This window comes from Onychomys torridus, chromosome 16 (assembly GCF_903995425.1).
Source record: "Onychomys torridus chromosome 16, mOncTor1.1, whole genome shotgun sequence".
Lineage (NCBI taxonomy): Eukaryota > Metazoa > Chordata > Mammalia > Rodentia > Cricetidae > Onychomys > Onychomys torridus.
In genome coordinates this window covers 18,173,244-18,317,422 of record NC_050458.1, presented here as the reverse complement: position 1 = coordinate 18,317,422, position 144,179 = coordinate 18,173,244, and the positions used below count along the sequence as shown (strand labels likewise).

At 40.9% G+C, this 144,179-nt stretch overlaps 2 protein-coding genes across 2 annotated transcripts; one reads left to right on the top strand and one right to left on the bottom strand.

Moving 5' to 3' along the window:
• Window positions 1-10,878: 10,878 nt before the first annotated feature.
• Window positions 10,879-15,586, bottom strand: Utp23 (UTP23 small subunit processome component). Its single transcript, XM_036208429.1, has 3 exons — window positions 15,319-15,586; window positions 12,502-12,676; window positions 10,879-11,427 (listed from the first exon to the last, which is right to left on the bottom strand). The coding sequence occupies exons 1-3, from the start codon at window positions 15,504-15,506 to the stop codon at window positions 11,047-11,049; spliced, it is 744 nt and encodes a 247-aa protein (XP_036064322.1). The 5' UTR covers window positions 15,507-15,586; the 3' UTR covers window positions 10,879-11,046.
• An 18,450-nt stretch (window positions 15,587-34,036) lies between these two features.
• Eif3h (eukaryotic translation initiation factor 3 subunit H) lies at window positions 34,037-128,069 on the top strand. Its single transcript, XM_036209111.1, has 8 exons — window positions 34,037-34,216; window positions 60,912-61,068; window positions 111,896-112,063; window positions 113,542-113,641; window positions 114,758-114,907; window positions 122,351-122,471; window positions 127,152-127,284; window positions 127,813-128,069. The coding sequence occupies exons 1-8, from the start codon at window positions 34,085-34,087 to the stop codon at window positions 127,908-127,910; spliced, it is 1,059 nt and encodes a 352-aa protein (XP_036065004.1). The 5' UTR covers window positions 34,037-34,084; the 3' UTR covers window positions 127,911-128,069.
• Window positions 128,070-144,179: the final 16,110 nt, after the last annotated feature.

The following is a 144,179-nucleotide window of genomic DNA, read 5'->3' as shown; positions in this document are numbered from 1 at the left end:
AGTTATTTTATTTCACCCTCAGAAAAGCTCAATAACATAGGTGTGTGTGTGTGTGTGTGTGTGTGTGTGTGTGTGTGTGTGTGTGTGTTTGCTTAGCTGATTGTGGTGGGAATGGTCTCTAAGCTCTCCTCCAGTTTGCCTCTCCTTGTGCCTGGTGGTACTGGTCTGGCTGAGACAGGCCTCGTACTCTGGATCTTGACCTGATATTTGACTCAAGCCTGAACTGTTAGAATCATGGTGACTTCCCAGATTTCACTGCTTCTTTTGGGTTTTGCTTTACTTTAGGCTAGTGTGGCCATGTGGCTCTTAAACTTTAGACAGCCAAGAGTCACATGGCAATTACATTAAAATAGAGTTTCCTCAGTGCTGGGGATAGGGCTCAGTGGCTAAGAACATTTGCTGCTCTTGCAGAGGACCAAAGTTCAATTCCCAGAACCCACATCAGGTAGATCACAATCACCTGTAACTCCAGTTCCGGGAGGACCCTATGCCCTTATTTGGCTTCTGTATTAATTTTACTGTACACATGAGAAAACAAACTTGAAAGAAGCCTGACAGATAGATACCCAGGTTGATCTAATTCTCCTACTCCAGTTCTTTGGTGCTACACCAAAGATTCCAGCCAGGCTGCCCACTAAAAATACCTGGAGAATATTTAAACTAATCAAATGCATAACCCTGATCCCAGTGAAAAGAACATAACTCTTTTGGTCGGAAATTTATTTGGTTTCCCATGATTCCTTTGCACAGTCAGGGCTGGATGCATTATCTCTCACCTTCTGTAGCTGATTGTAAAGGAATTGTTATGGGTAAAGGTATTGTTATGGATCTCCCGTGATTCAGAGACTCACCAGTCCGACCATCAATACATTTTAACAAAGAAGCAGCTTTTATTCACTTACATATGTCTGGTCTTCACCAGGGACTCCAGGATTCAGGAATGTAGCCCGGAGCCACCTCAGTCTGGAGTTTATAAAGGCAAAGAACACAAAGTTACATTCTGGTCTAGAGCAAACAGAAGGTCCTCTCATGAAAACAAGGTTTTTTCTACAGAAGCAGAAACAGCGGTTGACCATATGACCTTGCAGAAACAATAGTTTGGGGGCTAAAGAGATGACTCAGAGGTTAAGAGCACTGAATGCTCTTCCAGAGGTTCTGAGTTCAATTCCCAGCACCCACATGGTGGCTCACAACCATCTGCAGTGAGATCTAGCACCCTCTTCTGTATACATAAAAATTAAATAAATCTTTAAAACAAAACAATAGTTTGGTTAAAAGTGTGCAAGACCAGGCAATTTTAAAAAAATCAACCCTTAACAGCCCTTAACATTTGGAAGTCCAATTTTGCTTTATAGTTCTCTTAAGCACAGAAACTTAAAACTTTTAAACATAAAGTGAGCCATTAACATAATGTTAGCCATTGCAATATGATTTCTGACTTTCTTTTCCTTGTCCAGGTTGAATTATTTCCTCATTCTCCCCTTTTCTACTTCACATCTTCCCTACAAAAATCCTCAGAAGGTCTTGTTTGGAGGGGGGTTGCTCTCTTTTGGGGGGCTGCCACTCAGCTCCCAGATAAATCACACGTGGAGGCTTATTCTTAATTATTAATGCCCAGCCTTAGCTTGGCTTGTTTTTTGCTGGCTTTCCTTAACTTTAAATTATCCCATCTACCTTTTGCCTCTGGGCTTTTCCCATTCTCTTACTTCTGTAAATGTTACTTACCCTCACCATGGCTTGCTGTGTAACTGGGTGGCTGGCCCCTGGAGTCCTCTTCCTTCTCTGGCTACTTCTTCTTTTCTTTCTCTATGTTCTCTCTGCCTGCCAGCCCCACCTATCCTTCCTCCTGCCTCGCTATTGGCCAGTTCAGCTCTTTATTAGACCATCAGGTGTTTTAGACAGGCAAAGTAACACAGCTTCACAGAATTAAACAAATGCAACATAAACAAAAGTAACACACCTTAAAATGATATTCTACATCAAGGTCCTGAACATAACAGAGACAAAAGTGACAGTACTTTCTGGTTGAAGAACACTAGCCCACTGGAGTATGTGGCTATAGCAGGCTTTGTCCTTCTCCCCCATTCCCTCTGCCTTGCTAAAAAACCATTCAATTACACTCCTAAAGCTAGCCACCAAGGTCTATTCCCATATTTGGCCACGTCTTTCTCCTGAGGCTATCAAAGTCCAGCAATCAGAAGCCCCTTGGGTTCACCTTATTAACATGCCCAATTAAAATCAAGCAGCTCATCCTAACACAGGATTTCCCCCTTTACCTTTATAATCATTTGCCTATGTGCCACATCTGTCTCCTCTCTATCCAGAGTAATATACCCCTGCCCCCTTTCCCATCTTCTATTCCCCCTCCTCCTCTCCTTCACCACTGCATCCTAGCCCACTCTAACACAGACCTTCCCTTTTTCTCTTAAGAATGACACCTGCTCAGGCACCCTCTCCACTACTGCTAGGAGCCTAATCTGAAGTCATCCTTGTGGATTCCTGGGCATTTCCCTAGTACCAGGTTTCTCCCTAAGCCCATGATGTCTCCCTCTATCAAGAGATCTCTTTCTTTGCTCTCCCACTCCATCCCTCCCTCAGCTTGACCATCCCATTACCTCATGTTCTCATCCCCCATCCCTTTAATCCTTACCCCCCCTCACTGCCCCCAGTTTACTCAGAAGATCTCATCTATTTCCCCTTCCCAGGGTGATCCATGTATCCCTCTTAGGGTCCTCCTTGTTACCTAGCTTCTCTGGAGCTGTTGGTTGTAGTCTGGTTATCCTTTGCTTTATTTACATCTAGTATCCACTTATGAGTGAGTACATACCATGTCTGTTTTTCTGAATCTAGGTTACCTCACTCAGGATGGTATTTTCTAGTTCCATCTATTTGCCTGAAAATTTTGTGATGTCATTGTTTTTTTACAGCTGAGTAATACTTCATTGTGTATATGTACCACATTTTCTTAATTCATCCTTTGGTTGAGGGGCATCTAGGTTGTTTCCAGGTTCTGGCTATTATGGTATGATTGAGCATCTCTTGGGTATATGCCCAAAGTGGTATCTTTGGGTCTTGAGGTAGATTGATTTCCAATTTTCTAAGAAGTCACTATACTGATTTCCAAAGTGGCTGTACAAGTTTGCATTCCCACTAACAGGGGAGGAGTATTCCCCTTACTCCACATCCTCTCTAACATAAGCTGTCCTCAGTGTTTTTTATCTTAGCCATTCTGAGAGGTGTAAAATGGTATTTGAGTTGTTTTGATTTGCTTTTCCCTGATGACTAAGGATGTTGAGTAATTCCTTAAATGTGTTTTGGCATTTGGTCTGTTTCAGGGGCCCCTGGCAGTGGGATCAGGATCTATCCCTGGTGCACGAGCTGGCTTTTTGGAGCCCATTACCTATGGAGGGATGCCTTGCTCAGCCTTGATGCAGCAGGGAGGGACTTGGACTTGCCTCAACTGAATGTACCATGCTTTGTTGACTCCCCATGGGAGGCCTTACCCTTTGGAAGGAGTGGATGGGGATGTGTCATGGGGGGTTGGGGAGGAGTAGGAGGAGGGATGGGAGGGGGAACTGTGGTTGACTTGTAAAATGAAAAAAATTAAATTAAAAAAAGGTAAAGCAAAGATTTAAAAATTCAAAATTAAACAAACAAACAAACAAACAGATTGATACCTACAAGATCATTTGCTGCTATTTTTCTGCCTGAGTCAGAAAGCAGAAAGCAGCCACTTTTTTTTTTTTTTTTTTTTTTTTTTTTTTTTTTTTTTTGAGCTAAGGATCGAACCCAGGGCCTTGTGCTTGCTAGGCAAGCGCTCTACCACTGAGCTAAATCCCCAACCCAGAAAGCAGCCATTTTAACTTTCCTTCCCCACTTAATAAAGGATTTCTCTGTGAAAACAAATGTTTGGGTGTGTTTGTACCTAATCTGGGATCTGGAAGGGAGCCCCTGATGTACAGGAGTCCCCTTCACTGGTTGGACTGAGAAATGTGGGTTGCTGTCATCTCAAGAGGATGGAGCAGGTACATGACAGGGAAAAGGATAACAATGCATCAAGAACGACAATGGCTCACTTACCATCAATCATTTTTGGTTGATAGACATAAAAAGGAAAGACACAGCCTTCTGTCCTCTTAAAAGTAGATAAAATTAGAGATGATTTCTCTAGACAGCTTTAGAATTGCTGGGGCAGAGCAGGGTGCAAGGCCTCCCACAAAATCATTCATGTTTTATGTGCTATGGTGTTGTATAACAGTTTCTTCTGAAACTGAAACAGTCCAACCTTCAGTGAAGCTTCTTCTGAACAACTCAAAATACCTTCAGGAAGTTCCTGAAATTGACCAGATTAACTGGGTCCATCCCTGCCAGAGTAAGCAATAAAGAGGACAGAGAGTCACTCTCATACAAGCCAAACTGGAAAGAAGACAGATGCTCAGATAACTCAAGCTACAAACGTGATTCTCAAATTAGCAAAACTGCAAAGGAGACGCCCAAGACAAACCAAATAGCCTGGAAGAAACAGACACCAGCAGCACTGCCTGGAAGAGGTTTAGACCAGCTAAGGCACCTAGAAAGGACACTCTTCATCTTGTTGAGCTATTTGCAGGCTGTGCACTGTGCTCCAGGGTCCCAACTTTTGTGAGCTGTCACCCATGCTGGTGATGCAGCTGTCTTTGAGTTATTTCTGCTCTTATAAGTAACCCCTCAGCCATATTCCTCCTGTTAGTAACTGCAGTGAAACTCATTGGTTCACCAAGCCTGACTTTGGTCTGTTGTGAACTTCCTATCTGGAGCGAACATATGTGTGTGTCGCATCTCTCCAGGAAAAGTATTGTTACACAACATATGGAGTACACCACACACACACACACACACACACACACACACACACACACACACACACACACGTTACCATTACTCAGACATTCATAAGGTAGAGTGGTGAGAAAGGGTAACTTTTAGAGTTACACACGGTTATTTTTCAGTTAGGATATATGATATTTTGCTAGGTGATGTATTTCTAAGTATGATTTCTTTCATACCAAGATGTAAACTTTTATAGTTTCCTTTTATGCTGTTTGAGAATTTCATACGTCCATATATATTTTAATCAAATCCCTTCCCCCACTCCCTCCCTTCAGTTCCTTTCCCATCCACCCCCCCACCCCCCACATGTGCTCCAATTTTAGACCCAGTGAGTCCATTTAGTGTGATTTTTTTTTAAGCTGCTGGTTATTTTCAAATGTCAGTGAGTCTTGGTGACTGGGTGGAGGAGTTGATCTATGTGTGAGCAGAATGGGCGAGCCAGGTGAAGATGGCTACACCTTTGCACCACCTGGAAGACCAACACTGTGATCTAGATAGTCATGTGTTATAAAGCCTGGAGACCCTGTAACACTGATGACAGTAGATTTCATCTAAGTCAGTTTCATTCATTTAACATTCATCACCTTCATTAAATATGTGCCACCAACGCTATCAGCCATTTCCACAAAACAATGGCGATATAATATGGTGTAAAGGACAATGCTGCAGGTGTTGTCCTAGCTTGTGGGGCTATTGGAAGGTGATGGAACATGTAGGAGTGTGCCCTTGGGTGCATGCACTGGAGGAAGATACTGAGACCCTACCTACTCACTTCCTCTCCTTTCACTTACTGGTTACCATGTGGTGTATGACCCCCTGTCACATACTCCCTCTATAACAGATCGGGCCTCCACAGACCTAGGCAACAAGGCTGAACAGACAATGAGCAGAAATGTCTGAAACCATGAGCAAAAATCAGTATGTCGTCTTTTATAAGTGGTCCATCTCCTATTTCTTGTCTCAGAAGAGAAAAGCTAACTAACATAAGCATCAGCGAGAAGGAGGAGGAGGAGGAGGAGGAGGAGGAGGAGGAGGAGGAGGAGGAGGAAGGAGGAGGAGGAAGGAGGAGGAAGAAGGAGGAGGAGAAAGGAGGAGGAGGAGGAGCAGGAGGAGGAAAAGGAGGAAGTAGGGGAAGATATATGTCTTTGAACTTCAAAAAGCATCCTAGATGGAAAGTGTCTAAAAGTATTAATGTAGGAAATATAAACACAATAAAACCCAGAGCTACCACAGTTGGAGTTGCTTGCTGCTTGCCCAACCATCTAGCTTATCACCATTCTAAGGGAGCTCAGATGGAACAGGACATGAACATGGGTACCTAAATCTCAATGATGTTCTCAAACATTCCCCTTCATGCCCAACTCTTTCTGAATATGGAAAACTGTGACAGGCTAGTGTGGACCTGATGGCTCCAGAGAGCTAAGCTGCACTCTGCTCTGTTGCTCACCATTCAAAGGTTTACATTTGCTAATTCGATTCTGGAGATCAGAATTCCTCCATCGCAGTAGTTATTATCATTTTCATGACAAGTTGGTCAAAACATCGTTGTGGAATGGTTGTGTAGAATGAGAAGTGTTTGGAAGACTTAGCTTTTTAGCAATTACTACCTGTGGGTTATCTGTAACATTCTGGCAATTGAATGAAACAGATGGCAGCTTTCTAACTGCATGGAGCAGAGGACAGTGAGCATTAGCCTGGTGGAGACTCGCTGGAGATTAGTTCACAGGAAGAAAAGAAATGACCTATTAGCACACAAAGAGCTCGTCAGAATATTTTTTTTTCCTCCTTGAAAGAAACCAGAAACAATGGCATATATTCTCTTTTCTTCTTTGGTATCCAAAGTACAGAGTATATTTTGTTCAGTCCTCTTGGTTACTCTACTAATTCATGAATACATTTGCATACTATACTTTGCATGGGTACATTTTTCCAACAGCTTTGCTGATATATGGTTCATTTAATAGATGACTGAATCACCAAGTGTACAAAACCACACGATGTTAATATATTCTCACGGCAATGCATCAGTCAACAGTCAAGCTTATCCTTTTCATTACCCCCCAAAGAGAATCTCTGCCTCTTTCTCTCCTACCTGCCCCGTTTCCTTTGTCCTAGCAATCCACTAATATTTTTTGACTATAGACTTGCTTATTCTTCATATTTCATAGACATGTAGTCATACAATATTTGATCCTTTGGTTTCTTCCAGTCAGAAAGTCTTCCGGGCTCAACCATCTCAAGGTATATGTATTTGTATTTCTTCCTTACTGCCATGCAGTACTCTCTGTCATCTCACTGTATTTGTCATTTGGTGGACATTTGTGGTGTTCGCATCTTATTAGTAATAATAATGCCACTGTGAATTTTTACATGTAAGTTTTATCTGGATATCTGTTTAATTTCTCTAAAACAAATACCTAGGAGTGAATCTGCCAGATAATATTGTAAACACATGTTTAACAATTTGAAAAACTGCCCAACTGTTTTCCAAGCGAGTTGTACCATTTTCAAATGACACTAGCAATATATGCTTTCTGATTTTTCCTTTTCCACTTGCTGTTTTCTGTCTGATTGTAGCAGTCCTAGAGAGGAGCAGACACCTTGTCTCTGTTTACGTTCCATTTCTCTGGAGGCTAATAATGTGGATCATCTTTATATGTGCTCTTTAGCCATTTGCAAATTTCTTTGTAGTGGTGTCTATAGTTTATATATTCTGTGCCCAATTCTAGGTACTGTGCGGTCCTTTTAGTATTAGTCATTGTTCTGTTTCCACATATGTCCTTTACAAGACACATGTTCTCTCTCATTCTACTGTTTGCCTTTTCACCTTGCAACTAAGCGGGATTCTGGTGCTGGGTCGTGGTGGCACATGACTTTAATCCCAGCTCTCGGGAGGCAGAGGCCAGCCTGGTCTACAGAGCGAGTTCCAGGACAGGCTCCAAAGCTACACAGAGACTCTGTCTTGAAAAAACAAACAAACAAAAATTAAAAAACAAACAAACAAAAAGAGTAATTCTGAAGTGAAGAAAAGGTTCATATCACAACTTTGAAGACAACAGTGTCAGATATGACTCTTACAACAGTGTCAGATGTGACTCTTGAAGGTCTGGTCTGCCTTTAACTGTCTTGGCATTGGTAACTCCTTTTTGGTTTGTTTGGTCAACTGTCCCCTATCCATGCTCACTTTATGTCATTTAGGGGGAACTGATTGTTTTATCCAAGCTCCAGAGAGTGAGAAGCAGGATTGGCCAATTAGAACGTCTGCATTAGGTCAAGGGGGCGGGGGGGATCACAACACTTATGAGACAGAGGGAATAAAGAAATGATGGTTAGATATAAAGTTGGTGACTGTTAATTAGAATTTTAATGTCCTCCCTGTGACAAATACATGAGAGAAATCACGTAAAGGAGGGAAGGATTATTCCTGCAGTTTTGTTGGTTGTTTTAGCCATCGGATTATTTGCTCTTTTTCATCTGTTTGTGTTAAGGACTCGCTGTTTTACTGTGCTGAATATGGTGGATTCTTAGCTCTCCTTTGCTTATCTATTCCTCTCATGAAATCAGCACATCTGTCTTACTCAAGCATGCAACAATGGCAGTGATTTCTGCTACTCTGCCAGTGAAGGCCTAATTTTTTATTTACTCTCCTAATGGAAGGAAAAATCCCAACAGCTTCCACTTGACTTTTCCTACCCTAGTGACCCTTAATCTACACGAGAAACAATATGACTGACGACACATGCACTTTCTAAGTGTGTCTAACAATTATAAATTCTGGATCTTCGTGGGTGGGTCCAGGGCAGGTAACAAATTTTGAGTTAATGATTGCGGTGATTGTATCCAGTCTAGAAAATTCTGCAGCCTCACCCCATCTTCTGGTTCTTAATACATGTCCTGACCCCTCTTCCATAATGTTCCCTGAGCCTTGGGGGCGGTAGTGGTGGTAATAATGTCTTGTTTAGAGCTGGGCTCCCAACTGTCATGGCAGGTTGGGGATTTAGCTCAGTGGTAGAGCGCTTGCTTAGCAAGCACAAGGCCCTGGGTTCGATCCTCAGCTCAAAAACAAACAAAAAAACCAACTGTCATGGCTGCATCTTAGGGAGGTGTGGGTCTGTGTTCACCATCATTCATTGCAAAGAGAGACTGCTGTGCTTATGGGAACCTTTTTGTTTATAGGTGTAAGCACAGATACATGAAAGGTTGTTTGCTGCCATGGCAATTTAGGGAACCATCAATAAGCTTTCCTCGTGGGTCTACTGCCCAGATCTAGGCAGTTAGGGGAGCTTACAGTACTCAACACCATCCCCCATCTCTGTGGAGGTGGGCTAGGGCTTTCTTATAGTTTTGGATGGGTGTAACCAATCCTTCTTCCCTCCATTTATGTCTAAACTAACATTCTTAGTATAAGTTAGTACAATAAAATGACTATTTTAAAACATTTTGAAGATTTTAAGCTTTTTGAAAAACTATTATTAATCCTGTCAAATCACAACACCTTGTTTACATAGATCCAGACATATAATATTCCTAGTTGAATTGAATAATCTGTATACTTCAACAGGATGCCCAATTTTAGAACATTACTTCAGAATTCTTGCCATTGAGGGGCAGTATTCAGATCAGCTATTAAAAAAAAACAAAAATTAACATCTTAATGAGCATATGGGCTGAAAAATGGCAGATTTTCCTCAGGACAATAAATAAAGAAGATTTAAGAAATTTGAAATGACTTCCAGCTAAGAATCATGTAGATAACAGGTTCTCAAAATATGGATTCCTTCCATGCTCTATACTTTATTACAGCATGAGAATATCAATGAGAATATTTAAAAAGCCTGGGAAATCAACATGACAGTTTTCTGGAGAAGACAGTACATAGTGACAGCTGAGCAGCATGTCACTAGAAAACCTGGACACACTAGAGGGCATCAGCAGAACCCAGCCAAATATTTCATGGGAAAATTGACTTGGCATGATTGGGTGAGTGTAACTATATGGAAAATCAGGTTGTGATGACCTTTGCTGTGTTACTGGGCAATGTAGAAGACAATTACAGTGCCCTTAGTTTCAGGAACAGCAAACAATGTAATGAATTCAGCCACCTTACATGCCACTTTATTCAGCCATGAAAAATGCTGAAAATGAGTTAGTGACATAAAAATAATACAAGACATATATTAGAAAAATGGAGGGTGTATAAGCATTATTTCCAATCTATTGAGAGCACTCTATTGTATAATCTAGAGATAGAAATTCAACCAACCAATGAATGTGGAAGGTTTCTCAACGTGTCCAAGCAACTACTTTTGTCTTAAGTCTTTTAGAACTTCTTGTACTAAGCTTTTATTTATTTACTGTACAAAATAATGGAGTTAAGTTTATCCCCCTTTTCCCTTGACTTTTACAAAGTATATTACTCTGTTCTTTTTGCAGGTATGGAGGTTAGAAGACAACTTTTGGTAGTCAGTTCTCTCTTTCCACCATGTGGTCACAGGGATCAGATTTAGTCATTAAACTAGGCAGCAAGCATCTTTACCCAGTGAGCCATTAGGACTGATTTTTAAAACTATACACACATGGTACTGGGGAGATGGCTCAGCAACGTACCTGCCACACTAGCTTGAGGAGCTGCGTTCAGATCCTAGGACTCATACAAAAAGTCCTGGTTCAGCAGTGCATGTGGCAATCCCGGCACCAGAGAGGAGACAGAATCCCTGGGGCTTAATGACCAACCAGCATCACTAACTGGCAAGTTCAGTGAGAGACCCTGCCTCAAAAAATAAAGGTAGAGTGTGATAGAGGATGACGCCTCATGATGACCTCTGGTCTCTTCACACACCTACATATAGTCAGTCTCACACACACACACACACACACACACACACAGCTCATGTACATCTACAAACACACACTAATGCACACACTACGCACATACATACCACTTGGGGAGGTGGGTGTAGAGAAACAGGAAATAATTTTATAATTTAAAAAAGCACCTCTCAAAGCATCTGAAGATGAATGCTGATAAAGAAACCCAACCAGTCTTTAATTTTAGGCAAAAGTATACGTGACAGTATTAATTTACAAAACTAAGTTTAGTCCTTTGCTGTAAACACTTGGACAGTTTTAGAAGTCCATCAGTTTTCCCATTGCCTTCCAGAATATCCACAGCACGCATCATCCTTCAACACCCTGCTGCTCCGATAGAACTTTCGGGGTCGATCTGTTCCGGATTCTTTTCCTTCTCCTCTTCTTTTCTGAAGCAGGTGATTTTGTGTCCTGTGCTTTCTTCTTTTTCTTCAAGCAGCTGAGAGGATTGGGGCCGCCCACCTTCTTTCTCCTCCTCCTCTTCTGCTCGGGGTTCCTCACCAGGCCTTGCTCCTCCTTTAGCTGCTTGATATTCTGTTTCTCGTGCACTGAGACCAGCTGGCCTGACTCCACCGCCTTCACAAAGGCCACTGTTCTGGGAGAAGGCTTGTCCAAGACTATAGTGTTCTGAATAATGAACATCAGGGGAATTCCGGGACTTTTCTTTACTTTCACAGATAAATTCTGATCCTATTAAAAAGAAAATGGATTTAGTTTCCCAATCCCCATAAGAGTTTAAATAAGGATATATGGGGGGGGGGGGGAGACTGGATTTTATTTCTCAAATCAGTATGTTTTATTAATCAAGGCACATCTTATAACAGAAGACAAGAAACATAAAAACTATGTTGAAGAAAGGTAGGTAACAGCAGTCTGGGCTAAACTGGTCAATACTCAGGGGCCATGAACTATCAACTAATGTAAAAGTAAATGCATTGGGGAGTTTCTTATTTCTATGCTAAAATATTCTCTCGAAACATCAACATAGGAAGAGGTTGAAGTGGAATAGTGAGCTGACTCAGAAATCGTTCTGAAAGTACAATTGAGCAAATTGGCATGTGAGCATTTTAATGTCAATCCCGACAGTCTCTCCTTTTGCCTCCCAGCCTTTAAATGCCTTCAACATTCCACGTGTTGCTGGTCTTTTTCTTTAAGGTTTATTTCTTTTTATATGTATAGATGTTTAGCTACATATACATCAGTGCACTTCATGCACAGCCTTGGAGGCCAAAAGAGGGTGTTGGGAATTGAACCCCAGTCCTCTAAAAGAGCAGCCAATGCTCTTAACTACTGAGCCACCTCTCCAGCCCCCTGAAGCTTGTTTTAAAGGATATGCACATGACTTTTTGAGAAATAGTATGAATTCTGAACATGAAAAAGTTATGAACACAGGATGCAGTCTTTGCCCACTCCTCCTCCGCTGGAAGAACCCTATGGCCATTAGCACACTACTGTAACAATTCCTTATACTCTACAAGGAAACTTCTGGAGGAAGAAACTGCATGTACTTAAGGTTTTCTCCTTACATATTCAAATAACTGCTTCTACTGGTTCTATTTAAAAGTCTGCATTTTTAAAGTCCAAAGATGAAACACGGATTATAGCTAAGTGATAGAATCCTTGCTTAGCACATCACAATAAGTAAGTAAATAAAACACCAACACTACATTATCTCTTCCACTTATTTTTTTTTCTAATTACAAACAGCCCCATGTGAAGTATACATATAAATGGTTAGAACTGCAGTTTTAAAAGTAACATCACCTGTGTTGCCACAAAATAATGATGAGGATTTCCCTCCTCCACCATGGACAGGAGACATTCTGATCCACTCACTGCACTCTTGAAATGACGACAATTTCGAACCTGGCATTTCTGTGCGATCAGTTTTGCTCCATATAATTCCTTTCCCAATGTTTCTAACTCCTTTAACACACATCTGGTGGGAAAAAAAAGTCATGAGAAGCTCACCATCATGATGCATTCCTTTCATTTATACAAAGCAAGCAGCAACACAATACTCGAGTTTTTAAAATGTAAAACTATACCATCAAAATTTGAATTTATAGTACGGTTGCCCTTTTCTTCTCAAATGAAGAACTGAAAAATACATACTCCAAGCGGAAAGAGTATCAATGCCAGAATATACTGAGCACGTGCGTGTACAGGAAGCATGGAGAGTGCTCTTCACATATATTATTGCTTAACCTCAAATGACTCCTGAAGCTAGGTGATAAATTGAATTAATTTCTAACATCCTCAAATCTTACAGAGGTGCCAGATAGTGAATCTTTCAGGTGCTTGCAGAGGACTCCAGGTTGCTGTTACAACTTCAAAATATGCTAACACAGAATCCAAAGCAACTTGTGTATCATGTTTGAATCCTGATTTTTAAAAAGGTTCTTCATAATCATAAGAGCCAGAGGGGCTGAGGACACCGGGAGAACACAGCCTACAGCATCAATGAAGCAGGGCTCACAGGGGCTCACAGAGACTAAAGCAGCAATCACAGAGCCTGCAGACTCTGTGCTAGGTCTGCACATACGTCATGGCTGTTAGCTTGGTGTTTTTGTGAGACTTCCTTTAAAGATTTATTTATTTATTTATTATGTATACAGGAGAGGGTGCCATATCTCATTACAGATGGTAGTAAGCCACCATGTGGGTGCTGGGAATTGAACTCAGGACCTCTGGAAGAGCAGTCGGTGCTCTTAACCTCTGAGCCATCTCTCCAGACCCTGTGAGACTTCTAACAGTGGGAGTGGAGGTATCTCTAACTCATGGTATGCCTTTCCTCCTACTGGCTTGCCTCACCCAGTCCTGATATGAGGGTTTGTGCCTAGTCTTACTGTATCCTGTTATGCCATATTTGGTTCATGTACCTTGGAGGCCTGCTCTTTTCTGAAGGGAAACAGAGGAGGAGTGGATCTGGGGGACAGGGGTAGTTTAGGGAGAACTGGGAGGCGTGGAGGGAGGGGAAACTTCAGTTAGGATTATTATATGAGAGAAGAATAAAATAAAAACAGCTGACAAACAGCAAAGAATGACAGGAGATGCTCTAACTCTAGAGTAAGAAGGTAGGGAAAAGATGGGGTCAACAAGAATGAGCATTCCGGTACGTGCACATGCTGGGTATCAATGTTTTGCTTCATCATTCTACTTTTGTGTTGTTTTAAAAGTGTGTAGTAGCTAGCTGGTGGTGGCACAATCTTTCATCCCAGCACTCAGGAGGCAGAGGCAGACGGATCTCTGAATTGGAGCCCAGCCAGGTCTACAGAGCAAGTTCTGGGATGGTCAGGGATACATGGTCTAGTTTCAGTTCATTCACCTTTTCCTTACTTTCATGTCCCACAATATTAGATACAATCTCTTCTTCAGGCATCAACCAACCGCATTTGTTCAAAAGTTCAAAATGGTAGCATCACCATTTCTATATATTCAAAACAGACTTTCCCTCCTCAGATCAGAACAAACTTCAGGACTCAAACATCGACTCTGAGACCCTTTAAACTGACACCCCCACCCTCCCGCTCGCTCCTGCTCCCACAGTGTTCTACCTTAAGTGTGCTCACTTCATTTGAATAAGGAGGCACAACCACCAAGAGTTGATTTTATACACTTTACAGCCCGTGAAGGCTGGGCCTTTGTCCTGCCCGTCCTGCCCACTACATGTCCTCAGAGTCTGGAACAGTGCTTGACATTTGGTTCGGACTTATAAATGGCCTTGGGCAAAGTTTTCAATCCCCAGTTGAAAAATGCCCTATGTACACTATACCTCATCTGACCTTACGTCAACTTTTAAGAAGTTATTCTGTCTGGCGGCAGGTGGCAGTGGCGAACGCCTTTAATCCCAGCACTCGGGAGGCAGAGCCGTATCTCTGTGAGTTCGAGGCCAGCCTGGTCTACAGAGCGAGATCCAGGACAGGTATCAAAAGTACACGGGGGTTACGGATTTAGTTCAGTGGTAGAGCGCTTGCCTAGCAAACGCAAAGCCCTGGGTTCCGTCCTCAGCTCTGGCAAAAAAAAAAAAAAAAAAAAAAAAGATTAAAGAGATGTGATGCCTACAACTTCCAAATGACCCCACCGCACCATACACACACACACAAATGGAGAAACAAAATCTGGGCAATGATGACAACTTAAAAAATTATAAGCCGGGCAGTGGTGGCACACCTTTAATCCCAGCACTCGGGAGGCTGAGGCAGGCGGATCTCTGTGAGTTCGAGGTTAGCCTGGTCTACAGAGTGAGTTCCAGGAAATGCACAAAGCTACACAGGGAAACCCTGTCTGGAAAAACCAAAAAAGTACACGGAGAAACCCTGTCTCAATTGAAAAAAAAAAAAAAAAAGTTATCCCCTCTACTTCACAGTTAATGTCATTTCTGGCCCGAAGTCACACAGCTCGTTAAGATGGGGACCAGGAGTCAAAGCCAGGCTGCGTACTACCAAACAGCCGTTCTGATTTCGCAGGGATAATGGGGAATATTCGCAGGGCTCAGTACCAAGCGCCTGACCTGTCGCTTGCCGTGGGCGGTAACAGACTTATCTCGGCCACACCCGCGACCCCGCCCCGCAAGCCCACCTCGTGGTGCACAGCTGGGTCTCCCCCATAAGGTAGCGGGGCAGCTGGTCCCGCAGCTGGATGCGACCCCGCAGCGCCGCCTGGCAGAAAGTGCCATCCAGAAGGATCTGGTAGGGCTCACGGACTCCGAAATTGTTTCGGAAGAAGCCAAGATGCTTCTTGGCGTGTTTCTGCCTGGTGATCTTCATGCTTGCTTAAGCCACCGGATCCGGGACTCAGCGGCGCCAGCCTCGCTTCCGCACTCCTAGAAGCCCGTTTCCCCCGGAAGCGAAGCGCCTTCGGCCCGGAAGCACACGCCCCGCCTCTCTAGTTTATGTCACTCAGAGGAGCGCCCTCCCACCGCAAGCCCTAGGGGGCGGAGCTTCCGCCTGTGCTCAGAAACCCTTAAGAGAGAGTTCACAAATTCACGCGTGTTGGCACGTTCGCGACCGTGAGCTGGAATAAGTGTTCTTGCAAATTAAATTAAATTATAAAATTTAATTTTTAAAAAAGTGTACTTGCTTTGTATAGATTGTTGCCTGGCACTTAGGAAGTCTCTAAAACACTAGTAATATGAAAATAACCAGTGATGACACCACTGACCCAGGCACTCTGTAATCTGCCATTTACCATGTATCACTCCCATAAATGGTTTTGGTTTTGTTTTTGTTTTTTTAATTTCCAAGTGAGGGAAAGGAGCCAGTGTTGGACAGCCTTAACTTGGGGAGTTTTGCTGGCTGCTAGTCTTTAAGGCAAAGCCCTTTTGCTAAGGGCACATGGTTCTTCAGCGTCTGGAACTCACACTAACTGCCTGATGTGCCCAGGTATTTTACCACACCCCTCTCGGAACCGACTCCTTCCCGGAGCCACGTATCATGGTAAAAATGTCACCCAACTCGAGGTAACTAACAGTCTTGACCCCATAAAACTGTTCTGGAGAACCCAATTAAAACAGCCAAATTAACAGTGAAAAGACTTGCTTAATGTGGCCAATTGGAGAACAGGGCCAAAGAGGGCCAATGAGCACCACAATGTAGTCAATCTCTGAGTTCCTGAAATGAAATTAAAGTTTACATAGGTAGCCATGGAGATGAATATCCAACCCAGTGATTCTCAACCTTCCTAATGCTGCGACCCTTCAATACAGTTCCTCATGTTGTAGTGACCCCCAACCATAAAATTACTTTCATTGCTACTTCATAACTATAATTTTTACAACTTTTATGAATCTGATATGCAGGATATCTGATATGTGACCCCTGTGAAGGGTCATTAGACCCTCAGGGGTATGCCAACAGGTTGAGAGCCACCACATTCTCACCAATCTCGGTTAATGGTGGGTTATTGCTCACTATTTACCCCTCATTTTCTGTTCTTTAGGCCAATCCTGCAAGGTGTTCTAACCAGGTGTTAGGACTACGAAATCTCTTTCCCAGAGGACAAAGGTTCTGAGCTTTTTTCTTCTCCCAGCATGAGATTCCCCAGGGAAATTCCCATTTCTTGGGATCAGTTGTTTCAATCCAGGGACACCAAAGAATACTTTATTTCTGTCAGGTCAGTTACAGAGCCACTATTTGTATCTCTGCATCCTAAAGTCCATCCTGAATGACTCAGTGTTTTAGAAAAATTCCCAGGTTTCGTTTTCCTGATGTCTGTTGAGTTGGAGGCCTAATCCTACCACTAACCCGGATCATTTGAGCTGGGGACTCTGCAGGACAGAGGTGCCTAGCTTCCTCTTCAAATCAGTTTACAGATGTTTCTCTGTCCACAGTTTCTCACATAAGAAAAATACACACTGTGTTAAAAATAAGACACACACCTAATTTAAATCATTTTGAAGTTACTTAGTACATTTGGTTAAATGAAGAGAATGAACCAGGAGTTTTCAAATTTGATTAACCACATAAGGGTATCCATTTTAAGGTAAAATAATCAAAGAATGGAAAGTATGGATTTTGCATTTTTGTCTCTGCCTGGAATCTGTCCCAGATCTAGTTTTGGACAAAGATTGAAAGAAACTTTTTTTTTTAAATGACTTATAATGTGATTGAAATGTATTGCTTGCATTTGGCGTTTTCTTTCAGCTTATAGGTTTATGAAATTGGAACTAAGGTATTCTGAAAAGTTAGCCCTGACCTGAATCCCAACACTCCCCTGGGAAGGCTGCTTTCATTTAACTGAAAATACAATTAAGAATTTGAAATCATGAGAAACCATAGTAGGGTTGGATTTGTGGTTCTTAAGCATAATTGCTCACTGTTTTCTACTTTCGTCTTTCCTTCTTCCCTGAGTCCTTGTCCTGAATGTACTCTCATCCAAAGAAATATCACCCCAGCCTCATAAAACAATAAGAGCTTAAAAAAGTGGGCTCACATCTTCAATCTAGATCTAACTTCTAGACAACTTTTAGTTCTAAAAAGATGTGCGACACCACAGAAGACTTGAATCATATTCTAGAGATGTTGTTTTTAATTTACTGAATTACAGTATAGTCTTTTTCAAGTTCTGTGTTTGACTGCCAATTTGTACTTATTCTTCTTAACAAAGTACAAAAGCACCATATAACAGTGATTATTAAGTTTGAGATAATTTTCTTTAAAACATGATTCCTAAGTGTGCAGAAAATGCCTTAGTGTTCTTGCTTAAGATAGCCATTTATGGGGGTTGGAGATTTAGTTCAGTGGTAGAGCACTTGCCTAGCAAGTGCAAGGCCCTGGATTCCTCAGCTCCACCGGAAAAAAAAAAAAAGATAGCTATTTCTGGGCGGGGAGGTGGTGGAGCACGCCTTTAATCCCAGCACTTGGGAGGCAGAGCCATGCAGATTTCTGTGAGTTCGAGGCCAGCCTGGGCTACCAAGTGAGTTCCAGGAAAGGCAGAAAGCTACACAGAGAAACCCTGTCTCAGAAAAAAAAAAAAAAAGATAGCCATTTCTGGTTCAGACCTAGTTTTGCTGGGGAGAGATTCTAGAGTAGCTTTAAGTTCTTAGACTCTTCCGGGAATGCCTGAATTGTGGATAGTAGTGAATTTTATATAGATAGATATAGGCCTATGATAAACTTTAACTCATGAATCAGTCACAGTAGGGAACTATCAACAATAATAAGGTAGAGCAGTTAATATTGTAATAAAACTTATGTGAAATTCTCTTGTCCGTATGTCTCTTGCAAAGATCTGACTTCTGGTTTCAACTTCTACCCACCTACTAAGTAACTAACAGGCTGGTAGTATAGATAGTATTCAGATAGAAAGGCACATTTATTATGAAAATTTCTCCAAGTCATTGCTGTGCTCATTAGTGTTCCTGACTGACCTTTTGCAGTAAAACAATACTGTTTATCCAATATGATATTTCCATTAGGCGATCTACCTAAAACATTTTTTGCCCAAATGCCAAATGACCTAGTTTTAATGGCAAATCAATATTTGGTTACAGCCAAGGCAGAAGCTAAATATTGCCATTATTCAATAAACTATTAGGATACAAGTCTAAAGTTTTTAAAAATGAATTAATTCTTTTGAAAAAAAATTGTGATACCATTTTAAAAGCTACGGTAGTCTTTGAAAATATGATCTTATGGTGGCAAGCACAATAATAATACCCTAACATTGCTACCTGTTAGCTTTGTATTGGGTTGCTGCTCTGTGTACTTCCTGTGCCAGACATTTACATTCAGCTGAGGTGGGTAGAAAATTACTTTTCTTTACTTTTAAAATACTCTCTATAGTCATTATTGTGTCTGGATCAAATATAATTTATAAAGTGACGTTATCGTACATGGTCTTGGGCGTTTTATTTTTTTCTTCATGAAAGTTTGATGAAGCCAAGGTGACAGGAAAATGATTTATTCTTGGAAGGTGTGACTAATACCCAAATAGGACTATTTCATGAAAGATTCATGGTCTAAATGGAGTGAAATAGGTAAACATTAAGTTCAGTTGAGAAAGGTTATTCTGTTTCACTCATGAATGCTAGTATAATTTATTTAACTTCATGGACATCAAGGGATGCATGGAACATCTCTACTGTGATGTTACCTTCCTTGTATTCATATTTAAATATTTATAAACATTTGTTAACATGGCATTAACTCAAAAAGAATATTACCACCCTCCAAAATCATGCAGCTAACATTCTCTCTAAGCAAATAGTTTAGCTAAATAAATTGCATTTTAGAACAAGTTAGACAAACTGCTACATAGTGAGGTCCTATTAGGCTCTTCACTGGATAGAGATAGAGTTTATACAGATATATTTTGTTCTGTAGGACAGAATTCATGCAGACTCCCTGACTGTGGAATTTCCTACCTGTCTGAAGGTGTTAATAAGATTAAATATAAAGGTAACACATTAAAAATATTTTGAAGTTTCAAATTACAAAATCCCTCACGTCAATTATATAACAAATGGAACAATGAATACAAGATGTTAACTCCTGTTGTGTGGCAGAACTTTTCCTGGGGAGACACAATGCTCATGTCTACTCATCCCAGATAGGGAACCCATGGCAGACCGAAGTACAGATACCACCAAACTTGGTGACCCAACGAGGTTGGTTTTTTTTTTGCGGGGGTGGGGGGGGGTTGGTTTTTTTGTTTTGTTTTGTTTTGCAGTTACTTACAGGAATATAGGTAAGAGGTCACTTACAGGGGCAGAAATGACTGAGAGACAGCTGCATCAGCGAAGGCCACCCCAGTATGGGTGACAAGACATGAAAGCTGGGGTTCTGGAGCCCACCGCACAGCCTGCAGGCATCTCAAACAGGTTGGAGAGTGTCCTTTCCAGGTGCCTCATTTGGTCTAAATGTCTTATCTGAGAGTCTTTTTTATAGCTGGACTCTGCTTGCTCTGGCAGGGAAGAATGGTGAATCTGGTCAGTTTCCGGGAGTTCTAGAAGCTACTATTACTACTGCTTGGTTGTTTAACCTCCCTGCTTTAGGAGCTCCCCTGCAGCGTAGACTGTTTTCGTCCTAACTTCCAAACCCAGACTTCCTAGTCATCAGGTGACTCTGGTCTGATGACTATAAAATTCGACTAGAAAGTTTATTTGAACAAGATCATCCACGGGTGCTGCCCACTTGACTAAACTGAACAAAGTTCAGTTTTCCACTGTGGTTTGGACAGTACTTGCCGCTGGAGTTTCACTACAGAACTTTAATTTTACTCTAAAAGGAGTGTCGGGGTAGCGGGGAGAAACCAGTAGAGGACTGAAAGGCTCAGCAGTAGCAACCGTTTTCAATTTTTTCCTGGTAAAAATGAAGCTGCTGCAATACGAAAAATGTTTTGCTTTGATGGAAACACGTTGCCATTTGAAGTTTAATTACATCATAACTGAACTGGGCTGCAAAGTTCACACTGCAAGGGAGCTATCATTTTAACCCACCAAAGTATTTTAGAGATTAATGAGCCCTTATGAAATTACTCTAGGTAAGCAAATATTAGTGCTGTTCCTTAAATGAGCTTAAAGATTCAAAGTTATCTCAGATTACAGCTTTAAAAGGGTTTTCTAACACCACTATTTATTTACATAGAGCAAGATGTTGAAGACAACCTTTCACTTACAGTTCCATGTATATTTTTAAGCAGCAGGAGGACTTTGGGGTAGAAACTGAACTCCTGGAGGCAAGAAAATAAATGTGCTTTATTAATCCAGTAGAATATTATTACAAAGTCTGGTAATTATAATTGAATTACACCACTATGAGGTATTAATTACATGATATTATACAAAATAAATTCACTCTTAGAACCTTTGAAATTTTCTCAATGCTAGCTCAATTTGTTTTAATACTAGTCAGTAAGTAATAAATCAACACACTGGGAGAGAAAGGTCAAATGTCATTTTCAAAATTATTATTTTAGCAAACTCATAGAAAATGGCCACACGCTGAGTCTCATGGAAGTGAATATTGTTTTCTTTTTAATGGTTCTTGCTTAACCCTCCTATTGCTCTTTCTATAGCATTGAAAAACATCACTTAACTTTTGCAAGCACATGCTCCTGTTACACATAGGACCAAAAAAAGGAGGTATGTGCGTTCGACTGACACCCAGCAGAGCGGAGGGGAAATGTTTCCTGTGACGGGTGTTGGGGTTTGAATATGAAGTGTTCCCATGGGCTACGGTGACTACTTATACTTAGTTTGCGGCAGGTGGTGTGGTTTTTGGAAGGTTCTGGAACCTCTAGATGATGCAGTTGAAGGAAATGGGTCATCAGTGGTGGGCTCTGAGGCTTTTTAGTCTGGACTCACTGCTTGTCAACTTCTGTCCCACTGAGGTGTAAGGAGCTGAAGAATCCCAGACCATACTGTCACCATCATGGAATTGTCTGTTACCATGCCTTCTAAGACAGGGTGAGGTGGGTTCTCTCAGATGATGAGTCAAAATCAGTTCTTCCCCCCTTCAGTTGCCTCTTATTTTCAAAAAGCCAGAAGGCTTTTGGAGGGACATTTATGCTTTTACATTTCTAAAGATATTTTAAGGGTCTCTCTCTCTCTCTCTCTCTCTCTCTCTCTCTCTCTCTCTCTCTCTCTTTAGCTCACTGTGTACCTTCGGCTGACCTGTAACTCGCTATGTACATCAAGCTAGCCTTGAATTCACTGAGATCTTCCTGCCTCTGCCTCTTGAGTGATGAAGCCAAAGGCTCGTGTCACCGCACCCAGCTTCTTTCTTCCTCTGAGATTGACTATTTGAGGTATTTTGGGAAACTGACTGGTTTCTGGCCAACACAGTACCTGCTGACTTTGTTACTCTGTTTACCCTGTCCTAGACTTAGCTTGTGAATTATGATGGCCTTGTATTATTTTCTTGGGTAGGAGGGGTTGGCAGTTCTTAACCTTTCCAAGAAGGGAGGGTTTCTGATAGTTCCTATGAGTAGTGTCGCAAGGCCGAGTTGCTACGTCCTCCTCTACTCTGGTACTTGTGATTCCCTGAAGGAGTGGCTCAGCTAATGTTTTAGTAGATGAATAATCATTGCATAAGAAATGGGTCCTGGCCGGGCTGTGGTGGCGCACGCCTTTGATCCCAGCACTCGGGAGCCAGAGCCAGGTAGATCTCTGTGAGTTCGAGGCCAGCCTGGGCTGCAGAGTGAGTTCCAGGAAAGGCGCAAAGCTACACAGAGAAACCCTGTCTGGAAAAACAAAACAAAAACAAACAAACAAACAAAAACTGGGTCCTTTTTGAGGGAAAAAAATGAAGATTATAAACTGTTCCTTTTTTCCCTTTCACGTCAAAGAATAAATATTTAAAAAGCCAGAGATCCAGGTGTGGTGACGCTTGCCTTTAATTCCCCACTTGGAGAGGCAGAGCCAGGTGGATCTCTGTGAGTTCGAGGCCAGCCTGGTTTACAGAAGGAGTTCCAGGATAGGCTCCAAAGCTACACAGAGAAACCCTGTCAGAAAGAAAGAAAGAGAGAGAGAGAGAGAGAGAGAGAGAGAGAGAGAGAGAGAGAAAGGCCAGAGAAAAGATATTTGTGCCTTTCCCCTCCTATGGCACAATCTGCACAGACAAGAAAATAATATAAACCCCAACATAAATCCTGTTAAACATTTCATTGTTAGAAACATTGCTCCTAGCCGGGCGGTGGTGGTGCATGCCTTTAATGCCAGCACTTGGGAGGCAGAGACAGACAGATCTCTGTGAATTCGAGGCCAGCCTGGTCTACAGAGCGAGATCCAGGACAGGGACCAAAGCAACACAGAGAAACCCTGTCTCAGAAAAACAAAAACAAAACAAAACAAAACAAAACAAAACCATTGCTCCTTCACGTTAGGTTGTAATTGGTGGTACAGAACACACTCCGCCTCAGGACTGACATTCATATCTTCTGGAGGTGTAAGAGATGGAGCATGTGATCACAATGTGCCCAGTTCCATCACACCAAGGTGCCCAGTTCCATCACACAAAGGCAGGAGCACAGTTAAACAGGTGCTGTAGAGGTTGGCTTGGAGCCCCAAGCAGAAATGTTCCCTGTCTTTCTCTTTCTGCCCCATCACCAAAGGCTTTGCTTAGAAGCAAGCCTGAAGGATGTTCCAAGTGACCTCACCCCTCTGAACTAACTTAACATTAGTGTAGCCATGACAGGCTGCAGACTAACAACACTGGGACTAGGCCTCACCATTACAATAACCAGGAAAAGCCACAAACTCTACCCTGCAGGGGACCAATCAGAATTGAGACAAACAAGAATTAGACGCTCCAAAACATTAAGGATAGCTTATATCACTTGTGTATAAGTTGCCAATTTCCTTACAGCAACGCCAGTACCAATCCCTATTGGACAAAACTTCTGTTGCCCTGCTCCTGCCCAATCAGGAGTTCAACCTCCGTCTGAACCCAGAATTCCCCTAACCCCCATCCTTTACTCCTTAAAATCCCTGCCATCACAGAGCTCAGTGCTCTCCCTGATCCAACCACTGTGGCGGAACAGACGGGAAGCCCAAGCCTGAAATTGCGATAATGTTCTTTGCTTTTGTACACGAACTCGAATTCCTGATGATCTCTGGGGAACTCTTGACATGGGCATAACACTCCCTCCCCAGTCTGAAGTAGCGTGCTGTGATGTTGAAAGCAAAGTTTGATCTATCTTCAGTGTTTCTATTCTCTGGTGTTACTGGTTTGAAGAGGGTTCCAGTCAAGTCTTAGCTAAAGAGGAGACAGCAAGTAGCTCGCTCTATATGGCTGGTTTTCAGGTGCGGACTGAATTCTGCAGCCTGGCACTAACCAGGTTGTGCTTTCCCACTGGTTAGAGCACTTCTGCAGGGGTCCTGAACTGGGTTTGGAGGCTCTCAACCCTGCCCCCCACTTCCTGGCTTCCCTTCTTACTTCCCCTCCCCCCATGCGTGTAATTAACTTCGAAATATTTCCAGCAAATAGAGAACTTTAAAAAAAAAAATTGTTCTATGACAGAAAAATGAAGAATGTGGTAGAGATTCAGGTCGAGTTTATGCTAACCAGTAATTGAGTACTGGCAATGAAATCAGTGCCTGCTGCCTTCTAGGGGCATGGAAAACATAAGGGAACCACTGTGGTCCACCATCTTTGGAGCATACTCAGTACCCCTGTTTAATTTATTATTTCCCTTCATCAGTACGGTTTAGGTGTATTTCTCCCTCCCTCCCTCCTTCCTTCCCTCCCTCCCTCTCTCCCTCCCCACTTCATGGTTTTGAAAGGGGTTTTTAGATTACTGATTTGAGACATCTGATTATTTTTAAAGATTTATTTATTTTGTATACAGCATGTATGACTACAGGTCAGAAGAGGGTACCAGATCTCATTACAGATGGTTGTGAGCCACCATTTGGTTGCTGGGAATTAAACTCAGGACCTCTGGAAGAGCAATCAGTGCTCTTAACCTCTGAGCCATCTCTCCAGCCCGAGACATCTGATATTTTAACACAAACGTTTAACTCTAACTTCCCTCCCAGCAATAATATAGCTATATTCTACAAATGTCAATATTTTATATATCCTGTATTTACCAAGTACAGTGTGTGTGTGTGTGTGTGTGTGTGTGTGTGTGTGTGTGTGAGTGTGTGTGTGTTTCTCCCTGAAATCTACTCTTTACCTATAGCTAGTTAGAAAAGTGTTGCTTAGTTTTCAGATATTTGGAAAATTTCCAGTCATATGTATGCTTTTGTTTCTTGTTTGAATCTTCTGTGCCTGGAAAAAATACTCTGAACAATATTTGGAAATTATTTAATTTGTTGTTTAAACTTGCTTAGGTTTGTTATATCTCAGTATATTCTCTATATGTTGCATGGATACCGTTTTTTGGGACTTTGTCTCATATGACCCAGGCTAGCTTTGAACTTCTGATCTTCTGACTTCTGCCTGAGTGCTGACATCACATATATGTGATGTTACCATGCCCAGTGTATATGATACTGAGGACTGGACCCAAGGCTCCCTGGAAGTTAGACAAGAACTCTGCCAACCAGGCTACATTCCCAGCTGCACATGGACACTTTAAAAAAATTCAAACTCTGTATTTGAAATGTACTGTAACTTTATTAAACCCTGCTAATTGATATTTTTGAGATTCTTACATCAGTATCAGTTTTCTCTCCAGCTATTTATTAATTATTGAAAGAGAAGTTATAATATCTGCAGTTTTAATTGTGGATTTGCTTATTTGTCCTTACAGCCACATGGGTTTATTTTTGTCATTTTTTGAATTGTTGATGGGCATACACACACTCAGAATTGTTATTAGTTCTTGATGATTAATGTTTATCACTATCTATTGCACTTCTGACTCTGGCCACTTTTTCCTCTCTGAGCTCTGCTTTATCAGATACTAATGTGATCATACCTGCTTTCTTTTTTCTTTTCTTTTCTTTACTCTTCTCTTCTCTTCTTCCTTCCTTCCTTTTTTATTACTTTAAAATTAAATTTAAAAAGCATTGAATTTTTATTTCTTTAATTTGTATTTGTGCATGTGTGTACGTGTGGGTGTGCATGTGTACATGTGTGGAGGTCAGAGGACAACTTTCAGAACTAGGTTCTCTCCTTCCACAATGTAGTTCCTGGGGACTGAACTCGGGTTATCAGGCTTGAAAGCAGATGCCTTCACCTGCTGAGCCATCGTGATAGCCCTGAAAAGGCTTCAAGTTAGCATACAAAGGAAAGGATTCCATCATGGCATCTTCACATACATCTGTTGTGATAATTTGTTCTGATTTATCCTCCCAGCTGCCCTTCCCCATTTCCTTGACCCCCCCCCCAACTGGTCTCCTTCCTTCACACACATAGTCCTCACTCTGCTTCTATGTCACTTGTATTCCAATCATTGTCCTGCTTTCTTTTGGTTAATGCTTACTTGATACATTTTCTATCATTTTGCTGTGTGTGTATGTGTGTGTGTGTGTGTGTGTGTGTGTATGAGCATGCAAGTGTAATATGTGTGTGTGCAAGTGTGTGTGTGCACAACTGTGCATATGTGTGTTGCATGCATGAGTGTGCTGTGTGCAGGTGTGCATATACAAGGGTGCTTCTATGAGTGCATGTGTGTGTGTTTAGGTCAGAGAGAAACCTCAGGTATTATTCCTCAGACACTATCTGTCTTTTAAAAATAACTTTAAAATAATATTCATGTATTTATTGTGTGAGTGCGTATGTCTGTGAGGAGAATGTAAATGCCATGATGCACATATGGAGGTCAGAGGACAACATGTACTTAGTTCTCTGATTGCATCATGTGGATTTGGGGCATTGAACTCAGGTTGTCAGGCTAGGCAGGTGCCTTTGGAGCTATCTAACAAGCCTCACTTTTTTTTTTTTTTTTTCTGAGACAGCATATGTTACTGGCCTGGAACTGGGCATGTAGTCTAGTCTAGTCTGGCTTGTTCAGCAGGCCTCCATGAGCCTTCTGTCTGCCTCCCTAGTGCTAGGTTTGCAAATATGCTCCACCGCACCCCACTTTTTGATGTGAGTTTGGAGGATCAAACACACGCCTTCATGGTTGCATAGCAAGTGCTTTATATGCTGAGCTCTCTTTCCAGCCCCCCCCCCCCGACTCCCCATCCCCCCAACCCCCATTTACTTTTGGCCTCTTTAAGTCAGTATGTCTGAAGTGAGTTCCTTCTGGTCATTTATGCATAGGTTATGTTTACATCTATCTTTCTGTCTTGTAATTGATATATCAAGAAGATTTATTGTAGCTACTGATACATTTGGGCTTAGACCTGCCATTTAATTTGTCTATTTCCAATCTTTTCTCTATTTCATTTCTTTCTTATTCTTGTATTTATTTAAAATGATTTATTTGCTTTTATTTTGTGTGCACTGGTGTTTTGCTTGCATGTATGTTTATGTGAGGGCCTAGGGTCCCCAGAACTGAAATACCAGACAGCTGTGAGCTGCCATGTGGGTGTTGGAAATTGAACCCACTACCTCTGGAAGAACAGCCAGTCCTCTTAACCACTGAGCCATCTCCCCAGCTCCTATTTTTTGTATTCTTTTTCTTCTCTTTTGCCCTCTTGAGGTGTTGGGTCTTCTGTATTAACCTGGGTCGGTCAAAGAAAGAGATCACTCCAAGATGAAATTTTAGGCCTGTGCGGCAGCAGGAAAGTCCAGCCTCTAGTGGACTGGACCTTAGCAGTCATACAAAGGCATATTTATTATTATACAAAGGGGTTTTTTTTTTTTTTGGTAAACAAGTTCCTTATACCAGAGTCCCTGATCTAATCTGTAGGTTTTTCTGAGGGAAAGCATCACACCCCTGCGACTTCAGTCTCTATTGAGAACAGTTTGCAAAACCAAATAATCCATGAGCTCCAGGTGTGCCAGAAGTCATGCAAAGGCTGTAAAGCTCCCTCAGAAAAACAATTCTATAAATCATGGAAAACAATCAGTTTTCCACAACGATTTCTTCAAGGTCCAAGTACATCTAGAAAATAACTATTCATTCTGCTTACCCTAGATACAGTGAAAACAACTATTCCTTGTAATGTTTCCCTAGATACAGTGACTCTGCTAGATTCCTACAACATTTAGGATTATTTAAATATTTTGAAGCTTTTTTTTTAAGGTATTGTTGTTTCATTGTGTAGGTCATCCTGGCCTGCCTGGGGCTCCCCATCTTGCCTTAGAGTCCTATATTTCAGGTTGGCACAAGTATACCCGATTCTGTTAGCATTTCATATCAGTTATCAATGGCATTTTAACATATTTCGTTGTAAAGCTTATTTGTCCCTTTTCTATATTGTTTCTTTGTTGTTGTTGTTGTTGTTGTTTTTTGAGACAGGACTTATCTGTGTAGCTTTTGGAGCCTATAGACCAGGCTGGCCTTGAATTCACAGAGATATCTGCCTGCCTCTGCTTCCCCAGTGCTGGGATTAAAGGCATGAACCACCATTGCCCGGCTTGTTCCTTCTCTAGGTGTTATAACTTATTACAGCTTAATTAAGGTAACTGGCTTAAATATTTATAATACACATTTTAACTATAATAGGCAATTTTTAAAATTTTTCCTTTAACCCTTAAAATATTTTAGAAATCTCCAAAGACGAGAAAAGTCTAGTTTTACTTTTCATGTTTTTAGTTATCATGCTATTTTCCTTCATCAAGGTTCAAAACTATTTATTTTCTCTTTTCCTTTGTCTTAAGAGGGAACTTCTATGATCATTCTTCTAAAATTGGTGATGGGGATGGGAGATGGGGTTGAGGGAGGGACTTCAGGGAGAGAAAGCTAAAACTGAGAGATATTTGAGGGGTGATATGGTAACGGAGTGCAGTGGAAACTTCGTAAAACATATGAAGGCAATCCTAATGAAATCTCCAAACAATGAGGGAGACGGAATCCCAACTGGCCATCTCTTGTCACCAAATGAAGCTTCCAGTACCAGGACTGAGTTTTTGCTTTGTTGGTCATAGGGCTCCCATGCAAATCCCCAAATGACCCAGACTTGTTGCCAAGACAATAGGCTGCTTTTCACAAACTGACAGCAAGCCCCATTACCAAAGACAGCACCCACACAACTCATTGAACATGGCGGAAGAGAGCTGTTGCCTACATAGAACCTTCACCCCTACATTCTTTTGTCTTTAGTACATGAAGGTACTCTGCAGGCTACCAAAATAGAAGTGAAAACATCAGCCCAGCCACAACCCTTGGATCCTCAATACTGTTCTGCCTGCACATATGCTTGGGCAATTGTGGCACAAAGCTTATGGGAGTAGCCAACCTATCTCTGTTTTGACTTAAGGCCCACTCCATGAGATGGGACTCATACCCAACACAGCTTGGGTGACCAAGAACAGAGATTAGATAGCCCTGAGACCTACGATAAAACCAAATATTAATGGTCTTAAAACAAACAAACAACGAAAACAAAAACAAAAAAAGTAGATGCTGTGGTGACACGCCTTTAATCCCAGCACTTGGGAGGTAGAGGTAGGTGGATCTCTGTGAACTCGAGGCCAAGCCTTGTCTACACAGTTCCAAGACAGCTAGGGATGTTACACAGAGAAACCCTGTCTTAAAGAACCATAAAAACAGACAAAACTAAACCAAACCAAAACAAAACAAAACCAAGAAAACAAAAAACAAAACAAAACAAAAAACCAAAACCAAAACAAAACAACAAAAAACCAAACCAAAACAAAAATAACAAAGTAGAAATAAAACTACTCCTAATGATAGTCTATGATATCCCTATATCCATAGATCAGTGCCTTATTTAGTCATCACCAGAGAAGTTTCCTCCTGCAGCAGAGGGAACAAATACAGAGATACACACACACACACACACACACACACACACACACACACACACACACCAGAAATAAATAGAGAGACTGAGAGACAGAGAGAAAGAGAGACAGACCTTGGAACACACAGCTCTAAATGGGATGTCTCTAGCAAATCCCTTCCCCCAGAGCTCAGAGAACCCCACAGAAGAGGAGGCAGAAAGAAGGTAAGAGTCATCTAGAAGGCACCTTTAATCCCAGCACTTGGGAGGCAGAGGCAGGTGGATCTCTGTGAGTTTGAGGCCAGCCTGGGCTACAGAGTGAGTTCCAGGACAGGCTCCAAAGCTATACAGAGAAACCCTGTCTCAAAAAACAAAACAAAACAAAACAAAACAAAACAAAACAAAACAACAATAACAACAAAAAGAAGTTGGGTTGGGGATTTAGCTCAGTGGTAGAGTGCTTGCCTGGGTTCCATCCTCAGCTAAAAAAAAAAGAAGGTAAGAGTCATAGGGAATGGAGCCCACCAGGAGATTTAAGTCCCAGAGTCATAGGGAATGGAGCCCATCAGGAGAGTAAGTCTCTCTAAATCAATTGAGCAAAGCTCATTTGAACTCACAAAGCCTGAAGCAGCAGTCACCTGTATGGGTCTGCACCTGGTCTACCATATATTACAGCTTTCAGTTTAGTATTTTTATAGAACTCCTTGTTGTATTTTAAAAACGGTGGGAAGGAGTCACACCATACAACAGGGCCCATGTTGGAGGTTTATTGAGGGGAGGGAGAGAAGGGCGCAGAGACCAGTTCCTGGGGATGTGAATGAAGGAAGAGAAAGAGAGAGGAGAGAACAGGAGGTGTACAAAGTCTGCCTTTTATAAGGAAACATAGTGAAGGCACACAGGGAGTGCAGCTGAGGTATATCCTGTTAGGACCCTAAGGGCAGGCCAGTACAGGTGCCTAAATGTTAACACTCCTGAATGTGTGAAAGAGTTGGTCTCTGATTCCTGTGCCTTCTCTTGGGCTCTTTTCCTTCTGTTGGTTTACTTGGTCCCACTTCAATGTGATGGTTTTTGTTTTGTATTTTTATATTTTATTTGGTCATGTCTGGCTGTTATTTCATAGAAGCCTGCTCTTTACTAAGAAGAAACAGAAAAGGAGTGGATCAAGATGGGAGGGAAGTGAAAAGGAACCTGGAGGAGTTCGGGGATAGGAGACTGTAATCAGGACATATTGTATAAGAAAGCAGTCTATTTTCAGTGTTTTCAGTGTAGAAGAAAAATAAAATTGAGTATATGATAACAAACAGTGTCAATGTTCTTTCTTTAGGAATGTCTTGATGTCCTTTATGTTGCAAGGAATTTTTTTTTTTTTTTTTTTTTTGTTGCTAGTTTTAGGTTCCTGGATTACCAGTTCATTTGTTTGTTTATTTTGGCTTGTTGTTGTTGTTGTTGCTTTTCGAGACATGGTTTCTCTGTGTAGTTTTGGAGCTTGTCCTGGATCTCGCTCTGTAGCCCAGGCTGGCCTTGAACTCACAGAGATACGCCTGCCTCTGCCTCCCGAGTGCCACCTGGATTAAAGGTGTGCACCACCAATGCCTGGCAGAAGTTTATTTTTAACTGTGGAGAGCACACACTTCCCTTCTGGCCTCCCTACTTTCTGGTACTTTAGGAAGACATTGTTTCTTTCTGCTTTTAATTTTTATCTATCTCTCTATCCATCCATCCATCCATCCATCCATCCATCCATCCATCCATCCATCCATTCGTCTATTCATTTCTGACTTGGCTTGAATTCCTTTGAGTGATCCCATTTTGAGTTTCTCCAGCTTCTATTAGGTTATGGCTTTTCCTCAATTTGCAAAGTTTCCAGTCATTGTTCGAATACTTTCTGAGCTCCCCTCCTTCACCGACGCTCCTTGGACAGAGTTGTTCCTTTTTTTTTTTTTTGCTTCTCCCACAGTTCCTTGAAGCTCGTTCATTTTTATAGGGGACTAGTTTTTGTTTTTCAAATTGTGATCACATGACTATAGAACTTACTATTCATAGTTGACTATATATATATATATATATATATATATATATATATATACATATATATAATAACTATATATATATATTTGTTACTCTGTCATAGATTGTAGATACTGAATAACTTATTTATTCTCCAACTCACTGATTTTTTCCTTTGAAGTCACCCATTTAGGTTTGGGTTGTAGTTATTACATTTTTTTCAAGTTCTAAATCCCCATAATGGCTTAACTCTGTTGTATCTTAGCTAAGGCTTAGATTTTTTTTTTTTTTTTCAGAGCTGAGGATCGAACCCAGGGCGCTCTACCACTGAGCTAAATCCCCAACCTGGCTTAGAATTTTTTGACTAGACAATGTTACTGTTTATATTAAGTGTGTTTGCAGATATTCAGATATAATTGTGACTGTTTTATAAATCTTGGTTAGATACTTCTGATGTCATTGTCATCTCAATCTCAGAATTGGCTTTTGTTGGCTGTTTACTTTAAGACCCTTTTTTGGAGCCTTTCCTGGAACTCACTGGACTCAAACTCACAGAGATCTGCCTGCCTCTGCCTCCCCAGTGCTGGAATCAAAGCACTCACCGCCCAGCTTGAGATCCTTCTGTTTTTTTTTTTTTTTTTTTTATGACAAGATGACTGATTTTAAACATTGGTACTTGGGTACTTGGGTGCTGAACTCTGGGCCTCTACTTTGGCTGGCTTCTTCTAATACAGATCTGGTAATGGAAGGGGAGATAGGTAGGGCTTCTCTACGACTTTGCTGAGAAGATACTGTCACACCATGTGTAAATACTGGGACTCCCTTTGACCTTCTTGAGGATGTAGTTCCTTGTTACAGCTGGGGTGGTGGGAATTTCAGTGCTCCTTAAGCACTCAGCTATGTGGCCTGTATGAGTGAGAAAGGGTATCACGACTGTTGTATATGCAGTCACGTAATGTGTGTTACCTTATCTCCTCTTGCCTATTTTATTATTATTTTTCTTTTTTTTGGCTTTAAGATAATGTTTATTTATTTTTCATTAAGAAATTTTCTACTCACCCTACACACCACCCACAGATCTCCCTCCTCCCACCCTCCAGCACTCCCTCCCAAGGCACCCCCCATCCCCACATCCTCCAAATCAAGGTCTCCCATGGAGAATCAGCAGGGCTTGGTGTGCCGGACTGAGTGGGAAGTACATATTGGACATTGACATGGCAGCAAATAGGCAAATGGACACTTTGATGTGGATACTGGAGAGTTATATAAGGAATATAAATTTGGGATCCATCAGCATATATATGATGTTTATGATCACTGAGAATAGATGATATCAGTATGATAAGGAATAAATGTAAGGGGAAGTAAATTTTGAATGCTTGAACTGAGACATTTTTCAATAAATAGAGATTGAAGCAAGGTAGAGAAACCAACACTGACGAGCAAGAAGAAGATGAGCTATGGATTGAATGAAGGAAGGAAGGAAGGGCCTTTGCTTCTAGGCTTTTTCTCTGTAGTCAGGGTGAGCCTACTGAATTATTGAATTTTTTCTTTTCTTTTCTTTTCTTTCCTTCCTTCCTTCCTTCCTTCCTTCCTTTCTTTCTTTTCTTTTCTTTTTTTTGGTTTTTTGAGACAGGGTTTCTCTCTGTAGCTTTGATGCTTGTCCTGGATCTCGCGCTGTAGACCAGGCTGGCCTCGAACTCAGAGATCCACCTGTCTCTGCCTCCCGAGTGCTGGGATTAAAGGCGCACCTCTGAATTTTTTTCATTTATTTATTATTATTATTATTATTATTTTAATTTCATTACTTTTGAATACTGCGTGAAGGACTACTTACTGCAAAAATAAGGAATAGGAAAAAAATCACTTGAATGTAGAGAATGACTTAAAATGGCTTGTTCTGATTGCAGTAGTTTGCAGACTTAATATGCATTTCCGAATGCACGTCATAGGTCAGCGTGATTTGTAGGGAATATATTCTGAATACTTACCATATTAGATCAACTTCAACACTACAACACTACATAAAAGAACTTCATTGGTGTTTTACTGAAGTAAGTCTTTGAACCTGGAGACTCATCAAACTTAACCATGGTTTAAGTATTTCCCGTATGTTCTGAGTAACCACTCAGAGACTGCGGTCTAAAACTTCAAGGCAAGCAACTCGACGCAGTTTATCACTAATTAACATGTGATGTTGCTTCTAGGCTCCTTGACAGCTGGTGAGAGCAGCGGGAACTAAATTAGAAGTGAGAGCATTTTTACATGGGAAACGCTACAGAAATGCGAGCTCTATTATTATAGCCGTCTGCATAGTGGAGAGTAAGTCCAAATGTAAGAAGCATCCTTGGGTCTCAAGCAGTGAGTAGGTACCAGGGGGTGGAGAGAGACCGGCCAGCCGGCCAGAGTCACACGACGCGCGTGCGCAGAGTCATTGGAGCCCGCGGGAAGACGAGACGCCACCGGGGAGGCGTGGCTCTACCCTGGCGACCCTTCCAGACCCCGCCCCTTAGCCCTGCCGATGACGTCACGAAGCTCGTCATTCCGCTTCCGGGGCCTCACGCTTCTCTTTCTTCCTGTCTGGCTGGGAACATGGCGTCGCGCAAGGAAGGCACCGGCTCCAGCGCCACCTCCTCCAGCTCCGCGGGCGGCGCGGTGGGGAAGGGCAAAGGCAAAGGCGGCTCTGGAGACTCAGCCGTGAAGCAGGTGCAGATCGACGGCCTGGTGAGTGCGGCTCTTGACCACAGGCCTACGCGGGTTCCAAGTCCCCGCCGGGCGTGCTTCCTGCCGCTTGCTTTCCCCATGAGGAGGCTGACCGCGCTCTCCCCTCAGCATCCTACTCCTTCATCTTCAGTTTTGCTCGAAAGACACCACAGCCTTCCCCGTTTTCTAATGAGAGAGCTGGGTGCTGAGCCGAGGGACCGGAATAGGGCTGTGTGACAGATGTGCCTGGTCTGGGTTTTAGATGCTCAGGAGAGGGAGGAAGGGCTGGTTACAACCAGTTGACAGTTGTGACGAGAAGGATTTAGGACCCTGTTTAGGGCTCCAGGAAGGGGAGCGAGAGAGCAAAGGAAACGCCTGGGCTTCCCGGAGAGGCTTTTGACAAGTGCATTCTCGGGAGATTTGCTTTTGAGCTGTAGTTCAGCACTTTACCCGGAATTGCGGAGCTGGGGTAGAATCTTAGGCAGTGTTAAGTCTGAATAACAAAGAGCCATAGAAAATAGTATATTTCTGATTAAGGTTCATGAACTAGGGCATCTGTGGAAGCTTGGGTTAAGGAAACAGATGGAACAGAAAAGATGAGAATCTAAATGATGGGGTTTTCTAAGCTTTAGGAGCATTCCTCCTGTAGGGTGTGGTGGCACATGGCTTTACTCCCAGCACTGGTGAGGGGACAGACAGACAAATCTCCAGGAGTTTGAGGCCACCTGGGGCTAAGGTCCACACCCCCTCAAAAAAAGGAACACAGAAGAAAAAGGCATTCTCATTGCCTCTTTTTCAAAAGCACATTTAGCTCTCAAAGCACTTTTCTAGGTATTTTCCAATAGCTAAGACACCTGTCATAGGGATTTTAAATTTCATGGGTAATTTGGGGTTGCAGCAGGCAGTGTACTGTGTAAGTGGAAGTCATTAGTAATTTCACTTTGTTTAATATAGCACGATGTTTATAAAGGCCTGGTCTTCTCAGTTCTGCCATCTGCCAACTCGGTGGCCCTAGAATGTTAGCGTTTATCAGCCTTACTTACTTCATGTGTTGAGATGGGAGTGAGAAGTAGTTATGTATTGGTGTATCGTTTAGATTATGTGAAAACGCTCTATGTGGTGACTGTTGTGAGCATGTGAAACTGTTAGTTGTGGTTATTGTTGACTGTAATATCTGAGTTTGGAAGGTGCAGGGAAGAGCTTTGGAAAGCTTTATCTCCACATCGTTTAGATGATACTTAGAAAAAGCAATGCTGTCTCTTTTGCTTAGCTGACAGTTTCATTTCAGCTTTTTTTCCCCCTGAGACAGGGTTTCTCCATGTAGCTTTTGCGCCTTTCCTGGGACTCACTCTGTAGCCCAGGCTGGCCTCGAACTCACAGAGATCTGCCTGCCTCTGCCTCCCAAGTGCTGGGATCAAAAGCGTGCGCCACCACCGCCCGGTCAGTTTCAGCTTTTGATGTTGTTTTTGTTTTTGTTTTTGTTTTTTAAGCAGATGCCTTCAGGAATAAATAATATTTTCAAAGATTGCAGGTTAGTTGGGAGGTGGACTTGAATTGCAGAAGTACCAGTTAACCACTTGGAAAATGTTTTGAACACTTGGAAAATGCTTTAAGAACTTGTATTTTACTGACTTTGTGTATGTTTTGAAACCACTCTTTGAATCACTTGGCTTCTAGAGCTTTTAAAGGCAACAGGTGGGTGTTATAAGTCTGTTTGATGGATGTAACTACAAATAAATACTTTTGGATTTGGGCAGGGCGTGGTGGTACACACCTGTAATCCCAGCAATTGGGAGGGTGCAGCGGTATGCTGGGGAGTTGTTTGTCAATTTGGGCTACACAGTGAGACTGTCAAAAAGAGAACCTAAGACATACTTTTAGTGTAGTCTTGAAACTGCTGAGCTGTCTAACGTGGAACAGTGATACAGGCTCAGTAGCATCAGTACCAGGGTGCCTTAAGAAATTTGAAGTGCTGGGTGGTGGTGGTGGTGCGCACTCGGGAGGCAGAGGCAGGTGGATCTCTGAGTTCAAGGCCAGCCTGGGCTACAGAGTGAGTTCCAGGAAAGGCGCCAAAGAAACCTGTCTCGAAAAACAAAAAAAACAAAAAACAAAACCAAAAGAAAACAAAACAAAAAAGATATGCTTTTCATGGCAAATCATACTGAGAATTAGAAGCTTAAGACTGACCCCAAGTGAGCCATAAAAAGGGACATTCAGGTTGTTAAGGGTCTTTACTTGTTGAGCCATCATGCTGGCCCTTAGTTCAAATCCTGATATCCCTTTAATAATACCCTAATTTTTTCTCATTCATTTATTTAAAGGTTCAGATCATAGCTCCCTTCATTACATGTTTTCAGTGAATTCAGGGCCCATCAAGGTGTAGTTTTGTTGCTTGTGTTCTTGGTTTGTGTTCAGGTTTGTCTCCTGTTTTTTCCACACTTTGTCCAGAAGGGATGTTTCAGTTACCTGTGGCCCGTTAGCCATTTCCTGACTCGGTCCTGCAGTTTGTGCTGCCTAGAGCAATCTCCGGTGGTGGACAGGTCTGCAGAGGGTGTAAGGAGTCAACCAGGAAAGGAAGTCAGCCAGGCCATGGTGATCAGGACAGTCTTGTAGCCTGACTGACTAGCAGCCAGAGTGCTTCTTTATTTATACAGATTTTAGTTAGCAGGGATATATCCATGATGTTCCAAAACATAGATCATATCATTTTTAGTTTTGGACATGTGTTTCACTTTTCTTTTGCTCATCTTTCAGTCATTAATAAACTATGATAGCCGAGCATTGGTGGCGCACGCCTTTAATCCCAGCACTTGGGAGGCAGAGGCAGGCGGATCTCTGTGAGTTCGAGGCCAGCCTGGTCTCCAAAGCGAGTTCCAGGGAAGGTGCAAAGCTACACAGAGAAACCCTGCCTCGAACAACCAAAACAACAACAACAAAAACAAAAAAAAACCCCAAAACTATAACAGAACAGAGTTATTATTTCCAGTCATTTTCCCTCAAGTTTTGACATCATTAATAAACAGAGTTATCATTCTTACTCATTATCCCCATAACCTAATTTTTGAAAATACAGAGGCAAATGACAGCCTGTGCTCAGGCTGGTAGCTTTGGTTGCTTCAAGGACACTAGACTAAAACAAAATCTTCAAGCCACCCTGGGCATTTTGCTATGTCCCAAGCAGTGTATTATTAACTCTTAGTGGTCATAGTGCCCAGGAAAATTCTGAGGCCAAAGCTACTGCAGTTATTGTTCAAATTCTGGCATAAGACAATGTTCATATTTATATCTTTATAGAATTTGTCTATATCTAATCCTGGCATTCTGTTGTTCCTTGGTCATATGACATTATAGTGGCTCTGTATGAGCTAACTTTTCTAAGAGAGGGAGGTCCTGACATCTCATTCTTTTTGTTTTTTTAAGATAGGGTTTCTCTGTGTAGTTTTGGTGCCTGTCCTGGATCTCGCTCTGTAGACCACTAGGCTGGCCTGGAACTCAAAGCCTAGCTTTGCCTCTGGAGTCCTGGGATTAAATGCATGCACCACCACTGCCCGCTGACATCTCATTCTTTTATCATCTTTCCACTCCGTACTTTGCTCATCAATATGTCTCTGTGTAGGGGTAGAGTTGTGTGCCATGTAATTGTATGAGTGTATAGTGGGAAGAGGCTTGTAATCTGAACTGTGGCCAACTCTTCTAGCCCACTGAATCTTGTTGACCTTTTTGAGATTACTTTGTTTTGAATATCTTGTTCCTGTGTAAGTACAGGGACAGACGTTTCAGAATGTCTCATAACCTCATGAGGAGACCTCTGGCTTCTTTATGTGTCACAACCTCCAAGGCATAAAGACGACTTTCAAGTAGATAAGGATATCTCCCTAAAGTGGGGCAGGGAATAGTATGTTCAGAACATTCCTGGGGAAGCTTAGAAGCAGCATTCCTGGGAGAATGATTCATAAGAAAATTTCCATCAATCCAATATCCTCAAGTTGTACAAATATTAAAAGTCTCTCAAGTATGCAACAGGTGGAGATGAAAACCAAAGGTAGCACGGCAGCCATCAGGAGGCTCAGCTTTGCTGATCTTCGTCAAGCAGCTGGGCTGGCTTTATGACTTCTGCCATTCCATCCAGATGTGGTTGTGCCAGTCTCCCTTTGTTTATGGTGTTCCTCTTTACTTCCTTGTCAGGTACAGTGTTGCCAAATGTGACTTAATAGAGCTGTGCTTTTAATCTCTAGTTTAATTTGAATCTGTATACTTCACTTATGTTCTGTTCTAGATTCGTTTAGTAAAATCATGGACTACCTATCTTTTTGTTTGTTTCTTTGCTTTTTGAGAAAGGGTCTCTCTGTGTAGTTTTGACTATCCTGGAACTAACTGTATAGACCAGGATGACCTCGAACTCAGAAAGATTCACTTGCCTCTGCCTCCCCACCACACCCAGCTATGGATTACCAATCCTTAGTGACATCTAGTTCTGCCAGATGCTGGTTGTGTTGATGAGCAAGGTAGACACTCTAATCCCACTGCCATGACCATACCACACTATACCGTGACTACCATGCATAGGCATGGATGAACTCATATTAATTTCTTACTGATTATGTTTGCTTCTGGCATATTACTAGTGGCTACAGCCAGTTAATATTACCCTTAGGAATATAAGCTCTTGATCATATTGAAGGGTAATTCATAAGAATGACATGGTGTATTTCAAATATATTTATTTTTTTCTTTCTTTTTCTTTTTCTTTTTTTTTTTTTTTTTGGTTTTTTGAGACAGGATCTCTCTAGTTTTGGAGCCTGTCCTGGAACTTGCTCTGCCTCCGAGTGCTGGGATTAAAGCGTGCACCACCACCACCCAGCTCAAATATATTTCTATAGTAAATGAATTCTCATGGAATTTAGGTGTCTTGGGTAGTTTACCTCTCTGGTTGGCTTTTGCTGTTGAGTTTATCTGCCTCTTACCTCTTGGATTTCTAACTTCATTTTTGTGAATGAGAGACTATTTAAGGAGTGAATCACTAGAATCATTTCTATCCTTCTAGGGTAAGTATATCTGAGCGAAGATTAAGAATGCAGTCTGGGGCTGGAGAGATGGCTCAGCGGTTAAGAGTCCTGGCTGATCTTCACAGGACCTGGGTTCAGTTCCCAGCACCCACATGGCAGCTCACCACTGTCTGTAATTGCAACTCCAGAAATTCTAACACTGTCACACAGACACACATGCAAGCAGAAATACCAATGCACATTAAAAAAAAAAAAATGCAGTCTGATATCTTGACTGCTTAGATTTTTTTCTTCATCAAGAAAAGATGCTAATTCCAGGAGCTGATAGGATTAATATTATCTGGAATATATGTGTGTGTACATATATACACACACATACTTCTCCCATCATATGCATATGAAGCTGGTAGCTTTTCAAAGACATAACAGTAAATTATCCTAGAGCTTGAATTCCAATCGTGTTTTGCCACCCTTCATTCTGTCTCCATTACTATAGCTGCTTCATATGTTTTAAAGATTTCATTGGTGTCCCTTTTTATGATCCAAGTGCTGTTAAAAGATTGGTGTGTAGGCGGCGTGGGTAAACTAGAGATCACCATTGGACATCTTTCTCAGCCATTCTCCACCTTAATATTTTTCTTTATTTTTAAAAATCTCATAGGCGTACAGTGAGTGTGATCCTCTCTACCCTCCCTTTCCCTCTTCACCCATCCCCAAGTACTTCCAGCACACCCTTCTCCAACGTCAAAGTTAATGTCTTTTTTCCTCTTCTGCTTTTTCTTCTTTCTTTCCTGCTTCCTCCTTTTTTAAAAAAAAATTTATTTTTTGGTTAATCCACTAAGTTCAGTTAGTACAGCTATATGGGCACTAAGTTCAGTTAGTACAGCTATATGGGCATGGGTTTGGGGTCATTACTGGAGCTTTGGAATCCTACTAGTGGCTACCCTCAAAAAGGACTGACTTTCCCTTCCCCAGTGACTGCCCACTGCTAAGAGCTCCTTAGTGTAGGATGGGAATGCCTATCCCATCTATGCCAGGCTTTTGGCTGGCTTGATATAGTGCAGGTAACCACAGCTTCTGTATGTTCATGATTGTGATAGATACAACATGTCCAGAAGAAGTGTCTTGCAATACTCCATCCCATCCTTTGTCCTTTACATTCTTTCCCCTTCCTCCTCTGTGATGTTCCCAGAACCTCATTGGTAGTGGGGTTAGTATAGCTGTCCCATTTTAGAGTTGAACATTTATTTAGCCTTAAAGTCTCACACTTTGACCAGTTATGCATCTCTCTGTTGACCACTGTCTACTACAGAAATGCACCAGTTACCAAGGTTGAGAGCAGCTCAGGTCTATGGGTATAAGCATAATTTTAATCATTTTATTTATTCATTTATTTTTTGAGGCAGGGTCTTATATAGCCCTTGGCTGGCCTGGAACTCACTGTGTAGATCAGGCTGGCCTCTAACTCATAGCAGTCTACCTGTCTCTGTCAATCTTAAGTGTTGGGATTAAAGGTGTGTGCCACCATTTCTGGCCGAGCATACATTTTTAGGGAGCAGGTTGACCATATCCATTCAGCAAAGTGGCAAAAGCCAGGTTCTGCTTTAGGGTTTTGACCAGTATTGCAGTATCAGGCATTAAATTTGTGCCTTTGGAGCAGGTCTCTAATACACTCAGAAAGCAGTTAGTTACCCCATACAAGTTATGCTACCGTCTTACCAGTAGGCAATGTCCTGCCTGTCAGGTTGGTGCAGCATGTGGGGTGCAGTGCTGGATAAGACTGTTGGTGTCTTTTCCCCTCTAGCAGCTTGTCCACTCCATATTTCAAAACTAGGCCTCTGAAGTGTCCCTGGGACTTGCTGAAAGTTATGCTGACTGACTTGTAGTTGGAGAGCTTCTCTCCAGGTTCCACCAAGCCCCCACGGTCCCACAACCCATGTATAAAATAATCATACACTTACATTGCTTACAAACTGTATGGCCGTGGCAGGCTTCTTGTTATCTACCTCTTCTATCCTAAATTAACCCATTTCTGTTAGTCTATACTTTGCCACATGGCTTGTGGCTTACCAGTGTCTTTACATGTTGCTTTTCATGGCGGCGGCTGGCGGTGTCTCCCTCTCTGTCTTCCACTTCCAGAATTCTCTTCTCTCTTGTCCCGCCTATACTTCCTGCCTGGCCACTGGCCAAACAGCATTTTTATTTATACAGAGCGATATCCACAGCACTGACTGGCCTGGACTAGGATGTCAGACACCAACACCAAGCCTGGCTTTTTAGGTGAGGTCTGTGGAATTCAGATCCTCCTCACTCAAGCTTGTGTGGCAAAGCACTTTTCCAGGTGAGCTTTCTTCCTCAGCTCTTATTCTAAGTGTAGTATCCAGGTGCTCCTTAGCAGCGGTGTTTCCTCCTCCCCATAAACCTGTGGTAAATTGAGGCTATTGGAAATAGAGCTGTGTTTCTGCTGAGAATGGCGGCACTCATGTAAGCCCAGCATTTGGGGTGGAGGTAGCAGGGTCAGGAGTTCAAAGTCATTTCCAGTTACATAGCGATTTGTGACCTGATGGGCTACATGAGAATCCACTGTCATCACTTACTCGCTCTCTACTCGCTCACACGTGGGAGTTGGGGCTCCTGCTGCTAGCTAGTATTAGAAGTACTGTACTGCATGCCATGAATACACAAGAAGACCAAAATTCAGAATTACAGGTTCATTTTTGACTGCTTTCACACTATGGTAAGGTCAACAGTTTTAAGTAGAACATTATAAAGGCCAGCTTTATGTGTTTATTCTATTAAGTAGATTTAGTACTCTCAGATAGAAATGACAGCTATCCTCATATAAATGAGGGAACTAAAACAGATTATGGGCCTTGATATGTTAAAGTGGGGAAATAATTCCTATTTAGAATAGTGGTTCTCAACATGTTGGTCACGACCCCTTTGGGGGTCGAATGATCCTTTCACAGAGGTCACCTAAGACCATTGGAAAACACAGATATTTATATTATGAGTTGTAACAGTAGCAAAATTATGGTTATGAAGTAGTAATAAGTAATTTATGGTTGAGGGTCACCCACAATATGAGGAAATGTATGTATTAAAGGGTTGCAGCATTAGCAAGATTGAGAACCACTGGCTTAGAAATTATGTACGGAATAATGTGGTCCTTGTTCAGTTGTTAGAGAACAGTTTCAAAATTTTGGTCTCTTCTGTGTGAGATTTTTCCGACTCTTCATGTGCCGTAGATAGTTCCTTAGATGAATGCCTCTGATTGTAGCAGTTATATGAGATCTGATTATGTTTGCTTTTTCTGTGATGCAAGAGCAGAGTGCAGTGTAGCTCACATACCTATCTTACCAATGGCAGTTTGATTTCTTTCACTAAAACTCAAAGGTCTGAAACAGATATTTACATATGCCAGAGTAGTACAGTGGTAATTCAGCTTACATAGTCAGAATATGAAGCTTTTACCACTTGTGATGGAATATCAGCTGCATACTTATTTAAAATTTTATTTTCTTACCAGGTAAAGTACTCACTAGATCCTGAAATTGTATGAGGTTTGATTTTGGACTTGCTGGGCCTTTTCTTATCTCCATCTACAACCTCTTTCATTATGTAACAGGCAGCTACTTACCTGTTACAGAACCCGTAAAATACAGTTTTTATGAAGAGAAGCTCCGTACATTCATTGTAAGAGAGTTGTGGAGAAATCACAAAGAAAATTAATTTGGGTTGGCTCAAACTCTTTAAATTTGGGGTATTGTAGCATTTTTCCTATTTTTAAATAAATATGTAGAGTTGAAGTTAGTTAGCGGTGATTCATGTTTCTGATCTTGCTGAACATGCTGCTCCATTGCTTTCCTCAGTGCTCACACAGTGCAGTTTAGTCTCCCATCTGCAGAGTGTTCCAGGCTATTTATTGGCTCTGGTGCCAAACGACTGTTACAGTTCTTAAAAAAAAACTTACTCTACTTTTAAAATTAAGTGTTCACATTAGTATGCTTGTTGCATTAATGCAGTTGATTTCTGTTATTAGGATTCCACTCTGCCTAAATCACCCAAGCATGTAGCTGAAGTTTTTCTGGTCCTGCCTGGGCCCTGCTTATAAAATAATCACACAGAGGCTTACTATTAATTAAAACTGCTCGGCCACTAGCTTAGGCCTACTACTGACTAGCTCCTACATTCAAACTCAGCCCATTTCTGTTCATCTATATGTTGCCACGTGTTCCTTGGCTTTGTCTGTGTGCCATTACATGCTGCTCCCTGGATGGTGGTCTGTCGTCTCCTGGCTCAGCCTTCCTCTTCCCAGAATTCTCCTTGTCCTCTTATCCTGCCTACAATTCCTGCCTGGCTACTGGCCAATTAGCTTTTTATTTAACCAGTATACAAAAGCATTATTCCACAGCATAAACATATGAACATCTTTGATGATTCCTAGAGGGTTTCCTTAGAATCTCTGAAGATCACTTAGCTCTCTGAGTTATAACTGTACTGCCCATGTTTTCTTTTCTAGCTCTCCTTTCCCATCTATAGCAAAAACCTCACACAAGTTGTCTTACAGGCTATTTTGTATAGTTGGCTGTCATAGACAATGCTGTTGAGTAAACTCTTATGTGATGACTGTAGCCCTAAAACTAAAAACCCTGTGGAAAAATCACCATTACATCCAGAACAGACTCGCTTCACTGTGTGCTATTTAAATTTCTCTTTCCCTTTTGGAGAAAAGGCCCTCACTTCACATTCTATTCTACATTGCCATACACACTCATCAGCTCATTCAGAAGTCCTCCTTGAATAAGATGATGAGCTTACTATAATATATTCCCCCCTTCCCGAGACAGGGTCTCTCCTTGTAGCCCTGGCTATTCTGGAACTCTCTTTGTAGACTATGCTGGGCCCAAACTCAGATCCCCCTTCCTCTGTCTCTTGAGTGCTGAGATTAAAGGCATGTTCCTCCATGCCTGGTTTATAGTCTACTTTTACATGCTGGGAACAGAAGGTCTGTTAACCTGCACTCTCTTTGCACAGAGTAGTAGCTAATATGTACACATAGAACACAGAGCATGAGAAAAATGTTCAGGTAAAGAAACTGAACCACCCGTTTCCATCCATCCTTCCCAGGCAGCCATAATTAATTACTCTTTAATGGTCCCTACCTTTCCCCTGGGCCTACTGTAGTGAGTACTGAAGCGTTTGATAATCTTAGTGCCCCCAAATTCCAGAACAGCCTTTTAAGTGGTGGTCATTGCACCTGAATGCACTGTAGTATTTTAAGGAATAGACATTTTGTAATAGTTCTGGAATGTTATTTATTAATTTATTGCTTTGTATGAAAGAATAAATAAATTTTGTTCTAGATAAGCTTTTCTGTCACTAATTTTACTTGAGAATAATTACCCTCCAGCTACACCTGGGAAAAAAATTACAGTTATTACATGTGATACTATAAAACTTGTGAATTAAGCATCCATGTTAGTTAATATGTAATTGTCTTGTATGCTTGAACATTTGGTTGTGCCATTCATTGTGCTCTCTGTGACTAATTGTAGGACCAGAGAACTGTTGGTTAGTCTGTAGAATTTCTGGAAGTTGCCCTTCCGTTCTTTTTCACAGTAATTAGGTGATTTAACTTTTAAAATGTGAACCATCAGTGAGCGTTAGATCCCAGAGAATGATCATGAAACATGTTCTTTCAAGATGAACTATTATAGAGGTGATATTGATGAGCTATAGTGGAGCATTGTAACCAATCCATATGTGTCGGGCTCAATAACTACTCCCACCATTGGAGTGACTTAGGTTTCATTCACATCAAAACTTAACAGCAATGATTTAAATCCCATTTAGTCTTTGACTCAGCCAGTTGTGAAATGGAACTCCTCTCCCAATTGAGCTGTAAAATGTGTTAAATTTAAGACTAATGCAGCTTTCTGCTTTTTGAATTTACATTTTGGCAATAACTACCTTCTTTGTTCAGTGTTAGAAAAAAATGGTCTAGGCTTAACCAAATAAGAAAACCGCCAAGTTCACAGATCTGACCGTGAAAGAAGCCAGAATTAAATGAAAGTCTAGATACTGACTTTACAGAATATGCTAAAGGGAGATTTTTGTGATATTACAGTTTCTCTGAGAATAAAATTCTTCTACAGTAATAGCTGTTCTTTGACAGAGATGTGAGACGTTCAGGCAATAGGCCTTACCTCCCAGAAGCTGCAGAACCAGAGGAAAGCCAGCTAGGAATTATGCATCTTGCCTTAGCTCTTCAATCCACCAGTGCCCCTTGCAGTATGGGCTCTCCTGCTTTGCTTTGAACTTTTAAGGAACATCTACCCCTCCTCTGTTTCTGTTCAGAAAGGGGAGGCCTCCCATGGGTATCAACAAAGCATGGCCTATCCACTTCCCTTGTGTTAAGGCTGGGTGAGGTAATCCAGTATGAGGAATAGGGTCCCAAGAGCTAGCCAAAGTTTTAGGGACAGCCCTTGCTCCCATTATTAGGAGTCCCACAAGTACACCAAGCTACACAACTGTCACGTATATGTAGAGGGTCTAGGTCGGTGTCATGCAGGCTCCATGGTTGTCAGTTCAGACAGACTGAATTCCTGTGAGCAAGGTTTGTTGTTTCTGTGGGGTTTCTTATGATATCTTTGACCCCTCTGGCTCCTTCAATACTTCTCTCTGCAGCAGGATTCCCTGAGCTCTGGCTAATGTTTGGCTGTGGGTCTTTGCATCTGCTTCCGTCAGTTACTGAATGAAGGCTTTCTGATGACAGTTGGGATAGTCACCAGGTTCAGGCGATGCATCCACTATTGCTAAGGAGTCTTAGCTGGGGTCATCCTTGTAGACTTGTAGGAGTTTTCCTTATATCAGGTTTCTACCTGTCTCCGAAATGCCCGCCCCCTTCCAATCATCTCTTTCAGTACTTTCCTCCTGCACTCACTCTATCCCTCCAATTTCCATCGCCACCTGCTCCCAGTCCACCCAGGAGATCTCTTTTTGTTTCTTCTTCCCAGGGAGATCCATGCATTCTTCCCTTGGGGCTTTCTTATTACCTAGGCTCTTTGGGTCTGTGGATTATAGCATAGTTATCCTTTGCAGCTAATATCCACTTCGGAGTGAGTACATACCACATTTTTCTTTCTGGGTCTGGGTTACCTCACTCTGGATGATTTTTTTTTCCTCATTCCATCCATTTGTCTTCAAATTTCATGTTATTGTTTTAAAGAGCTGAGTAATATACTCTGTTGTGTATTAAGGAACTCTTAGAGTAGACATCATGATGACTTTTAAAATAGGATAGTAGTCTTTCAAATGAGGATTGCATGTATACAACCAATACAGAATATTTTTTGTTTGTTTTTTTCTTCCTGGAGCAGAGGACTGAACCCAGGGCCTTGCACTTGCTAGGCAAGCGCTCTGCCACTGAGCTAAATCCCCAAACCGTTTTTTCCCCACTTGGCTTTTTGAGACAGGGTTTCTCTGTGGAGCCTGTCCTGGATCTCACTCTGTAGCCCAGGCTGGCCTTGAACTCACAGAGATCTGCCTGCCTCTGCCTCCCGAGTGCTGGGAATAATGGTGTGCGCTGCCACCACTGCCCGGCCAGAATATTTTGAGTTAAGTAGCTCTCTTTATTTTTTGAGACGATGTAATAAAAACCAGGCTAATTCTAACCAAGCTTGCTGTGTAGCCGAGGCTGGCCTTGGTCCTCAGCTCCCCTACCCCCACTTCCCAAATGTTGGAATTATTGACCTGCGCCCCTATTCCTGGCTTAGTTGTACTCCTAATTTTTTTTTTTTTCTTTTTTTGGGAGACAGGGTTTCTCTGTGTAGCTTTGGTGCTTGTCCTGGATCTCGCTCTGTAGACCAGGCTGGCCTTGAACTCACAGAGATCCATCTGTCTCTGCCTCCCGAGTGCTGGCATTAAAGGCATGCACCACCACCACCTGGCTGCACTTCTAATTTTTAAATACAGATTTAAAAAAGAACCTTTGTTATAAGAACTTTCATAGACCACCTCCTCACCTGAGTAGTACTGCTTATATTGGGTGTCAGGTAGATGATACTTTTATTTTTTTGAGACAGGGTTTCTTTGTGTAACAGAGCTCCATTGTCTTGGAACTTGCTTGTATACCAGGCTGTCCTCAAACTCAGAGATCCGTCTGCCTTTGCCTCCTGAACACTACTAGCATTAAAGATGTGTGCCACCACACCCAGCAGGTAGATGATTTTTTTTTTTTTTTTTTTTGAGCTGAGGATCGAACCCAGGACCTTGTGCTTGCTAGGCAAGTGCTCTACCACTGAGCCAAATCCCCAACCTAGGTAGATGATTTTTAATAGCTACAATTTACATTATGTTATGGTTGAAAAAAGCTCTGAGGAATGTAAACATTCTAGAGGGATAGTGTCAGTACATTCCAGATCCTCACATACTTTACTCAGCTACTGTATGCTTGTTGGATATGTGGATGAGTAGGAATGGGTTGGGGTGGTAGGAGCTCTTGCTTTTAAAGGAAGATCTCTGAATTCTGGGCCAGTTTAGTGTATTCACCTGGAGTGTGTAGTTGGAGAGCTTCTCTCCAGGCTCCCCTCCCCCAGGCCCTATTGTTGCTCTGATTGGTTAAAATAAAGTGCTGATTGGCCAGTAGCCAGGCAGGAAGGATAGGGTAGACGGGACAAGGAAGAGGAGAGCCTGGGAACAGGAAGGCTGGGAGGAGACACTGCCAGCTGCTGCCAGGAGAAGCAACATGTAAAGACACCGGTAAGCCACAAGCCACGTGGCAAAGTATAGACTAACAGAAATGGGTTAATTTAAGAGTAAGAGTTAGACAATGGTAGGCCTGAGCTAATGGTCAAGCAGTTTAAATAATATAAATGTCTATATAATTATTTTATACGTGGGTTATGGGACCTCGAGGGCTTGGTGGAACCTGGAGAGAAGCTCTCCAACTACAGGAGTGAGTTCCAGGACAGCCAGGGCTACACATAGAAACCCTGTCTTGAAAACAAAACAGAACGAAACTCAAAAACAAACAAAAAATAGGTGGGCTGTGTATTGTGGGATAGCCATTGTTTATTGAATACCTAGTGGTATGTGTGTGTGTGTGTGTGTGTGTGAGTGTGTGTGTGTGTGAGAGAGAGAGAGAGAGAGAGAGAGAGAGAGAGAGAGAGAGAGAGAGACAGACAGACAGACAGACAGACAGACAGACAGACACGGGGGTAGTTAGGGTGGACTACTCTTTAATCCTTCAGCAGAACTCTCAAGTCACCATTACTAGGCAGTTGATGGAAGAGGGCACTTCAGATTCTGGAATGCTGAGCTTTCAGCTGGGTTTAGTTATTGGAGGAATATGACACTGTCTTATCTCTGTTTTAGAGAACTTGGGATTCAAAAAAGGACCTTGTTGTGGAAGTAGATTTATTTTCACTCCTCCTAAGAATACACTGTGCAGAATAGAATTAAGCTAAGGGAACAGTGGGAGTTGACCTCAGGGGAAGGGAGTATATGTTAGGAGCAGTGGGGCTGGTGGAGAAAACCAGGAGCTTCGTAACCACACGCTTTGAAGTTTACACCTGTTGCGTTGCTGTATTTTGGGAAACTTTTTTTTTTTGTAACATAAGTTGATTCTAAAGTCTAACTAGCTGAGTGTAGGGGTCTGGAGTAATGGTTCAGTAGTTTGCATTATTAATCTTGTGGAAGACTGTAGTTCCGTTCCCAGCACACACATTGGATAGCTCAGAGTTGTATGTAACTCCAGCTTTAAGGGATCCGGCAGGAATAGATGTAGCTCGAGTTGTTTATGGAGAAGACTTTTATCTCAAAAACCTCCAACCAAAATCAAGTGGAAAGTGGATAAAGTGTCATCTACTTATACTGACTGTCGCAGGGACTACTGGTAAAGCAGCGTGCTCTGTGTGGGTGGTCTGTGGAGGATGGTCTGTGTGAAGTGAGTACTGGTAAAGCAGCGTGCTCAGGTGTGGGTGCTCTGGGAAGACTGGTCTGTGAGGTGAGTACTAGGTTGGAGCTGAATGTTCAGGAACTTTTGTAGCAGTTTGCTGTGTAGTTGAAGTGTACCATCCCTGGGCTTGTGCTTGTTCTGAAAATTTCACACTCTTCTAGAGTAATATATCCACTCTCCCCAACCTCCCCAAGCCCCTCCCATCTCAGTTTTCCTTAGGTGTTGATAGTAAACAGGGGGGATGTGTTCTTTACAGGTAGCTAGAGATGAACTGTAATCAACTATTTTCATAGGCAGTTTAGTATGTAGCTTCTCTTCCTAACCAGTGTAATAATATTTAACACAAACACAACAAACAAGATACTATGATCACTTAATACCACCAGATTTACTTTTTAAGTTAATTTTGCTGGTTAAAATAGCTTAATAATTTTAGTGTGTTTTTTTTTTAAAGTTTAGTTTAGTTTTTTTTTTTTTTTTTTTTTTTTACTGTTAGCTGTCTAAAAAGGTGAACGAGTTACACTCAGTGTTTGCTTACTCTAGCTGCACAGTACAGGTTGAGGCCTCATCACTCCCTATGAGCTCTACTCTATGAAGGCTACATACGATGGATGCTATAGTCTAACAACTCTAAGCTACTCAGGCTTAAATAGGTTCTTGTCAGGGACAGCCAGAAACCTGTTTTTTCCTGGGGAATGTTCACTTTTTATTAATTTAACTTATTTGCTAATCATTTCTTTGCTGGTAACAGATTGACCCTTGGGTCATGTATGTGATAGGCAGGTGCTAGCTACACTGCTATCTAGTACCCTGCCTGCTTTTGAATTTTTATTATAGTACAGAGTTGAATCACTTGTCTGTGGACTTGTAATTGGCACAAGTCAGACTTCTCTTAAACAGGCCATTCTGCTATTGAAAGCCAGTCTCTGTATTCCAGTTATATCTTTAGTAGTGGTGGTGTGCCCATGTGCATATATCTGATAAATATGTGGACGTTTGTGCATGATGTCTGGGAATAGATAGAGTTGTAGAATAACCATATCAAAAAGTGATGCCCCACACAAAAAACTATAGACAGCTAAGGAATGCTAAGAGTAGGAGAAATAGCCCTGCCCAGGGAAGACTTCCCACTCCCAAATGGTCAGCCCTGAAAGCATATACAAGTAACATGCGCACCGAACAGGTTGTATTTTTATGTATTTAGGAATCTGTCATCTATGGGGGTGGGCTAGGGAGGGGTATATGGGAGGGTTTCAAGGGAGGGGAGGGAAGGGGGAAATGATTTAATTATCTAAAAAAAAATAAAAAGTAAGTTGGAATTTAGTCAACAGCTAATTTGCCTTCTAGTATTATGAGATACTTCCTCCCTTCCTCCCTTCTGCCTCCTCCTCCTTCTTTCTTTCTCTCTCTCTCTCTCTCTCTCTCTCTCTCTCTCTCTCTTTTTCGAGACAGGGTTTCTCTGTTTAACAGCCCAGGAACTCGATTTGTATGCCAGCTGGCCTTGAACTCAGAGAGATTCTCCTGCCTCTGCCTCCCAAGTGCTGGGATTAAAGGCATGTGCCACCATGCCCAGCAGTTTTGTTTTTTTTCCCCCCATTTTTTTAGGACTATGTGGTGGTTTGAAAGAAAATAACCCCCATAGGCTCATAGGGAGTGTCACTATTAGGAAGTATGGCCTTCTTGATGTAGGTGTGGTGGTGTTTGAGGAAATGGGGATGGGCTATGAGGTCTTAGATGCTAAAACCAGGTCCAGTGTGGCATTCTCTTCCTGCTGCCTGCAGATCTGGATGTAGAACTCTCAACTCCTTCTCCAGCACCATGTCTGCTGCACACAGCCATGCTTCCTGGTATGACAGTAATGGACTAACTCTGACACTGTGTGCCAGTCCCAATTACGTTTTTTCCCTTATAAGAGTTGCTTTGGTCATGGTGTCTCTTCATAGCAATAGAAACCCTAGCTAAGACAAATTACTTAATTATACTTTTATTTAGTTGATGTTTTAACAAACTTTTACTTACCGATATTATACTAACAAACAGAGCTGGCTAGTTTGCTGTCAATTTAACCCAAGCCAAAAGGAACCTCATTTGAGAAAATGTCTTTCCAGATTGACCTATAGACAAATCTGTAGGGCTTCCCCCCCCCCCCCTTCTCTTTTCCCAAGACAAGGTTTCTCTGTGTAGCTTTGGAGCCTTTCCTGGAACTCGTTTTGTAGACCAGGCTGGCCTCGAATTCACAGAGATCTGCCTGCCTCTGCCTCCTGAGTGCTGGGATTAAAGGCATGTGCCACCACCGCCCAGAGGGCATTTTCTTGACTGATGATTGTGGAAGGACCCAGTTCTGTGTGGATGATGTATCTCCTGGGCAGGTGGTTGTGGATGGTATAATAAAACAGGCTGAGGACGCTAATAACCATCACTCTCCCTGACCTCGGCACCAGCCCCTGCCTCCAGGTTTCTGTCTTGAGTTCCTGCTCTGACTTCCCTGGATGATGGGCTACAAGCTGTGAGGCAAAATAAACAAACCCTTTCTTCCCCAAGTGTCTTTGGTCATGGTCTTCATCACAGCAGTAGAACACTAGCAAAGATTCCCCAAAGTGCTAAAGATATGCCATGTCCATCTTAGTCTGTCCAGTCTGCACTGTCCAGAAGGGAAATGATTGTTTTGTGAAGCTTCAAGCAACAAGTCTCAGTAATTGCTGTATTTTAAAAGCTTTCTCTTCACTTTTCATAGTTGACAGCTTTTGAATGAAAAAACAGCACATGCTTATTATAACTAATGAGACAAATTAATAAAGGGAAAGATATATCTTAAGAGGCTCTTATTCATCAAAAGACATAACTACATTCACATAGTAGGTTTTTATTTTTTAAACTTTCTGTTTTAGATGTCATGGGCATTCTCTTTTGGGTACTCAAAAGGATGTCTAATACCTTTTGGTGGTAAATGTTTTTTTGTTTTGTAGTGGACACAGTGTTTCTGGCATGCTAGGCAAGCTTACTCATCCTGGATTAATACCCTCATTCCTTTTTACTTATTTATTTATTTGTGCTATGAATTGAACTTGGCACCCCTATCCTTTTTTATTGTGTGTCTGTCTGCTGGCTGGGAATTGAACTTGAGACCTTACACATGCTAGGTAAGCACTCTGCCACTAGGGTTTATGAACCAGACCTTTGCTTAATTTGACAGTCTCACTAAGTTGCTTAGGTTGGCCTCTAAATTGTGATCTTTCTGCTTCAGGTTCCTGAGGATTGTAGGCATTGAACTCCATCATCTCTAGATGTTTTTGTTGTCTTTAAAATACATTTTCTGGGGCTGGAGAGATGGCTCAATGGTTAGGAGCACTAGCTGCTCTTGCAGAGGACCCAAATTTGGTTCCTAGTACCCACATGACAGTTTACAAGTATCTGTAACTCCATTTCCAGGGGATTCAACAACCCTCTTCTGCCCAACACAGGCACCACACACATATGTTGTATACAGACATAGATGCAGCAAATACTACACGTACATTAAAAACACAAACATGTATTTTATGAAAAGCGATGTTGACCTTTTATTTCAAGTGTCGTAAAGGTGTAGTTTCAGTGTCTTTTCACCCGGGTCTTCACTAGGTGATCACTTCATCAGCTCTCACTTGATACAGTCTTTGCTGTATCCTCCTAGTGAAGTTGCCTTCTTGTCCTTCACTACATCCCTCCTTTTCTTTATAATTTCACAAACTGTAATCACGGCCACTTGCTGTCATTGTCATTAACATCTTAGCTATTGTTTTCAAAGTCTCCAGGGTCAAACTTTTCATAATACATAAACTGGCTTTGCCAATTTTTCCTGTATTCTTCTGATGGGTGTTCAGTAGAGGTTCAAGATGCTCAGTGATAAGTGATAGAATAAAAGATTGAGTTCAAAGGCAGGCATGATAACCCACCTGCTTTCTACAAAGTAAGATGTTACAAAGACTTGAAGATGTAAAACATTTTTATTCTTCTGTTCTGAATACAATATTTTTGAAAATTAACCTTTTTTCCAAAAATCTGAAATTGTCATTTTTGAATACCGAGTAAATATTTTTGTTTTGGAAAATAGTTATTTTTCATAAGAATGTAGCTTATGCTGGCATAGTATATTCATTATTGTTGTTAAGAGAAATAGTATCAGGATTTCCCAGCTTTAGTTTCTCGCTAAATTATCAATACTGTAGTTTTGGGGGCCTTCGGTGAATTTTAAGAACTTCAAAATTTTAAAAGAGTAGTGGGTGTCTTGGGTCCTGAGTGTGTTCACTTGTTCCCAGTTCCTGTCCCAGAGCTTCTACATCTTAGGGCTTTGAGTGGCAGGAATGGCTTTTGTTCGTACTCAGCCCTCTGATTCCATAGGAGTTTATGTTAATGAGGATGAAATTGGGCTCCATAAAGAGATTGGAGTGGTTGGGCTTAGTCCCACTGGCTTCTGGGAAGGAACTGAGTACACTGGAGATGAGTATAATCTACTAAAGATCAGTAAAAGTAGAATAAAAAAAATCTACTAAAGATTCAAGCCTTGCTGAGTGATAGGAATCTCAATAGTTAGAGCCCCTGGGGGAGTGGTAGTCTTAGAGCATTGTCTATTTTATTCTATGAAACCAGTAAATACTAAGTAATGTGTTTCCCTGAGTTCTGTAAGCTTGGAAGCAGGTGGTTAAACCTGAGAAGGGTATTGTGGGAATCCCTGATTTATATAGTCTATTGGTCAGAAGGACCTGAAACCTGAAGTGCGGGTGGTGGTGTGGGACGGAGCTCTTAACTGTTGGGGTCTGGTACTAACTTCAGGTAGTGTTGAATTACCTTAAAATCTGAGACACTCAGGTGGTGTCAGGAGAACTGGAAGATTGGTTTGGTATGGAAAACTCTTACATACTTGAGTAAGAGGCTTGCTGTTCTAAAACTTGGAACCTCATGAAAGCATGACTTTATGCATTTGACTTCGTTTTGTATTCCCAAGGTATGGGGGAGTGACAGGCTATAGAATTAGGTCAGTAAATATCTGAGCAAATGAATTAATGAAGGAACGAGACAAGTAGAAGGTAGCAGAAACATGGTAAATCTGTGCAGAGGATGCAAACCTTCCTTAGGTAATGTTCTTAAAAGACGTGGATTTGATAGAAAGCAGTTGTTTGCCAAAATGCATTATCTCTGTTTTGGTAAGATTTAAAGTCTTTCCTGTTAGGAAATTAAAAGGCCCTTCACCACCCCCTTCCCAATCTCTGCTCTTTTTTTTTTTTTTCCTTTTCTTTTCTTTTCTTTTTTGGTGAGACAAAGTCTTATGTAGCCCAGGCTGACTCTGACTCTTTATGTCAGTGACCTGGAATTTCCAGTCTTCCACACCCTGCTGTGAGAGATCTTAGGGAATCAGAATATTTACCCATCTTATTAATTTAGACATTACTGATTGTTAGTGTAATAAATTACTTGGCTATTATGGATTAGTATTTATATTTCCCCCCATATAAGTCTTCAACTTTTTTGTTTGCTTGTTTTTGAGATAGGGCCCTTCTATGTAGTTCTGGCTGTCTTAGAACTCTCTATGTAGACCATGCTAGCCTTGAACTTAAAAAATCCATCTACTCTTGCTTTCCAAGTGCTGGAATTAAAGGCATGCACCACCACTGCCTGGCTTGTTTTAAACCTATTGAGAAAAAATTTTTGTTTTTGTTTTTGTTTTTGTTTTTGTTTGTTTGTTTTTCAAGACAGGGTTTCTCTGTGTAGCTTTGCACCTTTCCTGGAACTCGCTTTGGAGACCAGGCTGGCCTCAAACTCACAGAAATCCACCTGCCTCTGCCTCTGCCTCCGGAGTGCTGGGTTTAAAGGCATGCGTCACCACCTCCTGGCCTGAAAAATATTTTTTTATACAATTTATTTGACTATGTTTTCCTGTTTCCCAATTCCCAGATTTTTGCCACCTTCCTACCCACCCTACTTTGTTCTCTTTTTCTTTTTGAAAGAAAACAAACAAAAACAACAAAACCAACAAACTAAAAAAAAAAAAAAAAGACAAACTCCAAAACATAAAAATAGAAATCAAAATAAATAAGCAAAAGACCAATAAGACAGAAAAAGCCCAAGCAAAGTAAAATGAGACCAAAGCTGCCAGAGTACCATTGTGTTGCTTTTGTGTTGGCCAGCCGCTCCTGAAAACTAGTCTTGCACTGAAGTGTGGAGGGAGACTAAGTTGGAGAAAACTGATTTTTTTCCCCTTTGCCAGCAGATGTCTATTGCAGATAGCTTCTTGGTTAGGGGTGAGAGTCCATGTTCATTTCCCCCTTTTAGTGCTGGGACCCATCTGGCTGGAACCCGTACAGGCATTGTGTGTGCTGCCTCAGTCTCTGAGTTCATATGTGTACATCCTGTTATGCGGAAGACACTGCTGCCTTGGAGTCATCCATCACTGCTGGCTCTTAAAATGTTTCTACTTCCTCTTCTGCATAGATCCCTGAACTTTGAGGGCTCCCTCTACTTTTGAGAATACTACTATCTTAAGTTAAATCATTTATTGCTTTTAGACTTTGAACCAAAGTTAGGTTGTATTTGTTTTGTTTTCCTTTTTAAAGCCAGGCATGTTAAACAATCCTCTTATGTTCCTTAGACATTAGGTAATAGCCTGTTTTGCTATTTCACAGTGTGAATTAATGATCTAGAAAACTGTTCATTGTAGGGTTGCCTGAGCAGACATGGCATCTTTTAATATTTTGCTGGTAGGGTTCCTTGCCCTTCTTTATGTCATGCAAACCTCAGAAATCTCCAAGATGGTTCTGGGGACAACTCACTATTCAGAGAACAACACTTAGACATAGTGTGCAGGACAAATTCAGTAGGTTAAGCACTTTGACCCAGAGTGTGATGATGTTTCAAAGTAGAGAAGACTGTTTTATATTATTTCTCCAGTTTTCTTCTATCCTGAGAAGATAGAGTTTATAGGGACAGAGTTTATAGCAGGACATCCATTACATTGATTTATAAGATCCTAATCAGCACTAGTTCTGGAGTCTTGGGTTAGGTCAGAGCCCTGAGACTTACTGGACTACAGGAAACTGTTTGTGGTTCTCTTCCCTCTTGCTTCTGTACTGTGATGCTTTTCCATGTTGAGCTGGGCTTCTTTTATTAGAGGTGGTATTTGCTTTTACAAATAAAATATTCGCACTTATAAAATATTCAGAAATGAAAAGATTTCTGAGGTTTGCATGACATAAAGTAAGGCAAGAATTCTGTCTACACTTTTTAGAAACAGTGAGAAGTCTTAGAAGAAAGAAAGCTTATGGCATTACAATCTTTTGAGGAGTTAAACCAGCAAAATAAAGACAAAGGAAAGCCAGATTATATTCATTACAAGTTAGAATAGGACTAGAGATGGCTTAGCTGCTAAGAGCACTTACTTTTCTTGCAGAGGACCGAGTTTGGGTCCCAGCACCCAGGTCAGGTGTCTCACAACCACTTGTAACTTCACTCTAGGAGATTCACTGACTTCTGGCTTTTATAGGCTCTTCATATTCACGAGCACATACCTACACGTGGACACATACACCTACACATAATTTAAATAGTAATTAAAAATAAATTAAGTTTTAAGATACTAGAGTCAAGTAGGGTGATATCCCCTGGAGAATCTAAAATGCAAAACACCCCAAACAGTATACACATCTAGCTCAGACCAGTTAACTGAATTCAGAGAGTAGGATTGGGCACAAGTGTATCTTAGGGCTCCTCCCTAGATGCCTCTTAATACACATGTGCCTAGTGTAGGGGCATTTATTTGTGATGTAAGGCTCTGGAGTGTGTGGGGGCATTTGTTGCTGTGGATATTGCTCTGTATGCTGTAAATGTGTTGCTCTGATTGGTTAATAAATAAAGTGCTGATTGGCTAGTAGCCAGGCAGGAAGTATAGATGGGATAAGCAGAGAAGAGAATTCTGGGAAGAGGAAGGCTGAGTCAGGAGTTGTCAGCCAGACACAGAGGAAGTAAGATGTGAAGGAAGAACTGAGAAAAGGTACCAAGCCACATGGCTAAACATAAATAAGAATTATAGGTTAATTTAAGATGTAAGATCTACCTAGCAAGAAGCCTGAGCCATTAGGCCATACAGTTTTAATTAATATAAGCCTCTGTGTGTTTATTTAGGTCTGAGCGGCTGTGGGCCCACACAGGACTAGAGAAAACTTCAGCTACAATTTGTGACATATTAAAACCAAAATATATTATGGGAATATGTTTTTGTTTTGGAGAAGTAGTAAACCGTCTATGAATCTGCTTTTGAAAGTAAGAACAGGGAGCCTGACATCACTAAACGGGATTAAGGAAGTATGTCAGCACTGTTCTATGGAAACAAACATGGTGGTTGGTGGGAAAGAAAGTAAACAGGTGAGCATGAACAGGTGAGGATTAGTGTGGGTGGACATGCCCAACTCTCCACTTGTAAGACTGGTGAGTAAAGACTAAAAGCTCCCTTGCATTCTTGGAGCAGCCGGGCACCTGTTGGCTTTCAGTGACCAGGGCACAATTTGGTCATTACCATTCTTTCACAGACTTTGCTGCCTGACCTTGTAAGTTGTCCTTCATGCTTGAACCCCTTAGTGTTCTTGAGCCATAGTTACAGGGACACCGCCTAGAGATGCTGACACTGCATCATAACTGTCTAGCCTCTGTTAGAAACATGTTTAGCACACCTAACTTTCTCAGTCACTGTAAAGTAACTTAATGTGCCAAGGTTTACCTGAATATAATCACTTCATGTCAGCTTACCCATTTCCTTAGAGAAGACAGGAAAATAGTATAATTTGCTTTATAAAAAGATGGCTGTAAGGATTGAATCAAGTCATTCATTGCATGCTAGACATTGAGCAGAGGGTAGAGTGTATCATGAATGATTGATAAGTTTGTTGTTTTTTTTTTTTTTTTTGCCAGAGCTGAGGCCCGAACCCAGGCCTTGCGCTTGCTAGGCAAGCTCTCTACCACTGATCTAAATCCCCAACCCCTGATAATGTTTTTAATGCATTGCTTGAGCCAACTACATTTGGAGTATCTTTCATGTGCCAGTGTCCGTGTTAGTTAGCTGTTGAAGATGTGCTGCTGAGTAAAACAGCCCTTCGTTTGTATGAGAGTCCTTAAGAGGGAATAATGCAATAGCAGAATGTTGACACTTCCAGATCCTACACAAACACATGCATATGACAGATTCATTATGTAGAATTATAAAAATATTCTCCAGTTTGTTCTAGTCAGGAATTTTTTTCTTTCTTTTGTTCAAGTAAATAATTGAGGGAGGGGCTTGAGAGGGTCAGTTGGTTAAAAGGGACTATTTCTCTTGCACCAGACCCGGGTTTGGTTTCCAACACCTACAGAGTGGCTCACAACTGCTCCCTAAAATCCAGTTGTGGGGACCTGATGCCCTCTACTGTCTTTGTGGATTCATATACACATGTGGTGCACTTAAAGTCAGTCTCTCTCTCTCTCTCTCTCTCTCTCTCTCTCTCTCACACACACACACACACACACACACACACACACACACACACAAATGAATAAATATTAAAATATAATTCATAGAGCCGGGCGGTGGTGGCGCACACCTTTAATCCCAGCACTCAGGAGGCAGAGCCAGGCGGATCTCTGTGAGTTCGAGGCCAGCCTGGTCTCCAAAGTGAGTTCCAGAGAAACCCTATCTCAACCCCCCCCCCCCCCCAAAAAAAAACAACAACAACAAAAACCCCAAAACAAAAAAAAACACGCCCCAAAAAATTTACAGACAGAACAAAGTAAGAAATTGGGATGAAATATTACAGGACAAAAGTACTCATTCTAGAGATGAGTGTAGGTTTCTCAAGAAAAAAAACAAAACAAAACACTTTCTCTTTTCATTTCTTTCTTTTTCTTTATTGGTTTGCTGTCCTAATTTTAAGTTTGTGAAGGATTTCCACTATAGTACTTGAATAAAACATTTGTTAGTTTAATATTCTTATGGTTTAGGTACAAAGTGTCTTTCCAAAGCTTCTGTGTTGAAAGTTGAATTTTCCCCTAATGGGCTTTGGGAAGTGATTGGGTCATGACGGTTCTAACTTAGTCCTGCTTTGATGGTGTTGTTGGGAAGAAATGGAGACTTCTGTGGTGGGGTTTGGCTGCAGGAATTGGTATCTGGGGTCCTGTTTGGAGGGGTTGTAGTTGTCCTTGATCCTTTCTTATCTCTATTTACTGCCATGAAGACATTAACTCAGGTGACTCCAGTATGCTCTCTACCATGATGCTCTGCCTCACTCTCTGAAACTTGGGCTGAACCCCTGAAACTGAGCTGGAGTAATCTCTCTTTCTTTGAAGTTGTTTGTCAGGCAGCTTGCCACAACAACACAAAACGAACACTGTGTGCAGATAGATGTATTACTTCACATTACTGTGACAAACACCAAACACCAGAGAAAACCAACTTAGAGGAGGCAAGTTTTGCTTTGGTTCATGCCCCATGTGTTTGAGTAGAGCACCATTGTGTTGGCAGAAGTGGATGAAATAGTGGACTGTTCTCATGAAGGTGGGGAAACACTCAAAGGAAGGGTCTTGGGACCAGGTATAAATTTCAAAACCATGCCTCTAGGGACATATATCCTCCAATTAGGTCCAACCTCCTAGAGTTTCCAGAACCTCCAGAACTATTACCACCAATTGAGGCACAGCACTAAACACCGGAGTCTGGGGCCATTCATATTCATACCATAGCAGTAGGGAAGCAGGAAGATTGCACAGTTTCAAATGATGAGTGAAAGTGCTTGGGTTTCATAAGGATGTGGTTTTATTTTTGAATGCTTTATTTCATCAGATTGAAATGGCAAGATCACCCATGTATTACTTTGGTGATGGAGTCTTTCTTGATGAGTTTTTATTTTCGCCAGTCTTGAATGCTATAGATAATTTATCCTTAAATTTGAAATTTTGTTTATTGAAATGAACACTAGTGATTCTCAGGCTTATCTTTCCATGTAAGTCTAATGCTCTAGTATTTGGTAATCCTTTGCTATTTGACAGGTACTCCTCCTGAGTACTTTTCCAGAGATATTAATGTATTGAACTCAATTAGTTCTCAGCACAGGTTTTAAGCTCTCTGTCTGTAATTACCCTTATTTATTTATCTGCTGAATTTATTTAGCAGATAATCATACCTCTATATTTCCCATCTCTTTTGGGTTGAATGGTTAAGTGTTCTTGGTCTCTATAAGGAACCAAGTGCGATGTTTCTGGAACACTGGAAAGAATATGAGGTAGCCTTGTCCATGTTTCAACTGCAACTGCTTGCTTATGTACTTTAATAGACTTCTGCTTTACTTTCTTTATGAGAGGAAATAAGGTCATTCTGACCTGGCTTCTTTGTTAAAATATATTGGATTCTAATCATTAACATTCACCTTTTGCATATGTAGATACTAACTTTTAAGGAATCAGTTGTAGCTTTCTTCTTAAACTCTACATTAAGCTCATATGTCTTCTGATATCTACTTTCTTTGTTTTAACAAAGGCTTAGTGATCTCATTAATAGGGTTAAGTATCCAGAAACCTCATGTGAGCTTTAATATTTAATGTAAGGTTAGAGGAAATGGTTTGCAAGACAAAATTTGTTGAGTTCTAATATTTAGTTTTGTGGTTGTGGAAACTTGCTGGTAATTTTTTTCCCTTAGAAATAAGTAAATCATAAACTAGTATGGATGACTTTGAAGTTATCTTTCGTATTTTCTTTTAGGTAGTATTAAAGATAATCAAACACTATCAAGAAGAAGGACAAGGAACTGAGGTTGTTCAGGGAGTGCTCCTGGGTCTGGTTGTGGAAGATCGACTGGAGATTACCAACTGTTTCCCCTTCCCCCAGCACACAGAAGATGATGCTGACTTTGATGAAGGTAAGTTGTAGACTGCCGTCAGGTATGTCTTTACAGAATATACACATAATGTTAATGAACTTTCCAGTGTAACTGATGATTACATGCTTTTGGGAGTTTTTTTGGGTTAACCTCAATCTCACTTGGTTTTTGAGTTTCTAGGACAAATTGCATGTTGTGTGCAGCCAGAATTTGTGTAATGAAATTCATTACTTTGTCCTGTTTGGCATCTTTTGTTTAAAAAGAGATAAGTATCACTAGATGCTTTAGGAAGATAGACACAAACTCTAACATCCTTAAAGATTTCTCTTTTCAAATCTAATTTTCACTTTTTTTTTGTTTTGTTTTGTTTTTTTGAGACAGTGTTTCTTCCTGCAGTTTTGTGCCTTTCCTGGAACTCACTTTGTAGACGAGGCTGGCCTCAAACTCACAGAGATCCGCCTGCCTCAGCCTCCTGAGTGCTGGGGTTAAAGGTGCATGCCACCACCACCTGGCTCTTTTGAACTCTTTGGACACAATTTATATACGATTCTTTAAAATTAAAAATGGTTGCATATAGCATATGGCTGATTTTATTATCATAACTTTTTTTAAAAAATGTACCACAGGCATGTGAAATATATGAATGTTGTTAGAAGATCTCTAGAAGTTTTGCATACAAGTGACTCTGTCACCAGGTGGTGGTGGCTCATGCCTTTAATTCCAGCATTCAGGAGGCAGAGGATCTCTGTGAGTTAGAGGCCAGCCTGGTTTATAGAGCAAGTTCCAGGATAGCCAAAGCTACACAGATAAACCCTGTCCCATCCCGTCTCCCCCAATCCACATATCTATTCCATGTCTCTCACCTCTGACAACCACTATTCTGTATTGCTTTCTCTTTGACTGCCTTTTAGATAATCTGTTGGGGAATATTATTTTAAGGTGTGTTACTTTTGTTTGCATTTGTTTAACTCTGTGAAGCTGTGATACTTTGCCTGTCTAAAACACCTGATGGTCTAATAAAGAACTGAATGGCCAATAGCAGGGCAGGAGAAAAAGGATAGGTGGGGCTGGCAAGCAGAGAGAATAAATAGGAAAAATCTGGGAGGAAGAAGTGTTAGCAGCCAGAAAAGGAGGAGAACATCAGGGGCCAGCTACACAGCAAGCCACAGAGTAAGAACTAATGAAAAGTATACAGAAATAGAGAAAGGTAAAAGCCCAAAGACAAAAGCTAGACTGAATAATTTAAGGAAAGCTGGCAAGAAACAAGCCAAGCTAAAGGCCAGGCATTTATAAGTAAGAATAAGTCTCCCTGAGTGATTTATTTGCGAGCAGGGTGGCAGAGGCCCCCAAAGAGAAAAGAGAAAAAACAACTAACAACAATAATTGACAAGTTGAGTAATTAGATTTTGAGGCAATGTCTTCAAGTGTCACCCGTATTGTTGTAACGTATGACAGACTTTCTCAAGACTTTATTTAAAAGATCTTTTATATGTCTATTGTATGTCTGTTTCTATGTATGTCTGTTTCTGTGTGTGGATGTGTTGGATCCTCTGGAGCTGGAGTGATAGATGGTTGAATCAACAGATGTGGGTTTTGGAAACCAAACTCTAGTCCCGAGTCATTTCTCCAAACAAGAATATCTTTTATTTATTCCTTGACAACTTGACATATGTATTCAATATATCTTTATTATCCCTGTTTCCAAATTCCACTCCACCACTCTTCCAATGCCCCAACACATCAGTACTCCATCTTTAACTTCATTGATACTTATTATTTTGTTTACTTTTTGTGTGTGTGTGTGTGTGTGTGTGTGTGTGTGTGTGTGTGTGTGTGACCTGCTGAGTCCAGTTAATGATCCCAGCTGGAAAGTGAGGATCTTGTGGTCTTGATCTTGTTCAAGGAGCCATAACTTCAGTGAGTTCATGAGTGCAATGACAACACCATGTCAAGAAGACAGCATTTCACAGACTTCAGCTCCCAGGTTCCTTCTGCCTCCTCCTATATGACATTTTTCTCAACCTTGTGTATGTGTATGGGGTTTGCTTTAGATGTCCCATCTAGGGCTGAACACCATGTTACCTTTCTGTTAGCACTTCACCAATTATGAGCGTCTGCAACGCTGCCCACTGCAGAAAGGGGCTTTTCTGGCCAAGGCTGAGTAACACTAATCTATGGGTACAGACAAATATTTAGAGCACAGTCTGACAGCATGTCCAGTAAGAACAGTAGTTGGCTCCCACCTATAGCCTTGGGCTTTTGACCAGGTCTGTAGTACTAGCCAGGAATTCCCTTCTTTGGAGCAGGCCTCAGGTTCAGTCATGAAGGTTGGTGTTGTAGAATCTGGGGTCCAGCCCTGGGTACTGATGTGTTTTCTCTCAGTGGCCTGCATGGTTCCTTCTTGATGAATACTGATGCTGAACTGCTTCTCATATGTATCCACCCTTGTTTTCTGTTAGGGATTAGCTCTAGGACCCTTCCTTAGATAATAAAGTTTCCAGTATGCTTAATTCCTCTTTGACCAAACAGTATAGTATCTACATGCAACCTATGAACATCCTTCTGAAAACTTGAAATCATTGCTTTACTCATTTGCCTAATATGTGAGTAATTGTTAATAGTTTATTACTAAGTGAATAATGAAGAGAAAAATGTCTGTAAATGTTGAATACAGACACATTCTTTCCCATATACTTTTGATCTGAAGTTGATTGAATCCCTACTCGTGGGGTCTGTGGATATGGAAGGCATATCCTTCTTGATGGTTTGAATAGCTTTTGGAGAAATTTTAAGGTTGGATTTTCTTTTTGTTTCTAATTTGCAAAATTCTTTGTAGTTATTAATCTCTCACTGGATAGTCATCTGCAAAATATATATTCTGTTCTGTGGGCTGCCTTTTCATTCTCTTGATCCCCCCCCCCCCTTTACTCTGTAGTTGGAAAATTTGATGTAATCTTGTTTAACTTTTGTTGCCTGTGCATTTAGTTACAAGAAGAAACTTGACGAACTTAATCTGAAACTTTCCCCTTGTTTCTTCTAGGAGTTTTACAGTTTTAAATAAACTGAGGTATTTATACAATTTAGAGTTAACTTTTGTATGTATGTAAAGTAAGGGTCCAGATTTCCTAGCCTTGGAGAAGAGATTCTTCCTTTTCCATTGAGTGGTCCTTGACCACATTGTTGATAAGTTGACCATATATAATGCTAGGGGTTGACTTCCAGACTTTCTTTTCTGTTATTCTGGTTCACTTTGTCTGTCCTCATACTTTAATCCCACTGAATGAGAATAAAGATGATTACCTAAATTCTTTGGTCAAATTATACCAGCTTTATTTTCTGTCAGATAGGGGTATATCCCTAAAGCAAGGTTTGAGAAAATAGCTTTGAACATAGGAGACAGTGGGGTTTATATAGTCCAAAAAACTGCAAGAGTAAGTTTTCAAGTGTTGGGAGATTTCCAGTGCCATTTTGGTTACATAGGAACTTCGCTGAACATTTCAAAATATGTTGACAGAACATCTTATCAGGGTGGAGGTTAGGATATAGGGTGTGGGACATGTCCAATTCCAGAAAGGACCTGGGGAAATTCCAGTTTTACAGAAAATAGGAATGAATTTATTTTGTCCTTGTAATAGATGGCTTCTACTCTTAAGATGGAGTCAGGCTGGTCCATCAGTACAAGAACATGCCTTAGGTTACTTAGCTTTGTGATGCCTTTTTTGTTTTGTTTTGAGATTGTCTTACTGTGTAGTTGTTAGCTGTCATGGAGTCTTTGTACCAGGCTATCCTGAAACACACAGAGCTCTTGCTACCTCTGCTTTCCTTATGCTTGGATTAAAGGTGTGCACCACCCTAATACAGTTTTGCATTTAGAAAGTGTGAGGTTTTCAGTTTGTTTTTCTCTTTCAAGACTGCCAGTATTTAGTGTTCTTGGAAATTCTTTGCATATTTAGACATTTGGTTTTTTGTTTTTTGTTTGTGGTTTTTCGAGACAGGGTTTCTCTGTAGCTTTGTGCCTTTCCTGGATCTTGCTCTGTAGACCAGGCTGGCCTCAAACTCACAGAGACCTGCCTGCCTCTTGCCTCCAGAGTGCTGGGATTAAAGACATGCGCCACCACTGCCCGCTAGACTTTTTTTTTCAAGATTGATTTATTTATGTATTTTATGTATATGAGTGCTCTGGCTAAATGTATGTTTGCATGCCAGAAGAGGGCATCAGATCCCCTTATAGATGGCTGTGAGCCACCATGTGGTTGCTGGGAATTGAACTCAGGACCTCTAGAAGAGCAGCCAGTGCTCTTAACTGCTGAGCCACCTCTCCAGCCTGCGTTTTTTAGACTTATTAAAATGTTTATAAAATATTAGAATTTTGATAGGGATTACATTGAATATGTAGGTCTCTGTGGGTAGTGATAACAGTCTTGTGTCTTCTCGGTTACATTTATTTCTAAATATTGTATATATGATGCTGTAAATTGGGGTAGTTTTCTTCTCATGCATTTCTTTTAAATATAACCTTTTTCCTTTTTCTTTCTTTCTTTCTATTTTTTTTCTTTTTTTTTTTGAGACATGGTTTCTCTGTGTAGCCATGGCTGTCCTAGAACTCGCTCTATAGACCAGAGAGCCTTAAACTCACAGAGATCTGCATGCCTCTACCTCCTGAGTGCTGGGATTAAAGGTGTGCATCACTACTGCTGGCTAAATGTAACTTAAAAAATATTTATTATTGCCAGAGGCATATGTGCCCCAGCATGTATGTGTAGGTTAGAGGTCAGTTTGACCTTTCCATCTCTCTGAATTTTGGAGATCCATCTCAGGTTGTTAGGCTTGATGCTAAGCATTTTCTCTACTGTGCCCTCTTATTGGTCCCTCATGATTTTTTATATTACTTTAACTCAATAAAATGTCACTATTTTATTTAGCCTCTTAGAGAAGCAAGTTGAACATATTACAAATGTAAAGTATATTCTTGCAGAGACTGATTTCATGGTATTGTCATTTATCTGGGTATAGTTTCCATTAACTTAGTATCTCTGGAAAATCGTGTGCCTTTTGTTTCAGACACCTGATTGCTTGCTTGTGTGTCATTTTGTAAACTTCTGTCTTTCTGTTTTAAATAGGCCTGTTTTCATTTGGATTACTGTAAACTTAAACACCTTTGGTAGGATTAATGTTGGGATTTGTGTGTAGATTCTTACAGCAATATCGGTAGAGATCAGTTTCTCTATTCAACATATCTGGAGATGCTTACTTGTAATTTAATATTCACTATTTCAGGACTAGGGGACAAACAGTTGTCAATACAGTTGCTTTCCCACAAATGAAGAGCTTTAGAGGTTTACTGAACCAGTGTGGTTGGTGTGAGTAGAAACCATCTCAGTATAATGTAGTTACCTGGTGTTGTTGGGTAGTTATTATTTTTAAAATAAAATTCTTTAGAATATAAAGAAATAATCTTTAGTCTAATTATGCTGTATAAAGTGTTACATAATAATTTTAGAACTTGACCATTGGAAGTTAACATGAGTTTGAGATAATTAAGGAGTTAGCATGTTCTTTAAGAAGCTTGTTTAAGGTTTTAACAGCTTCAAGATAAGAAGAAACTTTACTTAGCATTTAGTAATACTGGTAATTTTTAAGTCCTGGTCATTCTATCCTGTTCAGCACAGGATAGAATTTTTATCAGCGTATTTTCTGCATTAGGAAACTGAAGTGTGTGTCAGAGATTAAAATATATTGGATGTAAAACAGTATGATTTCATATCTAAAATCTTTATATGTAAAACAAATTTAAATTTCTTGGTTTACTTTTAAGAACTAATGAGAGGCTGGGAAGGTGGCTCAGTCTGTAAAGCGCCTGCCACATAAGCATTGAGGACCCAGGTTAGCTCCCCAGCACTCATGTAAAAGTGTGGCTCTGTGGTGCACGTCTGTAACTCTGTATCTCAGGGCAGGGGCATGGAGTAGAGGAAGGAGGGTCTGCACTGCACTGTCAGCTGTGAAGCTGAGTCGATGAGCTCCAGGTTCAATGAGAGACTCCTCCAAGTATAAGGCAGAGAGTGATTGGTGAGGACACCTGCCATTGGTCTCTGGTCTCAATGTGTGGGCAAACGTGCATACAACAAACACACACACAGAACTAATGAGAGTCACCACTTTCACTATGCATATGAGAGTGTAACCTAACACTTCATTTCTTCATAGCCTTAGGTGATAAGCTTGAATTTTAGGCTCAGTTACCTAAACCCATTTATTCTCTTAATCATCTTCCGAGTGTGGCCACTGTTAGATTTTTTTTTTTGTCAGACAAATAAAAAAAAATTTCTTACTTTGTTTGGGTATCTTAGATTTTTTTCTAGATGTGGGTCATTTTGTGTCATGGTAAAGGCTACTTGTTTTACTCACAGGTTTTCCATTATTCAATGCCCTCTTAAATCAGTATTTATTAAGGGACAGGTCTGTTCTTCTGCCACCCACTTTATGAAACTGAAATACCATGTATTTCATAGTTATAGTAATTATGTAATTTGGATTTCTTAAGAACTTTTTGTAGGAATATGGATTTGGTTTTTTGTTTTGGTGTCTCCTGTAAAATGAAGAATTTTAATCTGGTACAAATAAAATACTAGTAAACATTTAAACTAGGTTGACAAACTGATTTGTGTGCCTGCTGTTGTAAATAAGACTTATTGGAAGACCGTCCCATTTGTTTATGTATTTGTGGCTATATTCCTGCTACAGTTATTACAGTAATCCTACAGTTATTACAGTAATTCTTAGGTTTTGGCTCTTCGAAAAATTTTGACTGGTAATGTAACTTTCTTATTCCTTATTCTCTTCATCTTGTTTGGATTAAAAAATAAGGCAATAGTTCCTCTGTTTATTTTAAGTATGTGATTGGTGGTTATTGTTCAATGCTTATTTCTCCTGGATGTCCCATATACTGTTGTTACCCAAGTTTAGAATGGATTGTGAACACCAGAATCAACATTCTAATGCTACTGGATTGATTTCACTGGCAACCCTGGGAAGTATCACAGTAGATCGTTTTTGCTCTAATTTTAGTGCCTTTTCTTTTAAAGAAAAAAAAAAAAAAGACACACCGAGTTGTTGATGTTCAGGGGAACTAACTGTAAATAATAGGGTAGCAGTGTTCATAGGAGTCAACTTGTGACTGCATTGTAAAAGGTACTGCTGTTCATTCTGGAGCTCCTGTGACAATAAATAACCTATGAGCCAATTTCTATCAGATTCTGATACCTTTTGTTTAGCAGATGTTGATTGCTCATTTAGTGACTGTGAGAAGCGTGGTGAAGAGTTTCCTTAGGATAAAACTGTTTGCCTAGTGTTTTCTTGGATTGTGTTACTGGACAGAGTGTAAAACCTAGAAATGTGTCTCTTGTTTCTGTTATTCACAGGTTTTTTGTTTTTGTTTTTTTTTTTAATTCAACGTAGGTAACTCTTTGGTCCAAATTTTGTTAAGCTTATATTAGAGAATTTGCTTTTTGATGACAGTGAGGTAACTAACTCATTAGAGAATATTTGCTTTTTTAAAATGTGAGTAAAAAAACCCTCAAGTTAAAATTCCCATTAGGGGGCACTATTATCAAGCTTAGAACTAGAGACTAATTTGTTTTCTCAGACATACAACCCGAGGCTTGCTAACAGCGAAAAATATTTTCATCTGATAAGATTCAGCCTTTTTATACAACTGAATTCCTTAAATATGTTATAAAGTGCACTGAATTAAACACAGATTCAATAACTCACTGTCCTGTTTTTCAGCAGACTAAATCATTTTAATATTGCAGGTGTTATAAAAAGCTTACCTTCTGCGTCAGAGCCAAATTCATAATTTTTATATTTGGAATGGACAAAGTTTTCATTTTGCTGGCCTCAGGTTAGTCGCAGAGTGGTCACTGGCCTCCCGAATCAGTCTCCTTACCAAGGAAGCAGGGAAGTGGGTAGGGGAACGACTAGACGTCCTACTCTGTGTAGTTGGCAGATACTGCAAAGATAGCAAGTCTATGTGATGCTCAGACCTGTAGTTTATTTGGGTAATTTTTGTTGTACCAGAATTGTTTTCTTTGTTAGAAGTTTAGTGTTAATTTAAGAAATACTAGTATAGATTGTTCTGCAGAATTAGGTTAAAACAAATTTTTTTTTTTTTCAGACAGAAAGTGATGGGACTTTTAAAAAAAAAGCCTAATGAAAGTAGGGTGCTTTCAGAGTAGCTTTTCGAAGTTGAGGTGCTGTTTGTATCACTGGGTTTAGGGAGAATGAAGTTTGGGTTTCGAGATTTGCAGTGCTCTGTGTAAGAATCCGTATGCCATGGTGGAGACGGTCTTGGCTTAGTTACTTGTTGCCTGGTCTCCTTCCTTCCCTTTTCTTAGGTTGCCCGAATTGCAAACTGGAGCCAGAACTGCTCGAAACCTAGAGGGGGGGCTCCTCCTTCAGTCTGTGTTGTCTCCTCAGAATTCAGAGTGTGCTCAGGACAGAGAGCACCGTCGATAATTTTCAGACAGATGGAGACATTTTGTGCAAAGATGGGCTGTTTGCTTATTATTTTGTTGATTCGCTTATCTGTAGTTAGTAATCACTATGGTCTTTTCAGGAGATTTATTCTGAAAAGAAATCTGCTTATTTTGTTATCCTTCCTTCCTTCCTTCCTTCCTTCCTCTCTCTCTCTCCCTCCCTCCCTCCTTCCCTCCCTCTTTCCTTTCCTTTCCTTTCCTCTTCCTTTTCTTTCTTTTCCTTTCTTTTTTTAAACAAAGAACCTTTCTTGGTAGAATTAGGCAATTCTTTCCTTGGTACAAATATTAGACACTTTGAAGCTTGTTGGAAAGATCGGGACATTTTTACTTAGTGACTTCAAGTCTTCAAGTGCAAATGTGATAAAATGCTTCATATATTTCAGGGGGAAAAAGATTGCCCACGGTAATTTCTTTCAGCATTTATGTGGAAGTGACATTGTACAGATAGTGAAATAAGATAGAAAGATGGCAAATCCTGTTATAGCCGTGAAAGGTTTTAAGTAGGAGAGACAAGTGTGTCAATAAGAAAGTTTGAGATGTACTTGATACATCTGGATAGAGGTGGAGAAAATGGTAGAAGGATCAGATATCAGTGTGGTTTCTTATTTGGGGTGACCTCACAGGAGCGAAGTTTGAATTTATAGGTAGATGTCAGTTGCAATTTTAAGTAATTGTTAAAGAAAGTAATATATTCTTAGTGTATTCTAATTATCCACATTTGTGGGACATGGTAAGTGCAGACATCTCAAGAAATAAAGAGCAAACTAATGTGATTATTTGACTTGGCATTTAGTAAGAGAAAGTTGTATGCCTTGACAGTGCTTCGGATGAGGCTGCTCCTGTAGTACGTAGTGCAAGAAACTTCTGATAAGCAAGGGGCTGTGCAGTGTCAAGTCTGTGAAAATGTTAGTCCATAGCTCTATTTAAAATACTTAGTAAAGTGTTTAGTACATTGTAAATATCTAATAAATAGTTCGTTTTCACATTGTATAGGCAGCAAACCATGGAACTATATACTAAATTATAATTCTGGTTTTGTTTTTGTTATTCATGATAGTGTTTGAAATGTTAAATCTTAAATATTTAATGATTTTCTGGTGACTGTTTAGAGCAGTGAACTGATTTAGATTAATGCCCTACCAAACTGTTTTGATCATTCAGACAAGCTGTTTGTGAGTTAGACTTTAAATGATGTGTTTCCTTTTTGGTTCATTAAGGTGATTAGAAAATGAGAAAATCTAAATGTGAAACTGAAATCTCAGTATATTCAGCTCTCTCTCTCTCTCTCTCTCTCTCTCTTTTGAGTTTTTCAAGAATAACTGCAAAAGTGTGGGCAAAATCTGGCTTCATTTTAAAACTTTTGAAAGTGTCATTGTACTTATTTCATGTTTTAAATTTCACTTTTAAAAAATGAGTTGAGAGGAAAATCAGTGTGAGGAAGGATGCACTACTGAAAATGTGGTCCACGTGAAAGGCTTTTCTGCTTAAAGAAACTGAAAGCGCTTTACCCTGTCCTTCAGCGGTCCCCAAAGCGTAAGTGCTATGGTTTGGAAAGAAGCCAAGGAAAACCTGTTTGAATTTTGTGCAGACTTAAAGTAATGCTGTAAGATTTGAAAATTACAGGTGGATATAGTACTTAAATAGTATTTAAAATTCCTAAGTTTCCCAAGTCTAAAAAACCGTAATCCTTAAATTACCGTTCCCAGTGGTTTAAATTTTAATTAAATAAAACCTGTTTTACTTTTGACCCACAACAACTCTAGGTAAAGATAGTTGAATTATTGCTAAACTTCAGGCTGATATCCATTAAAAATGAACTATTTAATACTAATTAAAATGTCAAAAAGCCGCAATTAGGGTATGTAAGCAAAGGTCCTTGTTACTCTGTTTTTTCTATAAACCGTTTCCTAAGAAGCAAGTTTAAGCTCGCTCCCTATTTTGCCCAGAAGTGTTGCCTAATTTCAGTCTTCCAATTAAATATATTACCTAATCTGTGAATTTTATATAGTGCTAGGTTAACTATAATTAGATTTGATTTGTTTGATTCTGATGTTGCATATTCCAGAGCTATCTCAATCAAGAACATAAAATCTGTTTGTAAATTAACCTTTCTCTGTTGAAATTTTTATAGGTCTGCATACCCAGTCTACTTGAGACTGCGCTGAGTAAGCTTTGCAGACCTTACCATTTCCAACATAAGTATTATTTATTGCCTTTTAAAAACCGGTAACTTTGACTTGGTAAATTTAATCTACTTTCCAATAGAGTGAAGCACAGGAGCAATGTTTGTTTTGACCTAGTATCATAGTATAGATTTATACACCTGGATCACGTCCTGGCCATACCCGGTGCACATTTACTGTTGTTTCTTCTGACATCTAGCCTTCAGACATCTTTTAATATGCAGACAGCCTCTGCTTAAATAGGGAGAGGATTGTATTTTTATTTCAGCAGTCTTAGCAGACATATGTCCACAGGTGTTCTGTTTTACAGAACTAGATAGGTGGTGATGCTGTATGCATGTTTGATAGCGGGTAACTAACCTTAGAGCCAGCAACCATGACAGTAGGAGTCTGGCTGCAGCGCCTCCTTGGGACTCTTGGGATTTGTGACCTGCCATTAGCCTGAGCAGGCTGCAAGGTTGACAGCAGTAGCACCAGCTGGACGCCCCTGTTGTCCTTAGGCTTGACAGCTTCCAAGCTCTGTTTATACCCATCCCTCCCCCATCTCATGAAATTGATTGATATTTGAATGAAAACTGTAGACCTGCCATTTTTGATGGCTCCAGCTTACCACATCTCTACTATGGATTTTTTTTGGGGGGGAAAGGGAAAGGCTGGAATAGTATTATTTAAGGAACTTAGCTGTTCTAAGTGGCACATTAGGCTTGAAACACGAGGAAGCCTAATAGATGATGTTAGTAAATCAGGAGTAAATCTAGATTCATTCTTTCTTTCTTTCTTTCTTTCTTTCTTTCTTTCTTTCTTTCTTTCTTTCTTTCTTTCTTTCTTTCTTTCTTTCTTTCCTTCCTTCCTTCCTTCCTTCCTTCCTTCCTTCCTTCCTTCCTTCCTGTCTGTCTATCTATCTATCTATCTATCTCCATCCATCCATCCATCCATCCATCCATCCATCCATCCATCCATCCATCTATAAATATGTGGGAGAATGAGTTGGGGAGAATGGAAAATATATCTGCAAAGCTCTACATCAAATCTGTGATTTAAAATGATTCTATGTATAACAATAATTCTTGAAAATATTAAAATTGGATCATCCTTGCTCTGTATTACTAGACATATATTTTACTTCTTCTTGTAGCCTCATTTAGTAACAACTCCCAATGCTTTAACTGTATTTTGTGTGTTTAATTTATTGTTGCTTGTTTTTTGAGACAATGCCTTATGTAGCTTAGCCTGACCTGGAAATATTAATGTAGCCAAGCATCTCCTCAAACTTGTCATCCTCCTGTCTCTACTTCCTAGAGGTGCTAGGATTACAAACAGGAGATGTAGTACCAGCTGGCTTAGTTTTCCAAGTGTATTACTAAAGTTCCTGGTGTTGTGACTTATCTCTCTTTAACATTTTATAATTTGGTTTATCTTCTATCAACAGCCCCCCCCCCCCCATGTTGCTAAAACAGAACATTAGGAAGATTCAGTACTAGAGCAAGGTGAAGGATTAGCTGGAGCATAGTAAAGTGATGCTTGACACTGACTAGTCCGTTCCTGTGGTGGTGAAATAAGGAAAGGAGTTGGAAGGTAGGCATGGCATGCTCAGATCTCAGTGACTCTCTGGGTGCTTCCTCCTGGTTTAGCAGGTACTGGATGCTCGTGGCAGCAAGACTGATACTGTTTTCTCAGAGTCTAGCTTTGTGTCTCTTTTCAGATTGTCTTCTCCTACAGAACACTGATTAGAAAAAAATACTAGTAGCTAATTATAGGAACTGCACACATATACTATTATAGTTTTCATTGGGAAAATTTCTCAAAGACACACATTCCCATCACCAGCCTTTGAAAGGCATGAAAGGAAGGAAATCCAGACTGAGCTTCTCAGTAGTTCTGGCTCTCTGGTACTGTTCTAGATTTGCCACCAGCTGTCATCTTTCCTCCAGCTAGTTTTCACATCTGTAATATAGGTCCTTGTGGGAACTTTCCAAATCTTTAGCAAGTGGGAAATTGAGGAACTGGAAGCACAGGGTTAAATAAGTAGTGGTAGAAGCCCCGGTAGCATGCCTTTGCCCCGAGATCCAGTTTAGGAGAGCTGGGGTGAGCCTGCTGCTTTGTCAGAATCATTGTCTGTGAGGGGTGAAGACACTGAAGTTGGCTTGTAGGCATGATGTGTTCACTTGAAGCACTGCTTGGTGTTATCATTTATTGTTACTACTGCCACAGCTGGAGCCAGATGGTTGTTGAATTTAACCGAGATCTCAGAATATGTAGTAAGTTTGTGTATGTGTGCCATAGACATTAAAAATCCAGGGCAGCTCTAAGCTTCACATTAACCATAAAGTAGTGGTGGCTGAATCACGTCAGCTCAGACATTCTAAACACAGTTGCTTGAAAGTCAGCATAGCCTCTAGTATTTGCTACACAGAACGGAGAAATTAATGAAAGTATAGATTGAGCTGAGTAGGGCGAGTTCTTATTAAATGCCATGGACTGCATTTCCAAATAGCTTGAATAGATGGTTTTACTTAATGTAAGTTGGTGGTTGACTGATGGCCCAGGCTTTCTAGAATACATTGCTTTGCAGATGACTTGAACAGACAGTACTGATGTAGCCTGTCATGTGAATTTCCTTCTTTACTGAGTACACAGTATGGTTCAGTGATATGTTGTGCAATGCTTCCAGTCTGCTGCTTCTGCCATCTGGGCAGACAGAATGAAAGAGAAGAAAGCACGGGAAGGAGATGGATCCCTCAGCTGTAAGGAATCTGTGTGAACACTGGGTGCCACTCATGGCACACTGAGCTGTGGCAACTGTCTTTGTAACCATCGAAGTCGCTGTGTGTAAAATGGAGGTCTGTAATGTGAACAAGCTCTCACAATCATTTTTGGATGTCCTGGAACTTGTGGTTGAGACAGACTAGTCCAGCACCTAAAACATTCACAGCCAGACAAAAGGCCATCAGCTCATTATTTCACTGTTCTTCAGCCAGTCCTTCACCCCGTTCTAGTCCGGAATCTTCCTAATGATTTCTTTTTACCAGTGTTTTAGTGGGTGGGGTTGAGCTGTTGGAAGAAGTCAGATAAAACCATTTCTTCCTTTTTAAAATACAGTCTTTCTGTTGCTCCAGTCTTTGGCACAAGTGCTGAGGTAGATGTAATAACCACTGGCACTTTAACTTTAGTGAAATCTTTTTGGAGCCAAATTATACTCTAAAGCAAATTTCCCAAGACATTTAAGATCTGTTTTAAAAGGCAACAGGACATACAGATGGGAAAATTGCTTCAACCCTTACAAGTTGTACCAATGGGGAACTTTATGAATGATGTGGTTGTATTTGGGGTAAGCTGACACTTTTGTTAGTGGAGACATCTCTCATTTTAATCTTGAGGATTGTGAGGCAAGTTTTTGTGCTTATGTTTGCTTTTTATGCTGCAGTTTCTTGTTATTATCATAAAACGTGTGAGCCCTGACTAAACTGTGCTAACCGTGGTCATCTGGAACCTCCTTAGGAATTAACATAGCCTTGAGTAGATGGTTAATAGTACAAAGCCACTGTGGTTTCTGAGGCTTACCAACTATGCTCTAGTTCTGAAACATTCAAAATGAGACCCACTCTGTCTTTTTACCTTTTTTGCAAAAAGAGTTATCTTATCAGAAAACATGGTAACTTAAGCAGATCCATAAATGAGAGGAATTAATAACAGAAAGTTGTTGTTGACACCAGGAAGTAGGATAAATAGTGCAGTGTGGTAATAGGGACCACATATGATAAGGCCAAGCCACCTGGGTTTTATTAGGCTGCTTGATACTTTGATCACAGTATTATTTCAAGGCTTGTCTATTTAAATTGCTAAGGTTTCTTGTCATCTTGTGATTTAGACCACAATTTCTTTCATTGCAAAGAGGTTTTTTTGGGGGGGTTGTTTTGTATTTTTTTTAAAAGAAAGATTCTGGCCAAGCCAGAATTTGGAGGAGGTGCAAGTTTAACAGCTAGAAGAACCTTAGAACAAGGAAAGCATTACACAAAGACTTGAAAGCCCCTGGCTCTCAGCTTCATCTGACCTCTGCAGTTTCTGCTTAGACCATAATTACACTTCATATGGTAGGGATGCTGAAGGGTGACTGGATAACTCAATTAATTATTGTTTGATATAAATATATGCATTTAAAACATGTAGCTCATGTTTTAAGAAGGTACTGCTGCTCTCAGCTTTCCCTCCCAACTGTTAAGTGGTTTTGATGAACATCTTCAAGAACTTATGGAATGATTTTTAACTGCTTCAGCCATAATGACTGAATTATACTAATCACAGAACTTAATTTGCTTGATAAATTGTCTTGCTTTGCCTTTGAACCTAAAATATTTAAACTTCAGTTAGCTTAATGTCAGTAAATGAAATTTTTATTCATCAAAACCATCAGAATTTCCTTCCACTAATTTTCTTTATCATAAAAATAGTCTTTTCACTGATATTTAATGGTTTCTTGGTTCCGTGTTAAATGCTTTAGCTTGGGAACACGTTCTGAGTAGTGAAGGGAGGATAGTAGCTTAAGACACTGTACTATTAGCATAGTAGTAAGGAAGTTCACTCAGCAGTGTGCTAACATTTACATGTAGTACACTTCGAACATTGATTCACATTCCCGCTAATTATCATTGTTTTGATATTTGAGTACTCTGTTACAACTGCTATAATTTTACCTCTAAGTTTCCATTTCCCCATGTAACTTAAGCTGGGTTAAAAACATTTAAGAATGTAAATCTTTGATTTGCTCTTGGTAGTAAAAGGAATATGTGGAATTGATATCCAGTATTACTTTTATTTTCTTTGATCAGAAAAAGGAGGAAAAAAATAAAATTAGGTAAAACACTTGAATATTGGAAAGATTGCTTACCAAGAGCTATGATATTCTTGTTTTTGAAAGTAGGGCTATATTTTAACTTGTCATATACAGCTTGTAGAATCAAGAAAGATGAACTTGAACAAAAGATTGAGGCATAGATTAGGAACATATATTGATACAGCATAGAAGAAGATTTGTTAGTTGAAGCAGAGATTTACTTATATAATAGACTGAAAATAGAAGGTAGAGTCAGGTTCTAGAAGATTTGAAAATGAAATATAGTCTTGAAGTAGTAGCCAGCCTGTGTCCTGTAGCTTAGGTGTGATAGTGTGAAACCAGCATTTTGTGGCTTACAGAGGGACATCAGAAGGAACAGGAGACCTTGAGTGAAATAGCTAATAATCATAAGTTATTACTAGAGAGATCGAAGAACAGATAAGGTGGGGCTAGAAGCTTATTACCAAATAACTCCAGTGCCTGACATGTTCCAGAAGAATTAAATTTTAATTAATTATCCTCTCCTTTTAAAAATATTTCATAAAAAACACCCGTGATAATGGTACGTGTTAAAGAGCAGATGGGTGAAGTAAATGAAAGCAATTGGTAACAGGCCAGGAGGTTCATATGTTTAGCAATAACAATATCATCTCTACTGAAATGAAGTATTTAGTGTTTTTAAATTCAGTAATTGGAGAAAATGGTTTAGGTCATTTAAAATATATACAGAATGTGGAATAGTCAAGTGTGGTGCAGATGTGAGCCGATACTTTTAGGGCTAGCTTCTAGAAAGATGATTATTAAGCTTCAAACAGGTCAGACCTACCTACTAAAAATAGAAAGAGGATGCTATTTCCCAGTTACGCCATCTCAGATACAGTTTTAGCAACTTGTTGACCTGAGTGATTTGTTTTATGGGTATTTACTAGGGCTGTCTATCTTTGGACCTTCACTATGGTAAGGGATTCCACAGTCAAGTGGAACAGAAAACATTAGACTGTAATGTAATGACAGTGTGCCAAGTGGAAGAGCCGAACAAATGTACTTGTGGACAGTGACTCTTGTATGAAAGGCACATCCAGATGACAGCTGAGGGATGAAAAGAACTAAGCCAGCAGTGGTGGCTGCTGCCTGTAATTCCAGTACTTGGGTGGCTGATGCAGGAGGATCACTGTAAGTTCTAGGTTATGAGTACCAGGGCAGCCTGGGCTACAGAGTCGGATCCTATATGAACAGACAGACAGACAGACAGACAAAGCTACTGTTCAGAGCCAGGACGAGAGGAAGAACAAGTGCAGAGACCCTGCACTGGGCTGCTGTCGCTTAGTCTTTTTGGCTGGGAAGCAAGGTGCTGTTGTTATTCAGAGCCCCAGAGGATGGTCATGCTCTCCGTAATTCCACGACTCATCTAAGACTGTCCCTCTGCTCTTGCCTTTTGACATTTGAAATGTTTATGGAAACCCAGGGTGGGAATCTGATTTATTGGTGATGGTATTTATTCTAAGAAAGCTTAATGGCTGCTTAGATAACCTTCATAAGCCAGAATATCTGGAGTCTTTTTAAAAGGTGCTTAAATAATAATAATCTTACACTAAACTCCAGATACACATGCAAATTTCACCTTTTTTTTTTTTTTTTTTTTTTTTTTTTTCATTTTTAACCAATACCCTTTGCCTTTCTGGGACTTGGATGTAGGCTACACATTTTATTTAGTTGTCTTTTTTTTTTTTAATTCTCTTTGGTTTCTTACTGTTTATATTTTCTGTTTAATAATCTGGGCAGCCTTGAGGACTATGATTATGTTTTTATGATATGTCTCTCATTTTAAATTTTTGAATATTTTTTCATAATCATACTAGAGTTTCAGGTTTTTTGTTTTGTTTTGATACAGGGTCTCCCAGAGTCTCATTGTGTTGCCCTGGTTGGTGTGGACCTCTCTATGTAGATGAAGCTGGGCTCAAATTTGTAGAGGTCCACTTGGCTCTACCACTCCAGTACTGGATTAGAAGCTTTTGCCACCACCCCCATGGAATAATCCCCTCTATTCATTCAGGAGAGGAACATCATAGCTATATAGTATCACTGAGGATGCTGGCCTTGTTCCTCGTGGTTTAAGGTCTCATCTAATGTCTGAGTCACTGAATATGTTAGAAATCTTTGTAACCTAGGAAAGCATTGGGATATGAATTCTTTAATCAAGAAATCAGAAGTTCATTTTTTGCATGTGATATTTTAGATAGCTTTCTTGCACTGTTTATTGCTAATATCTAATATTGATAATGTATATCTTTGCCTTATGTATCTTCATACAAATGGAAGTTATATATGTCTTGGTCATAATATTATGTAAATTTCCATAGGTGGCATAGCATGTATCTTTGACAGAGTTTGAATTAGATTTAGTCAATCAACACACCAGCATGATACTTGGTAACATTTCTGAAATGTTACTGGTATAGTTGGTTCCTGCTGCAAAGTATCATTTATATCAGGAAACGCTACAGACATAATTTGAGATAAACAGTTTGGGTCACTGACACAAACTGTCAATGTGAGAGCTGTAGAAGATGATTATTTAAATAATACTTGAAATGCTTTCCTTATAAAAGCTCTTATAATGGGGTTGTTTTCTCTGGGGATAATTGAAACTTTTCAGTTTGATGTCTTTCAGTTAAAAAATAAGAAAGGAAATACTGAAGGTTTAGAATCACTCTTTTGATTTCCCTTTACTGCGGCTTTTCTTCATCATCTGTTTAGGTCTTGGTCCCAGGGATCTCCTCATATTTGTTGACTAATCCTACTCTGAGTATGAAACAAACTAGCAGCTATGTTCATTAATAGTAACACCAACACTATTAACTTATTTTTTACTACTGTTAGGTACTAGCTGTAAGTAATAAACCTATCTTTTAAATTGGGATAGAGCATTGAAAAGTAAAAGACCTGGCCATAGAGGTTAGCTTGGAAGGTAGTTATCTTTGTAGTCTTGTTCATTACCATTAATGTATTGATAATGCTAACATTCTAAGCATAGTGGTAACGTTTGACATCAACCCAACATTCTGTTGAGCTTAGTAAGTATCTGTTTAATCCGCAAGATTTATATGAAACTTGGTTCCTGCTATTTCAGTCCATTTGTAGAGTAAGATTTTAAATAGGAGAAATTAAATAACAAACATGGCAGAAGGCAGTACATGTTGACCCTTAATTCGAAATGCTTAGGACCAGAGTACTCTGGATCTTGGGTTTTTGTTTTGTGAATATTTGCATGGATATTACAGACTGAACATCCCTACTCCAAAAATCCAAAATCTGAAATTCCTAAAGCATTTTGAGTACTAATAAGACACTCTGATTGGTAGTGTTTGACCTATATGCATTGGGGACCTGGCCTTGATCCCTAGATTCGAGCTGGGTCTTGAAGACAGATGCTTCCTGTTCTTAACTTATTCTGCCAGCTGTACTGAAGCACGTGTTTACCACACAAATGCAGCCTACCTTGTTCTTAGATAGTGATTACTCTCCACCCCCACCCCAATTAACCCCTGCTTCTATTTCAAGGCTCAGTTTAGATATTGTCCCCAGACCCCACACACATAGCCCTAGCTGCATATTCTCACAGATCACCAGCTTATCTTCCCATTTACCAGAATACATACTCTGAAACTGGATTTGCAGAGTTTGCCAAGATAGTACACTCCTGGCATAGCCTTTTGTCAGCTTTTCTTAAATGTCTTATCTTTTCCCACATGGAGACACTATTTCTGACATCCCTGGTTTTGGGGTAGGGGTGTTGGAGACAGCATCTCACTGTATAGCGCAGGCTGGCCTTGAACTTGATATTCCTGCCTGAATCTCCAAGAGTGCTGGAGTTACAGGTAGAAATGACTCCATAGTAATGGCCACATCTAAACATCCATAGAGGGTCATGTTCTTGTAATGACCTGTTTATCACTGGGCCCCAGAGGACGTGGTCAGCAAGTTAACAGCCCACTCAACTAAGAAATTGCTGGTGTATTACCAGAAACTAAACTGTAGGTTATAATTAGATTTCTCCAGGTTTTCTCTCTCAAGTTTTCTCTGTCTTTTATCTGTCACAGGGTCCAGTCTAGGATACTGTGTTACATTTAGTCATTATAGCTCTTGTGTCCTCTAGTTTGTGTATTTTCTTTCTTTGTCTGAAGTTGACATATTTATTTTTATCAGTTATTTTGTATGTCTGCCAGTTTGGGTTTCTTTGTATTCTCACGGTTGTGTTGAGATTTGATTTGATGGAGAAAGTGGTGAAGTCCATTTCCCCATTGCTCCCATCCGGGGCAGTGCTTCCTAGCACACATTGATAGCCATGGCCGTTAGGTCATGTGGTTTTGGCTGTTACTGTTAGTTTTCTCCACTGAACAGTTAGTGTTTTTCTCTTCCCATACTTATCTAAATGCAGCTTGCACTCAGGATGGGGATTAAATTCCATGTCTCTGTGGGAGGAATATCAAAGACCTATAGATACATGAAAAGCGATCCATAACTAATAAATATTATGAGGACTGTCAGATCCTATCTTTTCAGTTATTACTCACTTCTGCTAGACCAGGTTCTCATTGAACTCATGGGCTGATACTTATTTATAGCTTCCCCTGTGTGTAGAACAGTAGAATGAATTATATGCTAAATAAAATACCTGTTGAGTTGAAAGGGGGAGAGTGTAAATTCCATACATGCAAAGGTGGTGGAATTTGGCATACAGGTAGGTAATAGGCAGATGTTGTTTTTTTTCCATCTGACATGAATGTATTTCAATAGCTTCCTTTGTTTTAAATTTATTTGAAATTAAGCAGTTTTTTTTTTTAAGTTCTCTAATTTTATCATTCTTTTCAGTTTTGAAGGACAAGCTTTAGCTTTTTGACAGTATGAGTAGGCCAGAAGTCTTAGGATTAAAGACAGTTGGTTGAATCTTTTGAGTATACCCTACATTTTAGAAGGGTGGATTCAATTTGGGAAAGCTTATAATTTGGTAAATTAGCAGTGATAGGACCTCCCTCCCACAAAGGTGTTTAAAAGTTCCAGTGCTGTGTTTAACCTAGGATTTGCAATGTAAATGGACTCTCTGAACCTCAGGCACACTAAATTTAACTCCTGCAGTCCATGCCAGCTTTCTTATGGATTGCTGTTTGACTTCTTTTCAAGCTGCAGGTATCTTTGGTTTTCTGCCTTCCTCTTTGGGACAAGCCTGTTGGTTGACCCACTAGGAACAGAAACAGTAAGCCATGCTCGAATGTAACATTTGGCTGTTTTTGTTTGTTTGTTTGTTTGTTTTTTTGTTTGTTGTTTGTTTTTTAAATTAAGTAGCAACTAAAACATAGCACTTTTCCTTACAAGCATAACTGGGCCTGGGCATTGGTGGGGCACATGTTTAAAACACCAGCCCTTGGTGGGCAGAGCCAGGTGAATCTTTGAGTTTGAGGCCAGCTTAGTCTATAGAGCCAATCCCAGGGCTACATGGTTTTAAACAAAACATGTTTACATGCATGAAAACTGCAGGAAATTGGTAAGTGGCTATAATCCATGGCTGTCACCCTGTGAAGGTCTTCTTTTTCTATCTGCTTTCCTTTCTTGGTAAACTGCTGTTAAATCTGGAGCTAGAGTCATTATCAATGGCCACTGAAGACTGGTCAAGATGTTCTGTCTTCTGTTTCATCATTTCCATTTAAAAATTATCCATTGTCGGGATTAAAGATTTTTGTGAATTCAAGGCCAGCCTGGTCTACAAAGTGAGTTCCAGGACAGCTTTACACAGAGAAACCCTGTCTCAAAAAAAAAAAAAAAAAAAAAAACCCCAAACAAAAAACAAGCAAAAAACACCCTAACCCCCCCCAAAACAAACAAACAGAAAACAAAAACAAAAAACACAAACAAGCAAACAAATAAATAAATTAGCTAGCTAGCTGCTAGAATGCTGGGAATGGTAGTACTCACCTGTGCAGCACTCAGGACAGATCTTTGTGAGTTGGAGGCCAGCCTGATCTACATAGTAAGTTGTTGTACAGCCAAAGTTGTAACCGCCCTCCCCCCCAAACCCTCAATGACTGCTGTACAGAGAGATTTGAGGTGAAAGTTAAGTGCAGAGTTTAGTGTTTTACTGACAAGTTATTGAAAAATTGACCATGAGTGAAAATGTAAATTAATTTCATCAAATAAATAACACTATATATAATTCATAAAATATCAAAGTGGTGTGAATTAAGAATGGTTAATGTGGTCAGTAGTGAAGAGCACTAGAATTTAAGAATTCAAGCACCCGAGGACTTTTTGGGCTAGGCTTTTGAAGATTGGAAAATTCTGAATAAGATGTATATGGTTTACCTCCTTGAATAATAAATGTGTCAAATTTGTATCAGTTTGACATTATTATAATTACTTAGCATGGGAAATCATAGTTTCCTAGTTCACTGAGGTGCATTTAACTGTGATCTTAGTTTGAAGATAATGCTGTTTATCCTTTGGGTGGTTCTGGGGATTAAGAAATTTAACTGATCTGAGTTTCATGATAATACTGTCTGTCCTTTGGGTTGTTCTGGGGATTAGGAAAGAACACAGGTAAACCATTGAGACAATGAATGGTGCATGCTTTTCTTTCTTTCTTTCTTTTTTTTTTTTCAAACAAAGGACCTAGACATATGTGCCTGGAGGTATTTGAACTATACAGACTCCATCTTCCACCAGAGCATAATTTAACTTAATCAGTGGAGATTATACTTACCAAATTTCAGGCCCAAGACTTGCTGAGTAGATTAATTTTAATGTATACGTATAATTTAATCTTATTTTACTTTAACCTGTATTGTTAATGTCATCATGGTGTTTACTAAGTTACTGTTTAGTATCTGTTTTCAACACTGACTTTCTCAGTGTTGGTTGAACCTCATTATTTTGAGCCTTAGTCTCAGAAGGAGGGTTTTAAAAGATGAAACATTTTATGTTAAACATACTTCTGTAAATTTCTGTTTTACATGACAGCTGACCCATGACAGTGAGATTTATCATTCTGGTTTTCAGATTGGAATTTTAGTGAAGTTGTAGTGAATTAGCCACACAGGCTACTCTGTTCAGCATCCAGTGTCCACTTACAATCCAGCAGTAGTGTTTTTGTTCAACATTATATGTGTGGTGCCGTTTGAAAGTGTTGAAAACATTTCTGGGGGTGGGGAACGGTCCTAAGAAGGCGCCCTCCCCAATCTGGGGAGGCTGTTCTGCTAACTCTGTACATTACAATTATGAATAGGAAATTTTTAAACCTTTTCAACATAAAAATGATTAAAGGATTAAAAATACAGTTTTCTCCAAATTAAGCATTATGGTTTTGCTTTTACTTTATCTGTTTTTGGTTATGTATCACAGTCAAATTGAGTCTTTTTAATGCCCTTAGATATTACTCTGTCATTGTCACAGACCATCCTAAAATCTTCGTGCTCATGAAACAACATTTTTGCTTAATTGTGTGTTTTCTGGACACAAACTCTGAGTATTTAAAGACTTAAATCTTAAGGACATATAGATCATCTTAATTTTATTCCCGAGCAGAAAGAGTTATATAGAATAATTTTACTGCTATAAAGTTAACTTAAACTTTAAAAAAAAAAACAACAATTTATTTGTATTTTATGTACATTGATGTTTGCCTACACATATGTCTGTGGGGGGGAGTGTCTGGAACAGAAGTTACAGACACTTGTGAGCTTCCATGTGGGTGCTGGGAATTGAGCCCGCGTCCTCTGGAAGATCAGCCAGTCCTCTTAACCTCTGTCTGAGCCATCTCTCCAGCCCTGTTAACTTAATTATGCTCGATTGAAGAATTAGGTTTTATGAAGAAGATAAATTCCCAATAGGTTATGAAGACCAGTTGATGGCCTGATGTTCTCTTAGTATCTCACATCTGGTATTAACCTCTGCTGCTCCAGAGGTACATTTATTTGGGGCTGACTAGGAGTGGAGTCTGGGGGAAGCTCATGTTGTCACAGAGTGTATCACGGTTTTAAAGAACGGTCGCGGTGAAAGTAAAACCCTCAGGTGTGTGGTGGTCCTTGCACCTTCACCCCTGGGAGTTGGCGGGGTCAAGCTGTCTTAGAAGAAGAAAAGGATTGGGTCTTGACTGCTTCGGGCTCTAGGTACGTGGAAGTGTGGGTTGGAATTGGTTAAGGAAAGCTAGAATTGAGTGCAGCCCAGTTGGAAGGTCTGTGTCCATGTTTACCAGTGTGCAGGCCACTCAGTTCCAAGTGAGCTGGGGATGTGGCTGAAGACTGGCTGTACAGCAGCCTCCTGAACTCTAGAACCACTGTGATTTTCTTCCTTGACACTGGAGGTTTAGCTTAGAGAGTGAATTCACTAGGTATAATTATATGAACACAGTGTTTTAAGTCAATGTTTCATTGCCATAGTCTGAGACGTAAATATAATGAAGCAATGAAAAAGGAATTTCCTTTTTCAAAGGACAGATTGTACTTTTCCTGATTGCTCCTTAATTGTTCTGTGGAATCCAGGTTTTAATTAAGTCTTAGTCACTTATTCTGCCAAAATACTCCAGGTGTGCTAAGTTCTAGTTAAGTTAGGCTTTAAAACAATATTTACTTCTTTTACTTAATAGGCTAGGTGGTCTTTCCATTGTATCAAAATATTTAATTGATCTTTAGCATTTTGTTGCTTTTTCTTTAGTGTGATCAAGGTTGTGAAAGTACATGCTGTTAGTAATGTTTTCATTCAAAGGACTCTTGGGGAGGTATTTAATGTATAGGTGAATGGTTGTTTTCTCAATTTCTTTTCAGTTATTTCATGATACTGGAATTGTGTTAACCTGTTATTGAATACAGGGAGTTTGTATATCATATACCCGATATTCCTTTATCTGTAGAAGATACATGCCAAATCCCTTATAAATATCTGGAACCATGCTTAATATTGACTATATATGTGCACGCATGCATGCACACACACACTCACGCACTCAGTGTCTGCCCCTGTGCTGAACTGGGCACAGTTAGAGATGAACAGTCAGCAGTAAAGTAGAGCAGCTATCACTGTTTACTGCTAACAGTGATAGTCATTTGGTAGCTGAGAAGGCTGAAGGTCTTGATTCTGTATATAATGATGTAATGATGCTGGCCTTTAATGTTGTGCTGTTAGTGAACTCAGACAAATCATGTTACTGAGTTTTTAAATATTTTCTTTAGCCTTACTTCTAAAAATACTTTTAATTATACTTGTTCAGTGAAAGGATAAAATCTGTATATGCATTCAGCTCATACATATGCTTATTTAATTTAAAATTATATAGGCATTAACAATTAAATTTATTGTACTATATTCTTTCTAAGCAGCTATTTGCATTTTACAACACATTCTCCTATTTTAATGCAGCTTACTATTCAAAATAAGCTTTCAGAGGTGAATACAGCCAGAGTCAATCCATCTTTGACACATCCAAAAGAGCTTTGTTACCCTTCAACTTTGCCCTGTCCATCCATCTCCTGGCCTTCTGTCCTCTCTCCCCAAGTCACCATTAAGCCACTCTCTCCTGCCATAAATGTTCATTTTGTATGAATGTAACCATGTAGTTGTGGGCGTTCTTGATTGGTTTCTTTCACTTGGTGTATTTTCAGAGTTCTTTCCTGGTATAGCACATGCCAGTACTTCACTGTTTTTTAATGCTTTATTTTCTGTGTAATTAATTGATAATGATTATATTCATAGTGTTGTGCAGTAGTCATTTCTACTAATTTTCTAATCATTCCAAACAGAAACTCTTTACTTACTAAAACATAACTTCTCATTCCCCTTTCTTTCTCTGATAACCTCAAGTCTAATTTCTCTTGCTGTGAATTTTGCTTTTATTTTATGTAGGGGTATCCATACAACATTTGTTCTAATATGTCTTGCTTCTTTGATTAAACATAACATTTTCAAGGTTTGTCTAAATGGCAGCTTCTCAAAATAACTCAAACAGCACTCAAAGATGCCTTATTAGGACCAGGTAGAATTTCTTTATGTGCAAATGTTATCTTTTGTTAATTCATCACGTTGGACATTTGGTTGTGATCAATGCAGCTGTAAGCATTTGATAGTATAAGGTTGTATGGATATTATACCTTCATTTCTCTTCAGTGTATTCCTAGGATAAAATGTCTGGGTTACATGGTAAGGAAGTACATGCAATTAAGGAACTGCCAGGTTGTCTCCCAAAGCAACTATACCATTTATATGTTGTCATTAGTTTTGAGATTTTGCGTCACTTAAAAATATCCTGTTTAAAAGCATTTTTTATTGCAAAAAGTATTTGCAGAAGAAGCACATAAAACAAATGCAGAGCTTGGAGAACGATTAGAAAGCACACATCTCCATAACCACTACTTTGGTCAAGAAATAGAATATGCTAGTACCACAGTCTCTCCCTAGAGTGTTCCTGCTTGATCCCAACCCACTTGTTTTCCATTAGAACTAACCTGTACTCTGCCGTCTGTGGCATCTCGTTTTTTTTTTTTCAGTTGTACCAGCTGTGTTTACGTGCATTATGAATGTGTCTGCTTCTGAATTTTATAAATGTGTATCTTTTCTGTCTCGCCTCTTTTCCTCAGCATTAACATTTGTCAGGTTCATCCTCTCTGGCTCATTCATTTTCATTGCTATATCATTTGATATGAATATATCATGCTTTATATTTCCATTCTCTCCTCAGAATACAGCTGGGTTGTTCCCACTTTTTACGAGGAATTTCCAGATTTTTAAAAAGTACTGCATGTCAAGGCATTTGTATGGTAAAATTGTCTCACGTAGTTGGTAATTTTACAACAGCCTTTGTCTTAGTTATGAGTGCCTGTCGGGTGGTTAGCGTGTCTGTTGCTCTGTGAGTGTGTTCTGTGGAATATTCTTCACTCTAGGTTGTGGTCGCTTCATTAAGTAGTTCCTTGTTGTGAAACTTTTGAACTCTTCCATTGAATTGCTTTAGTTTTTCTCAGTCATATGAAAAATATATAGATTAAAATGAAGGAACTATGAGATAAGTTGGGCTATTAACTATGGCATTTGTTAGTTTATTTTTCCCTTTGCTGCTGTTGTTGTTATTTTGTTTTTTTTTGAGAAAGCCCCATTATAGAGAGCATGTAAAGTTGTGAGCTTCTTCCGGTTCTCGTGGTGCTCTTTAGCCTTTCTGAACTGCCTCACCAGTTAGTGCTGTCTTTTTCTGCACAATTTTCTTGTGCGACTTTCTACCTTTTTGACTTATCCCCATTCCACTGCAGTGTCTGAAGCAGGTCTCTGAGAGTTTGCATTAAAAGAAACAATTTTGTAGTTAGAGTCCCAGTCTCTCTGGCCCTTGGCCCTTTGAGATGTGGTTCAGAGCTAGCTGCCCTGCCTTACTTCTTGTGTTTTGCCATGGACATTATATAATCTGAGATTGTTAGAGATGTTTAAAGTCTGTGCTCATGCCCCGTGCCTTTTAGAAGACTTGGTGATCCTCTAGGAAAGGCTTTGATGGCGCTCTCACTTTTTCTGCCTGGCTAACTTACCCACCCTTCAAAGTCTAGCACAGGTAACATTTATCAATGCCTTCATTTCTGTGGTTTCTTTTGCATTGTTTTGCCTTGTATATTAGTTGATTGTCTTTTCCCCTGGCACTTTTTTATGTGTGTGGCTACTTGAGGGCAAGAAAGCTGGCTATTAGCTTTTACTGTAGTGTCTGAAGGGGTAGATACTCAGGAAATGCTAACTTGAATAATCTAGAAAGTAACTATAAAGTGACTCCCCCCCCCCAAAAAAAAAAAAAATTCTGTCCTTGAACTCACTGTACAGACTAGGCTGTCTTGAACTCAGATCCTCCAAGGCCTGTGCCAAAATACCCAGGCTTAGAGTAACTTTAGATTTCATTTTACACTCTCATATTGTTCTTGTAAAGGTTGATATTCTCCTACTTAGTCACCTGTCTTTTTTACTTTTCAAGATATGTAGACTGTGTTATCCTTGCCGAGAGCCAGGTTATTTATATTTTTTGGTTGTGAGCCTAGCCTTTAATGGCTGAGCCATCTCTCCAGTCCCAGGTTATTTATAAAACCACCAAGATAAGCCACATTCACTCTATGTAACCAAGAATGATATTGAACTCAAGATCCTCTTGACACAACCTCCTAAGTGTTGGTGTTACAGCAACATAGTTTTCGGGTTGCTAGAGTGCAAACCCAGAGCCTCATGCTTGCAAGGGAGGAAGAATGCCAGCTGAGTTCATCCTGACCCCAACTTCCATGATTTAGGACATAATATTTGATTTCAGAATCTGGATTCTAAAATTTGAAGTTCTAAAAGCTTCCTAAGTTTATATAGACTAAGGCTGTGTGAGTGTGTATGTGTGTGTGTGTTTAAGTTGGTTGTTCATCCTAGTAGTAGAAGGGTAGAAGTGCTGTGTTCTTCAGTAACGAATCCCTGTGTTTGGTGGTGAGTTACTCTCTTTTCTACTGTCAGTGAAGCCTGCTATACTGAAATGAAAGGTAATTCCTTGTCTTTCTCCTGAGCACTACTGGAAGTGGCTGATGGCATGAGGTGATGGAATAGTTTGGAGTCTGCACTTGGTTTCTGTTACTCTAGGAGACTGCTTGGTCCTTCACAGCTGTCAGGAAACCTAAGTGGGTTTCTCTCCCACTGTGCAGACCATTCCTTGTTGGGGAACCTTTCATGGCACAGTTGGGGCTCTTAAAAGTGTCAGATCTGTAAGGCAATTTATACTGCAGCAAGCATAGACTTTTTTCTTGTTGCTGGTATGGCACAAAATAGAAAGCTAGGGGTAAATGGAGAAGGGCTGCTGAGCGTGGCTGGCCTCTTGTGAGTTAGTAATACCATCTCATCTGAACTTTCTCAGTTCTCTCACTGTTTTGTTGTTTGTTTGTTTTTTCCATCCCAGATTCCTTTATTGGTAAGTTTCAGAAAAACAAAAAGAGCAAAATAGATTGAGTCACAGACAAGAAATAAAGAAATAGCATACATCTGTCTTGATGCTCGGCTGATATCCGAGAAGGAGGGATATAGTCAGCAACCATGGAGTAGCAACAGTCTCTTGAACTCCCACAAGCTTTGAAGGAATTTACAGGAAGGACTGTTGCTCCTTGTTTTCTGTGAACCCCAGTTGTTAGCACATTGCCAAGAAAAAAAAGTGCTCTGTGGAACATGCTTCCTCATACATTTTTATTCTACATTATGCTTTTCCTGTTTTCCATGGAGGTTGTAGCTCTTTTGCTGGATCCTAACCACAGCAGCAGATGTGGTCCTGAGGTGGGTGACATACTTTACCAGATGCTCCACTTCTTCAGGCTCCCTTCTGGTCAATGCTTATCACACACTGTTGAGAACCCAAAATTTCAAGGATACTCTACACAGATAGAAGGATATGGTGTGATTTGCCTTATAGTAAAAAAGTGCTGCAGGCACATCTTGTGAATTATCTTCCCGACATATCCATATTCTGCATGAAAAAGTGTGGGAAAATCTTTTTCAGGAAGTGTCCCCAGTGAATGTGTGACAAAGTATGATTTACATATCCTTCTCAAAAAGAGGTAACTATTTCTTGTTAATTTAACAATTTAAAACATTTTGTAATTGAGCAAATTTTGGATTTGCTTAATCATAGCATCTGCAGGATATTGATTTATAAACACTGTAAAGTGCTGTGTTGCTTCTATGCTATGCACATTCTCCAGTGTATGTTTACAGTTCAAAGGAATTATTTTCTTATCTATTTCCTTCAATCTTTGAATTTTAGCACTAATCATAATCCTGAGTCTGGAAGATTGCACATATTCCAAATTTCTCTGTTTTTTCTTCCATCAGGAAAAGTGTGGCAATTTTATTAAGGACTGTGCCTTATAAAAACAGCTACATAGCTAAGAAGAAATGCAGAAGTACATCAGTTTATTCAGTATAATAGGAAAGGATAACTGCAGGTCATCTTCAAGTTCCTCCTGGAAACCTTGCTTTAAAATTGTGCTTCTTATAAGTCTCTATTTTAGAGGGTCAGCAGAAACAGTTTGCTTGTGGATGTATTATAGATGGTTGACTCTGTTCCTCCTATTTTCAATCAAATACTTTTTAGAAAATGCCCTTGTCTATGGAACTTTCCATGTGGTGAGAACTTGATCTCATTCCTGCCTTGTTTCATCTTGGTCCTCTCAAGTGGTTGTGCTGCAACAGTTTCTCTTTGGAATGAAATATAAGACAGGGATGACAAGATGACTGAGCTGGTAGAAGGTGCTTGCCATGTAAACCTGAAGACCTTAGTTCGTTCGATTCCTGGAGCCCATGAAAGGAGAGAGCCAAGTATATGAGTTTCCGTCATAGTACCATGGATACTATGGTGCATGTTTCCAACACTTATACACTTGTGCACCCACAAAAAATAAATTAAAATTAAAACTCACAGTACAAAGGGAACCCCACCTTTCCCCCACTTGCTCCCTCCCTCCTTCTTTCATTGTCAAATGAAGAGCTTTGGATTTGTGTTGATCCTTTCTAGAAGTTGAAATAGTTCACTTAATACTGAGTATGAGTAGCTCTTTATCTTTTCTTCTGAAAAATGGGGACAGTAAACTGCTTCCCAGTCCTGGATCTGTTTGGAGGATCTACTTTCTTCTTTCTAAACTAAATAAATGTAGATCATTCTGTGCCTATAAACAGCACTTAGTTAAGGAAGAATTGAACTTCTCTAACTTGCCTTGGTTTTAGACATCACTACATGATGTGACATTTAGAATTTAGAAGAGTGACATCTTCATGATGAACAGAGATGCTGTTTTCACGTTGCCAGCTTGTAATGTTTTCTAATCCTTTTTATGAATATTAATATTACCATTTCATAGAAATTATGGTTTAATTAAAATAACTGATGTCATTCATCCCATATACACATACAGTCAGGGTAGAGAAAAGTAAATTAAAGTTGTTGTAGGACTAAACACCTACCTTCCACAGTGTTGAACCCTAACCTTCAGTGCGGTTATTAGTGTTTGATGAGATTGTGAGGGGGAGCTGTGGTCATAAAACAAACTTAGAAGAATGGACATCAGGAAGTTTTCTGACTTGTAGAACATGGTAAGAAGGCCATCTTCCATAAGCCAGAAGAGTCCTACACTAGACCTTCATGTTTTGATCTTGAACTTTCCAGGATCCAGAACTGTGAGAAAATAAACACCTATTGTTTAAGCCACTTGATCTGTGATATTTTGTTAATCTATTAATAGCCCAAGAAGATTAATGTACAAGTAAAGTCCATAATGGAAGTAAATAGAAATGTAGTCAGCTATGCTATATTATACTATAGAAAGAAATTTGTTGTATGAAACATTGTTACAATGGAAAGTCATTCTGCTCAGTGTGTGGGATATGGCTTTATTTACCACCATTCCTGATAGCACAGATGTTTGTTGAAAGTTTTGTTTTATGATGCCATCTGTAAAGCGTTAGTGTAGGTGGTAACGACCCTACATGTTTTGATCTTTCACATTTGTGTAACGTTAATTGATTTTTTTTCTGGACCAGCACTGAATGTACTAGTCATAATTTAGTGTCAGATGATTATCTTCTAAGCAGAGTTCTCTAGGAAAAGTTTCATGGGTTACAAACCATGTGATACAGCACTTCACTGTGTATATTCTCTTGATTAGGGTGCTGGATAGAAGTAAGGGATATTACTCTAGATACCCTTAATAAACTCATTTTACTTTTGTTTGAAATGTAGATGTTTTGGGTAAGAGCAGAGCAGACAGTAATTTCTACTTATGTGCTGTGAATCTTTCATCTGGAGGTGAGCAAACTTATATAATATTCTCTAATGTATGGGAAAGTAAAGGTGAGATGTTGGGAGAGAAAGAAACGTTACAGCACAAACAAATTAACTTACTTTCCATTGCATCAAATAAGATAGTGTCTCTTACATGATGCTTTTGTGCAGTATGTGCATGGGTGTGGTGTGTAGATGTGTAGAGTCCAGAAGCTGAGATTGGATAGCTTTTCACTCTTTCTGCAGTTTAGGTTTTGAGCTGTAGTGAGCTTCAGGGGTCTGCCTGTCTCCCCAGCACTGGGATTACATACATTCACCACAGTGCTCTGCTTTTGACATGGGTGATTGGGACCAGAATTTGGGTCTTCGTGGTTACACATCAAGTCCCTTATAGACTGAGCCACCTCCCACCCTCCATAAATTATTCTTTTGATCTCTGTCTTGACTTGATTGCCAGTGTCGTTTACCCAGTGAAGTGATTGAGGAAACAGTCTTCTCATATTGCTAGGACTTTCTTTTACTCAGCTTTCAACTGATACTGATTTGACTTTGCTAGTCTAGCATGGCTGTATCCTCCCTGGGATGGACAGTTCGGTAGTGCATGGACCTTACTTTTATGCTTTTGATCTAAACCTAGCCTTTGACATTCTGGATTTCTCCCTGCAGAGTCATCTGCTGAAGATGCCCAGGGACATCTGTTTACCTCTTGAACTGCCTCTGTTTTGCGTCTCTCTTGCTCTCCTTTCCCTGGCTTATCTGTTCCTTTAAACTCCACCACAACTAGAGAATGTACTGCAGTTGAACTTTGAGTCCTTGCTGTGTTTTTCATTTTTAGATGACTTTTGAATACTACAATTATTAGAAGATATTTCAGGGAATTTAGAAAAAAAAAAAAACCCTACGTCTTATCTTAAATTGTTTCAATGTATTTAACACATGATTATTTTGTCTGTCTGCATGTCTGTACCATATGCATACCTAGTGTCCATGGAGGCTAGAAGAGGGCATTGGGCCCCTAGCACTGGAGTTACAGATGGTTGTGAGCCACCATGTGAGTGCTGGGAGGTGAACGTAGGTCCTCTGAAAGAGCAGTCACTGTTCGTAACTGATGAGCCATCTCTCCAGACCATGTCTTAGATTATCTTGAATACAACAGTTATTAGTTTGGTATATTTCATCTAAACTTTTAAAATGTTTTACATTTTACATGTTTTGTGTTTTATGTATGTTTTCAATAAATCACACATTGTTCTATAAATGAAGTCTTCATTACCATCAGTATTGCAGTGGTACTATAAACTCTTAAAGATGCATATATTATAGTTTACTGACACTTTATCATTACACATTAATTGATTGTATTTGTTTATGGGGGTATTCATATGGATGTGTGCACACACATTTGAATGTATGTAGAGGCCAAGCATTGGTGTTGGGTGACTTCTTGGCTCTTTTTCTACCTTATTTTTTGAAATGTATCTCTCACAGCACCTAGAGCTCACTGGTTTGGTTAAGCTGCCTAGCTAGTTAGGGTTACAGGCATGCATAACCACACTACCTTGCCTGTTTTTTATGTTACCACACCTAACTTTTTTTCTTTGGTGCTAGAGGTCTGAACTCATGTTTGTACAATGGTCACTTTATGAACAAAGACCTCCTCTCAGCCTTCGGGTTTGTGTTTGTTTTTATTATAAACATTTGTTAATTTTATGTGGGTTTAAAACAAGGCCTTGCTTTAATAGTACTGTACCGCTCTGTCCGTGTAGGCAACATTTTTCACAACTGGATACAAAGCAGAGACCAGCAAATAGTGGGGAGCTCAGCCCGAATGGACACATCTACACCACAGCTCTTTGTTGCATCCGTGGCTCAGGGAACACATTGGAAGAGGGGACAGAAAGATGATTAAGAGGCAGAACACCAGGAAGTCTGCTGGGAAACAGTTTCCTAGAAATGGGCATATTGACATGGGGGAGGGATTTCATGGGGTGCTACCCCTAGAGAAAGAACTATAGGCAAGTAATGACTGCCAGGAGAAGGAGAATTAGCCTCTCCCAGAGATGAGCCCCTTTATTGGTTGTCTAATGCAGAGTGGTCTGCTTTGAAGCCTTATCTGTACAACAAAAACAGACTCAATGGATTGTGTGTATGTGTGTATAATTTGAGCATACACGTACATATTTTTGTGTTCATGTAAAATATAGTCAAACAGCTTGTCAGCAGGGGAGCTTAGGAGGGTTTGAGGGAAAGTAGCTGGAATAGCTGGGGGAGCCTTGGAGGGAGGAGACAAAAGAAAAAGAAAAAAAAAAAAACGGAAAAAATCTTTTTGATTAAGGCCTCACTCTGTAGTCCAGTCTGACCTTGAACTTGCAGTAATTAGTCTTGCCCCATCTTCCCAAGTGTTGGCATTGTAGTTGTGCTGCAGCATGCCCAATTCATATGGTCAGTTTTTTGATGACATGTACATAATTTTCTTAGCCCTAGAGTTTGAATTATAACTTTACTCTGTATTCCTATCAAAGGACTCAGTCACTGGGTATAAACATTGTTACACTGTATTGAAAATAACTTAATCTTGGCACTTCGGAAAGTCTAGCCTTGAGTTGTAGTTGTCAGGTTCTTGTTGTATGGGCAAGTTATTCTTGAATCGATTGGAAAAACAAATATCTGCCTTATATAGGAAATTTGAGAAATGTGTGATTGATTGAGTGAAGTACAGGCACATACTAAATGGAACTTTTTTTTAGTGCCAACACCTTTCTTTTGGGCTTGTTGCTCTCAGTATGTGGGAGTTCCATTTAACTGTGCACATATAATTTACCCCACAGAATTACTTTAGTAGATAAGTGCTGAACCCCGGACATTAGGACAGAAAAATATATTGAGACCTAGGCATTCTGGAGCATATGTCCTATGGTGATTAAACTGCATTTTAATTGCCATTTGAGTGGACCCCCCTCCCCTCCATATTGCACACTTTTTGGATAAGAATTATACTGTTTTAGTTTAACTTCTGTTATAGATAATGTTGGTGATAGGTGATGCTAATTTGAGTAAGTCCAATGGATCAATATTCTGGACTTAAACATATCTGAAACCTTATTTTTTCCACAGTGTGCTTTTCTGAAGAAAAAAAATAGGTAAAAATGGCTTTATAATGCCTGTTCATCTGTTCTAAATCTAGAAAGTTTCAAATATAGTTCATACTGATATTGTGAAAACTTGATGTCATCACAGTATTTTAAATTGCATTCAGGAATTTTTCCTCTTTTCCTTCATACTCTAACCACTGAATAAATTTGTAAATGTTAATTGTTATTATTGGGTACCATAAGAACAGCTACTCCAGAATTTATCTGTGTCCTTTTAGCAGGGAGTTACTAAGAATCTACTGTTTCTGGTGATCACCTACCTAGTTTTCAAGGACATAGTAGTGCAAAGGCAAAGCAGCAGAGCTCACTGTGAGACAACTTTCCCAAGGCACATGGTCCTCAGGCTGGGGAAGTGGGATCCCACATGGGATCCTTTCCGGAGAGAAGGAACTTTGCGAGCAAAGACATGAAAGATGAGCAGCTCATGGCTAGCCTTCCTCTTGCCTGTGTGTATATTAGCACTGTCATGTTTGTTCAGGCTTGTGGTCTATCTGTCATGCTTTATCTGGTTAGTCTATAGCACTCACTAGGAGACGGGATTCGAAAGATTGCTTCTACTTCTGTATTTCATTGTCTTTACCTTTTTTTTATTCTGTTGTAGTGTTCATAGTTAGGCCCATCTCAAAAATGTATCATAACAGTAGATCATTTAGGAATCAAATAGTGACATTATTGGCTCAAAATAATGTGACAATTGATGCAACTCTGGTGCTTAAATTAATATTTTCAGGACAAACTGAAGCTTGCTTTCCATGAGAGATTAGGCAGTTTGGAAACATTATTGATGGTACAACCTGAAAAGTGTGTTCAGCTCCTACCCTACCTCCACCCCAGAATTATCCAAACAAAATGTTATCATTGCCCATGTTGTGAAACCTTGTTCAAAAATAGATATAGATCTGCAGCTGCTGAGAATGAGAATATATTTGTGTGACTGCAATTCAAAAAGAGAAGTGTGGGCAGAAATGACACATTTCTGAAGATAGGTTTTATTGGCTCATTTAGTCATTTGCTCTTCCCCAGAGCTTTGGTCTAGTTGGAAAACATTGTTAAGTTGCGGCATAGTTCCATCAAAATGTTTGTATGATTTAAAAGTAAGTTGTGGTGACATTTGACATTTGTAAATCAAGCAAGTTTTTCTTACATTTTCTGAAAAATTATTCTCTCAATGAGTCTTCTCTCTAGACATAAGCAGTCTCTTCTGGATGAATAACTTCAAGAGCAGACTTCTGCACAAACAAGTTGTACTATGGCAAAGAACATTTGAAATTGCTTACAGAGTTAGTGAAAAATAGGTTTGGGGATAAAGCAGAATAGCCATGTTGTTTCCTTCATAAACTAGTGATTGAATAATATTGCCGAATATGCAAAAAGCATTTACTCGCAAATACACAGAAACTCAATGCACACATGTATGCACGCATGCACGCACTCACACATGCGCTGAGGCCCACAGCTAGGCCGAACACATGCGCTAATTCCGTGTGGAGTAGTTCTTGTGCTCATGGTGGAAAACCTGTGATTCTCAAGAAGAGTTTTTATTATGTTAATGTGAGCTATGATCCATGGCTGGAAAGAAGTCGTTAGAACCAGTGCAGATGGTGCAGTTGTGTTTTAGAAGGGGGCAAGCCACCACGGTTTACCCGCATACTACTTCCTTTACAAGGAACGGCTTCTGGAACATTTCTGATAGTCAGCCTTGTGGTACTCTGACAAAAACACCTGGCATAGCTTGAAAGGAAGGAAGGTTTATGTTGGCTAATGGATTCAGAGGTCTCAGCCACAGTAACTTGACCCGATTGTTTCTAAGTGGGGAGGCAGAACATCATTTTCTGGAGGGATAGGGCAGAGCAAAGTTGTTTATTTCCTGGCATTGGGAAGCATAGACAGACCCTTGTAATTTCCAGTGCCAGCCCTAATTCGCTCAGCTGTGCCACGCCTATTCACTACCTCTCAGTGACTCCCTATTATGAATCTGGCAAGGGCGTAGGACATTGATTAGATCCAAGTTCTCAAGATCCAGTTGTTTTGCGGATGCTGATCAGCTGAAAACCAAGGATTTGGCACCTAAACCTCTTGGGAAGTTCTTTGTATCTGGATTATGACAGCAGCCTTTATTCCCTGCTTGTCTTACAGTTATGTCTGTTGGCCTTTCCTTGTCATCCTCAGTGGAGTTTTAGACTCAATGAAATAGCATCATGCTTTCTATTTTAATTCATTGTAGAAGGAAATACTGAAAACAATAAATTTCAATTTTTGGTCTCTAAGTATTGTTTTTTACAATGTGCTTGACCTTACTTTTCCAGATTGGTTTTGAGAAGGTTACAGAGTTCCAGTTTACCCTATGTTTATGGCACACTTAATGCCAGTAAACACCCCCCGCATTCTTTGAAAGAAGGTTGCATGCTGTAGCTAAACATATAGTGCTTGAGTAGGCGTTTCCACTTGAAGTAGTCTGTAGTAATTTTTACTTACAGAGGATAAAGTTGATGATATTGCTTACATTTTTTACATTTTGCAGTGGGGTAGAAGTAGCTCCCACAGCTTAATTAAGTCAAGGATCGATCTAATCTACATGTTTTCCCTAATTAAAATATGAATTTCTACTTTTATCCTGCTCCTTAGACAACCAATGTGAAATCATCATGATTCTCTATTATCTAGTATCCCCTAGCAGTGGCCAATGATCACTGTTGATGGATGCCCCTCTTAATCTGAGCAAAGAGCTTTGCAAGCCAACAAATTGAAGTGACAACTCAAGAAATCCAGTTGTCGTGAGTGTCCATTAAAGGTCTACAGAGGATGATAGCTCAAGAAACACTAATGCTTTGTCTGGAAGGAGATGAAGCCCAGAGACAATTTCTGATATCTATATGGTTGGTTGGTTGATTCATATTCTCTCTCTCTCTCTCTCTCTCTCTGTGTGTGTGTGTGTGTGTGTGTGTGTGTGTGTGTGTGTGTGTGTGTCCCAAATATAAGGGGTAAGCATAGGAGTCCCTGACTGCCTGAGTGGGCACTTTGGTGGTAAAAGATCCCTACCTATCTTTAATAGGAGAATGCTTTGAAACTGTATCTTGTATCCTGCACTGCTTCTCTGCATCTGGCACATCTGCATGATACGATTGGGATTTGCCCACCGTGTGACTGTGGGGAGAAATACTCTGTTGAATGGTTAATTGTGCTTACTTGTGTTGTATTTACGGTTTTCGGCTTATTCCTGTCATACCTAACTGAATTCCTTTTTTAACACAGAACAGGAACACAGAGCAGAGAGCACCTTGGTCTGGTTTGTAGCTTTCAACGAACGCATTCCTCCAGTCATTTTCTTGTCTTTCAGTAGCATTTGCTTCCCAGCGTACTGTGACCAAAGTGGCTTTCCATAGAAGAGTATCTTTATGAGCTTCAGACTGTGAGGACAACTCATCAGACAGATCTCACTAATGCTTTTGAGAGTCTCTGAAAAGATGCTGCCCGTTAAGACCAGTGTGGTCTTTGAGAATGAGGTTTGGTTGAGAGACTGTGTTGGTGTCCTCTAAAGTACATTCATGGCAGCAGAAAAAGAAGACAGTTTGCTAGAGGAGTGCTCTCCAAAGTTGTGCCTGTGCATCTTTGCCACACGTGGGTGGACCCCAGCCTCAGCACTTTGGGCCGGTACAACACCCTAGTGTACCAGCTATGGTCTCAGCACTTGCCAGGAGGGGTGGGAGGTACTCACCTGGACGTGGACTAGTTCAGTGGAGCTTGCCCCAGTGTTTATTTACTTCCTGTTCTTGGGTGGAGGAAGAGAGTGGTGGTCTGGGAGGCTCCTGCTGACAGCTGTGGTTTTCTCTGAGCCTCTGGCCTGTTTTTCTTGTCTTCTCTACAGGCATCTCTTCGGTGGTGAGGTCAGTGCTGATCTGTGTTACTCCACAGCTGTCCCTAACTGGACTGAGAACCATGTCTACTTAGCCTTGTTCTTAGCGCCTGATAACCTCTTTTGGATCTTAAGCCTCTTTGAGAATTTGGTGAGATTTTAGGCCCTCTGTCACAGAAGTCATATGCACGTGACTTGGAGAATTACCCTGAGATTCCAGACCAAGGATTCCTGGGTTTGGGACTGTCTCCTAAAACAGTACCTGAACAGGAAATGAAACATGGTATTAAAAGGAAGCCATGCACTGCAGCTTTCAGGTTTATTGTGCGTTGCTCCGAAAGATCTCTGTTTGACCATTTGTCTTAACATGAAGTTCTGTGTTCCTTATCCTATAAAATGTTTGGATGAAGTAAAATTTGCAGGGAAGGACATGGAGACAGATAGAATAGTGGGACATGTGCCTATAAGCATTCATCTAATTTAATGAACCCATGGAAATTATTTTTTCTTTCCATAGTTTCTTTTGACAGTAGTACTGTCACTTTCCAATTTTGCCAGCTCCTCTTTCATTAGGCTGCAGTTGAGGCTACCTTCAAAAATTGTTGATCTAGAACTCGCTCAATAGACCTGGCTGGCCTCAAACCCAGAAATCCACTTGCCTCTGCCTACTTCCTGAGTGTTGGGATTACAGGTGTGAGCCACCACAGCCCGGCTCATATTTAGTGTTTTTAAAACTGCCTTTAAAATAGAAATCTTAATCTTTGAGGGAAAACTGAACTTACCGTTAGACAGTTAAGGTTGCAGTAATGGACCAGCTCCTCCAGCAAAACCTGGTGCATTCTAAAGTTGTATGCCATGTCTAGTTGAGTTAGTACTTTGCTCTGTCAGTCAGTATTCCCAAGCAGCCCCTGCCGAGGTCTCTGCGTGGGCTGCCCAGACAGTGTGCTAGTACCACGTGCCCTCCTCCACCAGTGGTTTTGTTTTTGTCACCTCTTGGGCCAGAGGTTTATCTCTCCTCTCCTCTCCTCTCCTCTTCTCTCCCCTCCCCTCCCCTCCCCTCCCCTCCCCTCCCCTCCCCTCCCCTCCCCTCCCCCCCTCTAAAATAGAATCAGGAGATAAACTTGTGCATACAATGTGATTATATTGTTACTTGCACAGTAATAATAGAACACTCAAAATTACCTGTTTCTGAAATCTAATTTCTGTAGCTTGTCTCTCTCTTTATTGAATCTGTTCTTTATTGTATGGAATATAATTAGCTTATAGTTTTAATATCTAGAAGTATTTTTCCTTTTGTAATCTTTCTCATTGTAGATTGTTTTTTGGTCACATTCATATCTACACACATAAGTTTAGTTTTTTGAGATGAATGTTAATGAAGTCATGTTTTGTCTTTTGTGGTCAGGTACAGTCTCCTTTGCCTTTCCATTTTCGGTATTCCCAATATAGAAATGATAAATCAGGACTTTATACAATATCTGGTTGTCAAATTAATCAAACCAAGTTTTCCAGAACAATTTATTTTGAACCCAGGTAAGTGCCAGTTCCTTGAGATTCTAAATATTTCCAAGCACCAGACGATAGTGACAATCTCTTGATTTCTTTGTGAGGTGATTCGCCATAGCAGACTTGGAGTTAACTCTGTGTTTAACCCTCTTTACCACTTGAGGAGATAGAGTGTCCTGCTGCTGTTGCTAGTGCTTCCAAGAGAATCAGGAGAAAGTGATAGATTACTGGAAAACCCCAGCTGCTTTGATCTGTCCTCTCGGGAGAGCAGGGCAGTGCCAGTCCAGCCATTTCTTTGTGTTCTTTCTTTTTAGGGGACAGGAGTGATGCAAGTTGTTTCCATATAGCCATTTGTGTCCTCACAGATTCACGTTCTACCTTGTTTCTCTTAGTGCTTCACGGGTGGGTATTTCCCAGGCCATTAATTTCCCTTAAGTGTTAGCTATAGAAAAAAAAAAATGAATTCTTACCCAAATGTAGTTGGTGTGTAAGCTAGTAAAGGAGTAGTGGACTGATGGCTCCCAGTGCTTTTGTGCTGGAGGAGGAGGAGGAGGAGGAGGAGGAGGAGGAGGAGGAGGAGGAGGAGGAGGAGGAGGAGCAGGAGCAGCAGCAGCAGCAGCAGAAGCAGAAGCAGCAGATTTGCAGGGTGGGAGGGAGTGATGTCACTGTGAACTACCTCTGGTTTCCTCTGCAAGCATTGGCTCACCCAGGGCCATTTACATAGGAAGTTAGCATCTGAAATCACTGTTAGCACCATGTTTTTGGAAGTTGAAGTCATTGTTTTCTAGTTGAAGACATTAAGATCGTGAAACACCAGTATGCTAACCCTGATCAGTTCACTGGGCATCCTGATTGAGGGGAGTGCACTTTCTAAAAGATACCCCTGTTGCTTCAGGCTCCTGGTTGAGACAGAACTTACTTAAGGGGCTTCAAACTAAGGAAAGGGATTCTGTGATCACCGTTCCCAACCTTCTGAAAACTGCCAGCATCATTAGCTTTTTTTTTTTTTTTAAATAAACATTCAGTATGTTTGACACTGATGTGTCCTACTCTTTTTTTGTTTTGCTTTCAGAGTTAGAGTTTGAAATTGATGCACAGGTCAATATAGAATGAAACCTTTGATTCATTTTGACAACCTTTTTTTAAAAACTTCTTTATTGATTCTTTGGGAATTTCACATCATGCACCCCAATATCCCCACCTCCCAGTCCCCCCACATTCTCCCCTCGTCCCTGCAGCACTCTTCCACAAAAGAAGACTAAAAGCCCACAACACGAAGTAAGCAAACAAAAACTTCTTCTTCCTTCCTGCCCCTCCAGCACTCTTCCTTTGTCCTGGTGACATTGGGCATTGAGGTGTGTCACACAGTACACCCTTTTATTCAGTCATCTTTCCTAGCAAATGTTCATTGCAATGAGTCACTGATCTGGTTCAAGGCCTCTGGTTTCTAGCACACCATCATCACTGGATTCTCACAGGACTTGTCCCTTCAGGAGCTCCAGCAGGTCCTAGATGGAGTAGATGTTAGGGTGGGCCAACCCAAGGCCCAGCTGTGGGCCTGGGTGGTAGCTGAGCTGGTGGTCAGTCTGTGCCTCTGGGGCTGCCTGCCTCGGGCAAGGGGGTGGAGTCAGCTCCCTTACACCTATGCCTTCAGGGTTGGTTCACCTTCACCTGTGGTGAGGGGTCAGACCAGCTCTCTTACTGTAATGTCCAGTGAGAGACAAGGCCAGCTTTCCAGTGAAAGCAGGGCCCAGCTTAGCCTGGCCTTCTCATTTCATCGGCCATGGTTCCCACAGACCCCTGCTGCAGCTGGACCATGGACCCAGACATGGCCCTCTGCAGTAGCCTGGGCCTGGATAACATCATGTCCCCCTCCCCCTGTGGGGGGGCGGGCAGCACAGGCCACCCGGATCTGTATGGCCCCCAGACTCTAACAAGGCCGTAGGTTGTAGCCCAGATCCCAGACCTCCTTGTGGGCTTAGTGGTGTCCGACACAGACTTCAATACAGACCCCAGCTGCTGCTGGACCACAGACCCTGACATGGCCCCAGGTAGCAGCTCAGTTGGCCAGGTGGACATCCTGGCTCCAGCTGGAAGCCCTAGCCACTCAGGTCGGGATGGCTCTGGCAATAGCATGGCCCCTGTATACCAACAAGGCCACAGGTTATGGCACAGTCTCCAGGCTCCATGTGACCTTTGGTGGCAACATGGGCCACCAACTTCAACACAACACAGACCTTGGCTGTGGTAGGACCATGGTTTTTGGTAGCAGCCCGGGTCTTGACAGCCATTTTTCCCTCATGTTTATCCGTTACCCACAGAATACACTAGTTTTGTTGTTTTGAAAACTACTCATGATCCTATGCTCTCCTTACACATTAAAAAAAATCCAAAGTTTTAGGAATGGCAAATCAGATTTTTTTTTTTTTTTTAAATTGCAAGAATAAATGTCCATTCCTTTTTTGTTGTTTGTTTTTTCAAGACAGGGTTTTTCTGTAGCTCTGGCTGTTCTGGAACTCGCTCTGTAGACCAGGCTGGCCTCGAACTCACAGAGATCCATGTGCCTTTGCCTTCTGAGTGCTGGGATTAAAGGCATGTGCTGCCACCACCCAGCCCAAAATGTTCGTTTCTTAAAACTGTGCATGATAGTTTTCATTGAAACCTCAAGTGGCAACCGTATTTAGGGCTAGGTTCTAAGGAAAGTCTTGCCTACTTGTGGATATGGTTTTTTCTCTCCTGTTGGACAGTATAAATGATATTTCCCTTCTTGTTTTGATAGCTGGAATACCAAGAGCCCCAAGTTCCCCATGGTCTGACTGCCTCTGTTCACTTCTAGTTTCTGCCTTTTCTTTGCCAATTCAGACTTTTCCTCTCCTGATACTACTGGTTATTGTATAGAATTTAGCATAAGCTACTTCAAGTCCTTTGTAGATTTGAGGCAGAACATGAACACACAAACACTTTTCTGATAATTGTTACCTTTTTAGTATTTTAGCAACATTTTCCAACATTCCATTCCTTTAGGATATTTTTTGTAGCACCTGGTTTTGTAACCACACTAAGGTATTACCTCGTAGATGGCTATATTTATGAAAGAGATGCTACCTGCCTTATGAAACATTTTTGTCCACACCCAGAGATTTTCATTTGGTCTGCTATCATATACCATGCTAGAGTCATTTTGTAGTAGTTTTTCATGGAGTGAAGAATCCGTGTTCCTGATCCTGTGCAGGTAAATTAACTTTGTTATGTGACATGCAATTATCTTTGCATTCTTTGTATTTACTTAGTGAATACGTTTTCATAACCTTAAAGAAATACAATTTATTGATTGTATTCTGTCTGATTAAAAAGACATTGTGTGTTATGGATGAAGGGAGATGTGATTTTTCTCTTACTTCTGTTTCATGGACAACTCCTTAAATACACCTACATCCTCCTCAAAAAATTTTCAGCCATTGTCAAAGGCCCTTAATAGTTTTTAAAGATAAACTATAGTCACCCTCCCACCTTACCCCTATTTCTTTGTCCCCAGTCTGACATTTAAAGAAATTATTTTGACAAAATTCATACTCAGTTTAAGGAATATATCTAACCACTCAGGACAAAGACAGTATTTTGTCATTTCTTTTAAAGAGGACAGAGAAGTTTTTAGGTAAAGAAGAACTTATATTAAACACTTTATTGTGAAAAATTGAATCATTACCAAAATTCATAAGCTGTCACAGGAGTGGCATTAATAACAGATGTGTTAATTGAAACAAGAGATGAATACATGGTACAGACGGGTGAAGAGACTATGGAACTTTTGAGAAATCTGTGTATTCCATAATTCTCTCCACCCAAAGTAGACTGTATTTAATTCTTTTTTTCAAATGCACATTCTGTTTGCTTAAATCTACATCTGCTACTAGCTTTGAACATTGCCTGGAACGTATGTGCAGCTTGGCAGAAAGTCTCAATATGAAAGGGAAAAGCACAGAATGAAGTTTGTCTTGCTAAACACTCACAGCCTGTGAGTGCTCCTTGGCATCCCTCAGTGCTGCAGGGAAGAGGCTTGTAATTGTTTCTTCAGAGTCTGCTCTGGGCCACAGTGCCTCAGCAGATAGGGACTTCTATGCACTGCACTTTGACAAGATGGCAGTGTTTGCTGGAATCATTAGTTTGTTTCTGGGCCGTTGTGTGGTTTGCTTGCTTTAAAGCCACCTGCATCTTCTGCCTGAGTTTCTTTCTTTGCTGTGAAGTGTGTGTTCCATCGCTGTGTCTGTCTCCCTACTTGATCTGCATCAGTGCTTAATGACAACTCAGTCTTGACCCAAGTTTCAAAATAATGTAATGTCTTGGGAGTCTGATTTCATGTTTACTTTGGCACCTAAAAGCCTTTGGTAGCAGCCTCACCACTTAACTTCTTACAGGTAATGCTCTGTTGGAGTTACCTTGAGCATGAGAAGCCATGGTGACTCCTCATTGTAGCTTCTGGTGTTGTCTGCTGCACTTGGAGTCAGCTGTTATTTATTCCCCATTCCCAGCAAGTTCTATGAATGAGTGGCTGCCTAGGGTTTAGAGTCAGAGTTAAAGGCATGTTGAAGTCAGAGGTGTGGTAGACGGCTGTCCTAACAGCTTTTCCACAATTGCCATTAGCTCCTTACAGTTATTTGGAGTTAGAGAATGTGCGGGCCGATGATCAGTAAGGGCTGGTTTCTTTTCTCATGTCTAGATTTACCCTTTCCCATCCAGGCTCTCCTTGTTATTTTTTTTTAAAATACATCTTTAACTTGTGTTTATTTTATATAATATTGTCATTAAGAAAGTAGGCCTTTAAATTGTGTGGGTTTTTTTTTTTTTTTAAATTCAGGTTATTTTGTCCTTCAGGAATTGCCTAATAACACATCTGTACAACTTCTTTCTCCCAATCTGTTGGACAGACCTCTAATTTTTATTTCAGTTGTGCTACAGCTTTATTTATGATACTTAGCTCATCCCAGCATCGTCAACTGTTTCTGTTGAGCAGTGAGGAACTGTTTCTCAAGTATCTCAGTGGGTAGGGGTGCTTGCCCCCAAGCTCGATGACCTGAGTTCAGTCCCCAGGACCAATGGTGGAGGAAGAGAGCTAGCTCCTTTTCCTCTACATGCACACTTATACACAGTAAACAGTTTTGAAAAATGATCTAAAAGAGGTCGCTTAAAATGAGAGTGAGGACTTGAAGGTGAAGGGGGATGGTTAATAATTCTAGAGTGACAGTCCTCTACTCTAGGCCATATGGTAGGCTGCCAGAGTAACTCCAGTTACAGCAGTTCGGTATAAGACGATGCTTTATTTTCAGGGTCTCTGGTTGAAAAACAAAAGAAAGCACAGGAAATGTGGGCTTTTAAAAGAGTGGTTACTGGGCAGTCTGCCTTGGGGCACTTGTAGCCCTGGGCATTTGAGTTCTGTCGACTCTTTCAGAAAAGGTGTGCCTAGAAAAGGGAAGGTGAGCGTATTGGTACCAGCCCTGAAGCAGCTGCCAAGTGTTGCCACCAGGTTCTCTGTTGCTGAAGAGCGCCTGGGGAGTTAGGACAGTGGTCCAGGTTGAAGGGGTTTGTGAAGCGTCAACCCATATAACAATAAGCTGCCTCATAGTATGACATCGCCTCCCTTGTATCCGTGTGAAGGCTTTATATTAGTAATCTGAGTTGGTTTAGTAATAACTACCAGTTTGTCTACAACATATATTCACTGCTTGCTGCTTCTTGTCAGTTGGTTAGATACTTGCTTGCTTTTAAAAAGTTAACTACGTTTTATTTGTTGTGTGTGGAGGAGCTAGGAGAGTATGAGTGTGCATCTGTGAAGATCGGAGGACCGCTTCAGGGAGGCCATTGGTTCTCTCCTTTCACCAGGCATAGAACTCCGGTGCCATCAGGCTTGGCAGCAGGTGCCCTTAGCCGCTGAGCCAACGCGCCAGTCAAGTGTTTGTTTTTTAAGCTAGGAGGTATTTTAAAGGTTCTTCCCCAGACTTCTTGTAATGAAATTCTAAGCCCCTCTGTTGAACATTATCATCAATTTAAAAGTAGTCCCTCTTCCGATGGATTTTCCCTTGGAAAATTCCCAGGAACCCTGAGCCATTAATTCAGAAATGAATCCCATTGGATGACTGTTTCCACTGCTTCTATTCGGTAGAAAAATTTTCACCCAAGATGCAAGTGTCTGGCCTTGGGCCAGCCTTGAGAAGTTGGCAGCTTATTGTCTCACTGGTCTGCATTAGTGCAGTAGTGGCGAGTTAGGGTTGTTTATTGAGGCCCCTTTCCCTCTCCTTTTGTTTCCTTTGGACCTGGCTTTCTTCCTTCTGCTGTGAGCCACTCTCTACATAGGAATGGCTAGATGTAAGGTAGAATTCAGTCATGTTTCCTGGAGCTGTGGGCTCTAACTTGGCCTCATCCACTTACCCTGAGGCTCCTCTGTTTATCTGTGGTTATAGCTCAGTGGATTCTGTGCTCACTTCATCTGCCCACTGCTGATGGCCCAGCACAGCCACTAAAGCAGTGGTGTTAACCTAGCAATCAAAATCCAGAACAGCCATTCTTGTTAGTAACAGTGTAAGACTTACTGTAATGGTGGTCATATCACCACTTCATGATTGATTTCCAGCTACTGTGTCATCCTAATGGAGTTGACTGATGGTGACTGCTGGGAGTGTTGCTTTGGCCTTGAGAAGTTAGTGGTGCTATCTACGGTTTACTTCCACTTAGTTTTAGTAGCAAGCTTTTTGAAAATTTGGGTGGGAGAAAGAAAAACTAAGTAGGGAGATAAGGACCACATGTCTCTGTCAACATGAGAACAAGGACAGTCCTTAAATGTCTGCAGTTATACTGGGTTCACATGGCTGTTTGTAAGCTCGGCCTGGTTCCTTAGCTTACACATGGTAAAAACACCATTTTCTAAGTTGAATCCAAGTGACCTCTCTCAGACAGCACATGCTTTGGATTGGGCCTCTGCCTCGGTGTGGTGATAAATTGTGTACCCTAATAAAATTTGCCTGAAGATCACAGAACAGAAAAAGCCACTAGATTAAATATAGAGGCCAGACAGTAGTGCCACACACCTTTTAATTCTAGCACTCAGGAGGCAGAGATCCATATGGATCTCTGAGTTCGAAGCCACCCTGGACTACATGAGATTGACTCAGTGTAGGAGAGAAACAGAGCCAGGCTGTGGTGGCACACACCTTTAATCCCAATACTTGGAATGCGCACCCACCTTTAATGGCTGGGAGCAGAAGGGTGTATAAGACATGAGGAGACAGGAACTAGAAGCCTTTTTGGCTGAGGAAGCTCTTTTGGCTAGAGGCCTGTCTGCTGAGGTCATTCAGACTGAGTCCTAGAGCTGGCTTGTTCCTTTGTCCCTCTGATCTTCAGGTAAATTTTATTAGGTACACAATATATCAGCATACCTCAGCTTCACGATAGAGCTACCTCACGTGTGGAGACTAATCTTTAGTCTTTCCATTACACTGCCACAGACCTTTTAAAATGGCAATGCATGTGTTTACTTTGTGACTTGTTTTGTGATGGGGGCTCCCTTTGTAGCCCAGGTTGGCCTCAAACTGGAGATGGGATCCTCTTGCTCATCCCCTTGAGTGGTGGCATTACAACATGTGATTTAAGAATTCTGTGTTCTGGGGGCTGGAGAGATGGCTCAGCAGTTAAGAGCACCGACTGCTCTTCCGGAGGACCCGGGATCAATTCCCATCACCCACATGGTGGCTTAAAACTGTAACTCCAGTTCTACGGGATACCCTCACACAGCTATTCATGCAAGCAAAACTCCAATACATGTAAAAATAAAAATAAAATTATTTTTAAAAAAGAATTCTGAATTCTTAAAATTGAATCATGAGCGAAATCAGGACAGATAATGAACTAACACTTTATGCAGAATGGGCCAAGCACAGATTTTGTTATATAGTGTGAAATTCTAGTACACTGGGATGTTTTGTTTGTTCTCACAGTTTTGGGGTTTCTGTGCAGGTCTCCAGGTTGCCTGGAGATCAGGATGGCCTTCAACACATAGCAGTTGATCGATCCTCTTGTCCTGCTTCTCTGTGTTGGGACTGCAGGCATGCACCACCGTATCGGGCCCACTTTGGAATTTCTAAAAGCAGTTTGTTCCTTCATTTGTCTTTGCTCTTAGCCCCTTCTTCCTTTTTATCCTCATTTAAGGTAGTTAGGTGAATTGTGAAGGAGTATGTGTGACCTTCCAGAATCTTAGTCATTCTCTGTGGTGGAGAAGAGCAACACTGTTCCCTGCAGGCTGACTCATCTAGTGTAGAGAAGGGTTTCCTCTTTCTTGGCCTCATTGGAGGTCCTTTTTTGTGGGGGTTGGGGCAAGGAGCTGGACATTAGAGTTTTGGTACTGATCTTGGAATCTTTTTTAAACTCTGAGGTATTCTGAAAATGCTTTTGTAAAATCCATTTTAACCAAGCTATTTGAGAGGAGTCTTGGCAGGCTTATGGACTATTTTTCCCCCAAAAAATGCATTTTGATTTAAGTCATAATGTATGCTTGCTTTAGCTAATAGTCAAGTCGTTGTTTATAATTAGCATATCCAATGAACAATGTGGAGCTCTAGCATTTTGACTGGGATAAGTTCTCAGATGTCTTTAGAAATGAAAAAAACTAAAGATCAGAGACAGCAAGATCCCCACAGGGAACTACTGTTCCAAGTTGGTAGATGGCACCAAGGCTCAGCTACTCACTAGCAGATGTGTGGTAGATGCTAATGCTAACTCTCTTACACTGAAGCTCAGCCACTCACTGAGACAGGTTTTTCAAGTACTGGTGTTTTTTTGTTTGTTTGTTTGTTTGTTTGTTTGTTTGTTTTTTAATGTTATTTGTTCTGTCAGTTATTTGATAAATCCTCCATCTCTTCACTTTCGTTTTAAAACAATCTAGCAAATTTCATTTTAGCTCTCATTTTACTGATAGTATTAAGTTGTTTATTTGTAAGTTAAATTTGATTAACATTCGTCAAATAAGTTTACATTAACTTAAGAGTATCATAGCTAGAGGCCAAAGGAATGATTTGGGTTGTTGAGGGAGAATCTGTTAAGTTTGCTAAAAGGAGTGGGATAGTGGGTTGGTTGTCTCTTACATCACAGAAAGAGATGGTACTAAGACAGAAGTACTTGGTAGAAGATTATTGATTGAGTTGTGGCTTTGCTAATTTACTTTTTAGATTAATTGAGTAGGTATTGAACTGAGGACCTTCCATGTTCTAGGAAGGCGCTCCAGCCTGGTTGTGGGGTTTTTAACTGTAGTTTAGAATGTAACATGGGTTTTATAAAAGTGTCTAGCATGTTAGTATCACCCTCTTTGCCACACCCTTTACTTATTATTTTTGGTATAGATGGATGTTTTGAGTGTATGTATGTATATGCACCACCTGCATGTCTGGTGCCCACAGGTAGAAGAGGGCATCAGATCCATGGAACTAGAATTTTGGTGGTTGTAAACCACCATGTGGGTCCTGGGAACTGTACACAGGTCCTCTGTAGGAGTAACAAGTTCTCTAAACTGCTGAGCCATGTTTTCAGCTTTATTTTTTTATCATACCCTTAAAAAAATAAAGAACAAAAGAATAAACCAGAGGATAATGGATGAATGAACTCACTTTGAAAAGAATTGTTTATATTCGTGTGGATACATTGTATCCTTACAGCAGTACAGTATCCACCTCTTGCAAATTTACTGGGGAAATGAAATTTGGTCCTTCCAAATAGTGTGATAGGAGCATTCTGTTTGGGTCTTTTCTGTAGACAGTTTTTAAGTAGGTGAAGAGTTTTCGATGATCTTCTACTCCTTGACATAATTTCTATAATTATATAATAATAGATGTTGAAAAACATTGTGATCTGGGTCTTGTTTGCTTTTGAAACCATAGGAATAGTGGTAATACAGTTTTTGGTATAATTTGATGAGGTTTTGAAAATAAAGTTGTCAGGTTAAAGTTAAGCAGTTATGGCTCCTCTCTGCAGCCATGCATTCATTCTTTATTATAGAAATAGCTTGGATAGTGTGTTAACTATAAACTTTCCCCTTTGTTTTATATTTGTTGTGCATTTTTAGGCTGTGTGTTTATTTTTAAAGACTTATTTTTATTTATATGTGTGTGCATGTTTGTGTGTGTATATGCACCCGTAGAGCCAAGAGGGTATCTAATCCTTCCTAGAGGTGGAGGTAAACACAGTTGCTCTGATGTGGATGCTGAGGAACTAAAGAAACCTGAACTCAGGTCTCTTAACCTTAGAGCCATTTCTCCAGCTCTATATTGCTTTTTAATATCTTTCATTACTTAATGAATTTATATCTCTTTTTCTAGTAATACTACTTTAAATGAATTATATATATATACTATAGTCATTAATTCAGCCAAAGGAAAAGTCATCAGACCTTTTTGTTGTATACATGGTTATTAAAATATAGCCAGTCTAATAAAAAAAAATCTTCCATTAACATAAATGAATGCAAAGAGAAGAAAGAGAATGCCTTTTTAAAGATAAGTATATACAGTAGGGGGCACTAGATGAAGGCAAAAATGAATTCTTATGTTGAAGCAGCTAAATCCTCTGTCTGGTTCATATGCAAGTAGTGTGGTAATTGTTTCCCCTTAGTTTTCTTGATGGATTTAGTTCTTGGTTCCAAAAGCTGCATGTAAAAGAGACAATAACTGGTCTCACCATTAATCCAGATGAAATTATTACAGTCTAATAATTGTATACCTTTTCTTATGCATCTATTATTTTTAGAGTTTTAGAAAAGAGAAATATGGACTATAATGAATATTTTAGAACAAGACATGAACTTTGTGTTTCTAATGCCTTTTGTACAAAATGTGATTTGTTAAATAAAAAAGGACTTTGTTCTTTTTATGTGTAAATGAAAAAAGGCTTGTTTTTAATGTTAGTGGCATCATTAAATGCTTGTGCTTTTTGTTTTTTCTTTTTTCTAATTGCCCTCTGCTACATCATGTAGTCCAGTATCAGATGGAGATGATGCGCAGCCTTCGCCATGTAAACATTGATCACCTTCATGTGGGCTGGTATCAGTCCACATACTACGGCTCGTTTGTTACCCGGGCGCTTCTGGATTCTCAATTCAGTTACCAGCACGCCATTGAAGAATCGGTCGTTCTCATTTACGGTTAGTACGAGGCTCTTTATTATTCTTTTCCTCCCTTGATATTATTACTACTATTTTTACTTTCTGTCTTTCTGCCTCTTGGAGCAGCCTTGGCAGGCCTTCTCAAGTAAATATCAGCCCCGTTCTGCAGCAGCCTCAGCAGCAGCTACGTCTAGACAGGGTTTCCTTCTTTCTGTTTATTTTTCTTGCTATCAGAGCCCTGATGTGTACGTTTTGGAATGCTGGAGTAGCTGCTTCATTTTTTTCCCTCTTCTCCCTCCCTCCCTCCCTCCTTGCAGGGGCTGGTGGAATGAGACCAGATGTCTAACAAACCCCGATTGCTGGCGTGTCTGGTTCTGTACGTGACTGACCAATCATAAGACAGCGTGCCAAGTTTTCCTTTTCCTTTTCTTTTTCTCTTTACCTCTGACAGCAGCGTACAAAACCTGGACTGTTTCTTAGCACAAAGATTTTTTTCTTTTCGGCCTATTTAATGGTGTTTCCTCAAGCTCTCCAGACCAGATGTTCTGTGCTATATCAGAACCGTAGGCAATTTAACAGCTTTATAGCCTCCCCCTTCCCAAACACTCACAGTTTGCCATATCTGGCAGACTTGCATATAGTTTCCAGCTGAGAAGTAAATGTAACGTCCTGAGTATCTGTCAGAAAAAATACTAATGAATACGATCAATCTTAGGAGCTGCCCTGAAATTGTTTCAGTGTGTTAGCAATTGGATTACAGAGAGAACAAGTTGTTAAAGTGCACTTATATTGGCTGGAAACATTGCATCATCAGACCTTGATGAATTTCCCACTTGCTTCAATCTATTTTGGTTTTCATTTTATCACCTATTGCTAAAAGTTTCACTGTGTTGAATTTCAGACAACATGAATGCTAACACAGGTTTCAGGCAAGCGTTGGCACTCCAGAGCCGTTATCATGCAGCAAGTGCTAAGCTCCCTTCCTTGTGGAGTGTTTAAGCAGTCAGTTTTGACAGAACTTGTTTCTCTAAAACTGAAGCGACACTTTGGGATAGTGCTTTGACGTCGTGGCTTTGTTTTTACAGCCTGCTTTAACGAAGAACTGTGAACAGCACTCACTGGGGTGATGCGCTTTGTTCCCAGGGCTATTTGTTTTCAATTTATTGAAGGGCTCTAGAAGTGTACACAGAGATTTTCTGTGTTTAATATTCATGGATACTTTTCTCTTATTTATGCAAGATCTATAGAACGTATCATCTATTTAATTCTCAACAAGTTTACTGGTTCTAGTTGAGGGTGGGTTTGAAGATATCCTACCTAGATCTTGACTCTTAGTTTTTGTTTTAAGGAGGAAGCCATTCTGGTTTTAATCAGCTTCAAATGATGTCCTGATTGTTTATTTTGGTCTTCATATTTCAAAGCTTGTGTGATTAGTAACAGTGTGCCCAGAATTAGTACTATATGAGCATTAGTAGTGACAAACTTCTCAGTGATATCTTTCTCTTTTTCTTTTTGAGATCCCATAAAAACTGCCCAAGGGTCTCTCTCACTGAAGGCATACAGACTGACTCCTAAACTGATGGAAGTTTGTAAAGAGAAGGACTTTTCTCCCGAAGCGTAAGTGTTCCAGGCCTGTGAGGAGTGTGGGAAAGGACGGCGTGTTTCTTTAGGAGTTCAGTTTGCCACATGTATTGAGTCCTTGGTCGGGCTGTGGTAACGCTGTTGCCGTGTGGATGAAAAAGCCCCTGCATTGTGCTAGTACCACCTGATTCCCTCTCTCCGTGTGTACTGTTCTGTGTGGAGAGTCTCACCTGCAGTCTTACTTGGTGAATTCAGCTAGTGGGAATTAATTCGCCTCAGTATTTGAAGCGTTTTATACGAGGTAGAATAAAGGGGTGAGAAGAGTGGTTAGCCACCATCAGAGTGTAAGCAAGCTGTAGCCCGCTGCTGCACCACATGGCCTCCTTCACGACGATGTGCAAGAGACCTAAACATTTCAAGGATTCAGAAGAAAAAAGGGGCTTATTGGAATTTAAGGGATGACAGGTAAACATCAAATTACCTGTTCTGTGATTTGACTTTGTGGCATGGGAATATATACCTTTAAAAAATTTTTAGAATTCTTCTGTTATTGTGAGGGTTTTTTTTGTTTTGTTTTGTTTTTTTTAATACTTCTTATGAAACCTCTTGCTGGACAGTTCATCTCCAGTTTTCCAATTGGCTCCTAAAAAAAAAAAAAAAAATCAGATGTGTAGATTTTTCAAAGAAAAGCTGACTCCTGACCAGTTGTGAATGTGGACTTGCAGCTAACCTCAGAGAAGCAGTGTTCCGGCTGTGTTCTGAACTTGGTGTGGAGTCTCCTGTGACTCTTGACGCAAACCTTTCTGAGGTTAGAGAGCATGGCCCTCTTCTAGTGCCTTACGCGTAGATTGTATCACAACTCACAGTGACATATCTGTGTTACTGAAATGTAAGAAATCCTGATTACAGCCGATGAGTAGTTTCTTTGCTGAGGACCTAATTTAGGGCTTATAGCTCAGATTCAAATCATTTTCAAAGTTACTTAAGTCACTGGACTTAGGTTTAGCAATCACTTTCCACCCCAAAGCCTTTAAAAGAACGAATGAATTAAAGACTGTGGAGAATGCTTGTAATTAGGTAAAATGTAAGAAATACTCAATTTAGCATTCAGGTCTGACCACTAGCCTCAAGTATTTTTAACATGCTTCACAGATTGAAAAAGGCAAGCATCACCTTTGAGCACATGTTTGAAGAAGTGCCGATTGTAATTAAAAATTCACATCTGATCAATGTCCTAATGTGGGAGCTTGAGAAGAAGTCAGCCGTAGCAGATAAACATGAATTGCTCAGTCTGGCTAGCAGGTAAGTGACCCTTCCTAAGGAAAGTCCCCCACCCAGCTTTTTAAAAAATCAGTTTTGCAAACGGTTCTTTTGCGTAGACTTTCCTTGTGAAACAAGGGAAAATTGCTGGAAAACACTTGGAGGTTACTAAGACACATGTAACAGTGTGTAGTTTTGGGTGGCCCCATTCAGACCCCTGTGAAAACCTTCGGTGATCACTGATGTAGGAGCCCTGGGCTGCCTTCTTTTTACGCTATCATTTGGACTCTGATGGGGAGGGGTTGCTGACATTTAGTTTGATACTGTTTACCATACCGGATCCCAAGAGACTTAGACTGCTCTCCGAGTCTTTAATGATGCTCAGGAGCAGAGGAAGGTGCTTCATCTTACGTCGGTTGCCCTTGTTCCGGTGAGACTTCCTAAGTAATAAACATTCAGCTAGTAGAGTATGTGACCGAAATTAGCATTTCTGATCCTGACCCTGGCTTTTGCTATTTGCAATGTTCTCTAATGGAACTGTTTTAGCTGTCGAATTGACAGGAAGACATTTTTATTTTGCTGTAGTATTGATTGAGATGTCCCGGAACATATTGTTGTCTTTCTGAAATTACTGTTTATCTCCCAGTGCCCCAAAGTCTTGCTTGTTTTTTGTTTTTGATTTTTTTTTTAGTGCAGGACCTCCCACGTGCTGGGCAAGTGACTGTTGTTGAGCGACTCTTAGTGGAAGTGTCAGTAAATTCACAAACAGCTTCTCTTGAAATGCCCTTTAGACTCTAGTGATTCTCCCCTGTGAAGGAGGCCTCAGTAGACTCAGAATGTAAAATGAAGACAGAGTAGACAGTCACTGCAAGTTTCCCCTCGGCACCTAAGTGAAGTCTTCTGCCTCAGACTCCTAGGCGCTGGGCTTATAGATGTATGCCACCATACCTGACTCAGGTGTATTTTTGTAACCAATCAGTCTGGAGCAGAACTTCAATTATTTATCGGATTTGCTGTTGGCATTCAATAGGAACTTGTAAGAGAAATGAAAATCTTTGTAATTATGAGAGGAACAAAGGACTGGACACCAGTTCTCTGTGTTCTGCATGCATAACACTGTAATTCAGGTAACATCCTCCATCACATTAATCCATCACAATGGCCACTATAAAGGCCTTGAAGGGCAACAAGATGGAGAGTGATGGTAACCAGGATGCTAACTGATACAGCCAGCTTTCAAGGAACCAAAGAGTGTACTGTTCAGTTGCAAAGCTATTTTTAGAACAGTCTAGGTTTGTCTGGGAAGATCAAATTTTTCTGTTGTTTTACAGAGGTACTTGGTACACTTGTGTTTAAAGAATCATGCTAAGGACCATTTTTAAAAGCATGTGAGGTTACAATTTGATCTATTAGTATACAGCTGTACAACTCACCTCTTCCCCTCTCCCCTGGCTTTCTACATTGAGCATACAAAACAGCACAGCCTTTGTGCAGCTGGCAGGTCACCAGTAAGCCCGTCTGTAATTTGTTTGTTCCAGCCGCAGTTGTAGTAGCCGAGAATATTATCCTAGTTTGCTCCATCACCAGAAATCTCCAAGTACTATTTTATTATGGTTTTCATCCTTTGTATTGTTGTGACTTTGAAAGGGAGGGCTCTTCTTTCCCTGGGAAATTGTTTAAAGGGTAAATTAGTGCTCTGGGTGGGGGGGGTAGGGGGTGGGAAATAAAGCCTGTCCTGTGAACTGATATGTAGAGCCAAGTGATAACTCTGCCTTAAAATACTAGAAAGTACATTTTGTACATCCTCATTTTCTGACAGTAGTATAACATGGTGATACTTGGATATGTGCCTATTTTATTTTATTTTATTTTATTTTATTTTATTTTATTTTATTTTTAAAGAAACCTGATTGGAAGCTTTTGTTACACAGTTCCTTCTTTAGATACTAGGTTTATTTTCTCATCCATGACCCATATGTCGGTATCAATTCTTTTATTTACAGTTAGTTCGTTTTTTCACACATGCCTGAAATGTACAGTTCCTTCTGTTTGGAGTCTTAGTCCTTTACATTTTACTAGATGGGCATTCTAAATCAGTCTTTGTTAGTTCTAATATTTGTAGAGCACAGGCCTTGAGCTTTTAGACAGTAAACTGGGGGTGAGTGTCCTATATTAAGGATAATAAGCATGAACTGATGCTGTGGTGAGAGCCGACTTCACACTGTCTTGGTTCACATCTGTTTAAGCTGTCTATTTTCAGTTCTTTGTTTCCTTGGCAATAAGAGACAGAGCTGTATTATAGAAGCTCCTCACAGGACTCCCTGTTTCTGTACACTGGCTAAACCAATACTGAAAAGATTGCCTCAGAAAATTGCTCCTGGTGATGGGACCTATTTTCTGTGAATGGTATCTGGAATCGGTGTGAATTGTTAATTGCTATTGCCTATACACCGTGTGTCTTTTTGAGTGTTTCTAACTGGCTGTGTTTCTGAAGACCACTGTTATGGTATACATGTCTCAGGAGCTTGCAAAAGATCCTATCTGTAGTTATATCAGTCTTTTTTTTACTATAATTGCATATACTATACTTCTTAACATGGTTTAACTGTTGAAAGACATTAGTGCAAAGGAAGATTTAGGAATTTGTGAGGGTGGTTCTTCTTCCTCCTCCTCGTTATTGTCATGTGAGAGAGAGAGAGAAAGAGAGAGAGAGGGGAGGGGAGAGGAGAGAGAGAGTGAGTGTGTGTGTGTGTGTGTGTGTGTGTGTGTGTGTGTGTGTGTACAAGTTCAAGTGCTCATGGGGGCCAGAGTTGTCAGATGCCCCTGGAACTTGAGACACAGGTGATTATGCACCATCCTACCCTGGTGCTGAGAACTGAACTTGAGTCCTGTTCAAGAAGAGCACATACTCCTAACCAGTGAGTACCTCTTCAGCCCAGAAAGGCCTGTTGTAACTTTCGTTGCTAAATTACATTGCTTAAAATAAGTGTAGCCGGCCTCTGAGACCGAAAGTCCCTACAGATGGTAGCAGCTTTTCTGCATGCAGCAGTACCTCTCCTGCTCCCTGTGTCATCTCCCTGCTGTGAGAGAGAGGGGGTGTGTTCCTCTCCTGTCCCCTGCGCTTGCTTAAAACCTGTCACGGGAATGGTATTTCTTAATATTGACAGAGTTCTGTTCCTTCACTGTTAAAATGCTTGACCCACAGGCAACTGTCTGCCCCAACTTTATGACCTCACTTGAGTTGAGGGACTCCAAGTATCCATCTCCGGCCTAGATTCTCATTTTATGTCATTCCTAGTTTACAGTCACTGCCAGGCTTTTCCAGTTGTGGAGAGAATAACCTTGACTGGATGCTGTCACTCTCCCTTTCCACCCCTTCCTTGATAGGGTTTTCTGTCACTGTCTGGTTTTTCGAGACAGGGTTTCTCTGTAGCTTTGGAGCCTGTCCTGGACTAGCTCTGTAGCCCAGGCTGGCCTCGAACTCACAGAGAGATCCACCTGCCTCTGCCTCCCGAGTGCTGGGATTACAGGCGTGCGCTACCACCGCCTGGCTGTCACTGTCTTTATCTCCTCATTTCCCGATATCCCCACATTACAATGTTTCATCCATTGTGTGTTGTTGGAGCTTGTGGTGGTTTGAATGTAGTTGGTCCACATAAGCTCAAGGGAGGGGCACTATTAGGAGGCGTGGTTTTGTTGGAGTGGCTGTGGCCGTGTTGGAGGGACTGTGTCACAGTGGGGGCGGGCTTTGAGGTTTTCTCTACTCAGGATACTGCCCAGTGTCGCAGTTGACTTCCTGTTGCCTGCAAGATGTAGGATTTTCAGCCACCACCACATCTGCCTACATACCAACCATGCTCCCCATCATGGTGATAATGGACTGAGCCTCTGAAACTGAGTGAGCCACCCTAGTTAAATGTTTTCTTTGTAGGAGTTGCCGTGGTCATGGTGTATCTTCACAGCAAGGAAAACAGAGCTCTCACCAGAGTTTTAAAACCTTGCTTGTCATGTGTCCCTGGATGCCGTCCCTTGGCACTGAGTACTGTTGGCTGATTCATGGACTCTTCCTTCGCGATCCATTAACGTATCAAGGGTTACTTTCACTCACAGACAACTCTCTTGCTCATCCCCCCTCCCCAGTGTCAGTGGTAGTCTGGATCTGTCTTTCCCCCCACATACATTGAGAGGTGAGTCCATCTTAATTCCATGAACTTTTGCTACTTTAAGCCAAAACTTCATTATTTTTCCTTGATTTATTTTGATCTTAAAACTTCCTACTTTTTTCTCATTTGTTTTAGTTTGTTCTTATTTTTAACATCCTACTTTTAACCTTTTCCTCTTTCAAAATAGGTATCTGATATCTTGCTAAATGCAGACAGATTGCTCATATTGTTCCTTCTAAGTCTTTGCTGGGTCACATTGTCTTTAGACTAGAGCCAAGACTGCAAAAGGTCTGTAGTGTGACTCCGCCTGCCTCTGCACTGTCAGAGTACTCGCCCAGGGGTCTCTGTAGTGTGACTCCGCCTGCCTCTGCACTGTCAGAGTACTCGCCCAGGGGTCTCTGTAGTGTGACTCCGCCTGCCTCTGCACTGTCAGAGTACTCGCCCAGGGGTCTCTGTAGTGTGACTCCGCCTGCCTCTGCACTGTCGTAGAGCTCACATCCCCCGTTCTGAGTGTATTCTGGTCTGGGGAGCTATTCATTGCTCCTTACATGCATCTCCTTCTTCACACTGGCATCCCACCATGCTGCTCTTGCTCAGTATCTATAGTATGTCTTTCCACTCTCCTTGCCTGCTGCCTGCCACCATCTCCTTTTCAAAAACCCCAAATTCAGTTGTCAGATCATCTGGGAGGGTCTCACTTTATTCCACCCAACCATCTTTTATAAGCATCTGCTGTGCATCTGTTGCAGCACTTAACCATGGTTACATGCTTATCTCTCTACTTTCTTCTCGGTGCTGTGTGTTAAGTGCAGTCATATCTTACAGATAAAGCCTTATTGTCTAAGGGAGTGACTGGCAGTGAAAGTATGGCCTCAGTACGTGTTGAAAGAAGGAGTGTGAGATGCAGTATTGGTAAATGAATTCTAAGTTATTTGGGAAGCAATGTGACTAATCAGTGGTTCTGGACATTTGGTTAGCTACTAGGGAGAAAAAATCACCCTTGTTCCTCATCTTGCACCATATGCCCAAACACTTGAGTCTGGGTGGATTAAAATCAAACTATTAAGAAGAAACTAGAAAACAACAACAAATACCCAAATTCTCAGAGAAGGCATACTTTTCCAGTTAAAAAGTGGTTCAAACATTTCAATGGAATACTGTAAATGTGAATTAAGTATTAGTATTAAAGGAACACTTGAAGCCAGTTGTGGTGGTACATGCCTAAAGTGCCAGCACTAGGGAGATAGAGGCAGGAAGATGGGGGAGGTTGTTCAAGGTTAGCCTCAGTGACAGCAAGTATGAGGCCAGCTTGGGCTCCATGATACCCTGTGTGGAGGAAAGGGGGAGGGAGGAGAGGAGAGGAGGGGGAGAAGATAGAAAGAGATTAGGCAGGTGGGGTTACTGAGTCAAGGTTGTCTAAGAACTGCTTGACTGGGATTAAAAAGTAGATTTACACACACACACACACACACACACACACACACACACACACACACTCTTCATTCTATTATAATACCATTTAAGAAAGAACCCAGGGGCTGGAGATAAGGCTCCGTGGTTAAGAGCATTGGCTGCTTTTCCAAAGGTCCTGAGTTCAATTCCCAGCAACCACATGGTGGTTCACAACCATCTGTAATGAGATCTGGTGCCCTCTTCTGGCCTGCAGGGATGTGTGCAGGCAGAGCACTGTATACATAATAATAATAAATAAATAAATCTTAAAAAAGAAAGAGAGAGAGAGAGAGAGAGAGAGAGAGAGAGAGAGCGCGCGAGAGCGCGCGCGAGCCTGTTTCTTCCTTAGCCAGTTGTCTGCTCAAACCAGGAAACTGAGCCACTAGTACCCTGCTCCTCTGTGATACCGTATGTGTAAAGGCGGCAATTCTGCTTACTTTGCTGCATGCTCACTGCTGCTGTGCTTGGTCAGGCTAAGGGCATTTTCCCCTGGAGTGGCACATCTCTATTTGTGGCTCTGATTTTGTTTTGGTTTTTTCAAGACATGATTTCTCTGTGTAGCCCTGGCTGTCATGGAACTCGCTCTGTAGACCTAGCTGGCTACAGAGATCTCTATACTCTCAGAGATCCCCTACCTCTGCCTCCCACGTGCTGGGATTAAAGGCATGTACCACCATCATACCTGCCTCACTTTCAGTGTTTTTAAACTAGACATAATTTCATCATGCTAACTATTTTAAAGGAAGCAGGTTAGTCTTTAGTTGGCCAGGGTGCTCTTTCAAATTTTAGCTGAGAAGATTCATGCATACAAACCACGTGACTGTGTTAGAAGGGAGGTTTGTTGCCCCTGGGCTCCTTGGGTGGTTTTTGTTTTTAAATCAAATGGATTTTAAAATGCCTATTTCTTGCCTGTCTCAGGCCTTCATCACTTGTACTTATCTTTTCTCTGGAACATTTTTTTTGGCATAGCTAACTCCTAATCCTCTGTTTTCAGCCTGTAATCTCCTCAGAGATATTCTGACATATATCTAAAGCTCTCCATAGTTGTAGGTCCAGTGAAGATGGAGATCGTGTATGTCTCTCTGTTTCCTAAGGCTGAGACTGTCATGTAATAAACTTCAGCAAATGTCTGTCTGTTTGAAGTTAGTGAACGGGAGTACTGGTTGTCAGCCAGCTGCTGTTGGAATATGTGTGTCTATCAGTTGTCCGGGCTTCCTTGAAGCAGCAGATGATTGCATGCAGCAACGGTGTATATTGTGGTCATTCTGTCAATTGTTATCATCCCTTTATAAGAAGATGTTAGTAACTGAACTGCATTAGAAGTTTCTTGAAAGACAAGGGAGTATAAAAGACTACCTAGTAGAATTCTAGGAATGGCGAGAGACAAAGATAGCTTCATCTGCTATGCAGAGTAAATGCTGGTATTACCTTAGAACCTGCTAGATAAGAACTGCAGTTTAAGGGGCTCTGATTGTTTACATGTTTTTTCTGGTGACTGCTAATTTAAAGTCCTAGGGGCATAAGGGAAAGGTTTTAAGGAAAAAGTGCAGGAGTAGAGAATTTAAATTAAACTTGGCTTTTTACAGATGCCCATTATAGTTGTCTCACTAGATATGCTGAACAGTTCTGGCCCTCACCCTGTGCTTTGACAGGAAGAAAGAGAGCTGGTGCAGACACTTCTGGGCTTGTGGCTTGAGCTTGACTAGGAAGCTTAGTAACAAGATCTCACTGTTGGCTACCCTTGCATCTCCCTAAGTATGGGCTCATTCCTTTAACAAAAGGCAGGTTCAGTTAACGTCTCAGAACTGTTCAGAGCACATGCGAAGCAATAGCCTGAAGAATGACATGCCAGTTTATTTTGCTTTTCCAGCAATCATTTGGGGAAGAATCTCCAGTTGCTGATGGACCGGGTGGATGAAATGAGCCAGGACATAATCAAATACAACACGTACATGAGGAATACCAGTAAACAGCAGCAGCAAAAACATCAGGTGGGTATGGAGAATTCAGCAGTCATCCATCTCTAGGCGTAAATGCTTCAGGAGTCTCCTTCAGAATGGTTGGGAAAGCGTTGGCTGGTAACCTAATGACTCTCATATTTTAAAAGAATAGTCTTTATTTATTTTATTTATTTATTAATAGTCTTATTTGTTTACACTTTGTACTTAAAAATACCTGACTTACAGAGTGCAGGTCTATTTTGGCTCAGAGTGTAATGCCAAGGTTATGCAAATAGGTGATACATTATTGAGAAAATCAGAGGCAGAAGAGAGTCACAGTGTCACAGCTCATTTCTTCACTAACTGTAATTGGTTTGGTAGTGGCTCATTGCGGCATACTTAGCAATCTTCAGTTCATTTAAAAACTGAGCAATTGTGATTAAGAGCAAGCAATTTTGATAGGAAATAATAGACCAACTGCTGTGGAATAGATAGTATAGTACAGATAAAACCCTAGGATTACCCAAATATTCTCATGCACATACATAGTCTTTTGTGCACTTAACCTTTTCTTTATTCGTGTTACCTGATGGCCACATGGCTTTCATAGTGTCTTGTAATACTGTTTTTATTGCTCTAAAATGTTCTTAGCCCTTGATTCATACATAAGTTGACTTCAGCATGTTTATCTGTGAAAATGGTATTTTTAAAATATGACCTCTCTGCTAAAATGTACTATATATTAAGTGTTGTTAAACAAACTATGTTAAGCACAGCTAAGTAGTTCTGAGAGTATTGTATTTAAAAAAAAAAAATCTTAGCATCAGTTCACATATATAGTGAATTTAAAATACATGGTTTTGCTGCATTTGAATGGAGAAGACATATATAAATCTGTAAAGTGTTCTTTTAAATTGAACATGTAGCAGATAGTGTCTGATGAATTGTGGGAGAGAGGATGGGAACCTGGGTTAGTTACTTTTTCCTGTGTGTCTTTCAGTAGGGAAAGGACTCACATGGGGTATCAAATTCAGTAACAGTCTTATGTGTACTTTTTATTGTTTTAGAGTATTGAAATCTAACATTGATGTTATGCTTAGTGACACTGTTCAGAATCCCTTTTAGGTTTGTCTCAGCATCCTTTATCCTGTATGATGAGATCTTTGCAAAGGAAGTTATGCTTTATTAGAACAGTTGTTAGCGCTGGTTTTCATAGGGATCCAAGGACTTCAAGCATGTATTAGCCCAGGGTGGTGTCTCATTACTTGACCATACAATTTGCTGCTGTGACAAGCCACCTAAGAGCATTCTTTCATTATAATTGGCATATGATTTATTGTTAGTTGTAGTTAGAGTTTTCCTGCCTGGCACACAGTCAGGACAAATCTCTCTCACCCACCAGTCCCACAGTCGCTCAGACCCAACCAAGAAAGCATACAGAAACTTATATTGCTTACAAACTGTATGGCCGTGGCAGGCTTCTTGTTATCTACTTCTTCTATCTTAAATTAACCCATTTCTGTTAGTCTATACTTTGCCACATGGCTTGTGGCTTACCAGTGTCTTTACATGTTGCTTCTCATGGCGGCGGTAGGCGGTGTCTCTCCCCAGCCTTCTACTTCCCAGAATTCTCTTCTCTCTTGTCCCGCCTTATACTTCCTGCCTGGCCACTGGCCAATCAGAACTTTATTTACATAGAGTGATATCCACAGCACTTCCCCTTTTCTTTTTTTTTTTTAAGGAAGGTTTTAACTTTTACATAGTACAATTACATATAACAAAACAATTATCAAACAAGAATTACAGTTACAATATTAAAGAAGATATCCTATCTATCTTATATTTGTGAGTCTAAAGTTTTATATCTAACTTACCTTGTATCATAACTGAGGAAATTATAACTATCTAGTCTTCAACCACATCGAAGACTTCAGAAGGATATAATATTACCTGAGAACCGAGAGAAGGATATAAGCATTTTTCAGGAGTCTTGCAAGAGTAGACAGAGACAGCTGGCAGCCTGGACAGTCACCTAATGTTCCTTTGTAAAGTTGGGGCATTTGTCTTCAGCCCACAGGGCTAGAGTCTCTCGGTGGCTTCTCTCAGTGTCCTGTAGAATGTCTGGCAGTTTCCTCTGTGAAGCAGGAACCTGAAGGACCATTTTGTCAAGCAAAGTTTAGTGGTCACCTTTCTATGGGTCTTGCATGTCCAGTCGATCAAGCAGTCCAGGCAAGAACAGTTTCTTGTCCAAATGGCTATTTTTGCCAAAGTGAAGATAAACTCCATATGAAGTGTCTTCAGTGCCCATCCTCCTCTCTGAAGTAAATCGGTGCTGCCAGGAGCAGACATGTCTCACTGTCCAGAAAGTCTAAATTTTAAAAGTATTTTAAATGCCATATTCTGTAGGTCTTTGATGTACTTGAAGATTACCTATCTATCTAAAATATGTCTATGTATATCTAGAAGACTTAACTAACATGGCTACGAGTATGATTATCATAGATGACTAATTATTAATCTATTTTTAATTATCCATTTCAATTTAAAATGAGCTATACAAACATAATACCTTAAACACAATTAGAAATATACACACAGTATAACAAAATTAACTTTAAGTTTGTATCAATAGACTAAAGTCTATACCAATGTAAAACATTTTAAACAAGTTGTTGCTCTTTAGAAGTAAGTTCCTTAATCTACCCTTTCATCCTATTATATCTGTATCATATCCCCTTTTCTTCTTTAGAAAGATATCTCATTTATAATCAAACTGCTTTAAAGAAAAATAATGGTTTTTCTCTGTCCCACACCAGAGGGCTCTTCTGATTTGGGACACAAGAATCTCTTAACCTTTTATTTTAGCAATATGTCTGGGTTTAGAGAAGGAGTTAGCCAATTCCATCTCCAAAGCCAGCTTGATAATTTTGGGAATGTGGGCGTAGTTTCTCTTACTACTTCCTGCTGGAGGGGGGCGCTGTATCTTATGGGGACATAAAGAAAATTTTAGGTTTATGGAGTAGTCCATTAGGGTAAACCTCTGAGCCAGTTGCCTTGAAACCATTCTGGATGTTGGATCATCTGGGCCATGGTGTCATTGGAGACCTTTCAGGTGGTCTTGGCTGATCAAACCTGATGTATCTTAATCTGGAACAAATCCATAGCCTCTGGCTTTCTGTGGAAACAAAAGCAGAGACTCTTTTCCAAAGCAACATATCCTTATATCCAAATTTTGAAGTCAAGGTGTCTTTAAAATTTACATATTTGTTTAACTCAACAGCTTCTATGATCAAATCTTTTTTTGTAGTTAAAAATCCCAAAGACAATATAAACCAGATTCTCAGTGTAATATCCATCTTTGTAAGACTGAAGCGCTGCTGTGGCTGCTGGCTCCGCCCACCTCAGATTCCCAACATGGCGGTGGTACAGTTTACCGCCAGCTCTGGGTCTGGAGCCATGTGTACCATCAACTATCAGAAGCAGTTCTATCAAAGCAGCGCATAGCCCAGAAACCTTTTTTTCTTTTTTTATACTAGCAAAGGCTAAATCCACCACCCAGCAGAGTAAAGTGCCGCTTGTAGACTCCTCATTCCCGCCACACTGCAGGTCAGACGCACACGCCAGGAACCTGCCATAGTAGCTCAAACCGGCAGGCTGCCGCTAACTTGAGAGAGACAACTAGGAAGCTGTTTTTAGCTCAGTCTTAGAATCTTTTTTCTCAGGTTTTAGGTGGAAACTCTTGCCAACACATTGGGCGCCATTTGTAGTTAGAGTTTTCCTGCCTGGCCCACAGTCAGGACAAATCTCTCTTACCCGCCAGTCCCACAGTCGCTCAGACCCAACCAAGAAAGCACACAGAAACTTATATTGTTTACAAACTGTATGGCTGTGGCAGGCTGCTTGTTATCTACCTTTTCTATCTTAAATTAACCCATTTCTGTTAGTCTATACTTTGCCACATGGCGTGTGGCTTACCAGTGTCTTTACACGTTGCTTCTCCTGGCAGCGGCTGGCGGTGTCTCTCCCCAGCCTTCTACTTCCCAGAATTCTCTTCTCTCTTGTCCCGCCTTATACTTCCTGCCTGGCCACTGGCCAATCAGAACTTTATTTACATAGAGTGATATCCACAGCAGTTAGTCAGTGTCTTTGAGTGTATCACTGCCACTTTTTCAGACAGGCATCAAGCAGTTTGTATGTTGGGAAGTATTGTGTGAGCTGGTATGAGCTAAGGCACAGGTGAGCACTAAGAACAATAGAGTAACAAGAAAAGCAGTGGAAGCAACGTCATCAAAGTTACCATGATGGTATTCTTAGTGTTGATAGTAGTTTGGGTCAGGCGAGTAGTGTGTTACTTCGTTGTTAATGTTGAGATAAGTCATCTGCCTCTTCATCCAAAGTGTGACCCATCACTGGTGAAGCATGACCCCAGGCCCTCTGTTGCCCAGCCTGTCCTGAAGCAGTAGTAGAACACTTCTAGAGCACACAGTGAAACCTGAGCTGATGAAAAATGATGTGTCTTTATTGCTGCCCTGTTGCTTCACAGAAGTCAGTTACCAAGTATTGTCATTTATGGAAACTTTGGAATTCAGAGCTGCCAGGTTTGCTCTGTGTGTGTGTGTGTGTGTGTGTGTGTGTGTGTGTGTGTGTGTGTGTGTGTGTGTGTGTGTGTTTGTGAGGTCTTTGTTTTTTTGATTAAGAAAAATAATCAAATCATTTTCTCTTTGATTTTAGTATCAGCAGCGTCGCCAACAGGAGAATATGCAGCGCCAGAGTCGAGGGGAGCCCCCGCTTCCTGAGGAGGACCTCTCCAAACTCTTCAAGCCCCACCAGGCCCCTGCCAGGATGGATTCGCTGCTCATTGCAGGTATCACTGGCCATGGGGACACATGTGGCTTCTTGTCTTCTTCAGGGATCAGTATATAATAAAAAAATTCCCAAGCAGCATTGTGAGTCATAAAAACTAGTATCTTATAAATGGTTAAAAATTGAACTTGTGTCTAGCACCTGCAGTTTCTGTGGCTAAGAACTTGTAACCCTTTTGTGTTATTTCTCCTGCCTGCTGAGGAGAACCTGTGCTATTTCTCAGATGTCTTAACATAATGTGGGTCTGATCTGAATGGTCAGCTGTTGACGGACAGCTAATAGATAGGGCTTATGGCTGATGATTATTAGAAAGAAATGTGTGTTTTATCATAGTTTAGGCCACTGAGAGTGGAAGATAGATTCTTTGCAAAAGACATTCTTTATCTCTTGTGGAAAATACCATTAGGTTATTTTTTCTTTGTTGAATTCTTGATTTAAAACAAATTACAAGTGATTCTGTTTTCAACATTCTAGGTCATTTTGCAGTTTGTTGAACATTAATTATGATTTCCCTTTCTCAAATATGCAGGCCAGATTAACACTTACTGCCAGAACATCAAGGAGTTCACCGCCCAGAACTTAGGCAAACTCTTTATGGCCCAGGCTCTTCAGGAATACAATAACTAAGAAAAGGAAGTTGGCAGAAAAGAAGGGGAGTAGAAGACTGCTGAGATTTCCCCAGAGGGACTCTTGGAACAGTATTTCTGTCCTGCAAGTGGAGAGGGATTCTCCAGTGCCACCTCTTCAGTGTCTTTCTAGCCAGCAATAAAATCTTGGTTGATTGTGCACTGGCCTTCTGGTTTTCTTTTGTGTTGATGTCTTTATTTCCAAAAAAGATGAAAGAAGTCTTGACTAGAAGCTTCACACTCTCAGACTCCAGGCACTCAGTTCGCATTCAGTGTATGCTCCTGTGGCATTCACTGCTGTCCGTTTGTCCATCTCATCTCATCTCATCTCATCTCATCTCATCTCATCTCATCTCATCTCATCTCATCTCTCTCTCTCTCTCTCTCTCTCTCTCTCTCTCTCTCTCTCTCACACACACACACACACACACACACACACACACACACACACTTCACTGCCCTTTCTGGGCAACTGGGCCTTTTTGTCCCCTGCTCTGGAGGTCTGTGGGCACTTTGTGTACTTGCACAGGTGTCCTCCTTTTCTTCAAGTGGTGAGCATCTGTTTCCATAATGAGAAAGGAATTTTAAAAAGTAATTTATGAGATGATCATATTTTCTATTAAAATGAAACCCATCTTTTGTATATTTGCTTAGGACTTCATATTTCTCTTCCTACACCACAAAGTTGTATTATCACTGAGCATTATACATGGAGGAAGAAAACTTAGAGTAGTAGTGCATTGGAAAAAACATATTTGAATAATTTTATACACAGAGCACGATGATACTCACCTGTGAATTATCTCGGTACTCAGGAGACAGGAAGCTCATGAGTATAGTGGCTACACATTTGGAAGAGTATTGAAGGTTCCACATTTGTATAACCCCAGAATTACCCAGAGATGAAAGGATCAGTCGTCTGTCTGAGTTGATATTCTAGACAGTCTGTTCCGGGTATGACGTTGTCAGTTGAGCTTTACCTTTAAAAGCTTAGGACCCTGAACATCCTAGAGACAAATCAAGTACTAATTTTGTATGTCATGATTTGCCTAGGATAAATTCCTAAAAATGGGCCTGCTGGCCAAGAGGTTTATAATTTTTTTATTTATTTGTTTGTTTGTTTGTTTTTTTAATTTTTTTTCTTTATTATTATGTGTTTTAAATTTTATACATCAGCCATGGGTTCCCCTGTCCTCCCCCCTCCCGCTCCCACCCCTACCTTCCTCTCAGCCCCTCCCCTCCATTCCCATGTCCTCCAGGATCATGGCACCCCTGGGGATTCATTTAAACCTGGTGGATTCAGTACAGGCAGGTCCAGTCCCCTCCTTCCAGGCTGAGCAAAGTGTCCCTGTGTAAGCCCAAGGTTCCAAACAGCCAGCTCATGCACTAAGGACAGGTCCTGGTCCCACAGACTGGGTGCCTCCCAAACAGATCAAGCTATTCAATTGTCTCACTTATCCAGAGGGCCTGATCCAGCTGGGGGCTCCACAGCCTTTGTTTCATAATTCATGTGCTTCCATTCGTTTGGCTATTTGTCTCTGTGCTTTTTGCAATCTTGGATTCAACAATTCACGCTCTTGCAGTCCCTCCTCTTTCTCGACAGTTGGACACCTGGAGCTCCACATGGGGCCTGGCTGAGGATCTCTGCATCCACTTCCATCAGTTATTGGATGAGAGTTCCAAGATGACTTTTAGGGTGTTTGGCCATCTGATCACCAGACTAGGTGAGATCAGGCTTTCTCTCTACCATTGCCAGAAGACTACAGAGGATAAATCAGTGTGGATTTCTGGGGACCTCTCGAGCACTCTGCCTATTCCTGTTCTCATGTGGTCTTCATTTGTCATGGTCTGTTATTCCTCATTCTCCCTTTCTGTTCTTGATCCAGCTGGGATCTCCTGCTCCCCTAAGCTTTCTTACCCTCAAATCTTGCCCTTCATTACTCCCACTGTCGTCCAGGTTGTTCATGTAGATCTCATCCATTTCTCTGTCATTGGGTGATCCTTGGGTCTTTCCTAGGGTCCCGTTTTCTAGGTAGCCTCCCTGGAGTATTGTAGCAGTCTAGTCATCTTTGTTTTACATCTAGTATCCTTCTATGAGAGAGTACATACCGTGTTTGTCCTTCTGAGTCTGGGTTACCTCACTCAGAATGATTTCTTCTAGATCCATCCATTTGCCTGCAAACTTCATGATGTCATTGTTTTTCTCTGCTGAGTAGTACTCCATTGTGTATATGTACCATATTTTCTTTATCCATTCTTCAGTTGAAGGGCATCTAGGTTGTTTCCAGGTTCTGGCTATTACAAACAATGCTGATATGAACATAGCTGAGCAAATGCCCTTGTGGTATGATTGAGCATTCCTTGGGTATGCCCAAGAGTGCTACAGCTGGGTCTTGGGGGAGATGGATTCCCAATTTTCTAAGGAAGCGCCATATTGATTTCCAAAGTGGCTGTACAGCTTGCATTCCCACCAGCAGTGGAGGAGAGTTCCCCTTGCTCCACATCCTCTCCAGCATAAGCTGTCTTCTGTGTTTTTGATCTTAGCCACTCTGACAGGTATAAGGTGGTATGTCAGAGTCATTTTGATTTGCATTTCCTGGATAATTAGGGATGTTGAGCAATTCCTTAAATGTCTTTCAGCCATTTGAACTTCCTCTGTGGAGAATTCTCTGTTTAGTTCTTTATATATTCTGGATATCAGCCCTCTGTCAGATGTGGGGTTGGTGAAGACCTTTTCCCATTCTGTAGGCTGTCACTTTGTCTTGTTGACCATGTCCTTTGCTCTACAAAAGCTTCTCAGTTTTGACAGGTCCGATTGATTGATTGTTTCTCTCAGTGTCTGTGCTACAGGTGTTATATTTAGAAAGTGATCTCCAGTGCCAATGTGTTCAAAAGTACTTCCTACTTTCTCTACTATCAGGTTCAGAGTAGCTGGACTTATGTTGAGGTCTTTGATCCACTTGGATTTAAGTTTTGTGCACGGTGACAGATATGGATCTATTTGCAGCCTTCTACACATTGACATCCAGTTATGCCAGCACCATTTGTTGAAGATGCTTTCTTTTTTCCATTGTACATTTTTGGCTTCTTTGTCAAAAATTATATGTTCATAGGTGTGCGGCTTAATGTCAGGGTCTTCAATTCGATTCCATTGGTCCACATGTTGTTTTTTATGCCAGTACCAAGATGTTTTTATTACAGTAACTCTATAGTAGAGCTTGAGGTCGGGGATTGTGATGCCTCCAGAGGTTGTTTTATTGTACAGGATTCTTTTGGCTATCCTGGGTTTTTTGTTTTTCCATATGAAGTTCAGTATTATTCTTTCCAGATCTGTGAAGAATTGTGTTGGTAATTTGATGGGAATTGCGTTGAATCTGTAGATTGATTGCTTTTGGTAAGATCGCCATTTTTACTATGTTAATCCTGCCTATCCATGAGCATGGGAGATCTTTCCATTTTCTGACATCTTTCTTCTTCAATTTCTTTTTTCAGGGACTTAAAGCTCTTGTCATATAGGTCCTTCACATGCTTAGTTAGAGTAACCCCAAGGTATTTTATATCATTTGTGGCTATTGTAAAGGGTGATGTATCTCTGATTTCCTTCTCTGCCTGTTTGTCTACTATATATAGAAGGGCTACTGATTTTTTTGAGTTGATCTTGTATCCTGCAATGTTGCTGAAGGTTTTTATTAGCTGTATCAGTTCCTTGGTTGAATTTTTGGGGTCACTCATGTATACTATCATGTCATCTGCAAATAGGGAGAGCTTGATTTCTTCCTTTCCAATTTGTATCCCCTTAATCTCTTTATGTTGTCTTATAGCTCTGGCTAGAACTTCAAGTACTATATTGAATAAGTAGGGGGAGAGGGGACAGTCTTGCCTTGTTCCTGACTTTAGTGGTATTGCTTTGAGTTTCTCTCCATTTAATTTGATGTTGGCTGTTGGCTTGCTGTAGATTTCCTTTATTATGTTTAGGTATGTTCCCTGTATTCCTGATCGCTCCAAGACCTTTATCATAAAGGGGTGTTGGATTTTGTCAAATGCCTTTTCTGCATCTAGTGAGATGATCATGTGGTTTTTTTCCTTGAGTTTGTTTATATGGTGTATTACATTGACAGACTTTCGTATGTTGAACCACCCTTGCATCCCTGGGATGAAGCCTACTTGATCATGGTGGATAATTGTTTTGATGTGTTCTTGGAGTCTGTTTGCCAGAATGTTATTGAGTATTTTTGCATCAATGTTCATGAGGGAGATCAGTTTGTAGTTTTCTTTCTTTGTTGCATCTTTGTTTGGTTTAGGAATCAGGTTTGTAAATTTTAACTATATATCCAAATTTCTTTCTGTTGTTGTTGTTTTGGTTTTTCGAGACAGGGTTTCTCTGTGTGGCTTTGCACCTTTCCTGGATCTCGCTCTGTAGACCAGCCTGGCCTTGAACTCACAAAGATCCACCTGCCTCTGCCTCCCGAGTGCTGGGATTAAAGGCGTGTGCCACCTTCAAATAGGGTTCTGGTGGGGATGCAGCTTACATGTAGATAACTTGCCTAGCATGTGGGAGGCCCTGGGTTCAGTCCTCAGTGCAAGGGTTGAGGCGGGTGTGGGGTGTTCTCCATGTTGGCCTTTCTGTCCTTGGTGATGCCTTGTTCAAGACATTTGAGGGAAAAAGACAGTGGGTGTTCTTGGTTTGTTCCCTTGCATTCTATTTGCCTGGACATGGAATTTTATTGCCACTAGACAACCACTCCTGAAGTGTCAAAGAAAAATGGAGGCCAGTCAGCTCAGACATGCCCTTAATTACTGCTCTTTTTTTTTTTTTTTTTTTAAATTTATAACGTATACAGAAGAGGGTGCCAGATCTCATTGCAGATGGTTGTGAGCCACCATGTGGGTGCTGGGAATTGAACTCAGGACCTCTGGAAGAGCAGTCGGTGCTCTTAACCTCTGAGCCATTACTGCTCTTTTAATGATGAGTGGTGACCTTACTAGTATTGACCCTGTGTTTTCTAGAGGTGTGATCTTCATACCCTATGTTTAGATTCCAGTAAGTCAGTAAAATGTGATTGCATGCTTAGAAGATTTCAGTAGTTTCTTACTTAGGAATTACTGTGAGAAAAACTTTAGGAAAATAAGGCTGTCACAGTTGTGGTGTTGGGAATAGTTTCAGACTAGAACTCAGTTTCAGTACTACATTGAGATGTTTTTGGAGACCAATGAATGCCATTCATAAATATTTGTGGTTTCTTTGACTTGAAGTGCAAAAGGCTCAAGATCTAACATTCATTTACCTAAAAACAGAGAAGCAGGGAAATCTAGTATGTTGATCTGATGGAAAATTGAATATTAAGCACTAAGGAATTAAAGTATATTTTACATTAACTCCATAATCATTGGTAATGCTTAAATATCAGAGAGAGCTACAATATCTTTGAGCAACTTAAAATACCTTTTTTCATAAAAATACATAGGGGCTGGAGAGGTGCTTAGTGGGCAGGAGTGGGTGTGGTGCATGTATCATCTATAACCCCAGTGCTGTGGGGTTGTGGAGGCAGGAGCATCATCTGGCTCATTGATTGGCAGTTGATGTAAGACACGGTCTCAAAGGAGGAAGGCAAAGAAAGAGTGAAAGATTGAGGACAGCCCAGTGGCATGGGCACATGTGCATAGGCTCTGGTCTCCCATACACAAAATTTGTATTTGCACAAATTACATGTGTTTGTGCATCCATAAACTGGCATGATTTGTGAATATAGTAAAATGACCACGTCAAGCAAACCATGTTATCTATCACCTCCAATAGCCTGAGAACAGTTAGGAGTTACTCTGCAATTTGGAAATGTATCATGTTTCAGTGCTTAGCAAAATTTATCAAGTTTCATAACATCTCAAAATGTTCCTTCTGTCCAGCTTGGGTCATCATCTCCCTAAGCTGTGCCTTCCCCATCCCCAGACTTTGTAGCCTTCATTGTATCTGCTTCCAGGTGCTTGTTTCAGCTACACATATTAAGAGCACATAGCATTTGATCTATATTTGGCTTGTGGCTTAGTGCAGTTTATTTATGCTCTGGCATTCTATCCACATTACAAATGACAACATTTCTTCCTGTTTAGGACCATATAGTATTCATTGTGCATATTTTTCATATGTATGTCTCTCCATTCATCCATTGGTGTCCACTTAGATTAATTCCATAAATGGGCTATTGTGATGAACATGGGTGAGTGAGCATCATTGATTCCAAATCTTTTGGATTAGCATCCAGAAGTAAGACTGTTACATCCATTATTTTAACATTAATGTAAATGTTTAAAAGATGTTCCACTTTTTTTTGAGGCTTAGAAATTGAAATGTGATTATGATAATAGATTGTAGTATGATTTCTCATGTATGGCATTGAAATAATTTTGTATCTTCTAAAATGTTACCACATTGTTCATGTTGTGGTTTTGTGTTCTTAGAAAACTTGTGTCAGCTTCATTTGCTGGCATTGAACTCAGGTATAGCGATAATCAAATGTTACAAGTTATGTATTTTAATTGTAAGTCTTGTCTTTATAGTAAACAACCCATTTAATGTAATAAACCATAGCCCCTTTCCTTTTCCTTTTCACTGAACCTTTTCCCCTATGAAAGGTCTAACTTCTTCTGATCCTTTTTATTTGTTTTTCATGTGACAAATATTTACCAAGTATGTGTCAGGTACCTAATATATTAGAAAGAAAAAGAAGACACATGTTCTGTCGCTGAGCTTGGTCTGGGAGCCAGTAGAGTTCCTTGTGAGTCCCAAGAGAAGAAGATGGGTGGCCTTGGTTCCTCAGAGAGTGTGCTTCAGGCCATCTTCTCGCTGGAGCTGTACAAAAGGGATGATGCACACTGGCATGGAATAGGGGCAGATGTAAATCCGAGACTGTCATGTGACAATACAGCAGGAAAAGCAATGGCAGGCTGCACTGTAGACAGGCGTTAGAGCCCATTTACTGGGCAGGGACTCATATCAGGTTTATGAGCTTTTTTGATGCATTGGATATGAGGTTGGCTCAAACTGGAGATACTGAGTGAGGAGGATGGAGAACCTGGGAATTTGTTTTTTGGAATAAACTATTATAGCATTACCTGTTGAGACTTTACACAAATGGACACTCCCTATGTTACATCTTAATCTTGGCTCCATAGCTACTGGTAGAACCCAGATTGATCACACAAAAGCTTAATAGTAATTTCAGGGATGTGTCCATGGATACAGGGATAGTTCAGGAGCTTGCATACCCAGTTTGGAAATTGTTTTAATTACTGTTCTACTGTGAATACACACCATGACCAAGGCAACATATAAAAGAAACCATTTAATTGGATGCTTACAGTTTCACGTTAGTCCATGATGATCATGATGGGGAGTGTGGCAACACTGGAGCAGTAGCTGAGAGCTTACATCTTACCTGCAAGACGGAAAGATGGGTGGGGGGAGACTGGGTTTGATGTGGGCTTTGAAACCTCAAAGACCACCACCAATGACACTTCTTCCAACAAGCCGTACCTCCTGATCCTTCTAAAAAGTCTATTACTTGGAACCAAACATTTAAGTACATGAACCTGGGGGGCCATTCTTACTCAAAACACCACAGGGAGTTTGGGCCATTCTAAAGAGTCTGATCTATCACAGACATTTATTTTTGAGTACCTGGTCCTCAGATACTTTGTTAAAAAACCTTCGCTTTAGGTGTCGTGTGATAAGCTCATTACAATCTTGGGTGATTGAATGGGATTACATGTTAAAGTCAGTTGCATTTCTTACAAGTTAGCCATTCTCTTTTCTATCTTTCCATTGGACTAATGGCCAGCAGTCTGTCAAAGATTGAATAGTCTCAGTCTTAAAGCGGTAGTCACTGCCTGGCACCATCCATTCAGTTAAGGAACAAAGGACGGGGCACTGAACATGTCTTACTCTAAAAATCCTTTCCTTGTTTTCAGATATGTGCGTTTCTTCGTGTGTGTTACCCAGCCCCATAAGAATTCTAATTCTCCAAGGAGGGTCTGTGAAGCAAAGATGAGTTCCTCTTTCAGGTCACAGGTTACTGTTTCTGCACTGAATGTTAGAAAAGTCCAGCTACTTCAATAATGCAGAGTGGTGTATATCCAAATGTCCTAATTTAAAGGTGATTGCAGGAGAAAAACAGTGTCCATCATTTCTGACAACCTCAAAACATAAACTCAGGAGTCACTGTATTTCTTTCAGTAGTATTTGGTTCATAGGCTCTCCACAGCACAGCCATTTCCATCCTCTTCCACCTTCCCTTGTGGACACTGAGGCAACACTTTGTTTAACTTTCGGTCGTGTTTACTGTCTGGCAGTAAGTGACCCTTGCCTTCTCGTCTTGGACTGTAGTCTCCTGGCCGCACCTTGCTTTGTGTGGATTGGAAAGGATTCCGATTTTGTCAAACAACCTTGGGTCATCTTTCCTCACCTCCCTCACCCTTGTTTATCTTCTCACTTGGCTCTCCCAGGCCCAACTCATTCCTAACTTCAGTCTCCCTGTGATTCTTCCGTTTTGATTCCTGCCCTTCTCCACATAGGGATTTTAAAATTGTGTGCATGTGTGCACCTACCCAACACACACCCCTTAAAAACAGTCACAAAGAGCTTAATTTGTTCCTTGATCTGACCATGCAGCTCAGAATGTCATAATTTTCCCATCAGGCAGGCAAGTGTCCCAATAACCTCATCTGTATCACAATGGTGAGGGGCTATCTTTCTCTGTGAGGCGTGCGGCTCCCATTATTACTAATGAAAGGTCTTCGTGTGCATCAAGGGGAAAGAAACTAGGCCTCTAATGAGATACAGAGAAGAGTCGCAACTGATGACTTCCTCTTCTAGCCCACTGCACTATAACAGAAGTGCACTCTCCGGAGGCAATGGGCCAAAGAAATACAGCATGCATGTGCTTCCTCCATAAAAGATCTGTTCTAACGGGAGGGTTGCTTTGGCTTGTAGTCTATGATGCTTCATACATCCCGAGGGGAGTCTTCTGAAGGCATAAGAGTCAAGTTTGGAGAAGACAGTACAGAGACCTATTACACTATATTTGAGATAGTTTTAGGTGTGATTCCCTTTGTATGATAATTGCTTTACAATTTACAAAGTACTTGTTATTATATTTTTTCCTGTTCAGATACATCAGGAAGCAAATGCTCTTGGTACAGAGAATACCGAGGGACTGAGCTGCCAGCCCTGCTCAGGGGTGATGGAACCAAACTTGAAGCAGATTGTGATGAGCCCATCTGAGATTGGTGTACCCAGACTGGAAGAGACAGTTGCTTTCTGGCTCACCCTAACAGTAGGCTTTCTGATTCCCTTTTGAAGCTGTCCTTGGATTTGTGTCCTTGGATTTCACAAAACAACAACAACAACAAACGCTTTTGAGTCTTCTTAATAACTTTTCCCCCTTCATCAACTGAGTTGGTTTCTTTACTTTCAACAACATCCTTATTGTTGTTCGAAGACTTACATGCTGTTAAGTAGGCTCCAACTGATTTGGGAAGATAAGGTCTTAAGAGTGAATGTGATAATCAACTGAGATGTCACGATACCTGGTCCTGTCTTTGCCAGCACTAACACCCATTCAGATGCAAAAATAGGTCCCTAGAGCTCTGCTGAGGGACCTGAAACATCCTAGGTCCCTGGCCCTTTCAGACGAGCCTGTGGCAGAGCATATTTCCAAGCCCAAATGTTGTCGCTTCCACAACTGAGCTTTTCTGTTTGCAAGTTTCCATCTGATGCATCCTGGACCGGGAACACAAAGGCTGCACACTCAAAGAGGAACAAGAACTTAGATGGAATTGGAAACTCCTTCTCCCCATCACCTTGACTGTTCCAGCTGGGAAGTGCTTGGGAGAGGTGCGCTGTGACTGCTTTGCTGGAGACTGGCGCTATAAAACAGGTGGCAGAGGATTCTAAATTTGGCCAGAGATGAAAACATTTCAAGCAAACAGAATTCAGCTATATTCTCTTGACAGTGAAGTATTTCTTCAGCGATGCAGATGTCAGTTTTAGTGAAGTACAAGTCAGCTTTGGGAAGAAAACACTTGAGGGTGTTTGTGTGTGTTTAAGAGCAGTTGCTTCTCAGGGATCCCTGGGTAGCTGAAGCCCCTTTGTCCTAGCTCCTAAGCTTACGGTGATTTCTGCAGAGACCCTTCCCCAACACAGGGGAGAGAAAGTGGCATGATTTGTTAGCAACAAAGACATTTGCATTTGTGATATGCCTGTCATTCTGTTCATGCTTCTGTGAATTCACAAATGTACAGCAATTCAGAACTCATCCGGGGTAGAAGAGGGAGAAAGAGAAGGTGTTGATTTGGCATGCTAATGAAGCCCTGATGTGGCAAATCTCTGATGACAATCTTCTGTCTTGTGCTGACGGACTGGAGCAATTTGGGGGCCTCTGCCCTGAAGTGCTTAGAGGCTGATAAGGCAACTCCTGCATGAGTATGGAATATAATAATTGTTAGCATTACTGAAGCACACTTGGAAAAAGATCATCTTCTTTCTCCTGGTTCTTTTGTGTGCGGCAGACTTGTCCGAGAAAGGAAACCCAACTGGCCAACCAGCAATAAGAAATCAGAGAGTAGCTTCCCTGTCAGGTGAGCATCTCGGTCTCTCATCACTTAGCAGTCTTCACTTGCCTGAGCTCAGCATGGGCATAGGTAGAAAGTAGAACTACAGACTTACACTTTCAAGAATGGTGTCATCATCTTCAGATATGTGCCACACTTAGAGCGCTTTGGGTGCTCACTCAGCGAACATGTGGGTCAGACCCAGCTCGGTGCTGGGGGTGGCAGGGATGCTGATGTGTTAAGGGGCTTACCAAAAGGAGTGGGTCTCAAAATACTGCCCCATGAGCATCATCTACAAGCCTGTGAGGGTAGTGAGTTTTCTGGCCTCAGCCTAGATTCGTTGGATCAGGAGCATCCCTGGGGTCTTAGGGGTGGTTGGTGGCCCTGGCCAACCTCCTTGTGGCTGGATGGAGTTTGCCTTGGAATCTGGCCATGTTGCCTCCAGGGAAGGTTTCCTCACCTCTCCCACCTTTAAGTTGCCAGATGATATCAGGAGGACTTTACCTGATAACTTACTGACTCACTGGAACCTCTAGAGATTGAAAGGGGTGACTATGTCAGGCCTTGGATGGGAGGGGATGACAGAGGAGAAGGAGGCTGGAAGGATCTCATGTCCTGAGAGCCTTCCAGTTGAAAGGCAGGCTGTCACTGTATTGTCTGTACTGGCAGTGTAGCATCCAAGTCAAAAAAGGACAGACAGCATGTGACGATTTACAACCATGCACAGAGAAAATCCCCAGAGACCTTAGTTGTGCATGGGGTGGGAAAGAAAGTGGGGTGATCTATTCCCTTCCCTCATTCTTAGCTCCCCCAAATTAGGGTCAAGATGTCAGATAAAAGGTGATAAACAAAGATTGGAAAAATGTGGAAGAGTTTTGTAGCAAAAAAAAAAAATGTAATTTGTGAACACAGACTTGCACCTTATAACGAGAGGGCCAGTGATGTGGCTCAGACAGGAAAGGTTATTGCTGCCAGACCTGACAGCCTGAGTTTGATCCATGGGACTCACATGGTGGAAGGAGAGACCTGACACCAGCTTGCGGAGACTCACATATCAGAGTCTCTCTCTCTCTCTCTCTCTCTCTCTCTCTCTCTCTGTAATAAAAATTCTTTTTAAAAGAAAAAAAAAAGACATGTTCATGTTGACAAAAAAAATCATACTTTTCTCAATTTTGATATTCCACCAGAATTATACAGGATTTTTTTTTTTTTTTGTATCTGAAATGTCTCCAAAATATTGGAGTCTTCTGAGGGATTTCTTGTGTAGTTAAGTACTATCAATAGAGTACTGTGCCAAGGGCACAGACCCGTATAGCCTCAACACCCCCCCCCCCCCCCCACCCTCCCCCACCCTCCCCACCCCCGGCACAGGGAATGGACTTAGCATCCTTCTCCCTGCCAGTGTCCCTTTTGAGTTTTCCATTCCCACTTCCTGTACTTCCTGTGGTGCTTTCTGATGATGATCTTCCTTAAAAAGAGCATGTAGGGGGCTTGGGGATTTAGCTCAGTGGTAGAGTGCTTGCCTAGCAAGCACAAGGCCCTGGGTTCGATCCTCAGCTCTGGCAAAAAAAAAAAAAAAAAGAGCATATAGGAGTTTAGATTTAATTTGTTACAGCTTGCATCTAAGGCTCTGGGAAGATGAGAAGTAACTGGAAGAGAACAGTAGCAGCTGCTTAGCCAGTTGTTTCAAAATATGGCAATACAATCTTCAACTCGAGATTCGCTATTTTTGGGTGGGGATGTCTGTCATTGGCTGTGATCGGTTTTGAACCCACTTACCAAGTAAATGCTTTAGGTGAGGCACTGGAGAAAGCTTATGACCTTATTCCTAAAGAAAGTGTTATAAACAGAGCCCAGCTAAACTTTACATATATAAAAAATTTTTCTTCCCTTTGAAAAGGAGAGGGGTGGATGCTAATTATATACCAGGTTGTTTAGTTGACTTTGACTAGAAGGCAGCCTCAGTTTTCCGAACCACCATTGGAAACAAACAAACAAACAAAAGCCTGCAACTGATTTGGCACATAAATTCAAAGGACACATTCTTGGAGGAAGAGGGTCAGTTTTGACGGAAATGTCGTTTATTTGCAGCACACAATTTGAGGTGTGGGATGGGTAGAGTGTAAAGTAACATCCCTCACCACACTAGGCTAGCGCTTCATTATTCCTGTAAATGGAATTAGCCCACAGCAATAGCGTGGACAACACAGGTTATTTCAGTGAAAATGTGGTTCCATTTGCCTGTGGAGCGAGGCATGGTATGTCTTTAATTGGGCATGCCCCGGGCATTTGCGTCGGTATTCAGGGAGGCAGGGGACAATTGGAGCCCTGGAGCCTGATGGCAGCACCTCAATGCTGGGGGTTGTTTGTTGGGAAGGAGGGGAAAGTCCTTAGCAATTCTAAAGAGCAGAAGCAGCTTTTGTTCACTAGGTCTGAGCGCTGCTTTGTAGGGATAGGTAGGAACTTTCTGGGCCAAACACATTTTCAGGCCTAGTAGTAGATGGCAGTGATCCTTAATAGCAGGAGACAGTGGTCTTTACTTTAAAATTAGCAAGATTTCTTCCACGAGGTGAAGTGTGATTTATTAACAGAAGCAACATAGTAAGGTGGGTGACCCTAGACCAGTGGTTCTCAACCTATGAGTTGTGACCCCACCCAAAACCTCTATCACGAAAAAAATGTACATTATGATTTGTAACAGTAGCAAAACTGCAGTTATGAAGTAGTTAGCAAAATAATTTTATGGTTGAGATGTCCCCACAAGGTGAGGAACTGCATTAAAGGGTCGCAGCAGTGAGAACCACCGACCTAGAGACATCCTGCTGGTCTGGATGAGCGCTTCCACTTTGAAACTGTTCTGCTGCCCGCCACGCCTCTTCCTGCTCTCCTTTGCTGCAATTCTCCAACTCCGAGATTATACCATTAGCCTGATTTTCATGAAACCATCATATTTGATCTGTAAAAAGATGGCACTTGCACTTGGTTGGGGCCAGTCCCCTTGTCACGTCATATAATACCGTGTGCAGTAACATAGGCCTTATAGGATTAAATTAAATTAGAGCATTCATTAAAGGGTCGACTGTGCAGACTGTGTGACTGAGTCATCACAGAACCTGGTTGCTAGCAGAAGTTCCCAGGGCTGGCTGACAAGAGATTCCAGGGAAAGGGGCTGCAGGGCAGGGATTGGCCAGCTTGTCTCTGGAAGGGGCCATACACTGTTTCAGACTTTGTGGGCCATATGCCCAGGCCAGCAGCTGCTCAGCTCTGAGGCAGTCAGAAGGCTGCTGTAGACAGTATAGAAATGACCGGTGTGGCTGTGCTTCCGAGAAATGTCAGTTACAGACTCAAGAGTTGGCTCAGAGCTGGCGTGGGCCTGCTGGAGTTTTCTGGCCCTAGCTGGAAGGTAAAGGGATGAAGTGAGTGTGAATGTAGGTTAACTGAGAGTTTGGAGACCCCCTCACTTGGGTTCCAATTCTGGCACTGACCGTATCGAGAGAACTTCTTTGAAGCATGATTCACAGGTTTGCCGGGTGGTTTAGCATAAACTCATGAAAGAGCATAGAGAAAGATGCATTCACAAAGCATATGTAAATCTATAGTTTTTATCTAAGCAGATTATTACTTTTTATAGCAGGAATTACTGCCGTGATGGTCCTTGGGAATATGATCATAAATATGGCCAGTTTCCCCTTGTCTGTACAGAGCCTACCTTCTTCTGGGGCCGTTTTCCTTTTGGAAAGTTGTTGTATGATTTAAATGAAAAGTGGTTCCGTGGCTCTGCAAACACTGCTCCCTTCCCTTCTCTTCCTGAGTGTCGTAAAGGATGGTAAAAGCAATCGTGAGGAGCAAAGAACTTGACTTGGCGTTCGTGACAGCCAAGGACTCAGAGCCCTGTGAGGCTGCGGCTTTCTATGGAAGAATCTGCCGCTCTGTTTATGCAGCAGGCTGCTTCCAGCAGCAGCTGTTTCCGGCACCTGGTTCATGAATCCAGGAAAGACCAGTGCTCGTTAAGATTCCCTAGTCCCAGAGCTGTGTTTTATGGGTGGGGAAACTGAGGTACCACAAGGGTTATGGGATTGGCTGGGCTCACAGCCTGCTGGAAGCTAAAGACGGGATTCAGGCCAGCACAGCCGGTGGGCCCTAGGAACTGGACCAAAGCCTCTCTCCCGGGATGCCTTCGTCTCACGGGCAGCTGAGACTTCTCAGACCCACGACTCTAATTAAGCTTAAGACCGATTCAGAAGACTGGAGGTCTTGCTGCAGGAAGGTGTGTGTGTGTGTGTGTGTGTGTGTGTGTGTGTGTGTGTGTGTGTGTGTGTGTGTGTGTTGCTTTGACAAAGGAGGGCCTCCGATCGGGAAACCAGATGCCTCTTTCGGACCAAAACACTTAAGAACTTGGCAGCGTCAGAGCTGAGAGCTGGAGACTGCAGTGTATGGACAGTCACTGTATCACTCTCTGCAGGAGCAGGTTAGGGCTGTTGCTTAGGGGCACACGGCACCCTTGTCTCTGTAGAGAACTGTCCTGGAACCATGACAGATTCTTGCCTTGACAGCTGTGGTTCTCCGCTTGTCTGAGGTTTCAGAGTTGGAACAAACACTCAGTGCCCCTTGTCAGCCTAGAGCAGTGGTGGCCACCTGGAGTGAAAGGTGTGTTGCCTCCACCCAAAATAGCAGGGAGCTGGGCATAGGAGTGTTAGGCACAGTATGAATCAGCTTACTTGTTATGGTTTTGTGTTCTGCAAATTCAACCCCTTCTTTGTTTTGTGATTTACTCCCTGTAGCTGAAGTTTTCTCTGGTCCTCCCCAGCCCCATGACCCCGCAGCCACTTGTAAAATAATCACTCAGAAGCTTATATTAATTAAAACTGCTCGGCCATTAGCTCAGGCCTACAACTGACTAGCTCTTACACTTAAACTCAGCCTATTTCTGTTAATCTATATATCGCCACGTGTTCTGTGGCTTGACTTAAGTGCTGTTACACACTGCTCCCTGGACGGTGGGCTGGCGTCTCCTCCTGACTTGGTCTTCCTCTCCTGGAATTCTCCTTCTCAGCTTATCCTCCCTATATTTCCTGCCTGGCTACTGGCCAATCAGCATTTTATTTATCAACCAATCAGAGCAACACATATTCACAGTTACCCGTGATAAATAGTAAGTTTAAAAAAACTAGATGATTTTAATGTTTATTGAAATAGAATATAAAAAAGGAGCGGAGCAGGGGGATAGGTCCAGCTTAGAGTAGACAATTGTGGACATAATTTCAGTGATAAGATGAAGGATAAGAATAATCAAACGGAACATCTTTGGGAGGACTGAAGGGCAGCTGTCCTCAGAAATGGTGGTGGGTAGACAAGGGAGTGGTGGGTGGACAAGGGGGCTCTGCACAGCTCCAGAAGTCAGATGATCAGGGTTTGGTAAGTGTTAAGGAAAGGATAAATGTGGATCTTCTGTCCAGCAGAATTGTCGTAGGTCTTCTGTGGTGACAGGTGATGGAAAACCTAGTTAGCTGGAGATCTCTGCTCCAGATCGGAGAATTATCACTGTGCGCTAACCATATTGGCTTCCTTCTGTGGAGGCAGGGTGACAGGGATAGAATTTATATTTGCACTCGGTAGGTGTTGGTTGGTTGGTTGGTTGGTTGGTTTTGAGTCAAGGTTTCTCTAC

Coding starts and splice junctions, on each gene's coding strand:
- Utp23 (XM_036208429.1), bottom strand. CDS start 15,506: ATGAAGATCACCAGGCAGAAACACGCCAAGAAGCATCTTGGCTTCTTC. Junction 12,677..15,318: donor ACCCAGCTGTGCACCACGAG/GTGGGCTTGCGG, acceptor TTTTCCCACCAG/ATGTGTGTTAAAGGAGTTAG. Junction 11,428..12,501: donor ATTATTTTGTGGCAACACAG/GTGATGTTACTT, acceptor TCTTTTTAATAG/GATCAGAATTTATCTGTGAA.
- Eif3h (XM_036209111.1), top strand. CDS start 34,085: ATGGCGTCGCGCAAGGAAGGCACCGGCTCCAGCGCCACCTCCTCCAGC. Junction 122,472..127,151: donor AGCAGCAGCAAAAACATCAG/GTGGGTATGGAG, acceptor CTTTGATTTTAG/TATCAGCAGCGTCGCCAACA. Junction 127,285..127,812: donor GGATTCGCTGCTCATTGCAG/GTATCACTGGCC, acceptor TCAAATATGCAG/GCCAGATTAACACTTACTGC.